The following is a 144,179-nucleotide window of genomic DNA, read 5'->3' on the forward strand; positions in this document are numbered from 1 at the left end:
GGACGCAGAGTCGACAGACGCCACTTACCGACGCGCAGGGGTACTGCTAAGAAAATATTTCTCTGGATTCAGTCTGACGCCCGACAGTAATTCTAAGGTAAGGAATCTATAACTAATGTATGTCTCTAACAGATACATTGTTACCGATGGTAAGTAACTTGCTCTGCTATACAAATGCCAGACAATACAAAAGTAAGTTCCCCGAGTGCTAGAACGGAAAATCTGATTATGAATCATGCCATACTATGTGGGCTGGGGTCTACCTCCCTACAGAGTTTGTATCCTGTAGTCAAGATACTCAAGCACACAACAACGAAGTGTGGAAATGTCACGAGTACACCATTTGTTGAATCTTGATATTCGTGATGGATGTTACATCATTAATCCATATCACAGCTCCAAACTAAGTTATACTGGCAGGTATGCATGTACTTTCTGCATGGAACAGAAAAGGTTCATACAATGCACTTGAAGGCAGTCAATAGTGACTTCATGTAAGATATGCTTGTAATATTTGGGCCCAGGGTTGGCAGTTACTCAGGGAAAGCTATAAACCAGGACGTCTGAAAAATGGACACCCAAGGGAATCCAGCTTGGTGTGCCTTACATAGACCAATGCACGTTTTCTTAACCAGGTTACACAAAAAGTGGTAAAGGTTGCGGGGAAAAAAAAGAAATCAAATTTGACACAGTTATGTGACAGAAAACCTCAGGAACATACAGTGCAAGGCAAATGTCTAACTAAACTGCATTTACATACTTCTAATGAAATCTGTACCCCCGACAAGCGTGGCTCAGCTATTGCCTGTGACGAGAACTGAACAAACCAGTTGCCATGGAAAGACCACATGGACTTAATTTGGTCAATTTTAATCTTTTCCTGTAATGGAAAACCTGCCCAGGCGCAAACATGGGAGATTGTTTTAATTGGAAGAAGTATTTTATATTCCATGCGAAGAGATTAAGGAGGAAAGTGAGCTGCAACAACTGAGCATATTTTGGTTACGGAGATGCTCGAGGGCTTTAACAGGCTGGTGATCACTGCCGTGTGGTCGCCTGTGGATGCACAGCGTAAGAGAAAGCAGAGCGACGCCTGGGAATCAGCGGCATCCATAATTAAGGAGACAATTGTTCTCCTTCTTGAGAGCTGGGAAACGGTTAAACGTGTCATGGCCCCGAAAGCACAGAGGGCAGCGAAGAAGATTCAGGAGAAAGAGGAAGAACTTGGACTCCTGAGTGAATCCGACACCCCTGCAGCGAATTTAAGGGCCAAGGCGCGACAGAGAGCTCAGGCCCGGAGGGAGGCCGCAAAGAAGCGTGAAGAGGAGCGCTTCATAGCATCTGAGAAAAGGAGAGAAGATCGGCGCAAGGAGTTACCTGGGGGTGGCACCGTGGACTTTGGTGCCGAGTCCTTCAGAGAGGCGATCCTGCGGCAGCCTTTGATCTTCGAGTCCTTTTCTCCGCGCGGAGAGCGGGCGCTGCCGGTTCTAACAACACTGATGGATCTGCCGCTGAAAACGATGGAGGCAGAAGCGGCGTCCTCGGATGTTGAAAGGAAGGAAGCCGTGGCATCAGCAGCAGTATTGGACTCATCGGAGTGCATGGCATCGTCTGCGGAGCCCACGATGATTGATGGGGCTACTGAGGTGGAAGGAGCATCGGCGGGATCGGAGGTAGCAGCCATCACAGCGCGCCCTGCTTCAGCCGAGGTTACAGAGCAAATGACCGGAGCTCCCTTTGTAGGCGGGGCCAGCGGTAACAGAGGCGATGTTGCGAAAGATGCTGTGGAAGACAGGATCAACGACGGGGTTAACTCGTCACTGGAGCTATTCAAGGTACAGCCTGATGTACAACCTGATGTAGATGTTGCAACACAAATAATATCGAATTTGCAAACAAGTGAGCAACCGCGAGAAGGTGCAGTCTGTTTGGAAAAGGAAAAGAAATCACAATGGGAAACGAGCGATTTTGAAGCAGAAGTGACTTAGCTTATGGTTGATCAGCGAGGTGGTCTAAAAGGGGACAGGTTGGCAGCATCAATAGAGCAAGTTGAGCATTTAAACATACAGGCGGACGGGAAAGAGGTGGAATGGCAATCATCCTCTAGGCAAACAGACAAGTAGGCCGACATAACCGAGTATGTAACCAAACATAGTGGCCAAAGGGAAATACTCATCCAGCAAAAAGCATCCATTGGCACTCCAGCAAATGCAGCAAATGCAGTAAACGCAGTAAGCACACCAATCATAATAAGTGCAACTGTAAATCCAAGCAGTGGTGCAATTCCCAAGGAAAATATTAAAGTGAATTCTCTTAAGCCGGTTAGATCTGTTAAAGCTGATGTCTTATTATTAGATTCTAGGAGATTGAATCAGGAAAGAAATGAAAATAGTATGGGACAATTATCTGTCACAGTGTCATCTAACGACGAGTGCGATGATGATAAGGAGGAAGAGGAAGAGGATCACGATGAAATGGGTTTGAGTTCTTCTTCTTCGAGTTAGATCACTCTTTATCAAGCGGTTCTGAAGAATCAGACATCTACTCCTCAGGATTAGAGATAGAGCAGAATACTGCTTTAAAAAGAAACCCGAAAATTCAAAAAACGTATAAACCCAGGGGGAGGTCTCGCACGAGAATCAACAGAGTAGAGAATACGCTACAAAGAGGAGTAGCTAAAAACCTGGCCTGGGATAAGACAATCACTTCGCAGAGTCATCAAGATGGGAATAGTGGTGCTTGATTGTATGAGGTAAAGGAACGGGAGCAGATTCAGATCCAACACCAAGGTTTTTCAGAATCACACACAGATAGATTTGATCTTGTACTTTCTACATTGAAACAGATACAAGGAGAAGCTCGGTTGGAGAGTAAAAGAGCCAAGCGCGCTAATAAAAAAATACAGAGATCTCTCCACAAAGTACATGAAATGTATACTGAAGTCACTAGTAGATTGACAGAGGTCGAGCAGAGGACTGGCAAAATGGAAGATGAGGTGGTAAAGCTGCAGGAAGCTAGACAGGGACAGGAGAAAACAGAATCTGATATACTTTGGAAACTTGAAGATTTTGAAAACAGACAGAGACGTAACAATATAAGATTGCTTGGGGTGGAGGAAGGGAAAGAGGGAGGAGATGTAAGAGCTTTTGTGGTGGAGTTGCTGAAAGGTGCCTTTCCAGAGATGGATAATTGGGACTGGGATAAGGAAGTGCAACGTGCGCATCTATTTCCCCTCACGCAGAAAAAGGGCAGTGTGGGCTCAAGAGCAAGAGCTATTCTTGTGTATGTGGGAAACTATTTGTTAAGAGAGGAAGTAATTATGAAGGCTAAACCAATGAAGAAACGAACATATAAGGACATAACTTTTTTTGCTCGTCCAGATTTTTGCCACACAACAGTGGAGAGAAGATGGCGCATGAGGCAACTTATAATACCATTTCAAAATGTAGGGTGTGAAGTATATTTGCTGTTTCCTTCTCGCCTTAAAGTAGGTTGTAATGGTCAGTTTAGAGTATTTTTCTCTGAAATAGTTGCACAAGAGTATTTGACCTTTCTTCGAGAAGAGAGAACGCATAGGGAACGGAATACGCAATCCGATCGGATTGAAGGCATAAGACAAACAGCCTGCATAACAGAGAAGTAAAAATTCTAGGGAAAAAGGAGGACGAGTTCTTTACACCAAGAATGAATATTTAAAGAGATGGATCATGGGGGAGTGGCTGAGGGAAAGTCCCCTGGGGGGGAATCGGCTGTCACACATAGGTCAGGATTGACCTATTTGCCAGTACGGGAGGGGGGGAGGAGGGGGAGCGGGGAGTGGGGGGGAAGTTAGGGGGGGCACAGGACACGGCACGACACAAGAGAGAGATGTATCTCAGAAGGGGCAACAGCAGAAATGAGAGAAAGGGTAATGAGGCGAAAATCTGAAGAAAGAAAGATAAGAAATAACGATTTTAGAGTGTTTATAAGATGTTGGACAACAACAATGGTTAGGGAATATGCATATTACAAGTTAAGTTATGATTGTTAGGTGTGTAACATGGAATGTATGTGGTTTGAATGATGCTCATAAAAGATCAAAAATATCAGTAGCCTTAAAACAAATGAACGTGGATTTTGTATGCATCCAAGAAACACATATCATGGTAACACAAGCATATTTTCTTAGTCATTTAGGATTTCATTTATTAATTGATTCTAGTCAAGGGGTAAAAAAAAGAGGGGTAGCTATTTTAGCTAGAAATAAAAATACCCTGACTAGGAAGAAAGCACATGATAAATGGGGAAGATGGGCCATGGTTGAGTGTTTGATAGATGGGGAGTGGACAACGCTCGTAACTGTTTATGGGTCAACGGAGGATGACCCCGAAATTTTTCAATCTCTAGATGTGGAGTTAGCTAATTGGGCACCGAAAATCATTCTGGCAGGTGATCTTAACATAAATGGGGCAGATGGATTAGGATTGGGCTCTTTTGGAAAATATAAAGGTCGGAAAAGGAGAGTTAACCAGGCACTACATAGCTTAGTCATAAACAATGCTCTCTCAGATGTATGGGGGAAAAAGAGATTGGATAATAAAGGTTTTACATATTACTCAGCCCCACACCGAACTTGTGCAAGACTGGATTATTTTTTTGTGTCAAGTACTACCATATCAAACTCAAATATTGAAAGGCTGCCACGGATCCTCAGCGATCATAACCCCTTAGTACTTACAATAGCAACAAAAACAAACGCTAGACTATATACAAACTGGACTTTTGAAAGAGGGCTGTTAAAAGTGGATAAATATATAGAACATATGAATACATGGATTAGCGATTTTTTCTTCAACAATAGGGATAGCGCGGAATTGGGGGTGGTCTGGGACGCCTTTAAAGCAGCGGTACGGGGAGAAACGAAGAGCTTTAATTCTTATAAACGGAAGCAGGAGCAGTTGAGGAATTTAGAGCTATCCGAAAAGGTACTCAAGGCAGAGGAGGATTTAGAAAAATGTGTATTGACTGGAAGTCAAATGGATAATGCCTTGATAGAACTCGTGAAAGCAAAAGGCGAAGCTGAGAGTGATATAGCTAGCAAAGCAGCGAAAATATACACGATGAAAAGGGAGAAGTGTTATGAACTGAGTGAGTCAGTAGGGAGGGTTCTGGCTATCCGGACAAGGCAGCAAGAAGCAGCGGGAATAGTGAGAGAAATTAGAGATACATCAGGCAGGGGGTACACAGACTCAAATGAAATAAGGGAAATATTTAGGATTTTTTATGAGAAGCTATACGATGACGGATTAGCGGGGGGAGACACCCGGAGAGTTAGAGAGAATATGCAGGAGTATCTTCAGGAAATCCCGGTAGATATATTGGAGGAGTACGACGCAAACGGCCTAGAAGGGGTCTTGCAGACAGAAGAAATTAAGGAGGCAGTATGGAAGCTTCCCTCAGGGAAAGCAGCGGGCCCTGACCAAATACCGATAGAATTTTACAAAGTGTTTTGGGATATTTTGGAAGAAGAGCTAATAAAGATCATACAGTTAGCACAGTTGGGTGAATCAGCACCCAAATCGTGGGGGAGTGCCGAGGTGGTAGTAATATTGAAAAAAGGGAAAAATCCGGAGGAACCAGGATCTTATAGACCCATCACTTTAATGAATGCAGACGTGAAAGTATTCTCTAAGGCACTAGCATCAAGACTTGCCAGAGTAATTCACAAAATAGTTAGTAGTGCTCAACATGGATTTATACCGGGAAGAGGGACTACTCACCACATACGCAAAGTAATAACTCTATTTGATGTTACAACAGTCACAGGAGACCCGATGGCACTAATGTTACTTGATGCAGAAAAAGCATTTGATCGGGTCTCCTGGGATTATCTTTGGTATGCATTAGAGAGAATAGGCGTTAAACAGGGATATCTCAAAGCAATACAGATTCTATATCTAAACCCGGTAGCAACTTTACGTGTGAATGCTGGGAACACGGGGCAATTTCGAATAAAAGGGGTACAAGACAGGGGTGCCCCTGCTCACCGCTTTTGTTTGCTATATACATGGACCCATTAATCCGCAGAATAGAGGCGTCTGAGATGATTACACCTCTAACAACACTCATCGGGCACTGTAAAATCTTAGCCTATGCAGACGATGTCGCTGTAATTACTCCTAATCCTACTGAATCTATAGAGTATGTGGAAATCGAGGCGATGAAATTCGGAAAGATATCGGGTTATAAATTAAATACCTCTAAAACACAGATAATTAAAAACTCTTATAGTACCTGTACAGATAACCGAGTGACGCAGGAAGGCACATACTTAGGGGTAATTATCATGGCAGACTTGGACTCTTTAGTAGAGAAGAATACTTTCCCTTTATTAAGAAAGTGGAGAAAGACCTGGACAGGTGGGACCGCTTGCACATGTCAATTGTGGGACGGACGAATATAATAAAAATGCTGGTTCTCCCAAAAATTTTATATTTATTCAGAGCCATACCTTTATTATTCCATGTCAAATTATTAAAAAAATTAGAGTACATAATCAACAGATTCATCTGGGCAAAGGGGAAAACGAGAAGAGCCCTTAGATTTATGACACTCCCGAGAGAGAGGGGAGGTTGTGGAGTACCAGAATTAAAGCTTTATTATTGGGCGGCAGCTCTTCAAAATATGATTGGTCTGCTAGGAGGGGCAGAGTCAGAAGGCTGGAGTGAATTTGGAACATTGGCAATTTATGGACTAGCCTTGGGATTGGAAGTAGAGAATGTGTTTTTGAAGTTTACAGAGGCCAGTTATTACAAAAGGACAAAGTTCAAGACGCTAATAGCAGCATGTACAATTTGGAAAAGCTTTAAAAAAAGAGCAGGCTTGGGGAAATATAATGTATATACTAGATTTATAAATAATCCAAATCTTCCACAAGAGATATTCTCGGGGTCCACATTCAATGAGTGGGAAAGCAAGGGAATTAGAAGTATAGGGGATGTAATGGGGGAACAAGGGGTTCTTCAATTTTCAGAATTGCAGGCTAAATTTAAGCTAGACACCAGGCAATTTTTTAAATATTTACAAATTAGGAGCTTCTTGTCGAGCAAAAAGGGGGGCCCATTGGGCTTTAGGCACGATCCGATTATGGAAGTGGTTCAATCAGGGGAAGATTGTACTATCAAGAGGTTTTACTCTGAATTGATAAAATCAAAACAAGATGATTATGAAAAATGGAAAGACAATCTTAATATTAGCGGGGAAAGCTTTGGTATCTCTTTAGAAAAGGGATATTCTTTGTTATGCTCGGCACCATTGCAGGCGCAACATTATAAAACGTTATACCACTTATATTATACCCCTGCAAGAATAGCACAATGGGGAGGTACGGTGGGTATTAAGTGCTATAGGTGTGGAAGTCTGGAAGCTGATTTAAAACATGTATTTGCAACGTGTCCTCACCTATATTCACTTAAAAAAGATATCGAAAGCTTCATGAACAACATCTTAGGAACAGAAATTGTGTTAACTCCCGGAACAATATTATTAGGAGTGAATGTGGAGGATGATGAACTAGGAAGTGGGAGGGAATTTTTATTTGTAGCACTGTCAGTTATGAGATTATGTATAGCGTCTGCATGGATCGACCCTATTCCCCCTACTTTTCATAACTGGTTGGCAAAATTAATAACAACATATAATTTGGAGAAAGAGATCTATGCACGGAAAGGGAAAAGGGGAAGGAAGCTGGGTAAGTTAATATGGGGCCCCATTACACGATGGAAAAAGGGAGAATAGAATAAAAATTAGCTGCGAGTAAAACTCGGATGATTTAGGATAAGATATAATGTATCAAATGCTACTATCATAATATTGTGAGAGACATAACAGATAGACAGCTGATTATGATTTAACTGTATATAAGTGAAGCTATGGAATATTATAGAATGGAAACTTCTTTTGATTAGATTTATCTTTATAGAACATGGTCTGCTGATTGTCACTGTTCCTTTTGTTTTTTCTCTCACTGTGATATATTTTGTTTATAACAATGTCGTACCATGTATGTAACTGCAAAAACTATTAATAAAAAGATTTTTTTTTTGGGGGGGGCGTGGCTAGCAGCCAACGATGGCGGCCGCAACTTAGGGAGGCTCCTGGGCAGAGGCGGCTTTCCGCGATAATCCGCAACACAATCCTGTTCTTTGCTGGCGGAAAGGGGCGGACCGGACCCGTTGTCCGTGCGGCGAGCAGCGCTGAAGTTTCTGGGAGCGGCGGCGGCCGGAACGGGCATGTTCTCACTGTCGTGAGGCGGAGGAGGAGTTGGGCCCGACTGCAGCCGTGACGCCGCGGAGTGACGGTGCGACTGAATCCGGCCGGAAGTGGCCTAGAGGCGGGGGTGAGTGGCAGGAAGCGTCGGTCTTCCGAGAGCATCACCCCGAAAAAGCCGCGAAACTCCCCTCGCCTCAACCCAAGCACCCGGGCAAACAACGAAACGACACGGCCAGGCAGCGCTCCCCGGTCCAGCACGCATCCACCAATAGCGCGACGGGAGCTGCGCAAGTGCATCCCCGTGCCGCCATTACCCGGCCACACTGACGGAATACGCCAGGCCCCAGCAGCGGCCAACAAAGCCACACAGCGGCCGGCGGCGCCACTCGGCGACCTCTGCGGTCGACGGGTAGTAGGCATTGTGGGCTTCCCACCTGGAGCACCGGGAGCCTTGCGCAAGGGGAGCCGCCAGAGGGGCAGACACCTGGGCAGCGCCTATTGCAGGGGGACACTGAAGAGGACAACCGCGACAGCCCCTCCCGGTGTGGGTCGCAACTTACAACGCACCGCCGGACTCCCCTTTGAGCCCCTTGCTGGGGGGCGACTCGGCGCCTGGCCTGCACGCTATCGCTAGGGGAGTGTTACACCACTGCATGCCTAAGGGGAGACGCCACCCCCTACTGTAGTGACCACGTACGCAGAGAGGCAGCCCTGCGCAACCCACAGACGACCGTTCTGACCATCTGGCAATCGAATTCACGGCGGCACCATGTCCCAAAGGGGCCCCAGACACAACACAACCCAGGCCAAGTTGGACAAATTTGCATATGAGCGACACTCGCCGTCCCAAGACCAACGCAAGGCCACCGGAAAGACGGCTGAAACCGAGGGGGCGAGGAAGGCCACGCTTGATGATGTCCTACCAGCACTGGCCCAAGTACAAACGACGGTGGGCGCCACGGCAACGGAAGTCACCTTGATAAGGGCGGATCTCCAAAAAATGAACGAGAGGGTCAAGCAGGTCGAGGTGGTCACTAAATCACTGGTCGAGGACGTGTCCGAATTGCAAACCGCAGTGGAACGTCTGCAAACCGATAAACTGCTTAGGGACAAACTGGATGACCAGGAAGGGCGCTCCCGACGCAATAATATCCGAATTTTGGGTGTGCCGGAATCAGAAGACACGGGGGCGTTGGACCTCTACGTGGAGGACTTGGTCAAAACGCGGCTCCAGCCCAAGGGACTCTCAAACTTCTTCTCCGTCGAAAGGGCGCACCGCGTTCCTGGAGGTAGACCCAAGTCGGGGGCCACGCCGCGACCGATACTGGCTAGAATGTTCAATTTCCGAGATCGGGACGCCATTCTACAGGCCGCTAGAGTGGCACCGGCCATCCAAGTCCAGAACTCGAGGATTGCTTTCTTCCCGGACTATACGGCGGAGGTGTCTAGGAGAAGAAGAACGTTCCTGGAAGTAAAAAAGACCTTGCGAGAAAAAGAACTGCCGTACTCAATGCTCTTCCCGGCTAAACTGCGGGTGGTAGCGGACAAGAAAGTGTGGATCTTCGACTCTCCTGGTGCAGCCCGGGACTGGCTGGAGGGTTGGCAAACCGTTGGGAGACAGCGCAAAACACACAGACCGGATCGAGACCGTGGAGAAGGCAGTAGAACTGGCTCACAAACATCAGGTCGAGTGGAGGGCGCGGGTCACTCACCCTCACACGGATTTGACGGGGGAGGCGGGGAGGAGTGATTCCGACCGCGGACTCTACACACTAAGCATTCGCCGACCGCCGAACTGCCTTATCATTTTCACCGCTGCACGTAGATGATGGCATGGCTGCCCCGAACGCCTTCTGGGAAGCCGCCTACCTGGAGACACACTCTCCCCCCCTACAAGCAAGTACTCTGGTTTTGGGATGGGTAAAGCACTCTGCTCAGTTGGGGTGGCGGGCAGTTCGAGGTCCGTTAAGCAGGGGTGCAGGGAGGGGGGTTTGTTTTAAACTGTTTATGTTAGGAATGTGCATGAAGGGTCGAGGACAATGTTTCAGTGCTTATGGGCATCAGGATACCTTGCTGGGTACGGACAGTGACATTATGCCCCCATGATGCCTCTGAACGCTTTGCTGTACGACGACGCGGCCGATGAACCGGTTGCATTATTGAGGCAATGCATCATGGACCTACTAACCCCCGATGGCTAACAGTCCCGTACCGACGGAGGGGGTGAATCACTCTGACACACAATGCCCACCTATGACCTTGCTGTCCTGGAATGTGAGAGGTTTGGGGGATAAGGTTAAACGGGGATTGGTACTAACTGCTATTAAGCGCCTGCGGCCTACGGTAGCCCTGTTACAAGAGACACACCTGGTGGGGGGAGCTACGAAGGCCTTGGATAGGCGAGGCTACAAAATGTGGGCCCACTCTGCTTTCACGTCAGGCTCCAGGGGGTCCGGTGTTCTAGTACAGAAGAACTCACGTTTCATGCCCCTATCTATAAAAACTGATGATCAGGGCTGCTTCGCGGCCGTGCAGGGACAGTGGGAGGGGAAACTCTTTAATTTGGTATCAGTGTATATTCCACCGGCTTTGCATTCGGTCCACCTCCCAAGACTGGGGGACTTCCTTTTGCCCCTCCCCGAAGGTGAAACCATTCTAGGGGGGGACTTTAACGCGGTCATAGACCCGCAACTAGATAGATACCCCTCCCCCGCCCAGACAGGGGGGGAAACATACTTTCGACGATTTATCACGGCCATGGGCATGACAGACATCTGGAGACACTTGCACCCGGGCATGCAACAGTACACATTTCACTCCACGGTGCATGGCAGCCTGTCTCGCATCGATTATTTCCTGTCGCTGGGGGGGGCCCTTTGTCAGGTGGATACCCTGGTGATTCACCCTCGTGGTATTTCGGACCACTCACCGCTCACATTGACGCTTTCACTACAGACGAGAGCACGTAAGCGCATTTACCCCATGCACGCATCATATTTTAAAATTCCACAGGTTCGCAAAGAACTCAAACTTGCCACGAAACACTACTTTCTTGAAAATACCCATTCAGTGCGTTCCCCAGCAATGCTCTGGGAGGCCTATAAAACGGTTCTGCGGGGCCAAGCCATTAACACCATAACCGGACATAAGAAACAACAATCACAGGAACTGGCCGATCTAGAGATTACGTTGAGGGAGCGGACCGCGGCACATGAGTCTCACCCTTCTCCCACTGCCCTGCACGCACTCACTCTCCAGCAACAGCTGTACAATGATCACCTACGGTTGGTAGTCAAGGGTCTCATAACCGATACGCAGAACAGGATTTATGAGGTGGGGGACAAAGCAGGGAAAATGCTAGCATGGCTCGATAGACGTGAGGGTGGCTCCAGGGGGGTCCAACGTCTAAAGGATGAGCAAGGAGTGCAACACACTGATCCGAGGCGTATAACTGAACTGCTTGCGACCCATTTTGAACAAGTATACACCCCGGCTCGCAATATTACACGAGAGTGCCAGGGCGCTCTTGGCACCAATCGAAGTTCGGACCCTCACGACGGAGGCGTCGAGCGAGCTGGAGGCTGACATCACTGCCAATGAAATTCAGCTGGCCATTAAGGCACTAAACCCGGGTAAGACATTGGGACCTAATGGGATACCCGTGGAATGGTATCAAGTGATGCCGGACACCCTCAGCACGCATCTGCTGGGGATGTTCAAGGACTGTTTGGAGAGGGGTTCCCTTCCCCCGGACCAGCGTGCGGCTACTATAATACCAATCCCCAAGCCGGGTAAACCCCCAGAGGATTGCTCCTCCTATCGACCCATTTCCTTATTAAACGCAGAAGTAAAGATCTTGGCCAAGCTTCTGGCACAGAGAATCCTACCCCATCTGTCTGCAATTATACACCCGGATCAGTCCGGGTTTATGCCGCACAGGAACACAGCGCTAAATTTGCGGCGACTGCATGGTATCCTGGCCGGAGCTGACACCATCACCACGCCGGCAGTAATCCTGGCACTTGATGCCAAAATGGCATTTGACCTGGTGGAGTGGGAGTACCTTTTCGAAACGATGTCGCGTATGGGGTTCGGGCCTCGGTTTTTAGCATGGGTCAAACTGCTGTACACAGCCCCTGTGGCCCATGTGGTGGCGAACGGCCACATTTCCCGCTGGGACGGGGCACGCGACAGGGATGCCCTCTGTCACCCCTGTTGTTTGCCATCTCATTGGAGCCCCTTGCGACTCTCCTACGAGCCACCCCCCTCCTCAAGGGTATACCGGAGACCGGGGGTTGGGAAGACCGTCTGTCCTTGTACGCAGATGACATGCTGCTGTATCTAACAGACCCCGAGGAGGGAATACCGGCCTTGTTACGTATTTGTGACACGTACGGCAGGATCTCCGGCTACACGCTAAATTGGTCCAAGTCTGAGATATATGTCCTACGAGGCCCGGCTCCGGATCTCGGAGATACTTGCCCGCTGCGACTGGCGGGATCCTCTTTTAAATATCTAGGCATACACGTTACTAAGGACCCGACTGAATTCATAGATAAGAATCTGAAGCCGCCCTTAGATAGACTCAAGCGGGATGTGGAGTTCTGGTCCGGCCTGCCGTTAACGCTCCTCGGCAGGGCAGCGCTTTACAAGATGATGGCGTTACCACGCTTCTTGTATGTCCTTGACAATCCCCCCTATCCTGTGCCACCCAGGTTCTTCCAGAAAGTAGCGGCTCTGGTATCCAACCTACTTTGGGGAAACCTCCCGGCGCGAGTCGCGCAGTCCAAGTTACACAGAGACTGGTATAGCGGAGGCATTGCGCTACCGAATTTAAAACTGTACTATTGGGCTGCACAGCTCAAGCCCATCAATCAGTGGATACACGCACCACATACCGAGCCAGCGTTTCGCTCGGATAGGGTGCAGTTGGGCGCTGATAGTCTATTGGGTCCACTGTATGATCATCGCAAGGTGCGCACTCTGGTCGGCCCCATTAAATTAACAGTGCAGATATGGCACGCAGCTACGGCAGCTCTGGGCTGGAAGGGGAGGGTCACGGGGATGACTCCGCTGTGGGACTCACGCACACTGGGCAACCTGAGGAACACCAAGGGGTTCGCACAATGGGACACGATAGGCATCTCTGCGGTGGGTGACCTGTGGGAGAGGAATGAAGTGGTCCCCTTCGCCCGACTGAAGGAACTCTATGAGCTCAATGACAGGGAACTCTACAGATACATTCAGGTCCGTCACGCGCTGCTGGCAGTCATTCCGGCAGGCACACCGCTCCCTGAGTCCTCACCTTTGGAAGATCGCCTCCTCACCGATTACATGTTAGAACGGGCGACATCCCTCACTTACCATAAGCTACTCAATAACAGCTCTGACCCCACGTCGCACCTGAAAGAGAAATGGGAGGGTGAGATTGGCGACATGGATGAACCTGAATGGCACGAAGCACTTGGGTCCCCTAGAGAGGTAGGCATCTCGGCACGCATGCGGCTAGTGCAATTTAAGATTTTACACAGGGTTTACTATACCAGGACGATGCTGCATCACATACACAGGACGCCTCATCCCTACTGTCTGCGGGGGTGTGGGGAGGAAGGCACGTTCTTCCATACTATATGGGACTGCTCCAAGATCCAGGAATACTGGAAACAAGTGCTCCGCACACTTTCGCAGACATTGGATCACTCCATACTGCCTGACCCGAGGAGGTGCTTGCTAAATATATGGGAGCCTACCGACTTAACCAGATACGAACGACTTTGGGTCACGGCGGGACTAATGGTAGCGAAACGAGACATAGCACAGCGCTGGGGGGCTGCAGAACTGCCAACCAAGTCCATGTGGTGCTTGAACATGGATCGAGTAATGTTGACCGAGCGAGCAGTGTACATCAACTGAGCCTGTCCCGGGAAATGGAATAAGATATGGCTGAAATGGAATGAATACAGGGGGGACATCTGCGAACCTTTGCGCGAAGATGATCAGGATGAGTCAGACGAGGAGGGAGAGGAGGGCTAAACCTAGGCGGGAGGAGGGGACGGGGTGGAGGCCCGGGCTGCTGCAGGGGATTTCCTCTTAGAGCTTAGGCAGGTGAGCCGAGGGGGCGGGGGCGGGTGAGGTGCGTGGAGGCATGCGCGCATGGTGTAGGGCTGTTAGGTTCCCATACTCCCAAGAGACACTAGAAACTTGAAATTCTTTGATTTGTGTTGGACCACACTGTCATTCCTAACTGTTGTTGTTATATGTTTGTTATTTTTCGAGCATCGATCGAAAACCAAAAAAGTGAAAAATCCATCAAAACCTCAATTTCTGCCTTGAATAATTGCTCAACCGGCGCTTTTATTTTTTCAGTATACTCCATCTCGAATTTATTGTAACTGTAATTTTGTTATCCTTTTTGCTGAAAATCACTGTATACAACGATCCTCTGATAGCGGCCAGCCCACAGGGTTGTAGGCATTCCGCTGTGTACTATGCAAAGTGCAATAAAGGTTTTGGGGGGAAAAAAAAAAAAAAAAAAAAGATTTTTTTTTTTTAAATGAAGAAGTATGGGAATGCTCTGTGGTAAAAACATTGGTGAATCCCTGGAGAAATTGGTTAAATCACAGATTTTCAACGTATGTTTGACATTTACAGAGCAGTCTTTGTAGGATAACGTAGTGGGGATCCACATAAGATAAACTACCCTGGACTCAACTGGTGGTCTAGTTTTCAGAAATGCATAGTGGTCGAAGGTTTCCCTTGTTGCCGGAAAAGCAAAAAACCCAAACATCCCAGCTACCCACATCATCAGAATTAATTAATTTCAAAGGAAAATCTGGATGTCTCCAAGTTGTGTTTTGAGTCCATTTCTTAACCGGGCAATATGCCCAGCCACACACGTTTTTTGTTTACTGGAACACATAATAGTGGTATACTTGTTATTACAAACTGAATTAATCTCCATTTTTGACTTTCAAGTGTAAGCTACTGTGAAAGAAATGTTTGCACAATGTCCACTAAATTCGAAAATATTATTGGTATATGGGTATCCCCAAATTCTGAGTTGTACATATAACCACTATTCCTACATTCATTAGATGTTACCATATGAATTGATTCACGATCAGTACACAATGACACATCATAACGTGGAGCTCAATTGATGTCTCAAGGTATCGCTTGTTTTCAGACACAAACAAGCACTAGATTTCCCTACAGCTAGAAGAATCTGACAGAAGTTAACAGTATATTAGATTTGTAAATCATCCAGGGGTGAATTACCAATAAAAACTGTCACCTACCTTTTTTTTTTGCTACCTAATTTTCTTAGTTTTTTTAAGCAATTAGTTAATTGTCATCTACACAAATGACCCCTAGCTGAATTAAGAATGTTATCTACTTATCAGATATGTAAAACGTTCTGCATTAACCCATGGGTATCCACACATGTTCCATCACAAAATGCAAATAGGTAGAAACAAAAAAAAACAGGAACACTGACTACCTGTTGGAGAACTGCATAAAGTGTAGTAAAAAAAAAATGTTACAACTCGGTATGTGCCTGAAAGATGAGAAAAGAGGTGATCTTAGCACATCAAGCCTTTTTGATGGCATTCTTGCAATAAGAAAAAACATTTTTGATACATTTTGGCTATTTCTCAGTTTTGTCCAGGGGAATCGCCAACCCCTAGTTCCATTGTAATCTCCTCATGTGTGGGGGAAAAAAGATCAAAATTTGGCCAGGATATCTTTGGTGGGATAATGTTAAAAAGATTGAAGTACAAACTGTTCCAAAAAAGTATTTAGCTTAAATCAAAGGCATTTCACTGAACATCAATCACAGCGTAACAAGGTAAACACACATCAAGATCAAAACTATTTTAGAAACAGAAAAAAACACCTCAACAAAACACTCGAACATTTAGACCACAAACCTAAAAAAGCCATGTTTTGGAATGTAAGGTGTCCAGCTTTTTTTAAGAATAAAAGCACACAATCATGCACATGAAGGATTATTTGTTAGGTGTTGCCGCAACAATGATGCATATGTAAGATTATTTGTTAGGTGTTGCCGCAACAATGATGAATATGTATGATTATTTGTTAGGTGTTGCCGCAACAAACGTACACCCCTGAAACGAACATTCTTTGATTTACATAAAAACACAAATGAAAGAATGAGACAACACTGAATGCATTTGGGTGGTCTTTTAATCCATCATTTCACTCGATTCCAGCCTCCATGGGTCTGTCTTGAATGTATTGTGTTGTTATTAATATACAACATTTTATTGAAAATTGGTCAGAATGCAGCCAACAAATGATCAGTCTTTGATTTACATAAAAAAACAAATTAAAGGATGAGACAACATTGAATGAATTTGGGTGGTATTTTAATCCTTTTCACTTGATTGCAGCCTCCGTGTGTCTGTCTGGAATGTATTGTGCTGTTATTCATGTATAACATTTTATGCAAATTACTCTTCACAAGCATGCCTGGCCTCGTAGCATTTAAACATTCAAAACTGCCTAGACGGGAAACTTAATATTTTCTCTCTTGCGGTCTCCAGCACGTTTTTTTGCATATTTTCTTTGAGGAAAAGTGGTTACACATGAGCAAACTTGAAGAACAACAACAGATCTCACCAGTAGGTACTACAATTTTATCAAATCATTTATTCTTTGAACTGCATTTATGCCGCTCAATGGAAATGTCAGAACTAAACCTGCACTGCACTGCAAAATGAAAAAAGCAAGTTTGCAGAATTTGCTATGAGGCAACAAATGAGAAAAGTAATGCATGGGAGAACCATGGCAGAGGCATATTTTCAAGAGAAATTAAACCGGACAGTACACCCATTAAACATCTGAATAAGTTGGAGTGGCAGTAACTTCACCCACGTGATCCTTGGCTGGGTAAAATGACTTCAGATCAGAGAGGAACAAAGTTAGAATGGGCACATGGAGGCGCAGACAACAAATGCATAATATTCATAATTTGCTACAATGGGGCAATTAACAGTACCTTATAACAGACAATTACATTTACTGGTCAGTTCCTTTTTCTAAACCAACTAATACAGGGCAACGTACGGCTATATGCATTTTCAACTAGGTGATCTGCAGCAATCAATCTGTTGTTTTAAGCCCTGCGAGAGCTCATCTGCTTTGTCTGGCGCTTTCAGTGACCCACCCACAAGCCTCTACAGCCAATGTCAGAAATTGTCCGCTTGAGCAGGATGGCCATCTACGTCAGGTGTTGTGGTAGGTGGACGTAACCCTTTACTCTTTTTCTAAGTGTATCTACCTCGAAGTTGTGTGGTGTCCCCAAATAGGTGAAGGCACAAGTTGTTGTGGTATATTCAAAGGCTAAATACTCAGTGTGGCTCTCTACGTGCAGATGCCACCCAACGATCAGTCTACCCTGTCAAGTTCTCACCTACCGCTCAGCAAGACCACCAACGCAAATACCCTCAATACTACAGACTACAAGTGGGGCAAGGTAAAAAAGGTACCCCATTTAGAAAAGAAAGGCATTATCTTTTCAATAAAATTGGATTCTTAGTGTCATTATTTAACATGGTTTTAAGGGATGCTCTTATACAAAAATGTGAAATCATACTACAGCATTTTGTGGTTCTGAACAGTAAAAGCAGAACGAGAAAAGTGGCAAATGTAACATTTATCTAATGGCAAGAAAAGAGGTTTTTGTAAAATGTAAACATCTGGTTATTTCAAACGATGTTGCTAAAAATGCATGCTACCTTCGGTTATTTATGAAACAAGGAACGTGTTTGTGTATAAAATACGATACAAATATTAGCAAAAGTTCTAGTGAGCTACTCGGTTAACATATACTAATAAATATATATATGAAATTGTTTTGGCCACGTGAAAGTAAGGGCACAGCAAACGTGCTTCCATCTTGAGAAGGGAAGGCATTTGTCAGTTGTTTCTTGCTGGAAGATAATTCTAAGCTCGTCCTGAAAATAAAATATAATCATTAGTTTGGCGAATTTAATGTTCATCTGGATCTGAAACTGGTAATACAAGCCAGTGAGCTAGAGTGCCTGCTGCAGAGCAGAAAAGTAGCAGTGATTTGTCCAACAATGACAACGCCCGCTACTCAGTGATTTGAAGCCTGATAACGACAGCCACAATTAATTTAACACAATAATATCTTGGAGTGAGTATACAGGCCCGGGACTTTTCCAATAGGTTACCACTGATTGTTATAATCATACACTTTTATACATTAGCAAGCATATTATATAGTTAATTTCTCCATCATATACATGCAAAGACTTTGAGCGGTCCCAGCGTTCAGCCGAAAAATAAATATCTTAATGGAGGGGGGGGGGGGGGTTAGAAAACACGTAACAGTCACATTTGTCCCAGAAAGAACAACCCAGAGAGTGTCTGTGCCTCATACAATGGGGGGGGGGGGGGGGGGGGGGGGGGGGGGGGAGAGGAGGAGGGAGAGGAGGCAGGGTGGGGGTGCAGACTGGTGCAAGACTCTGGCAGGATACTGGCGGCTTCTTTTAAAGAGGAGATAAGGCTGTCAAGAAACCAGGCAGGTGCAGAGCACAGTGTGTTTTCTGCCAGACCGTGTTTTCCACCAGTACGCTTGATGAGCATGATAGCCCAGTATTGTTCTTCTGTTTAATAAATTTTGGGATCGGAGAGTGGAGACTAGAGTCATAGGGACACTTTAATTGCACTACTCTTACAAAGTGCAGCAACTGCCCGCTCTATCTGGGCTACAAGAGGCTGATGATGCTGGCAGCATAGCTCTAATAACGCAAGCAGTCTCCTTTTACCAGTGATTCTTTGGGGTCACTGAATGGAGATGTCTCCAGTTTAAACTTCCTTACAGTTCAATTGTTGTCCTTTGCGCCCTTGAAGTATGTAGAGAGTTCCTGGACACGTATGCGAGGTGCCATCTAGTGTGAAGTCACTAGGTATAGCTGATTGAGGGAATGGTGAAGTGAGGTGGACAATAGAATAGCAGATGACTCTGGGTCAGGCTAACCAAGATCCATGCTTTAGCTGGGAGCCAGCGAGTTCTGCATTCCTTTTCCTAATGCCACAACTACAGCTGTGTATAGGTGCGTGAGATAACCACAGCCCCTCAAGTGCCTCCAGTTCTAATGTCCGAGAACAAGCAGCCCCTTTCTTCTTGCTGTGATCTGTAAACCTTTGAAATCTGAACACGCTGGGTTGCTGGACATCCTTGTAGGACCATCTCAAAACACCCCAGTAGTTGTTCCAGGAAGACCTGATCCCTGCAAGTGCCGACCACACACTCATGGTTCTTCAAAATTGGGAAGGTTTTAAGATTGAGAAGAGGTGTACAGCCTAAATAGCTAGATCTGGCCTTGAGTTCTCGGACCCATTCACCAGTAGAGAGTTCCACATTTCTCCCAACATTTAAAGAGGAGCTGCACAACAGTACAGCAATGAAGACTTGTACTCTAAGAATAGGACTTTACTAATTGCCGTCTTCCTTCCGCACTAGAAGTAAGCCTGGGCCACGCCTGAAAAACAGCTGTTGTAATTGACCTGTGCAAGGTGGATGATGGTACTGCCAGCCAAGTACAGTGCCTACCTAACTGAAGGGAACTGCAGGTGATACCTATTGCACTATGACTGCTCCAAGAACATGAATTTGACTCATCCAGTTGCTCAAGGGTCATCAACTACTGCACGACACCATTAGGTTCCAGGGAAAGAACACATGTGTCACCATCGTAAAAGTAATTTTACTTTGTCAATGATTCCCCATGCAACAGGGAGTTTGTGTGCACCTTCTAGTGGCCTCCAGAGATTTCGAAGAGGACCTTGGCTTTCGCTCCTGGTTTAGGGAATTCATTATTTTAGTTCTAGCCCAAGTGTTTCAGAATTTATAATCACTTGAACTCCTAGTTCCTACCACAGACTGGCACAAGCTACAGCTTTGGCCTTGCAAGTACCATGCCGAGTGGTGGATGCCACCACCCCTGTGGGACTGGACTAAACCTGGTGGGTGCAGAGCTACCAACCCCCCTAAACTGTGTTGCCATCTTTATAGATATCTAGGTGTAATGGCATGTGCACTGCATTTTCCTCTACAACTAGGCCAATGAAGACCGAACCAACAGCACTCTAGTAAACATACTGAGCAGTGTCACTGTACCCCCTGAAGAGAATGCATTATTTGCTAAGGGACAAAATATAGGAGTGCAAGGGCAGTTTAGGAAGTCCGACCCCAGAATCATGGCAGGTGCATCGAACCCCCACTAACGCTCCTCCATCAGTAACAGACTACATCACTGCAAGTCGAACAGTATCACAATTTTGTTATGAAGGGAACCAGTAAGTGAACTTTATGAGACTGATTTTGTGCGACTGTTGTATGATCCTCTAGTGATAATCACTAGTTTTGTGTCTGTATTGTAGTCACAAATTCTGCTTCACAAATATCTTCAGTAAAGACCTTCCCTGGCACTTTAACACAATAAGTGTTTGGGGTCATGTCTCTGGCTGAGATAGTAATACAAACTTCTGGTTTTCATGGTTGATCTTTATTTTTTGTGTATTATATGTTTCTTACGTGTAATAAAGCATTGTTTTAAAAAGTAAAGCACAGAATAGTGTGTTAAACTTGACTGGTGCTACTGTAAGTGTATGGTGAGTTGATACATCTACACCACCTCCTTAAGAAAGCTTTGGACTGCTCAAACGCATCAAGGGATAAAAGGGTGCATTTGGTCATTGAACTGGGGTTTAACAGTGAAGTGGCCCCCAAGGCAACAGTGTGAAACATCAATTGTCACAATTGAGGCCCAGTAACACTCAACTGCCTAGGAACACCAGGGAAATGTTCTCATTTAAAGAATCTAGATGTTTTCTTTTGGAGAGAGGGGTATTTTTGAAAAGGGGGAGGGCTGTAGTGTTGTGGACAAGAACATTTAACATTTACAACCGCTTGATCTGAGGGAGCGGGGCGGGAAATGCTGATAAAGAGTCTAATAGCGTGCAAGATTTCCCTTACCGGGATTATCATTTTGTGCACAGAGCATGTTCAGCAGAGCATGATCTGAGACGAGTTGTCAAACAGGGTATGTTGTATGAATGCGGGGTTCAAATTAAAATCGCCGACAAGATTAATTAGTGGTGAATGCAATGATTCCAGAACAGTGTCAAGTTAAGAAACACACTGGGTGGAAGAATGTAACGAGGTTTGCTTTGATGGTGAAGTGGTACCTGAAAGAAGATGGGTGTCACGTGCAATATCTGAAATAAATTATGCCTCATTGTCCATACTCCCCACCATGCTTGAAGGGCAGTCAGGTGCTACAACTGGCACTCTCGGTTTCAATGGCTACAAAGGACGACTTTCTTCAGAATTTTGATGCTCAACACTAGAGGCAGCATTGCACAGAGAAATCTAACACTCATTGCTCGCACAAACAGTTTATTCAACATAGTCCTTGTGGACTTTCAGTCTCTGCTGTCAAAAACAGAGAAGGGGCCAACTGTTGTTCTATAGTGGACACTGTACAAGTAGGTCCAATTTACTTCAGACACTGCCTGTGATAGTCAAATCAGCTCTTGTATATTTTGAAGAAGTGGTAATAATAGGTACAGACAACGGTGCTTCCAAGAAATGCCTAAAAACACAGATTGCTCCATCTGAGAACAGAGATGGTAAGGAACCCTGAAGATAGTTTTGGGAAGGAGGGTGGTAAGGGGGGACGGATTGCGTAACTACCATTAAACAGGTGAGCTGCAACAATAACATAATTACAACGGCTTTTCCCCATCTATCTGGTGTGATCTAAAACCCCATGTGCTGTTTGGAAGAACCCATCGCGAAATACAATGTACCTTTTGCTGTCATTTTCCGCATAGACAATGGTTTTATCTTAACTGCACACCTTTGATATGGAATCCTAATGATAGCCCACAAAACCAGTTGTAGAAAGATTTTAAATAAAGATTTGCAAAGTTATAGAGTAAACACCATTTAGTTGCTACAGGTACCGACTTTACTTTCTTGTGGACAATCTGTAGTAACCCATAAGTGGACAATTGCCCTCTACATAAGTCTGCTAACTTTGTCGCTGCTGGTTGCATCCAGATTAAAAAGCTACATCGTAATCAATTCAGCTGTGCTCTGACACAACTGCAGGCCATTTTTTTTTATTTTAAGATACTTTGGTGTTCGATTAAAGTGCATCCTTAATTAGAAAAAAATATTTAAACTTAAAAAAACACTAAGGCATTATATTGTTGTTTGTAACACCCATGCTTATTTAAATGAAATGGAATAGTGAAGCAAACAGCAGAAAAAAACTGTGCTCAAAGGGTGGCACAATCCATTGCTTTTGGTATAAAGTGTCATCATCGGCTCAATTATTTACCTGGTTATTTAAAAGGTAATCAAGGTCAAATAATCTTCGTCATGGTAAGAAGTTTAATACTGCTGGATACAAGTTATTCTATTTTCATACATGCTCCGCAATAATCAAGTAAACCACATGATGCCCTTATCTAGCAGTGTAGGGTTTGCACAAACACGGCAAAAATCTATCCTGGGACCAATATCGCACTTTCTCATAAATTACAATTTCTATAAAAATCAGTTTAAGTGTGAGCGTGCTAAAGGATCAGAAGAGTAATCTTGTCTGCCATTTTGTGCACATAACCATTGCCTCCAAACTTACATTATTCATAAACTGCATGCCACAAGTTGGGATTTATTGCTCACTCAGTACCTGATTTCAAAGTAAAGCGCAGGATCTTGGCTCTCGGAATGGATTGCTACCGGCTGGCATTCCTATGAGAAGTGCATCCTTGCAGGCGTTCTGCATACAGTACTGTTGAAGCTCAGCAGCCGCTTGTGACACCTGAGGTAAAGAAATATATAATATTCAATTAATCACCTAAAAACTTAAATAGGGCAGGTCCGTGAAATGATTGCATGATATCATTTTTAGATCGAAGCCTACCAAACAGCGCAGCTGTCTGGTTTGCTAAAGACATGTTGGGGACATTCACAAAGCTTCCCTGGGAATGCATTCTGCCCGTTGCGTACCCTTGTGGTTTGTAACTCACATTTTCTGGCTTTCTCTTTGTTGGCTTTATTTGTTTTAGGCTGCCCAGATTCAGTTCGCCCCTCCCAATAAGCAAAGCCTTTTCACCCTACTTCTCATTGTATTCTTCCACAAGTTATTCTCCCTGCAAACAGGCCTGTAAATCTTGTTCTCATTTTGTCGCACTTGTTGTGCATTGAAAGACAGAGGTCAAATGTCAAGCTCTGTTTTTCAAGGAAGCTTGGTGTTTACTTTTCTTTCTCGGACTTTAATGTGAGAAAATGTATGCAACAATCTTGTTGGATACTGGGGTTAAAGGAAAGGTTTTTGTTCTAGCACACAACATTTTAATGAACTGTGCCAGCATTTCAGAATATATCAGAATTAAAAAACACAAATGAAGCACATTTGTTGTTAATTCTGAAGTTTGTTGGCAACAAATATCTTAATATGATCAAAATAAATCAATACACTAGGTGATGCCATTTCCACAAATTATCGCTTGTGTGCTGTATAGTTTTATTAGTAAAACTGTACTCAAATGTAATGGTCATTTTAATTGAAAACGTAAGGTTTGTAATGGCATTGTGCTACCACACCATGCATACTCTATGCCACACCAATCCACTCCCTTGCATTCTATGGCATTCCACTTTACGTTCTTCCAATCTACTCTGTACCACTGCATACTATGCCACTGCCCTCTACCCAGCATCAGGCCACAACTCTACAACAACCTACTCTACACCACAGCCCTCTATGCCACTCTACTCCACTCTACTCCACTCTTCGCCACTCTACTCTGCACTGTACGCCACCGCAGCACTCCACATCACTATACTGTACTCTGCACCACTCTAATTCATGCCACTACATTCTACAAAGCGGTACTGTATGCAGCTTAATTCTATGTTGCTGCACTCTACACCACTATACTCTGCAACACTCTACACCACTGCACTCCTCTACTCTGCACCACTGTAGCCATCGCCACTGGTTCACTTGATGATAGTATCACCCAGCAAAACTGATACTATGTACTTAAATTAGAACATGTGTACAATAAAAGGATAAGCCCACACAAAAAACAGAGAACACCCAAAATCAAACAAAAAGTTATCCAAAGAGAAACTCTAGTCTTACACAATTGCACCGTACTACGGTCTTAATGGACGCAGAAATGTACGCACAAGATTTCAGAAGTTGGTCAAAAATAAGTTTTAATCAGAAAAAACAACTAAAAATACTTGTGTGCTGAAAATAGTAAGCCACTCTTTAATTTAACGTAGCACATTTCTATTGGTATAGGTGTGCCTTGGATGGATTGGCTCCTGCCTCGTGTCTATCGTTTGCCAATGCTCGTTAATAGAAGCCTATGCCACAAAAAAAATAACAAAACATACTACCCCCTAAACATGACAGGCACGTGTCTCATAAAAAAAAAATCTATATAAAAAAATTAACTATTATATATCATTTTTATAGATACTTCCAGGCCGGTGTACTTGCTTTGGATTGTTGTAGCTGGAGATATAGTTTGTAGTGACCAGGACAAACAAGAACGGAATACAAAGAAAAAAAGAACACCAAAGTAAAATACCTGACCACTAGCCTTAGCACATAAAGTGCATTTCCATTGTCTTTTTAGAAAGATGTGCATGTGTGATCAGAGAGATACAATGCAAACACAAGGAGATGAAGGGCAGAGCGCTGAAACTTTTCAGACACTCGCCCCCCGTCACAGATCTGGGTTGAATTCATCATCGTTCTTTAGCTCACATGCCACCACAGTTCAGACCCAGCTATATGCAAATCAGTCTTGACCCTGGACCTCATGGCAACAGTCCAGCCCAAACTGGCAAGCCAAGCCTTCCCAGGACAGGAAACAAGCATCATGGGACCAGTTTTGGGGTAACACCCCTCACCACCAGGCTAGCTTGAATCCAGTAGCAAAGTGAGCAAGGGACCCAAGTCTGGGCATACCCTGCCAACTTAGGGCAAACAAAGCAAAAACAAGGAGATGATGGACGGAGAGCTGAAACTTTTCAGACACTCATCCCCAGTGACATATGTTGAGTTGAATCCATCATCGTTCTTTAGCTCACTTAGCCACCCCAGTTCAGCCCCAGCTACATGCAAATCAGTCTGGACATTGTGCCTCATGGGAACAGTCCAGCCCGACCTGCCATGCGAAGTCTTGCCTGGATGAAATAAGCATCCCATCATTCTTTAGCTCACTTCACCACCCCAGTTCAGACCCAGCTATATGCAAATCAGTCTTGACCCTGTGCCTCAGGGGAACAGTCCAGCATGAACTGCCAAGCCAAGTCTTCAAATGAAAAAATGAACTATTATATATAATTTTTATAGATACTTCCAGGCAGGTGTACTTGCTCTGGATAGCTGTTGCCCGAGATGTAGTTTATACTCACCAGGACAAACAAGAGCGGAATAGAAAAAAAGAAACACCAAAGTAAAATACTGGACCACTAGCCTTAGCACTTAAAGTGCACTTCCATTGTCTTTTTAGAAAGATGTGTGATACGAGATACAAAGGCTAAAGTGAACTGCCCCATTGCCCCCCTGTTGAATACTGAAGTGGATGGAAGCAAAAGTAGGACGGACTGATATATATATATATATATATAAAACATAAGATTTGTTTACACATGAGGCAGCCAAAACCTAACCGGTTATGTAAGCCTGACCTAAAAGTAATGAATGTCTCTGCTACCAAGTGTACTTCCACAGACGGTACCTTAGTGATTGTGGACATGCAGATATATTTGTTATATGTAGAACGCCAACGTGTTGCACTGCTCTCAATATGCTAAACAACAGAGGGAATGCCAATTAATTAATACGGTCTCCAGGCACCTAGATCCAAACTGCTTCTGAAAAACAAATGCACAGAGGAGATCTAAAAATAGAAAGTGAAATAACAGGTGGTGTTATGGTTCCGAAGCACCATGCAGAGAACAGCATATTATTCCAGAAGGAACAGGCAATAATGATGGGGAGACACGGGTAGAAGAGGTATCAATTAAAGAGACGACATTGGCACTGCCGAGGGAGGGTGAAATGGAGAGGCTATGGGGAAAAGCTACCAACTACAAAGAAATTACAAAAATGCAGCAATTGTTCCAAAGACTGGTGTCTGACGACTGTCTCGCGTTAAGAACTCTATGCACAGATGAAAGCTAACGTTAGCTTATACACAAGGTTAGTGTGTCTTTCTGGAGACAGACAACGGCGGCCTCGAGGGAGTGAAAGCTACAGGAGACACTTGGTTAACACTGTGGTTTTTGTAAGGCAGTCTGTTCCATAAGCAACTACAATGCTGGCTGCGGATAGAAGAAACAATTTAGGTGGCGCCGCTTTCCGCCTTATATACACCCCAATCCTTTCACTTGTGTTGTTGAAAACGGCCTGAGTTTTTGGCTAGTACATGCTTCACAGCGCGGTGTTGGTCACATCATGAAATCACAGGGACGAGGCAAAAGGATGGTGTGTATGAAATGGGGGCTCGCATCGAGACAATACGGCCATAGAGATGGGACTAAACGATACGAATACATTCATACGTTCCTTTGATTTTGCTCGATGTTGTTATTCCCGAAGCATTTCGCAAGCATTTAAAACTGCGTGCATTTTTACCCTGAACGCTCACTTGTCTCGATGAAGCAGCATTTTCTGTAGTGATGTCTAGCTGTACGTGGCTTCACAGCCCCGGGCAGACAGCTGCTCTGACGCACGAACAGCCACATCCATGCTCTGCAGCTCATGTGGCACCCAATCACGAAACCCGGCACTGTGCAATATTTTGTTAAACTGTGCCGAGTTACCCAGGCTGCTTCAGTGAGGGCTTAAGATAAAATGCTGCGCCACATGCGATAGTAAAACGTGACCGCAGAGATGTACAAATGGATAATCACAAACTAGATCATGCAACGGCTGTCAATGATGAGCCATCCCATAGTCTAATCTTTGAGACCCACGCAGCCTCTGGATCCTTCTCCAGCGCTATAGCCACTGCAGAGAAAAGGTCTTTTTAAGAACAAATCTGCCCATACTTAATACGGCAGGGGCACTCATGGACATGGAGTGAAAGGATGCCGATCTGTAAAAGAGCTTCGCGAGAGGGTCGCAGTGCATGTACTGAAAGAAAATAAACAGTTCTATGATACTTTGGTCTCAAGGGGGTCGGGGGGGGGGGGAGCCTGTCTCCCCCGGGAGACTTCGGGAAATTGGGTCATGCCAAAAAGCAGAAAGCCAGGGATAGCTTATGAGTGTTGTGGGGGGCGGGTCCTAGCTACGAGTACAAATAGTTTCTGCTACATCGCAGGAGCAGCATTTTTGGGGTATCCATTTTGTGAGGGGGCTTCAGGGCAATTAGTTGCTAGGCCCACCCACCCAAGATAGTTGGCTTATGTGATAGTGACACTTAATTGCAGGCATGCCATGATAGAACAGGATGTAGCTATTGAGAGGCACTTTTATTTGGGGGGGTGTGAGTGAGGTGCGGACGTATCCACCCCTCAGGGGGCAGGATGGACTCAGAGTGGGGTTGAGAGGAATTTGTTGGAGAAATGGAGTTCGTTTGGAGATAACTGGTAGGGTGGGTGAGAAAGATTCGGTAATGCAAGTGAAGGTATGGTAAAGAAAGATGAAAAAGATGATGTTGCGGAGACTTGGCGTTAATTTGTTCTGGGGAATTGTTGCAAAGTTTGGGACTCATTAAGGGAGGGGAGGATGTAAGGAAACCTTATGTATTAGTGAAGATTTTATGGTTTATGTATTGTATTTGAGAATAATGAATTTGAGGACTACAGGCCGGTCCTAATAAAAGGGCATTTTATTCTACGGGCTTGTGTCTGGATCAGTGTTCCACAGAGTTGACTTCATGAAGGTTGCGTTTATGTCTTTCTCCTTTGCAGAAATATAAAAATTACACATGAGCGAATTCAAAAATATAGTTTAAGGCTCTACATACAGACTTGCAGGAACATTGAACTGGTTTGGAAGCTCATCATCAGACATCACAATACTTCCAGTCTGCTGTCCAAAACGAAAACGAGAGAAGCAGACACTGGTAGATTCTGAGAAACCACAATGAACAAGGTGGCCATTGGACGAGAGGCCGAACAGTCACATACCTTAAATCAAAAGTCGAGAAAAAAGTCTCAGCTAAAAGAAAGCTCTGTGTCGAAAAAAGCATTGGCAAAGCCATGGCATTGCCAATGCTTGTGTTCTCAATGCGCACAGCCATTTTTTACCAATAATGCATTTTGAAGGCAGTCACAAAAGAAGGGTGCCCGTGTGCACACGTATGGGTGCCAGCGTTGCATTTTTTTTTTAATACTTTAAGACTGCGTACCAATTCCATATGGATAATGTATTGAAAGAGCCTTGGCCATCTTGGAGAGTCTAAGACGGATTAAAAATTGAAAAAGGTACTCCAAAAAGTCTACTCTGGCATGCATGTACATACAGATGGCATCGGCACACATGAATGAATCTCGGAATGGATGTAACATACTTTATTATTATTATACCATTTCAGGAAGACTGACAGTCATTTTGGAACAGCGCACAAAATGCTGTGCAAATTAAAAAGTGACAGAGTGGCCTGATATAAGTGTGTACAGAGCTGCCAGGCAATCGCAAAACGAAAGAAAAACACATAATAATACACAAACATTGGCCTACAAGCCCTGGCACTGAAGCGCACTAATTAATGTTGGAACAACCTCACTGTGCTCAGCCAAAGTGGTGTCACTCAGTGAGGCGAACAAATTGATGAATTAGGCTGACCCACTTGGTAATGCTCTAAAAACTGTATTGCTATTGCGAGGAATCAAAATGCGAATTACAGTTTATTATCTAAATAGATGAAGACGAACAACCCAAATCCCTTATATGTATGCATTCTGTAAGTGTATTTAAATGAACAATTGTCTTGCAAGACAGGCCACACCTAAAAACCTTTTACATTTTTTCTACCAACTCCGAATTGGTGAAAGGTTCACAAACTTTAGTGATCAGGTCAGGAATGTTTCTCCAATGGATCTGCCTATCTTTTGACAGGAAGTGAGAACAATTATGTTTAGCATTAAAAGCTCACTACTTCACACTTGAGGAGTAATGAAATAGAATTAGAGTATTTTAGGCTTGTCGAAAATATTCCATTTTAGTATAGCGGAAAGGATGTTTTTCTGGTGGAGATAAGTCGACCATAGACTTGTCTCACAAGTTACTTACCTTCGGTAACGATATATCTGTAAGAAACAGAAGTTAGTATTAGATTCCTTACCTTAGAAATATCCCCAGGCGAGAGTCTGGATCCGGAAACATTTATGTAGCAGAACCCCTGAGCATCGCTAGGCGTCGTCTGCGGCTTCGCGTCCGTCGTCAGTGGCGCCGGGATGACGTCGCCGGAGTACTTAGACGCCGCCCTCGCGCGCTGACGTCAGTTCTTATACACAGCGTTTCCGCGCCAGAAACGCAGTGCCATGATAAAAACCAACACTGGTGCCATAAAACTAGGGCCCTGATAAGGGATGACCCTAACCCTAGATATCGGTTCACAGAACGGGGAGGATGGGTGGGGCGGTAAGGAATTTAATACTAACTACTGTATCTTACAGATATATCGTTACCGAAGTTAATTAACTTGTGCATCTGAAAGAAACAGGTTAGTATTAGATTCCTTCCCTTAGAATAGATACCCCAGCAACACCAACCCCAGTGGTGGGTCTGCGAACCAATAATCACACCAGAAAGTCCTGTAGAACGGAACGGCTGAAAAAGCCATCTCTCCGGACTTTGCTGTCCAGGCAGTAGTGTCTTGCAAACGTGTGCAGCGAGGCCCACGTAGCTGCCTGACAGATGTCCTGCAAGGGGACTCACCGACCCAGGGCAGTAGTAGCCGCCGAGGCCAGAGTGGAATGGGCCCGCAGACACACAGGAGGCTCCTTTTTAGCTACTGAATAACAAGCCTTGATGCACAAAACGACCCATCGAAAATTGGTACGTTTGTGCACCCCCGTCCCTTCTTAGGCCCCACGTAACCAACAATGAGTTGGTCACCCACCCGTAACTGGCGTGTGCGATCCAGATATATGAAAGCGCAAGTTTTAGGTCCAGGCGGTGGAGCCTCTCTTCCTCGTTCGAGGGATGCGAAGGCAGAAAGAAGGTGGGCAAGGTGATGGACTGCCCGATGTGGAAGGCTGTGACTACCTTGGGCAGGAAAGAGGGACGTGTCCGTAAGACAACTTTGTCCGGATGGACAGAAAGGAAAGGAGGTTAAGAAGAAAGAGCCTGGAGCTCACTCACTCTCCTGGCAGAGGTGATGGCAACCAGGAATGCAGTCTTAAGAGTGAGAAGACGAAGAGGACAGTTATGAAGTGGCTCGAAGGGAGCGCACATCAAATAAGTCAGAACAAGATTCAAGTCCCACTGAGGCATCACAAAAGGAACAGGGGGAAACATATGAGTGATGCCCTTCAAGAACCTATTTACAACTGGGAACTTGAAAAGAGAGGGCTGATCAGGGAGCCTTAAGAAGACAGAAATGGCAGAGAGGTAGCTCTTAAGAGTGCCCAGAGCAGAGCCCTGCTGGGCAAGAGAAAGAAGAAAGAGGAGAACCTCAGAAAGGGGAGAAGAGAGTGGATCCACAGCCTTTGCTGTGCACCATGCCACAAATTTGTTCCACCTGCAGGCGTATACCGATTTTGTGGAGGGACGCCTGGCTGCCAGAATCACTTTGCAGACTTCAGGAGGCAAGTCAAATGGCCTCAACTGCCGCCACTCAATCTCCACGCATGGAGGTGGAGACTGGACAGGTTCAGGTGGAGGACCGTCCCCTGCTGCTGCACCAGAAGGTTCTCCTGAAGAGGCAGACGAATCGGGGGATCGACTGACATGCTGAGTAGCTTGGGATACCAGTATCTTCGTACCCAGTCCGGAGCCACAAGGATGACTTGGGCCCGGTCGCACCTGATCTCCTTCAGCACTCTCCCCACCCAAAAGGAAAAAATTAAGTAAAAAGACCTACACCTCTCACCCCTCCCTGGAGAACCCTCCCTACTGTCATTGGACAAACCTAATTGACCTATTTGAGTTCTGCTGTCGTGAAGGTTATTTATATTATCTTTGGCTCTTACTTTATTACTTGTTTGTGTTCATTCGTTCTAAGAATATCTCCACTTCTTTTGGCTCCCTGATGATAAAGGTCTGATTATTCCACTTGATCTTCAAGAGGACTGGAAATTTCATTTGAACCGTTGCCCCTGCTACTCTCAAGTCTTGCATGTAGTTCCCTAGGGCCCACTGTCTATATATTCTGCCCTTCCGAGTCTTCTGGGATATTTAGTAGCCGTAAGTTATTCCGACTTGAATTATTTTCCAAGGTCTCTACTTTGTCCCGGAGCTCTTTTTCAATTGATTCTAATTTATTGATGTCATTTTGTCAAGTTCCCTAGTCTGTTCCCTAGGGCGCACTGTCTATAAATTCTGCCCTTCCGAGTCTTCTGGGATATTTAGTAGACGTAAGTTATTCCGACTTGAATTATTTTCCAAGGTCTCTACTTTGTCCCGGAGCTCTTTTTCAATTGATTCTAATTTATTGATGTCATTTTGTCAAGTTCCCTAGTCTGTTCCCTAGGGCGCACTGTCTATAAATTCTGCCCTTCCGAGTCTTCTGGGATATTTAGTAGACGTAAGTTATTCCGACTTGAATTATTTTCCAAGGTCTCTACTTTGTCCCGGAGCTCTTTTTCAATTGATTCTAATTTATTGATGTCATTTTGGCAAGTTCCCTGGTCTGTTCCAGCGTATTTTCTATAGCAGACACCCGGTCTACTAAGGCGTTGACCTTGGACTACAGAGCTTCACATGTTGCCTGTATCTTCTCTTGATTTTTTTGTGACTTTGCAAAGCTCAGCTTAATTTCTTTGAAAAGTGACCCCATCAAGTCTCCGATTTCGGCCTGTGTAGATATTTCCGAGACCGGATCCTTGTTCGGTGTAGATTAATGTAAATTATCTTCTCTCTCTGGCTCCTCCTCTACTTCTAAGCCATCTTCATCCACATGCTCTTTAGACATAAGCACTTGGAACCGATTGGGGGTTTTTCCATTGTTGTTATACTAGGCAGAGACATTAGCTTTTGTGTAACTGGGGACCCTCTATTGACACCCCCTGATTTAAGTGTTATGTTTTTAGATGTCCTTTTTTTATTGCATCTTTAAAAAAAAAAAAAAAAAAAAAAAGAGTGAAGAGAAGGTGTTACTTTTAAATTAGCTCATTTTTTTTGACTGCTCTTTTTTGACTGCTTTGGCAGCTCTGGTTGAAGCCACCGCTGCGGTACCACCCTTTGTTTTTTGGCCCCTTTGTTTTTTGTTGGTGTATTTTACTGTGTTATCTTTAGAAAATGTTGCTTGTTCTTTCTCTGTCAACGAAGAGTGAGCTGCATCGTTACATGAAGGGCGCAATTCCGAATTCCTGTTTCCCAATGCACAGCATATATCCAGAGTACAGCTTTTTGTAACTTCTTTCCTTTCAGAATCTCTTGGTTCTATTGTGCCCTTATTGGAGAGATCCTGCACTTGAGGTGTTAAAATAATTGAGCCTGATAAATCTCCCTGCGATCAATTTGTAACAGAATTAGAAGCAGGCAGACCCCTTCGCTTACCCCTTCCTCTCTACTGAATAGATACACACTGTCTGTTTACAGCTTCTTTTGCTTGTATTTTCTTTGCTTCCCCCATTTGTGTCTTTTTCATTACGAGGTTGTGCTAGATTAATGCTTGAACTCCCAAAATATACCCGCGGACTGCTTGGGGGGCCTCTAAAACGTACTTTAACTGAAGCTCGCCTCTGCTTTCGCAATCCAGCCGCAGCAGCCGCCCAAACATCTCCCACCCTTCCAAACGCTCTTGGATGGCTGGGACGCGGCCTCCGTCCAGGTCCAACCTCCGCTTCAGACCTTGCCTCCATACTGCTGATCTCCGGCTGCCGCGGGCCAAAGCGCTGATTCCCGGCGTTTTCATCTGGAATCGTGCTCGAAGACACCCTCCACAATCGAAGTAAGTGGGTCGTGACCTTCCCCCAGGGAATTCTTTTATTTCACAAAAACTACAAGAGCCGGTTACATTACGTCCTTGCACCTCACTCAGCGGAGCTCGCGACCTAAGCTCCTAGCCGGCCGCTTGGTTGTTCTACTGAATGGCTCATATGAAAAAGTCCTGCAGAACCAAAAGAGCAAAAATGCCCATCCTGGCAGGACAGACCATCAAGGAAGTAGTGTTTCCTGAACGTGTGCACGGATGTCCACGTAGCTGCCTGACAGATAAGTACAGGCACTCCACATGCCAAAGCAGTTGTAGGAGCTTTAACTCTAGTGGAATGAGCCCTCAGACTTTGTTTTGGAGGCTGCTTAAAGTCAGAGAACTATTCACTTAATCAACGATTTGCCCCGACACACAACAAGGGTCATTTACTGGATCCTGTTTTCAGTAATATCGACACCTTAACTACTGGAACGCCTCTCCCTTTCCCCTGGACAGATCACTACCTAATTCCTCTGAGTTGGGCAACAGGGAACTCCCTATCTATTCAAGAGCCAAAAAAACAATGGGGGAGGAAATGGTCGAAACTTTCTACCAGTCAATGGGAGTCTGCTCTTGCTGATCTTAAGCCTGTGATTGCTCCCAACCCCATCTTGGCCAGTAGCAACTTTGATAACTGGATCCAAAACTCTCTTGACCTAGTCCTTCCCAGGGAACGCCTGCAGTGTATAAAGAGGCAAAAAGTAGCCCCATGGTTTACACCCAAACTGAGGGACATGAAACAATCCTGTCGTAGGCTAGAAAGGGTTCGGAGACGGGACCATTCCCAATGCAGGAAAGCAGAATACAGAACAGCAATTAGACTTTATAAGACCGAAATCAAAGCCGCACAAGCTCTTTTTTATGAAACAAAAATCAATACAGCTGCCAATTCACCTAGGGAAATCTTTCAGATAGCCAAGTCACTGATTTCCCCTCCCCAAGAATTAGTCTCTTCAGAAGGAGCATTGGCACGCTGTAACAATTTAGCACATGTTTTCCACCAAAAGATTCAGACCATTTATGTCTCCTTTGCGCCTGACATTGCTGAACCAGACGCAGCTGGAACGGTGAGTCTTAACTCCCCGGCCACTTGCATGTTGGAACAATTGACCCCCCTGGATTCTGTCTCCCTGAATAAAATAATTCCTACGGTCACCTCGGGCTCTCCAAGGGATCCATCGCCTCCCCAATTTCTCATTTCAGTCATTGACCTGCTTCGTCCAGTAATCCTTGATGTTCTTAATACCTCGATTGCCTCAGGCATTGTTCCCACATCATGGAAATGTGCAATGGTCGGGCTCTTTTAAATAAGCCCAACTTATACCAAGGGAACTTATCCAACTACCGCCCTATTTGCCTTTTGCCCTGGATGAGCAAATTGGCTGAGAAGCACATCAACAACATATTGGTCGAGTATCTGGAATCTAATAATTTGCTGTCCACATCCCAGATGGGGTTTCGTCCCCAGCATGGGTCTGAGACAGCTTTGTGGCTGTGACAGAGGAGACAAGGACCGTGCTGGACCAGGTAGGGAAGGCGGCCATTATCTTGTTAGATCTCAGTGCTGCGTTCGACACGGTTAACCGCGCCATCTTATTACATCGTCTCAGTGGCTTGGGGTGTCAGGCGCAGCACTGACATGGCTGACCTCCTTCCTGGAGGAGCGCTTCTTCCAGGTTTTTGAGGGAGAGGTTGTCTCCGCTAAGCAGCCACTTAGGTGTGGGGTACCCCAGGGCTCTGCCCTGAGCCCCACGCTTTTTAATGCCTATTTGAGGCCCTTGGCGGAGGTGGTCCACCCTTTTGGTGTCCGAATCATTACCTATGCAGACGACACCCAGCTTGTGGTCTCTTTGAACCAAGCTGAGGGGTCGTCTAGCACTCTGGGTCCCTGTCTGGAGGCAGTCGCCAGATGGATGGAACTATCCTGCCTTAGACTAAATGGGGAAAAAAAACGAAATTATGCTATTGGGGAATCCACCACCCAATATTCTTGTCCCCTTGTGGCCTAAATGTCTGGGACATCCTCCCCTCCTAAGACACAGATAAAGAGCCTAGGAGTTTGGCTGGACAGTTCCCTCAATTTCAAGGTCCAAGTCACTTACACCTCATCCACCTGTTATGGTCTGATGAGAATGCTCCGGAAGATTCTCCCCCCGCTTCCCTTCCAGGCAAGGAGTTCAGGCTTTGATACTCTCTCGCCTGGACTATGGCAATGCTCTCTATTTGGGAGCCCCAAAGGCCACAATTAACAAGTTGCAGGTTATGCAGAATTGTACCGCCCGACTGCTCTAACAAATTCCACGTAGGCAATCCGCCAAACCTGCTCTCAAGAAACTGCACTGGCTTCCTATTGCAGCAAGGATACAGTTCAAAGCCATGTGTCTCACTCAGAAAGCAATTTGGAGGACAGGCCCAGTTATAATGCATCCTTTAGTCTCTCCTTATCTTCCCCACAGAGCTTTACGCTCTAGCTCATCATATCTGGCCACCTCGCATAAGATAAACAAGGCCCGTTGGGGAGGTCGTTCGTTCTCGTTTAATGCCACAAAAATCTGGAACTCCCTTCCTCTCGCCCTCAGAAAGAACAATAACCTGTTGGCATTTAGAAAGCTTTTAAAAACCCATTTGTTCGAAACATCTTACTAGCAAGCCAACCTGCTTTTTTCTGATTCAGACACCAGCGCTGCGAGGCCTCAGGGTAGTCTATGCGCTATATAAATATAATTTTCGTTTCATTTCTTCTTTGCCCCAGAGACTCCACAAAAAGCTGACATTCCACCTGATGTTTCTTGATGTGATCAATGTAAGAGCTGTGTGCCCTTCTAGGGGCCAGAATTTCTCTTCCTCTTTCGAAAGATGAGGCAGAGCCAAGAAGGTCAGAAGAGTGACGGCTTGTCTGATGTGAAAAGGCATGACCATATTTGGTAGAAATTACGCTAGTCCTTAAGACCAGTTTGTCCAGAACAATGATGGTATAAGGAGGCTGAACAAAGAGGGCTTGAAGCTCACTTACATGACATGACAATATCACAACAAGATAGTTTTTAAGGCGAGGGAGGGGTGCAATGGACAGCTGCGCACTGGTTCAAAAACACACGTAAAACGTTTAGGAAATGCATCACAAAGGGCGTTCTAAACAAGGACGCTAATCTGATAACCGCAAAAAAAGCTAGGAGGGCCAACAAATAATCTTTAACAGTGCCCACAGCAAATCCTTGCTTGGCTAAAGACATAACAAACCATACAGCTCACATTTTGGTCTGCATTGGGTCTAACAGGCAGGAACCACACAAGGCCAAACCCATATCTCACCACCCAACAGACACAGATTTCATGAAAGGGAGCCTGGCTCCCAGGATGACGTCAACGGCTTCAGTATGGAGATCAAAAGAGCTGAACTCTCGGCACTTACCCTCCACGCATGAAGGTGCAGGTTGCGTAAGCCTGGGAACAAGACCATGCCCTACTGCTGCAACAGAAGACCCTCTATAAGCGTCAGCCGATTATGTTATGTGCATTTGTAAAGCGTGCATTCACCCACGAGGGTACACTGGCGCTGAACAGGTGTGTGCGCCTAGCCCTGCCTAAGTTGGTTAATTGAAAAGCCAGGTATTTGAACTTGTTTCTTGTGCTGGGGATCTTGCCCGAGAGGGAGACAATGCATCACATATCATCGGAATAGGAAATGATATTGAGGTCATGTGCACGGAGAGCGTTGGCGAGGGTGAGGCTGAGCCATGAACCGTTAGGGATTCCGCAAATGAGTTGCAGGCTTCCAAGGGGTAAATTGTCACATGTCTGGGCATCACACTCTCCAAGCCTAACCAGGAGCCATTAGGCTAACTTGGGCCCAGTCGTTCCTAATCTTCAGGACTCAGGTCAAGAGAGGTAGTGACAAAAAGGCATCCAAAAGCCCTGAGCGCCACTCAAAGAAGAATACACCTCCAAGAGAGACTTCTTTGGAACTCCAACACACAAAACTGTAGACATTATGCATTCTCAGCAGTGGGGGAGTGATATGGGCAGGGCGCTCCCCATTGGTGAAGACGCCTTGCGCCATCTCCGGATGTACCTGCCCTTTGTGATCCACTAGATGTCAATGACCAGGTTTTTCTGCCCTGGCATTTAAAGACCACGCTACATGGTTCTCGATCAGGGAATTGCCCTGATGATTAAACCAGTACAGAGATGCAGGGTCTCTTGGCATATGATCCGGGACCCCACTTTGCCCAGATTTTTGCCGTACAATATAGCAGAGGTGCTGCACGTGCGAACCTACACCAATCACCCTTTGATTGTGGGCAGAAAGGCATTCAACACCAAGCAAATGGCCCAGAGCTCCAACAGATTTATGTAGAGGTGGGTTGCCCACCAGGAGCCTCTGAACTTCACCCCTCCCAGGTAGCCTCCACAACCCAGTATTAGAGCATCGGTCAACGACATCAAGTCTGGGTGGGGATGGGAGAACAGTTTGACGATAGTCCAATTTTGGTCAAGCAGCTACCACTGCAGATCTTTTGCACTCCCCTCCTAAACATGGATGGAATTGGACGGGTTCCCATGGTGCTGGGTCAACAGAGACTTCAGATCCCACTGCAGAGCCAGAATTTGCTATCAGTCATGGTCAGTGTGCAGGATGCAGAAGGCTACCGGACCAAGAAGCCTCAGGGCCATCCTCCCTGAATCCCAGAAAAAAGGCTTAAACATCAAGTTCATAACTCAAATGTCCCGGATTTGTTGGTCCAGAGGAAAATCACACTATATCCAAGACGACTGTTGAAAGGAAGCCTCTGCTGAGAGCCAGGTGAAAGTTTGGCAGGATGACCGAGAAACCCAATGTCAATAGGTTCGACATTGTTTGGAGGCTGCCCATGACTGACTGTGGCGAACCTGCTTTAAACAGCCAGTCATCAAGGTAGGAGAAGACTAGGACCTCTGACCTCCAAAGACAGGCAGCAACCACTGCCATCTCCTTTGTGAATACTTGAGCTTGCTGGTGAGTCTGAAAGGGAACACTGCAAACTGAAAGTGCTCGTGTAGCACGGTCTACCACAGGGAATGCCTGTGGGCATGCAGGACAAAGATTTGAAAACATGCATCCTGCTGGTCCAACACTGCCATCCAGTCGCCACGATAGAAAGATTCAGGGCCAGTGTGAGCATTTTGAATGTGTTCTTACGCAGGAAGGTGTCACGAGGACAAAGATCTTAAATAGGACTAAGGCCCCTATCCTTTTTTGGCACAAGGAAGTAGTTGGAATAACATCCAGTGTCAACTACTGGGGCAAGTATCCTCTCTTTAGCCCCTGTAGCCAAAAGAGCCGGCACCTCTTGGCACAAAACAGACAGATGGACATCCAAAATCTGCTGTGAAGTAGGAGGCAGTTGTAGTGGGTCAAAAAGGAATGACAGGACGAAGCCCTGTTGGAAAATTTGAAAAAAACACCTGTCAGATTTTATATTTAGCCACCTACGAAGGAAGTGGCAGATCCTGTCTGCTACTGGGTGGCTGCCTTGCACTAATGGTGCACTAAAGAGATGTTGAAGTAAACTACAGAGGAGGAGGGGATTGGGACATACGAGGATGGTGGTACCGGATGCTAGCAAAATGCTAGGTCCCTGGCATATCCGCAAAAGAGGTGAAACTGTTGGAAGCATTACCGGACTGGTGCAGAATGTGAGAAGCTGGCCTGGCATATGCTGTCCACTATTCTAGTGGGCACCCTGCACCAGTCCAAACGACCCTTATTGATGGTAGGTTTAAAGACAACCCATATACAAAGCTATCCTAGTGGTAGCTGTGGAGAGCAGCCTTCAGGCTAAGTCTTGAAGGAATGTAAAGCAGCTTGTTTTACCAGTCTATAATCTCATGAATGACCAAATGAAAGGAGAACCACACCCGGTATATATATATAAAATATATTTATTTATTCTAAACACACTCCTCTAGTCTCTTTATGAGGCTAGAGGCAAAAGTACATCAAATAAACTTATTTAGCACACAGTATATTAGCACAGTATACATTTTGCCCTAGGGACCTCACAAACCATATACTAAGAAAGTGGTATAAGAACCACGACTGACATAGATACAAGGCCTAGAGCCTGTACAACCGCTGGGGCCACCAGGAACCACCCAAGGTAGTGACACAGGGGACCCACGGAGGTCACGTGCAGTGCCTAAACACAGCCGCGAATCATCATTAACTTCTATGGGGAAATTACAAGTTAAGGACACTTAGAAGGGGACTTGGAGCAAACCCCTTTAGAACTAGGCAGTTCTAGAGTCAATACCCACGGGAGCACCGGAGTACTCGAGTTACCTCACCTAGGGAAGCCGGTGTATAGGTGTCTTTTGGTGTCTGGTTTCGTCGTCGTCGTTTCCAATGGTGAGCTGCTGAAAAGTGCTGCAGGCGACCAAGTCGAAAGTGTCCGGATGGACCCAAGCCTAGATCGGAGTCAAGAAGAACCTGAAAGCAGAGGGGACAGAGTCTGGGTCACTAGCCAGTGACCAGGAAGGCGAGGAGAAGATGCCAACCAATGTCAGGTGATTCCAGGTGAAGAAGGTGAAGCTTGACTCTTCAGCCACAAGGTCCAGGAGGCGTTGAGGAAGGCGAGGAGCTGGATTTGAGCTGTCCGACGGAGGATGTCGAGTGCTGCGGTGTCGGTTTCTGGACTGGACCCAACAAGCCTTGGCAACAGCAACCCACACTTTAGAAAGCAAAGATTGGCTTCGTGCAGACCAGCAAGGTCTGAGGGACTCACCCTTTTGAGGGGAGTCAGGGCACGCCTGGAGCAACCAGGAAAGCCCAAGAAACAGATGCGTTACCTTCGTGGGGACCCACCAGTCGACGGACCAGGAATCGCGAAGGAGCCTCGAACGGAAATGCTAGAAGCGGGCCCACGGAACACTTGTGGAGTGTAGGCCCACAATCTTCGGTGCAAATGGTGCTCGGGCTTGGACTACAAGTAGCCCAATACACAACTTCTGGAAGGTTCGGGAATTCGGTGCACTAGCAAATAAGTACGGTGTCCAGGGATTCCGCTTCCACGTCTCTCGTGATGGCAACGGGTCTCAGCTTTGCTGGGAACTCGTGTCGGCCTCAGAGATGTCTGGAAATCTGGGTCCTGTGACAAAAATCCTTCGGGATCCGGCAGGAGCCTCGGAAATGCAGACCGGCAAGATGCCTCTTTGGTGCCTGTTTGAACAGGGGAGTCACTCCTTGACCCCAAGGGAGATTCTTCCGTCTTCTAGTTGAAATATAATGTCGAAGTTCCAAGATATATGTTGTTGTGTTTCTATCTAGGACCCTAATTCAATATTCCCGATTTATGCCCTTGTATGGTTATAATAAATAATATCCTTAAAAAGGCAAAAGAATCGTATCCATATTTAGCAATAGCCCATGCAGTCCAAATACGGCAAGGCTACTCCCATAGACTCCTAGAAAGCACAACGTGTTCTTTAAACAAACCAAGCCTCCAGCAGCCCGGGAATTCCCCCTGCTTTTGTTTTGATTTGCACAAGAACTCCTGGAGTCCAGAAAGAACTGTTCGTTCTTAGAGACGTCTTATGTCCAACCTTACGTCAAACCCGGCACCTTTCAGGTATAAATATACCAACGTTGCCTTAAGCAAACACACGGTGGTTTGGAGCAGAGCGGCTATCTACTTGCCCGACGCCCAGCTGATGCGAGAGCCGAAGGAAGCAGACCCTCCCTTGATGCACAGAGAGACGCTGTCTTTTTCTCCAGCCGAGAAAATCCAGCTCCGGTGTTTCCAGTCACCCTTGCGGGTTGCTGGGAGATCGAGTCCTGAGGAGGAGATACAAGACCTTCTACATTCTATTACCAAGTACGGAGCTGACTAAACCCTTAAAGAGATTTCTTGATTCAGATTCTTGGCAAAAACCAACTTAACTTAAACTGCTACTTACTTACTCCTTCCCACGTATTAGGCTTAGGTCAGGTACACCGGGGTAGGCGTATCTTAGAAGCACCAGTTCAGTACGTTAGTCAATGTTTTTATGTATGTATATATTTTATCCATTTTAAAAGTATCATATGGCTAAGAAACCATATCAATGCTTTTACAGTATTATTTCATAATACTCCGTTTACTGTACGCACTTTACTTCATGATAAGTATTACAATTGTGGCAATTCATTTCTCTTGCATGAGAAAGAAGACTGCTCAATAAATAACACCTTTTATTGAAAACACCCGTCTCTCTATTTCTCTGCACTCTGGTGAAACTAAGTACGCACTATTGACTGAGTGAAATAACCGTCTATTGTTTTCACACGACTCTAGAGATACACTCTTTATTCTGAGGGATCAAAGTTGTCATGTTTATGCGGTTGTCAGAAGCTAATCCCTTCTTGTCTAAATCCGGAGAGTTAACTCTTTCCTGAACATTCGAGAAAGTTTCTAGTGACCTCTGAGCTAGCTGGCAAAACTAATTAAGTCTAATATAGCCAGTAGAGACCTAGTCGACCTCAGTCCTACATCTACACTGCTGTTTATATTATTCCAATGCGCAGAGCCTATTGGGAATATAGGAACTACACTACATGGCGCCCAACGTTTGGTAAGGCGATAATCTAACGCAAAACATTAGAGTAACTCAGTCGTGCTTTTTCACACCGACCCTTTTCCCGTAAATACTCCAAAAGACGTCTGGAGTGGGTAAAAGGTTAATATCCGCCGGAACTTAGTAGGAAGAGATTCCTATGTATTAGTTTTTGGTCTGGTCAACGTTGAAGGATACAGTGTTCCAAAATATTGTGCACCTAATCTTTGTTTCCTTGAAACTTGATCTGCAACAAAACTTTCAGTCAGCAAATGGCGGAAAGTGATGATGAAAGGGAGAAAGCTAGAATAGCAGCTCAACTCCTAGCGGATGACTCAAGTCTCCAAGATGAAGACCCGAATACTATAATCATTCCGGTAAATGTAAGAAGAACTATAACTAAAAAACTTATAGAAAATGGAGTATCATCACGAGGTGGTACAGTCATATTCGTGGTAGAGGCACATGAATATCGTCAGACAGAGGTATTCTATTCATGGATACATTTTCCAGCAGCACACGCTGTGACACACGAATTCCACTATTACAAAATAGAGGAACCTCCGGATGAATACGCTCCCTTCCAGGACGTTGAAATCCCACTAACTTACCAAGAGCACCTGCTCTGGTTTAATGGCGCCCTAAAACATCAAAATCACATCACCAGGCTAGGTCCACTAGGTAGACCAGGAGCCACGTGGCCGGTTCTAGCCAGCTACACACCACATCCCGACATTGATAAAATGTCAAGCGAAGAACTTTTAGTTAAACTAAAAGAATTAAAGGCAAAGGCATGTAGAAAATTAGTTCAATTGGACGATATAACATACCTCCAGAAATTGAAAGAAACAGATATAGCAGAACAACCTTTTGAACTTGCCAGAATCATAGAAAAATCCTATGAAGAACTAGGTAGAGATAGTTTGGGTGGGAAACCAGTTAAACTTCAACTACTTGAAAATCCTGAAAAAACATTTATTAAAAATAATCTAAACACTCCAAAAAAAGAGTTGGGATGGAAATAAACAATCCACTCCCAAAGAAAAACGATTCCAGCCCAGAGGAAGGTCTCCTCAATGGAGAGATAGATCTCCAGAACGAGGTGGCACGTCTCCCCAGAGGAAGCCCTCTGAGAAAAGATACAACCTTAGAGATAGGGATATATTGAGAAAACCTGACAGATATCAAGATATTGATACACGTCCCTCTCGATCTTTTCAGACTTCCTCACAGAAATCGGAAAGAAGAGGACGGTCAGAACACAAAAAAGAGCACATCAAGTCCAAAGACAAGGAACCTGCTCATCAAAGTAAAAAATTACAATTTCCAAGAAAGAAGGTAGCTAGTATTAAAATAAAACATGCCGAGGATTCTGAGGACACAACTGAAAAACGGAGAGTGGGCCCAGACAATGCTAGACAGCGCAGCAGAAGTAACCATAGCTCGCAAGATCTTGATGAATCTTCTGGAGACAGTGGACACGAATGAATACATTCAAGTGGAAACTGCAGATACCAGAGTTAACAAATCCCATAAATTATACGAAATAACATTGCGTATAGAGGGGGACAAGACTAGGAAAATAAAGGGTCTCTTTTGGGATAACCTTTCGAAAGGCTATGATATCCTGTTAGCTGAGAAAGACTGGCCACCAGAGTTTGAAGAAATGATTATGCCTGCCTTCTCAAATCATATTCCAATTCATAAAAAATACACATTTGCAAGAAAATGGGCAGTGGCCCAAGCTCCTCCATTAAATAAAAATCATGTAGGATGGGATGAGGATTCTCCTCACCATAAATCCAGTTAAAAAAAATCAACCCACTGCACAAAGGCAGTACCCAGTTAAGCAAGAAGCTAAAAACCAAGTCAGGGAGATATTAGATCAACTTGAATATCAAGGGGTGATTGAAACATGCACCTCACAAATGAACAATCCTTTGTTTCCTGTCTCCAAGCCAGACAATTCATATTGTCTAGTTTTGGACTACAGACACCTAAACTCCTGCTGCAAAACATTTGCAGTACAAAACTCACACAGTGCAGCACTAATGAATAACAAAAAATAAAACAAAATTAGAGATCTCAAATGGTTTCTTTTGTCAAAACATTGCACCTGAAAGCAGGTATTTGACCGCTTTCTCCTGCATGGGGTCGCAAAACAATTGTGTCGACTCCCACAGGGGTTCAAGAATAGCCCAGATTTGTCTCAGCGAGGGTAACAGAGTTACTACAAATATATGATGATGAGGCATTATCTTAAGTCGATGACATCTATCTCACAGGTGATGAACTGGAGACTTACTTGAAAAGAGTGAACACCATAATACTTGGGTTCGCAGCTGAGGGTTACAAATTCAACTTAAAAAAGTCACGAATTGCCCATCTTACTGTCCTGTTTTTAGGATATTTATTATCAAGTGAAGGCAAAAGCCTAGCAGACAACTTCTTAGATAAGTGTGCTGTACTCCAAGCTCCAAAAACGCTGAAGAATTTACAATCAATACTAGGCTTCCTGAATTTCGGAAGAACATACATTCTAAATTATGCAGAGAGGGTTAAATCTCTCTATGAATTAATAAAACCTGATTTTAAACCAATAAATTGGACTCAGAAAAACATAGAAATTTTAAGATCATTACAAGCAGACATGTTAACTAAAACAAAATTGCAAACACGCAAAAACATACACAACCTTGTAATCAGAGTCATCCCAGGAAGATGCGGATTCACGTACCTAACCTCTAATGAGGGAGAAACGGTACCAATAGCTTACAAATTACATTTGTACACACAAGCTGAAATGAAATTCAGTTCAACTGAAAAACTCCTAATAGCGGTTAAAGCTGCTGTAGCAAGAGAAAGATCCCAAGCCCAAGGCAGGAGGATATCTGTTTTAACAGCAGAATCAGCCCATGAGGCATTAACAAGCCCACGCAATTTAAATACAGTGGCATTAGATCCAAAATGGATACAATGGGAAAATTCTCTTGCTGCAGAAGACGTGAAATACTATTTTGACCCGAAAATGAAAAAACTAGAAGATCTACAATATGAAGACGAATATCCTCTCCCAATCGAAATTCTGCCTCTCGAACAGTACACATGTGTAATCTACATGGACAGATTTGCACAACACTACGATGTAGAGGAAAAATCCTACAACACAGCGTGCGCGATTGTTAAAGGTCGCTGGCGCTTAGGTAAATTCAGACCGATAATTACCAAAACTGAATCACTCAGAAACTGTTCAGCTCAGCGAGCTGAAATAAGATCTTTAAAGATGGCGCTTGAAAATGCCGATCGCGAATTCCCCACACTAATAGTGTGCGATTCGCATTACTGCGTCAAATCTTACAATAATGGCATGCAGACCTGGATTCAAAACGGTTACAAAGATGACACAGGTACCACAATAAAGAATAAAAAGCTCTGGGAACAAGTAGTTCTTTTGCAGAAAGAACTACGAAAGACTCACGTGATACATACACTGAGTCATCAACGTGATGGCGTTCACATTGCAGGGAAATCATTGGCTCATAGATCCACAGCGGAAGCGGTTCAACCGGCTTCCGTAGCCACATAAAGCGATCTCAAAAACACAGACAGAGAAACCATGCTAGCGGTAAAAGCCTCATTAAAAGGTGACTATACAGCATTACCTCTCGGCTATCCACTCAATAATATATACATAATTGATGCAAACTCCGTTCCTTTTGCTCAAATCCCTGGAGTGGGGGATAGAGTAATTCCAAACATGAACAGGAGAGTCTTATTAATAGCAGACGCACATATGGGAGAGGGTCTAAGGCACCAAGAGATAGTCAAATCTCTAAAAGAATTGCAATCAGAATACTGATGGCCGGGGATGAGCCTGCAACATTACAAATTTGCAAAGGATTGTCCAGACTGCAACCTAGATCGCAGTCGTGAACCGGACCAGACTAGTGCCAGGACACCTCTATTAGAAAGCATAAAGGCTATCTATACGCAAAAATCCAGCAGGAGAAACGGGATCCCATAAATATTAAGACTAGATTCACTAAAAATGCAGACACCAGCGCTCGGCTGACGCCAGAACTGTTATAAAAGGTTTGCGAGTCTTTATCGGCACATACGCAATTGGCATGCTACATTCTGACCAGGGTCCTGCGTTTAGCTCTCGAGCTTACAAAGAGGACATGGCCAGCATGGGCATTGCATTGCGGTACTCTTCTCCCTTCCATCCTGAGGTAAATGCGGTAGTGGAAAGAAAAAAACGGGACATAAAGCAATCTATAACGGCGAGGGTATTCGGTTCGGGTGATGGGTGGGTCAAACATTTAACAAGTGTCCAACGTAGTCTTAACAATCTGCCAAGAAATTCTCTAAAAGGTATCACTACTTACGAACTATTGTTCAGCACTAGAATGCACATCCAGGATCTAGATTGTCACACTTCAGTGGTAAAAGAAAAAGCATTTGATATCAAGGACCGTTTGGCTGTTTTACAGGACTTAAATGAAACAAGAAGAAGTCTGAGTAATATAAAGTTAAAGCCAACAGCCACTGAAGAGAAACCACCTGTCCCAGCAAGACCTGTCTGGATTCCAAAGATTGGGGATCTAGTCAGAGAGAAGATCGCGGTGAAGAAGGAATTTGGGCCTTCTTACAGAAAAGCAGTACCTGTCTTAGCTGTCAGCGGAACAAGATCAGTTGTACTACCGCCCCTTGCTGGTAAAAAGGAGAACAGAGTTGTATCCATCGACCTGGTAAAACCACAATCATGTGGCCAATAATAAGTAGTAGGCCCAGTGGACTCCCAAGAAATAGCATAAGACCAAATCTTGCTACAATCCAAGAGGTTCAAACTGAGAGACTAATCACATTTGATAAACCTGCAGTGAATAAAAAAGGACTATGCAACAAAGCCATGGAACTTGTGCCTCTTGAAACCCAAATTGCAACAGTTCATCAAGAAACACCTGTCTACAACGATGTAGCCTCAGACTATGCTAATGAAACAAAGAAAAATCCAAAGGCAAATGAAAATCCGGAAGCAATTCCAACAATTGACAGAACTGCTTCTGGCTACTTCATCAATTTCGATGACTTTTCTGAAGATCCAAGCGAGCATGAAGAAACGCCAGCAACAAAAACTTTCAAAGAAAAAATGACTGAACTTTTTCACCAACTAAAAGAAACTTATCTGATTTCGCCATGGATTGAATTTTGGATTTTGTTAGGTGTACTTCCTCCTGCTTTGGCTCATCATGGTTCTATGTTTGGGAAAATTCATTGATGGAACATATAGTACAATGGACACAGCAAGTCAGAACATCAACTTGGTCCTAAAACCTCACACATCCTCTCACATCGAGAAAAGAGAACTGTCACCAGTGAACATCACAGCCAATCCAATACCCGGTGGGGTAGCATGGGACAAAACGGATTATGAAATCTATGGCCCGATTGAGCTATTGAAATATCCACACCAATTTAAGGTGTCCTTAAGTGACTTTGTGACACCAAGTACTTTCTCTGATGATTGGGACTTTGAAAATATTAATAATATGATGTCAGATTTAGTAATGTCAGCAAAATTTACAGAACATGATTTGCAGGGTTCATCAAATTATGAAGAGTTATATTGTTATAATCATTTTGGCGATCACTATTTGCATAAATCTGCTCAACCTAGAAATGTTTTAACTTATAATCAATGGGAACATTGTCCAACACCGCCAAAAGGCAGTTCAAAAACATTTTATGAGAAATTCACATACTTCTCAGGGTTTAACAACAGTGATCCAGAAACGTTTTATTTTAAAATGTTAAATAAGACAGGAATGAAAATAATGTTGACAAATACTAAATTGATTTATTCTGAAAAGTTTTATGACAAAATGTCTACATTTGGTTTTGAATTTTGGAAAAACAACATTGAAACAAAAACCATCTGGGGTTCAAAAGACTGGCAGGTACAAGGTTTAGAAGCATTATTTAGAGCCTGCATGATCCCAGAACAAATAATATTCTTGAATGACACAATTCAACAGACATCCTGTCTTGGCCTAGCCAAGATAAAAGATTTAAACAAACCGTCTATTCCGAATCCCATGCCGGATAGTAATAGCACTACAGATGTGGAGATAGACGTATCCCATATTTTACACCAAAACAGAACAAATCCTGATTGGAAAAAATGGTTGATCTGGCCCACAGACACAAATAACTGTCAAGATAGATTCCTGAACAAAATACAGGGGTTTAAACAGACCAGGCCAGACCCTAGATACTCCCAGAGACAACATCCAGGGATAATTACAACATACAGTGTAGGGAAACTATGCCTCGAATGGCTACAGAAATCCACACTGGCTGAAATTAAGCAACACTTGACTATACTTAAAGACGGTGCGGACTTGCGTGATTTCAAACTGGGACCACGCAAACAGCGTCAAAATCGTTTCACATACGCAGTATATACGCTGCTTACAACGAATCTTGGAAAGTAACACAAATTGAAACAGCTGAAAAAATACGAGAAATTGATCGTATAAATTTGGAAAAATCACTTTCTGTAGTGGACAATGGGTTAACGACTCTGTCCTCCAGAATATATTCACTGAACAGCATTGTATCATCTGCTATTGATATAATAGAGCAGGACTTAATAATGTTACAACATGGTCAGTCCCAATTGCGTTCTATTGTACAGCTTGGCTGGACGTTGCAAAATCTGCGTTCAGGCTACGTGCCATGGCGTTTAATCAACGTAACGTCATTATTCTCTATCTTTAACCTAACTGATAAACAAATCAGTTTGGCACAAAAAGGAGCAGACTATACGATTCTGAGCATTGAAAAACTTGAGAGATTACCATTGACAATGTCAGAGAGACCTGTCATTGAATGGATAATACACGGAACAATTACAATTCCAATAACAACTTTCCAGTTTAAGTATTGCCAAAAATATATACCAGCAGGCATGTATGAAAGGTTGGGTAAAGGATACATCAAATCAACCTGGGATTTACCTTACACACACAAATGTTATAGTGAAGGGAAAAAAGAAGGATGTATTCCTTAGTGGTAACAATTGTAAAAAATCACTAAGTGGTACACTTCTGTGTCAAGGTATTAACTTGCATGGAGCCTGCCAAGGGTCTTCAAATAACCTTTAATGTCACCTGCATGGCACTCCTGCAAAACAGATAGAGCCATTTTTCAGACAGCTTTCCAACGGCAGTTATGTTCTAATAAGTGACCACAGCTGTTGTGGCATGGTGCCAGGAAAAGCCTATCTCGTAACCGTCACTTCCAGGGTCATTTGCTGTATGCAAGTATTGTATCCAAACAGCAATCCAGACATGGAGGCTGCGTTATGGCCTTCTTTGAATATCTCTTCTATTCAAATTGATACTTTAAGCAGAATGAAATCCATTCTTTTACAGACAACTGTGCCTTTAACCTCGTCCAAAGAGACGTATGATCTGCAAATTGCAAGGACAGCGGCACAAATACATTCCCTAATATCAACAAATTGCCCCGTACATTTCGTAGAAATGTTAAGCCAAATTTTAAACATGTCTGATACCAGTGGCATCGCACATGTATTTAAGACAATTTTTTCGGGACTGTTAACACCCTTTGAAACAGTTCTGGGCATTTTTCCGAATTTTGTCCATTCTGTATTCGGCGGCCTGCCTCTTCTTTTGGGACTCTTAGCAGGAATTTTATTTTTGATCCTTCTGCTCCGATATGGCAAGCCAAGCCACAGACAGAACTACAGCTACAATGGAAGAAACGATCTTGGCAATACGCTACCGAGACCGCATCACTAAAGTGCTCGGACTAGCCCGGCTAAGAGACCTAAGTGCAACCTCGTTTCTTTCATTCAGACCTATCTGGCAAGATTGCATCTTACCTGTGCTTCAATGTCTGCTATGCGTAGAAGAATGCGTGTTGGACGTCTGTCAGGACTTGCATGCCTCGCAAGAAGAGACTCTCAAAAAGAAGCCCGTGTTGGAAAACGTCATTACGGCGTTTGTTGATGTACTGCGGTACTCTGCCATATTGAAAAGGCAGTGTCCAGTCCCAAAGAACAATGCGGCATGTAGCAGTCTAGTTGACTTTGTAGTTGCAAGGGTGGCTGTTCATGCGCATGCGCGCGCCTGGCTCTGCGCACTTCAACCGGCTTTTTCATCTGACAGGAGCTTCCCAACGCTCGCGGTCGCTCCTCGAAGAAGATTTTCTGTAGAATTCCGTTTCTGCCCGCATCCATCTACTTATATAGGAAGTAGGAATGGAATGTTTTTGCCAAAGTTAAAAGAATTGTTTTTTAATTAATTTTTTCTCCTCAGAGAATTCGAGTTAGCAGCCTTCAGTCTCCGCGTTTTGGAGGGCGTTCGTTGGAACATTGGAGCTGAGAATCCAGGAGTGTCTTCAGTCAAGAGAAGACCTCAACCTTCTCAAGTAAGAGTATCTGTACAGTTTTCTTGAGTCTCAAGGCAATGACAAGAGGTAATATAATCTTCGGATAACTCAAGTTCTGAAGGAAGAGAGGATCCTCGAGCCTACTGAGATTAGTTCATCGTAGAGAAGTGTGAGGCTTGATTAAAACAAAGACTTTCAGTGCATCAGTGTTTAGTGAGTTCCATCCAGAGACTATAAAAGACTTTATCCAAAGCTCTAAGTTCACGAACTTCTTGCCATTGGATTTACCTTTTGCCTAAGATCGCTTAAGGAACTCAGAGACTTATATCGGTAGAACCAGCAGACCTTTGGAGGAGACTTCGTTGGTGCTCTTCGCATCCAGGCTCCATATAGGTGTCATCTTGTTCTTCCTGTGAATCAGATATTACATCACTTCAGACAGATATTTAGGGAGGAGTTAGCTTCTAGTTAGACACTGGTAAGACACCCCAAGGTTAAAAAGAAATGCTAAAAAATTAAGTGCATAATTTAGTTGTGTCAGGAGGTTAATAAGTATTTGCCTTGCAGCTAAGTTCCAGTCCAGTCCGGGTTGGAGCCAGTGTCCGAAGCCTGTCTCTCTTTGTTTGTCTTCCACTTCCCCTTTCCCCTTGAGGTTAATTCTATGGACAGCAAATTCTAGGTTGTCCCTGGTCTTGGCCAAGGGGGGAGTTGGGGTAAGAGCTTCTGTTCCTGAGGGGGCCGCTCCAGTGTATCCTTTGATTTTGACAGATTGAAGTGCCTACCTCTTTGAGGATTCAGGCCCCCTCCTGAGCAGAAAATGGTGGGGAGTCTAGACCTAAAGGCTTTAACTAATGTGTTGAGTAATATGCAGGATCAGCTTAGTAGCACCTTAGAAGAAAATAAGGCTTTGAGAGAAGAGGTTAGGAGGTCAAGGCAGGAGTCCACTCAAACCCGTCAAAGATTAGATGATCTAGAGTCTGCTGGGTCAATTTTTAAAAGTAACATTCCTGCATCTCAACCTTCGTCCTCTACGGGCATTTCCACCCAGGTGATCCATTCCATTTCCCCCATAATTCCTTTAGCTTCCCCTGAGAGGTATGGTGGGGACCCTATGAAAGCGCAAATTTTCTTGACAGTGTTCATTACACTTCCTGTGTCGCCCAATAATTTTTACAGACGACCAAACAAAAGTGGCTTTCATATTGTCGTACTTGACAGGAGATGCGGCTGCATGGTCCATGTCCTTGGTCACCAGGAATGATCCCATTCTAACCAATGGGATCATTCCCATTGGTTAGAATACGCCAACTTCAAGGTAGAGTTCGAGCGAATATTTGATCGTCGGTCAGCATCGCAGGCTACAGATAATGAGTTGCTGGATCTCAAGCAAGGAAATAGAGATTTGGTTGGATACTTGGCAAGTTGAGGCCTTTGCCAGTCCCGCCCCATCCTTGGCATACAGTGTCCATGGATCTGATTGTGGAATTACCCCCAAGTCATGGGTTTACCACAGTATTGGTGTATGTGGATGTTTTTTCGAAGATGGCACACTTTATCCCCTTGAAGAAAATTCCTGATGCTCCCCTTCTAGCTCAGCTTATTGTCCAACACATTGTGCGCCTTCATGGGATCCCCAAGGTGTTGGTTTCGGACAGAGGCACACAGTTTGTTTCACACTTTTGGAGGGCCTTCACTGCTAAAATAGTAATTGACACTCGTTTTTCCACTAGTTACCATCCAGAAACGGATGGCCAGACGGAAAGAGTGAACCAGGAGCTTGAGCAGTACCTACGTCTTTACCTATTGGATCAAAAGATGGAATGGTCTGATTTGGTGTGGGCGGCAGAGTTTGCTTATAATAATGCTGTTCACTCCTCCACTGGTTACTCTCCCTTTTATGTAAACTATGATAGACATCCCAGCTTAATTGTGGAAAAAGAGGAAAGTCCAGTCCCGGCAGTGGAAAAGATAGTTAACGAAATGCAGAAATCCCTTCTTCAAGTCAAAAGAAATCTAGTGAAAGCAAAGGAATCTTACAAAAGACACGCAGATAAAAAAAGAAGGGAAGATCCAGTCTTTCAGTCAGGAGATAAAGTGTGGCTATCCACAAAGAATTTGAAATTAAAGATTAATCGAAAATGTCAACCTCGATTCTTAGGCCCATTCAAGGTAGAGAAGATGCTGAATCCAGTTACAGTTAAACTTCACTTGCCTTCTTATCTAAAAGGCCACCCAACTTTCCATGTTTCCCTGTTAAAAAAGAGCCCACCTAAGCTGAGAGTTTGTTTAGCACCTAAACCAATTCAGGTAGATACACATGAAGAGTTTGAGGTACATAAGATCTTAGATTCTAGATTGAAGAAAGGCACACTGTACTATCTGATTGACTGGAAGAACTTTGGCCCTGAGGAGAGATTGTGGGAGCCTTATGAAAACATTCATGCTCCAAAACTCCTTCAAGAGTTTCACAAGGCCAATCCTTCCAAACCCAGACGGGGAGGAGCATTCTTGGTGGGAGGTACTGTCAGGACTTGCATGCCTCGCAAGAAGAGACTCTCAAAAAGAAGCCTGTGTTGGAAAACGTCATTACGGCGTTTGTTGATGTACTGCGGTACTCTGCCATATTGAAAAGGCAGTGTCCAGTCCCAAAGAACAATGGGGCATGTAGCAGTCTAGTTGATTTTGTAGTTGAGAGGGTGGCTGTTAATGCGCATGCGCGCGCCTCGCTCTGCGCACTTTAACCGGCTTTTTCATCTGACAGGAGCTTCCCAACGCTCGCTGTCGCTCCTCGAAGAAGATTTTCTGTAGAATTCCGTTTCTGCCCGCATCCATCTACTTATATGGGAAGTAGGAATGGAATGTTTTTGCCGAAGTTAAAAGAATTGTTTTTTAATTAATATTTTCTCCTCAGAGAATTCGAGTTAGCAGCCTTCAGTCTCCGCGTTTTGGAGGGCGTTCGTTGGAACATTGGAGCTGAGAATCCAGGAGTGTCTTCAGTCAAGAGAAGACCTCAACCTTCTCAAGTAAGAGTATCTGTACAGTTTTCTTGAGTCTCAAGGCAATGACAAGAGGTGATATAATCTTCGGATAACTCAAGTTCTGAAGGAAGAGAGGATCCTCGAGCCTACTGAGATTAGTTCATCGTAGAGAAGTGTGTGGCTTGATTAAAACAAAGACTTTCAGTGCATCAGTGTTTAGTGAGTTCCATCCAGAGACTATAAAAGACTTTATCCAAAGCTCTAAGTTCACGAACTTCTTGCCATTGGATTTACCTTTTGCCTACGATCGCTTAAGGAACTCAGAGACTTATATCGGTAGAACCAGCAGACCTTTGGAGGAGACTTTGTTGGTGCTCTTCGCATCCAGGCTCCATATAGGTGTCAGCTTGTTCTTCCTGTGAATCAGATATTACATCACTTCAGACAAACATATTTAGGGAGGAGCTAGCTTCTAGTTAGACACTGGTAAGACACCCCAAGGTTCAAAAGAAATGCTAAAAAATTAAGTGCATAATTTAGTTGTGTCAGGAGGTTAATAAGTATTTGTCTTGCAGCTAAGTTCCAGTCCAGTCCGGGTTGGAGCCAGTGTCCGAAGCCTGTCTCTCTTTGTTTGTCTTCCACTTCCCCTTCCCCTTTCCCCTCGAGGTTAATTCTATGGACAGCAAATTCTAGGTTGTCCCTGGTCTTGGCCAAGGGAGGAGTTGGGGTAAGAGCTTCTGTTCCGGAGTATCTTTTGATTTTGACAACGTCTGTCTTACACCACCATCAGCAGTACCAACGGATATAGATACCTTGCTAGGTCCGGTAACGACTCATGCATCGTGTTGTCCCCAGCGGTTACCTATTCTGATGACAGCATTCGTTAAGACTTCACCACTACGAGTAGGTGGCGGTGAAGTACGAGAGGAAAGCAGCACCAAACAGGTACAACCTTCTGTGAGCATTGCTGATCCTGACATCGACGATAGCAATCATGCTCACATATGCACAATTTCAGCATTTTCGAACCTGGTCGAACTTTCACCTGATGTTGTAGACCAATTTTTTGCAAGCCTGTCTGATATGATGTTCTCCCCAGAACAAAAAGAATAACTTTAAAAAACGACAAGCACACAGCGTTCCCTGAACTCTGAATTCGGCCTTCAGTTTTTGATAAACACAGCTACTGAAAAACAATTGGAACTATTTTTCCCCTGAAAGGGAAATTATTTTTTTCCACTTCCAAAATATTTACCTTTTTTGGCACATGGTACTCTGCTTAAAGTAGAACTATTCTTAGAGAACAGAGCTTCTATTTTTAGAGATAACTAGAGACAATATTTTACCTCAGCCTCTAGCACATGTACAGCATTTGTATAAATATGTGATGGAATGGTCTCGACCTTCTTTTCTGTATTTAGAGCCATTTCATGTGTAACTTTCGCAATTCATTCAGCTGAGATATATATGCATTTAACTGAATGATACCACTGCTTAAAAAACGTACAGTACCAATACTCATTTTCGTGTATATACCATACACCATTTCAAATGCAATTTATGTATTTTGGGGTGGGTTGGAAAAACACATGCATTGTTATATATTCACTATTGCTTAGTATTTTAGTAATGACTGACATAATACGTGGAGTGGGTGTTGTGTTTCTATCTAGGACCCTAATTCGATATTCCCGATTTATGCCCTTGTATGGTTATAATAAATAATATCCTTATAAAGGCATAAGAACCATATCCATATTTAGTAATAGCCCATGCAGTCCAAATACGGCAAGGCTACTCCCATAGACTCCTAGAAAGCACAACGTGTTCTTTAAACAAACCAAGCCTCCAGCAGCCCGGGAATTCCCCCTGCTTTTGTTTTGATTTGCACAAGAACTCCTGGAGTCCAGAAAGAACTGTTAGTTCTTAGTGACGTCTTATGTCCAACCTTACGTCAAACCCGGCACCTTTCAGGTATAAATATACCAACGTTGCCTTAAGCAAACACACGGTGGTTTGGAGCAGAGCGGCTATCTACTTGCCCGACGCCCAGCTGGTGCGAGAGCCGAAGGAAGCCGACCCTCCCTTGACGCACTGAGAGAGACTCTGTCTTTTTCTCCAGCCGAGAAAATCCAGCCCGGTGTTTCCAGTCACCCTTGCGGGTTGCTGGGAGATCGAGTCCTGAGAGAGAGAGATACAAGACCTCCTACATTCTATTACCAAGGTACGGAGCTGACTAAACCCTTAAAGAGATTTCTTGATTCAGATTCTTGGCAAAAACCAACTTAACTTAAACTGCTACTTACTTACTCCTTCCCACGTATTAGGCTTAGGTCAGGTACACCGGGGTAGGCGTATCTTAGAAGCACCAGTTGAGTACGTTAGTCAATGTTTTTATGTATGTATATATTTTATCCATTTTAAAGTATCATATGGCTAAGAAACCATATCAATGCTTTTACAGTATTATTTCATAATACTCCTTTTACTGTACGCACTTTACTTCATGATAAGTATTGCAATTGTGGCAATTCATTTCTCTTGCATGAGATACACTCTTTATTCTGAGGGAGCAAAGTTGTCATGTTTATGCGGTTGTCAGAAGCGAATCCCTTCTTGTCTAAATCCGGAGAGTTAACTCTTTCCTGAACATTCGAGAAAGTTTCTAGTGACCTCTGAGCTAGCTGGCAAAACTAATTAAGTCTAATATAGCCAGTAGAGACCTAGTCGACCTCAGTCCTACGTCTACACTGCTGTTTATATTATTCCAATGCGCAGAGCCTATTGGGAATATAGAAACCACACTACAATGTTGCAGTTTCATCCAGGGTAATCTAAAGTCCTAAGGACAGGGTTCCTATACATATACTAAGTTTAGGGGTTGGACTAACTCTAAGGCACCACCTATGGGAGAACCTGGGGAGGGGGTGGGTACACCACTTCCCCTTTGTCCAGTTTCCCGCCAGAGCAGGGGCTGAGTGCCCCAGCAACTGGTTTGAACTGGGATATGCACAGGGACACCAAGTGTGCCCCCAGCACTGTCTGAAAAGCATTCTCTGAATGCACCCACCCAGCCCCAATACACTAAAGCCTGTCTGGGAGGTGATTACACCTCCCAGAGGTGTTTGACAACAAAACAACATGTTTCCATGCAGCCATTCCAAAGTTAGCATTAACCGCGAGGTTATAATGCACTTAAGAGTATATGGACTGGCTGCATCACAGAACAGCTGCAGAGAAGTGATTCCGAAAGCTGCAGAGGGGTCCTGCTCATGCATGGGCACCCTCACAAAAAAAAACAAGCTCTCTGCCTTCAGGATTGAGAAGGCGTGCCATAGGAGGGTCTTATAGGTTTATATGTATCAGTGATATAAGGTAGATATAGGTAGCCTTTATCTTAGTACGGGGTGCATGCACCACCTTACCCAGGCTGCAGTAGCAGACCTGTGGTGCCATTTTGGAAAACTTCCCAGGGGTGACATAATACATGCTTCAGCCCCTGGTAGGCCTCTGGGGTACCTATGCCCTTAGTACCTAAGGTACCATATACTAGGGACTCACAAGGGTAACCCAGTAACCAATCTGGAGTGTACCTATGTACATGCAATTAATTTAGAGAGGAAGCAGCTAGGCTGGGGTCCTGGTTAGCAGGGCCACAGCCAGACTAAAGTCGAAAAACAGTGAAACACCAGCAAAAAGTGGGGGTAACCATAGTAAGCAGATCCTACTCTCCTACACAGAAGGCCTAAAAAGTGTGCAGTCAGCTCTCCTTAAAACGCTCCAGCGCAGAGTCTGTCTTTTCACAGAATAGGCAGGAACCCTCAAGGGGCAAGTCCAATAGGGACATCAGGACATCTCAGGAGAAGCCTAGGAATGTAATTGTGTGTGGTGCCGGAGCACCACCCTTATACAACAGTCCTTCCTAGACAAGCGGTTGTGTCTAGGCCTGAGCAGATGCTAAACTTGGCCGCATCCCTGTCACCCTGAATTATTTGGGTCATTGAAGTCCGTAAGGCTCTTGGAACGGCAACCATGTCCCAAAGTCCGTGGGAGTAACATCCAAGGAGGCAGCTGGTGCTGACCGACTCAAGGTAGGATAGCCGATGAGAGCATTCTTTCACCAAATGTTTTCATGTGTTTGAACCATCAGGTAGAGGTCAAATAGGCAGTAGGGTTGACTTTGCTGGTGGATGCCTGCACCCCCAAACTCTCAGGAGTTGGATGCTGGGGTAAGAAATCTGGGATGCCTGAAGAGGGTCCTGTGGTGACGAGAGACCTAGCGTATTTGTGAGGACCTTGTTGAAGTGCAAGAGAAGTTCAGTCGATGTCTGGCCAGAATAAAGGACCTCAATGACCACGTGTCATGACCTCCATAGGGAGGAGTTGATGGTCATGGGCCTCAGAAGCCACCCTAATAACAGTAGCAAGTGTGCTCGTCTTCCCTTCCGAGGGTTGCTCTTGCCCATGTGCTTCTCCCTGCCCTACTCCATGATGTGCTCGCCGCTGACCATGTTGCTCTCCTCCTACCGGAGTGCTTCTCTCCCCGTAGTGCCATTTTGCCTTCTTTCGTCTGTTTGCTGTTCTACCTCGCACTCCATGTTGCTCCACCCGGCCCACCGGCACCCTATGTGTTGCTTCCAGTCCCTTGCCTGTGTTTTCCCCCTTTCCGGATTGGCCCCTGTTGCTTCCCCCACCCCCTTTCCCAAAGAGGAAGCTGTAAAACATGGCTATAAGGAATTGCCAAAGCCAACAGTGAATTAGCTTAAGAGTAAGGCAGCAGAAGTAGTTGAGATATGATGGGCTGCTTCTAATTAAGGCCCCTCGTTTTAAATGCCCTCTTCTTGGGACTCGACACAGCATCTCTACAATTCACACAGGGAAAGGCGGTCTGATGCGCTCCTGGGAAAGGTGGCCTGATGCTTCTCCACCAGAAGGGAAATATCTATTGCCAGTCATAGCAGTCCGTAGACAGTAGAAAGCCTCCTTACAAACTATAAAATCGCTCCAGAGCCTCAGAGGTAGCAATCACTATATAAATGCCGATAATATTCAAGTGCCGGCCGGTCGGCATTCCTCCTTAACAGAGTCTTATCCTGTACAAAAACAATCGACACGTGAAGAGTTGGATCTTCGGAAGAGTGCTCAATTTAGTTTTTCTTTGCAGCTAATTCCTGAAGCTCCAAGGTCTTTGTTAATGTCGGCCAAGCCGCGAAATACTCGCAGGGTGACACAGAACATTTGGAATGTGTGCAATCTCAGCCAGTGCATGGCAAGTCATTCAAAATAATTAAGTTAGCAAATAACTTTATATTTTCATACATGAAGCATTGCAGCAGAGCCCGGCAATCAATATTTCACTGGTGCTGAAGACTTACTTCTGTCACACACACACACACGAAGAGCGAAGCAAAATTGGGCGGAACATTTAATAACAAAAAACGCATGAGTAGGGTGGGTTAAAGAGGGGGGGGGGGTAAAGGAGACGCTGGTGAGGGAGCGGGGGGGGGGGGAAGCAGCTCACGCGGTAAATAGAACACAGGAGTGAGGGAGGAGCGCTCTAGAGAGCGAGCAGCAGGCAGGGGCGACAGCAACACTTAGGAGTGGGGAGAGAAGCACACGAGGGAGAGACCACAGAACATGGGGGGGGGGGGGGGAGTACATGAGAGAAACACAGAGACATTCGGGGAAACGCGAGAGAGCTGGAAAACACATGCATTCTCACGGAGTGCTTAATCAAGAAGGAAAACGTTTATTTTTAAACGTGAGCAGTGGAAGGATGCAAGTCAGCTAAACTAAGAGGGTGGTATGGAGGCTATGCTCCAGGGAGGGAATAAACACAGGGCGGACAAAGCAAGCCATTTAATAAGAAGCAAGGAAACAAATGACAATACAGCGAACCGTTGCGATGGTCAGCAATGGGAGGGCTTTAAGTCCACCGTAATTTCTTGGAAAGAAATCAATAGGTATTTTTAAAACTGAAGTGGCATGAATGCACTCTCCATTCCTGAGCGCAATACTTATTATTATTATAGGCACAACAATCTGCAAAATTATAATTTAAGGTGTGCTTTACTAATGTAGATACTGCTCAAGAGGTAACATATACCAGCACTTCACTGCCACACAATAATCCAGGCCCTCTAGCTGAAAAGAGACAGAGCAGTGAGCTACATCTGTTCCTTAACAACACACTATTAATAAGCACTACAATTGGAATTTGTGCACAGATATTCAAGGCAGGTAATTAACTAGTGTATAAATTTCCGCGTATTCTGTAAATATGAAGAGGTTACTTGGTCTCCCAATACGGTCAGCCTTCCCTTTTTGCAAAATGCTTTTATGTTCGCTCCCAAAGGAGCACCTTTAAATTTTTCCTAAAACGCATAATTCTTATGTGAGGCTACAGTTAGTTAAACAAAACCGATAATTAAAAAGTACATGCCTACAAATTAGCTCACCAGTAGAAAAGAAGTGTGTGACAACTCGTGAACCGCAATATAACTGCCAGTGAGCTGTATATAGAATTTGCGGTATTTGCATAGGCAGAGATACACATTGACACACCCTATTTTCCCAAAATATAACGATGGGCACTGGTTTTATTTGACACCCTGCTCTCATAAGTGGCAAGATTCGGCAGTTGTCGAAACATGGAAGTGTTCCTTTATAACTGCTGGTACTCCCGGACTCTTTATGTGCCCTCTTAGTGTACAATGAGAATGTTTGTCTTGGCGAAGAAGCACATGTCAAAACAGGGCCTCAGCTAGGAATTGAGGGAGTGCCATGCACACACAATGAAAACCGTTGTTTTCCTTTCTGGTGCTCATCACATGAAAGTGAGTGATTCACAGTTTAGAAACCCAGAAATAGCATTGCATGATTTAAAAACAGCAGAGCTCTGTTGGACAGATCTGATCAAGCCACAAGCTTCGGGCAAACGCGTGAACATTTCTGCTTTGTCCCCGAGGCAAATTCTTAGGAAGGTCACACGTCATTAGTGCAGACTTAAGATGGTGCATCTGAATAGCGAGTGTATGCCCCCCCCCCCCCACCTCGGACTAAATAATGGATTTATTCTTAAGAGTTGTTGAGCACAACCAAGACAAACTAAAGTGTCAGAGCACGAAATACCAGAGTTCGAACACGATTACACAGGTTTGGAAGGACAGATTTCCTGCACCCCTTTAGATTGCAATATCTGTCTAAATGTGAACCTGAAGCATTACCAGGGTGTAGAATTTTCCCCAAATATATTTTCATGCTGGCCATAATCACTTTACACTGATTATAGAGCACACAGCTTTTTAGGTCTCGCTTGAGACAGTACATGCACTGATTTGCCCATAATCACATTATGTTGAGCCGAGGGTGGGATTTGAATCTGATTCCCCAGTTCCAAACGAGACAACGCTAGCCACTATGCCGCATCTCCTTGACGGAGTCCTATCTACCATACAAAACCACACAAACCCAGCATTAGAGGAAAAAGCAATTAGGCTTAGGGCGCACAAGATGAAGCATAAATAAGGGATGTAAACAATGCATTGCGGGACTTTAAAAATGAGCCGCAGACTCAGCACAAATAGGGATGGGGAAGCAAAAACGCCGAATAATCGCATTTTAGGAAAGAGTTTGGCTTTTTTTCAATTTAGCTCCCAACAATTTTCCACTCATGTAGAATCTAGGAGAGCGACTGAACAATAAACAAACGCCCAGCTAAAGAAAATACAAGCATTTGCAATGCAATAGGTCTCGCAATTGTTAAAGTTGAAGCTGTTGGCGTTGAAAATAATGTTTTTTACTTTTGTTTTTTTATTTGCAGTGGAGTTATTATATTTGCATAGTACTATTGACAATTTTATAAAAAAGCAAATAGTAAAAAACTAATTTTCAATGACAAAAGCTCCAACTTTAATAAATGTGAGACCTATTGCATTGGAAATGCAATCGGTCGCACATTTGTTGGAGTTATTGGCATTAAAATTGCCAATGTTTTTTACCTAGCGATACCAAAGTGGATGATGGACGGAGCGTTTGAGCAAATCAAACACTCACCCCCAGTCAACTGATCTGGGTTTAATCCATCACCATTCTTTAGCTCACTCCACCACCCCAGGTCAGACATGGCCATATGCAAATCAATCTGACCCTGTGCCTCATGGGAACAGTCCAGCCTGAACTGCCAAGCCATGTCTTCCCTGGACCGGAAACAAGCATCCTGGGACCGGTTTCTGATTCATAATCCTCATCAGCCAGGCTATCTTGAATCCAGTGGTAGAGTGAGCAAGGGACCCACGTCTGGGCATACCCTGCCAACTTAGGGCGAACAAAGTGATACTAGAGTGGATGATGGACGGAACATTTGAGCGAATCAAACACCATGTCTTCCCTGGACCGCAAACAAGAGCTTAGGTGAGGTGTCTCTCTGGTAGATAGAGGGAGCAGGCAGCTGCAGAGTCTGAGCACTTCCTGGGACAGCAGCAACTACAGAGCAATGCTTCTGCCTCCTAGACAGGAATGCCGACCCGCTGCCCCCGCCAGTAGCGGCTGCAAAGAGGCAGAGCGCTGACAGGCAAGACTGGTTGAGTACGACTCGGCGAGTGTGCCGGTAAACTTCGCTCCGCCGGTGGGTGACTGAATGATGGGAATCTTATATCGCGCATCTTAGCCCAAGGGCATCAAGGCGCCTAAGCAGGTCCAATAATATGTGGTGACCAAAGAGGTATTCTACAAATACGCTTCAGAAAAAAGCCAAGTTTTCAATGCTTTGCGAAACAGAGCAATCGAAGGTTGCCCCAGGAGTTCGGGAAGAAGAGAATTCCATAGCCTGGGTACAACCGAGGAAAATGCTCCGCCTCCCCATTTGGCTCTCACAAACTTGGGAACCTCAAGAAGATTTTTATTAGATGAGCGAAGGGGTCGACAGGGAGAGGAGGGGTGAATAAGTGAATTAAGACCCACAACACCCGTGCCATGAAGGGCCCCATAGGCAAGACAAAGAATTTTAAAAAAGATCCTGGACTGAATGGGAAGCCAATGTAGGCTTCTGCGGGCTGTCGTGGCCGAGGCGAGTCTAGGAAGATTTAAAACCATCTATGCCGCCTCATTCTGGACCATCTGGAGCCGATGGATGAGGCTCTTATTAATGCCCACATAAAGGGCATTACAGTAGTCCAGCCTTGAGGAGACTAATGCCACAGTGGCCAGCTTGCGGGCATCAGGGGAAAGATAGTGAGCAATCTTTCTGAGAACCCTGATGATACCACAGCAGGTGGAGACAGTCCTACTGACCTGACGTTCAAAGGAGAGAGCAGTATCCACCAAAACCCCTACGTTTTTAGCAAACTGACAGGGAAGAGGGCAGTCCCCGAGAGAGGCAGGCCACCAATCTTTTGACCAGATATCCTGGCTGCCCCCGAAAATCAGCACCTCCGTTTTCTCCCCGTTAAGTTTCAGGAAGTTCTGTACCATCCACTGAGACACGGCCTCCATACAGTTCCTGAAGTTCAAAGCAGAATCCTTCAAGGGCTGCGTAAGGGAGACCATTATTTGAGTGTCATCGACGTATGACAGTACTTCCAACCCGAAAGATCTAACTACCCTGGCAAGTGGGGCCACATAGATATTAAATAATGTAGGGCTCAATGAAAGGCCTGGGGGGACCCCACAATGCACAGGTTTAGGGGCAGAAAGAAAGTGGCCCAGCTTCGCTCTCTGCTACCTTTCCTTTAGAAAGGAAGCCAGGAGGCTCAGTGCAAGATCTCCGACCCCTATGTCCCTGAGGCGGGTGACCAGAATAGATGGAGACAAAGTGTCAAACGCCGCCGTCAGGTCCAGCAGGACCAGGAGGGTGGTGTAGCCCTTATCAACCTGGCAGCGGATATTATTAACAACTGCCGTAAGGGCGGTCTCAGTACTATGAGATCTCCTAAAGCCATGCTGGGAGAGGTCCAGAAGAGCAGAGTCCCCTAGGAAGGAGCTAAGGTGCCGATTTAGATGAGATTCCAGCATCTTTGCAGGGGCAGGGAGAAGTGAAATGGGGCAGAAGTTTTTCAAAACCCCTGGATCTAAGGTAGACTTTTTAAGAAAGGGTTTAACAACTGCCATTTTCCATAAAGAAGGGAAGGGTGGCGGAGCTTTCAAGAACTCTGCGCTCAAAGCGGAGCACGGAGTGGCAAAACTCTGCAGACTCCGTAGACGGAGCGGAGTTCACCACCCACACCTACAAATATTAGTGATATTATCAATGATGTCATAGAATATGTCAGGAGTGATGCAATATGTGGGGCAATTAGCAGAGCATGGCAAGGGCCCAAGTTATAGTTACCTTAGGGCAAGAGTTATAGTTACTTGAGATAACTATAACTGGTGAATTTCAGTGATATTTTGAATTCTAAATATTATGTTGTTATTGAATATTTCACCTAACTATAACGTTACTTTTATCTTGGTTTTTTGTGTGTGAATTTCTAGGCTTTTTTAAAAGTAAAATTTAATTACCATACGTAAATCCGAACCCCAGCCGTGCATGGCCTGGCCCCTAACGGCAGACAACCCCACACTGAGCAAGGCCTTCAGTAGTACATGGTGGGGGGCTGGCCACACCCAACCCCATGCTGCACATGTCCTTCAGCCGGGCTCCGCTGGAAATTGGCCACAGGGCCTTGGGGACACCATCCTCCAGGACTTTTTTCCCATTTTTAATGGGGAGAAAGTGACCATGTGGCACCCCTCCCCGAGCCTTAATAGGCCCTGGGGACCCCATCACCCTGTACAGTTTATTTTTATTTAAAGCAGAAGGGGCACATGGGCCATTAGATAGGATACCCTCCTAACTCAAAACTTGGCTTGCCGAACGTGTGGCAGACCCAAAGAAACACAGACTCATAGACCATGCACTTGACGGAATCTAACTGAATCTAGACGTTTCCTTATGATGCCTTTAATCGGGTTTGGGGTTCACACCCTGCAGAAATGCAGTCATCAAGTGAATGAACCCAGCTAACCTCTTACTAAATGTACGGGTTGTCAATTTTTTTTAGGTTAGCACCAAAATTAACCGTGGGGCATGCAGTAGCTAAAACCTGACCTATCACTTGATCTATTCACCAGGCCCCATCGCTCCACAAGTTGAAACTATCACAGGTGAGGCTCCACACTCTTATCCACTATGCCAGATTACCATTTAAAAAACAAAACGACCCCAGACTCCCTTCGAGTGATAGCATCACACCCGCACAACCATTCAGATCAATGGGGTCAACCTGTATCCCTCGGAACCTGGGTTAATAGTTATAAAGCTACAAGTGGTTCCGTTGGGTAAGTACCACAGGGTACTGGTTCAGAACCTGATTATTTCTTTCACAATCAATAGTGAATTTGTACTAGACTTTTATAAATGTACCACACCTCAGTAAGTTTTTATCAAAAATATATATTTATTAAATTATTTGTTCTGTTTTTTCTAGTTTTAGCCAATTGTGTAAACAATTTTATCCAAAAAGATAATACCAATGGGGGCTGTCTGACAAAGAAAACACGATAACAAATACATAGACAATTCAAAGGGTTACTGTTGTGACATACAGTGCAAATGGGTGACCTTTCAAATTCAAACAATAAACAAGGCAATAACAAATTCTCTGCAACCTCGTACCGATACTTAATTATGATGTTTACTAAAAAGCTAAATTGGACTCTACATAAAATATTAGTGGAGATGCGTGCTGCCACAACGATAGGAGGACTAATAGGATTCAAGAATAGCTTTGGAGGCCCCTCATGGATTGCCCTTTTAAGTGCTTATAATGCTATGGTGCCTGCTCAATGTCTATATGGAGCCGAGTTACTGAACCCAAGTATGGAGTCAATGGGGGGAATAAAATTGGAAGAGAATCTGCAGGTTTGGAATTATTTAACCTATAAATCAACCCTGCGATTTTGGGCAAACTCTGGTCCTGGGAGGTTTTAAATGTATCAGCCTTCTGTGTTAATGAAATTGTTCTGTGTGAACTCAAACGGGCAGGTCAGAATTAGTCTAGGGTTAATATCTACAGCCCTAAAAAAATAAAACCCACGAGAAATGTAAGCTGACTGAGGCCTTTCGAAAAATGAATTAAAAGAAGCATGTAGAAGAAAGTCTATGCTCCGGGATGTGGAGGAATCAGTCAACTATATGTTGGAATCCTGGGAAAATGAGAGGGTGATCTCCGTACATATCTACACTCCTGGACGCTCTACTTTGGCTACTACTATTGGGTTGCACTGAATTTATGGTACCAAAGGCCTGAAAAATGTTATACATTTTTGGATGTTGTGAATAAGTGCTGTGGGCTAAGGTTTCAAAATGTTAATGTTCAATATAATACACCTGAATGAAGCACTTGCACTTTTTGTAACCATGGAATTTTTAGATGCAACATGTGCCTTAGCAAAATGTTTAAAAAGAAGTTTAGGATAAGATAGCGTTAACTGTAGTTCAAAACCAGATGGGACAGTTAACTGTAGTTCAAAACCAGATGGGACAATGATTACATGTGACGCTGAGGGCAAATATCGTTGTATAGTGTTTCAGGGCCTCGTAAGAACAAAATTACTATGATTTTCTTTGAGGCACAATTATGTGTGTGGAACTGTATGGATTGGAGTGGGGGGTCAATTTAAACTACTATTATTGTTTTACTGCTTTAACCCCTTCCACGCTGATGACGAGCTGGGCTCGTCATGAGGTAGCCTCCTGCTACGCTGATGACGAGCCCAGCTCGTCACGTAAAATGCGCTTTCGCAAAACTCCGCATACGAGCAGAACTCCGCCCGCACGCATGCGGTTAAAGACAAGTGTCTAGACATTCATTAAAAAAAAAAACTTCGACCTGTTCGTGTGTTTGGTCATTCATAACATTAATTCAAGCATAGTTAGCCCAAAAAAAGACTGCTTCACATTGTACAATAAGTACCATTCTCAGCTTCCACTTGAACTTTAAAATCCCAGTGAAGGCCAAAGATGGCAATGGTTTCTTTTTTTAAGAAACTGCACTCCAAAGGGCATTTTTGGGACAAATAAGTCACCGAGGCTAGTTTGCTGGGCACAACCAGCCAACGAGAAAGAGTGGTGGACGGAGTTAACTGCCTGGGATTCAAAACGAATGATAGTGGGATCTATCAGGTGAGTGTATGTACGTAGGAGACCTGTGCAGTGCGAGTTGTACTTGTCTGTATCCCCTGAAACAATGAGTAACCGAGAAATATCACAAGAGGGCTGAATTAGCCAGTCAGGGATGCTAAACCAACCAAGCACTGCATTGTAAGAGGCCAGGGCAGAAGGCAGGATTAAGGCTAACTGGAACACAAGAGTGTGGAAAGGCCCACTGAGGGAATGGTAGAGAAAAGTACTGATATGGCAAAATCTGTTCAATTAATATTTAGCAAGGGGCTGCAGCAACATAAATGGCACACCCCCAACTCCACCTGCTTGATCGAGTATGCCTCTGCCTGAAAGATTGGTGATATGGGGATGATTCGTGTATTTTTAACCACTACATCTACCTTTTATGTATCAAAGTATTCTATAGGACTGCTGTACAGTAAGTAGAGACTGCTTTACAAGTCGCTATTTACAAGGAAACAAAACAAATTGATCTCTATTAAATCAGCATAGCATAAAAATCTACAATGGAGGAAAACATGTCAATAAGAAACCAGGAGTGCACAATGTGCATGGTTTTGTGGAAGAGCAAGCATTATTAATGGGAAAGGTGCTTCATAAATACATCCAGGGTTGGGTCAGTTCTGAAGGTGAGAATTAATGAGCTCAAGTAGTAACTACGGCACCTGTGAAACACTACTTCTGGCTTCGAGGTGTTCTGAAACCAGTGACTTTAAGTTGTAGGGTAATCTGATCCTTGTGGTTACTTTCCTTAGGCCCTGGTGCACAAAGCAGTCATGGTTAACTAGACCAACATCACAGCTCACTTAACTGCTCTGGACTATTAGAGCATTAATTCACAAATCGGGTTATCTCCAGAATCGTTTCTCAAAAAGATTAATTTTTTTGCTGGACACAAAAAGTGATTCTATTCATTATCTTCAAATAACTGTAACCGTTTGATCGGATCGGAGATTTTGTATGAACGTCTCTGTATAGAGCGTTCAAGAAATTGACCCATACGTAAGATGGGTCGTGTATTAGAGGTGGCATCCGTTGTAGAGCCAAATTGTTTTGGAAGCAAATACATACAGGATTGCTTGCCTTTTCAATGCTGAGCCCCGAGGATGGTCTTGCGGATCTAAATGGCCACCGAAGACCGAAACTTCACATCATCCTCTTTAACATTAATAGTTACACTTTATGTTATGTTCAGTTCCATCTGGATTTTTGGAGTGTTTTCAAAATGAATTTGAAGGGACACTTGATTTTTCTAAACCGATTTTGTTAAGAGGATTGATTACGCTTCCATAGACCGGCTGGACTGTTGCCATGAGGCACAGGGTCAAGACTGATTTGCATATAGCTGGGTCTGAACTATGGTGGCGAAGTGAGCTAAAGAACGATGATGGATTCAACTCAGATCTGTGACTGTGGATGAGTGTCTGAAAAGTTTCAGCGCTCCGTCTATCATCTCCTTGTGTTTGCCATCTTACAGAGGCAGCATTAGGATATTGCTGCATATGGCCTTAATGGGTACAAGGACCAAATTAGGTTTGGCTACATGAAATCTGTGACAGAAGGGCCTTCATGTAGGAGCAATGTGTGGGCCTCGTCAAGTGACTTCCCCATCACTGCTTTAAAGAACATGCTCAAATATATGTCTCCTCTTCCCTTACCAAATCACTCAAAGCTATGTAATTTTCTGTTTTGTCAAATCAGATATTGGATGATAAACCAGGGTCTAATGCTTAAGCAGCTAAGGCAGAAAACACATTCTCTCCCTCCACCACCATTCTCAAACCTGCCACCCCAACTTTACTAAATGTACTGGTTTAAAAGCGATCTCGCACTCCCCTTTGATAGCAAGATGAGGAGCTGGACCACCATCACTTGATCTACAACCTCCTCGTATTACCACCACCCAAAATATGCCATAAAAGCGCAATCCATTCACCAACGCCATGCAATAATGACCTGTGTACAGCACATGAAAACCTAAATGAGCGACTCTTATTACAAAATGATGTAAAACTATGTTCAAATTGGAAATGTGCATAGTTTTAAATTGGGCCATATTTAGAAAAAACAAAGAATATGCACAGGCAAAGTTTGCATTGATAATATGATGTACTTCCTGACTGCGCCACAGGTTAAAAGGAAACAGTTTCAAGATTATTTGCATTGAAACAGGCAAACAACTTCTGCTGAGCCGACACCTTCCTGGTAAAGTTATTTCACTGCTTTCCCCATAGGGTCAATTCAAGAGAGACTACACAGCTGTTTTGGGACATCAAGAGTTCCTTTAAAAATCCAGCTCAAGGGCTTGCATGAGAACTGAGCTCCAACAATATCCAAACCATCACGCAATACCCTAAATGTACCTCTTTCTTGATCACAAGTTGTGCCACATTTATACTTCCAAGACAGTAATTTGTGTTGTGCATAGAGGGCTATTCAAGAGTACCTGGGACCACAACGCATGGAAGTCTTTTTATAGAACTTTAAAGGTATTGACTGGGGTGGGGTTTCCAGCAGCTTTATTGTGCTCATTGCACAAGCCCAAAAAAAAAAAAAATAGAACTTGGAGGGGGGACAACCAAGTTAGGCAGTAAGCAAGTGACATCATGGAACGTGACATCACAGCACTTCACATCACACGTAGCATCGCAGGAAATGGCCTCACAAGAAGTGACATAAGATATTATGAACTCATGTTTAGCAGGTCTATCATGAGTACATTTGAGTGCATTTATGAGCTTTAACAAATGAGATTTTGCATCAGAGTTGCGCCAAAAAATGCGGCACATTCTGGACCCAAAAGATATACCTCACAGAGTACATTTTAAAATTCTGGCAAAAAGAAGAAACATGGCAGTAGATCTGTTCTACTTAATTGGTTGCAAAGTCTGCATTTTAAAATGTCTTAAGGGTTTAAGGCACCTGCTGCAGAGATATTCGAGTGTCCAGTAAAACTCAGGGAACAATAATAATGGTAAATTAAGTCTGGAGACGAATGCTTCTGCTGGAGAGATCTGTGTTTTGTCTAGTCCTAGATTTGAAATTCAGTAGTATGGAAGATTAATGTGTCTCCTGCAAAGAACATCATGTAACGTGCAAATGACAGGTTTTTATTTTATGTAGACAGGTAAGTGGGTTATTGCATATAAAAGATATAATTTTGTTACTTGCAGATCATAAATTGGAATCCTTCTAATATAGCACAGTGAGCTATGAAGGGAACGACTGCTACATCTTATAATCAGCCTTGTCTTATGTAACACATCGTATAAGTTGGTTTACACACTTACCTGATATATTGTCAATGTATAATGTGTATGTTACTTAAAGCGCTCTGATACCCTGCATTGGGATGAGTAGACAATAAAAGAAATAAAATACTGGTATTTAAATGGTTATTTAAGTAAATACTGGGAAAGCTCAACATTTCTGACATTCTTACTAACCCTGGGCGTAGTTCGCGTAGTAGCGCTACACGTAGCTACGTGAAGTGCACTTTGCACTACGCGAGCTACGTGTAGCACTCCGCGAACTGCGTAGTACGGTGGGGAAATGCTGTTCGCAATGATTTCACAGTGCCCGATGCTTGCCCGCACTGTGCAATCATTGCAAATGGCATCTTGCACAGAGCAAGCTGTTTTCTGCCACGCGAGTAGATTTTTACTCGAGCAGCAACTTTCTCAACGCGGACTGGTAGTTTCTCATCGCGAACGGTCGCGAGCATACGCGACCACTCGCAATGAGAAACCTGACCTCCCCGCGTTGAGAATATCGCCGGGAGGTTTATTTTCCACGCTCGCAATAGGCAACTTGATGTTGATTATCGCGAATGAGGAAAAAGTCTCGCCGGGATGTCATTTTGCTCGCTCACGGTCGCCAACTTGATGTTGAGGACCACGAGTGAGCAAAATATGCCAACTACTCTATGCGTTTTTGCACTGTGCTGCGTGCAATTCGTGTAGCGCATAGTTGGGTAAACTACGCGAGAGTAGCGTAGTTTTCCGCCCAGGCCTAATTCTTACAGTCCATGTGTATCTCTTGTATACAGTGACAAACTTAAAGGCATGTGTCTCTTAAGTATCTGTGAAGTGATAAAAAGCTATGTGCCTTTGTTTCTTCTCTGTTGCATTTGCATCCAAGTGTGAGACTAGACACGGCAGCCAGGATCATAGTGGAACAAAAGGAAGCCAGACGTCCCCTTAACTTCGGCCCAACTGGAGGTGCATGTATGTTGCTGCTAGGAATGGAAAGCAGACAACAGTGCAGGCGCTGCTTAACATATCATGGTGTCTGCAAATTAGACTGTGATAAGTTCAGCATACTTTAATGGGGCCCAACTTCTTGTAAGGGTGAACGGCGTATACCCTGTAAATATAGAGGGTTTACGCCATCTACCAGCGTGTACCCCGGACCTGTGCCTTGATTGTGCTTCAGCCTCTGACATCTGTACTGCGAGAGGTTCCTACCAAAACTTGCCTGCAAATCTTCTATCGACGTTTTCCACTCACACAATGTTTACCTATTTCAGATCCAACTCAAACTTGGCCCTAAATATACAACAGAGGAGCAGTTGTCCCACGAAATCTGCCTCCTGATTCGCGATACCGACTATTGTTCTGCTAAAAATATCCAAAATCCTGATAGATGGGCTCAAAAATAAGTACAAAATAAACGTGTTTAGTGCATAACTTGAACACCGACATATTAGCTCCTGTCTATAAAGCAGGCAAAAAACTGCTCAACCTAAAGCACCATTAACCATCTTCAGTGGAAGAACTGAAATATCTCAAAAATCTTTTCTATATGGAGCGTGTTAATTTTTTTTTTTTGAATGTGTTGCCCAATAACTTCGATCCTGTAAGATGACGATAAAAGTGCATATTTGTTTAAAATGTATATAGTATTCAAGCAAGAATCCCTACACTACTATTTCCTCTACCGTGAATGCTGCAAACAGCAACAACAGCTACTCTTAAAAGTAAAGTGTACAAAAACATACAAGCACACTAGGCGCCCAACACTGCGAGCACAGTCGATAAAACATATCATGCTCAAACATGGCAGCATCTGGGAACAATCGGATAAGTGACATTGCGGCAGAAATAAACGTGGCAACATGCCTTGCCTGGAACGATGGAAGTGAGGGAAAATTGAAAAATAATTCAATATTCAAATTCTATATGCTTAAAATTGATCTTGGTCAATCAACAGGCAGTCCAGCGTGAACGCCTGGCACAGGAATAAAGGCAGCATCAAAGATGAGGAGTATTAAAACTTATTTTAGGTTTATCCACGATGTAAAGCGTAACGCCACTCCCCGTCCTCAAAAATGTTGGCAGTCTGGATTCAGTACCGGCCACATCAGAAATAACGTACGCGCATCCTCCAATGGATGCCCGTTAAAGAATGTAAACGCTGGCACAGCCACTGTGCATAGACAGCCCTCTGTCACAGCTGGCAGCGCAGAAACAACCCGTTTGCCAAGCAGAAAAGACGACAGTATATTTAGAACACTGCTTCGGCCGAAAAAAAATAATCAAAAACACATTCTGTCCCTGCACCGGCGAAGCAGCCGACACACATCCCACCGATGCACTACACTACAGCGGTAGATGAGAAGCGCTAGATTACTATGCTGTACCAAGGGGCGCCCGGTAACAGCACGGCAAAACCCAGACCCCGCTCACCTTGATCCGCTCCACGCCCGCCTCCATCTTGAGCTGCTCCACCAGCCTCTGCATGGTACCAATGCTAGAGTTGGACATGTTGCCGCCGGGACTAGCACAGCGAGAATGGAGGCGAAAGAGAAGACTGGCGCGATGCCGGGTGGGTGAGGGCGGTAACAATCGGCGGCGCTAGGACCACAAGGAATGCCTGACGCGGTAGAAAACAGGAGAGGGCAACGTAAGATGGACCTCGTTCCCAGCCAATCACGTCCTTCCCTCACGACTAGGCCTGAAAGGGTGGGAGGACATGTAGAGATAGAAAGCGGACACCATACCAGCGCACTTACTAAAAACAAACAAGGGCACTAAATGTGAAAGTCACAGCAGAGCAGACCTAGAAAGGGTGCCAGTGCTTACTTACAGGGCGAAGGGTGCTCTGTGCTGTACCCAAGTGGCAAGACAAAGGCCAACAACATAGGTGCTCGGTATACGTGGCGCAAATGTCAACGGCTTGTGCACTGCATTTCATAAAGCGTGAACGATCATCACAGGTCTAACATTCACAACGGACTTTCCTGTCAGAAGGAGGCAGATTCGATGTTATTGGATTGAATTATTGTAGTGAGTCTAAGAGTCTACACAGAGGATGTGGAGACCTTCCAAAGGTATAACACACACTGTAGCATACATGCCAACATTTCAGAAGAGCAAAGAGGGAGATTTTTTTTAAAAATCGGGAGAATGGGGCCTTGAATCGGGTTACTATGGGTACTTTGAAAGTGTGCTGCTGCAGGATTGGACATTTGAAACACAAATGCACGTTTTGTTTTTAACCTTTCATAAGCATGGGGCGCAATGGCAGGCAGAGAGAGGTTGATGCAAGTGGTGTGCACTGGCCTGGCAGGTTGCTGACAGTGCATGCTCCCTCCCCACCCCCCTGTGTGACAGCCGGGGCTGAAACAGCTCCCTGTGCACACACACAGCCCCCCCCTCCCCCCAGTACTTCACAGATCTTTAAAAGACCATTCCCTTGTTAATGACGCTTTGTTGGTTTTCACCCCTTCTAGAGCCCCTGCATGGCCATTCTGACTGTTGCTGGAAGAATTGGCACTTTACACAATACCAAGTCCTGTCAGCTGAAACAGCGAGGAATCGGGTTTTTGCTTGCAGAAATCGGGAGGTGGGAGACTAGCCCTGAAACCGGTAGTCTCACCCCTGAATCCGGAGGGTTGGCATGTCTGACTGTAGTTCTTGGGACCTCGTCCGTTTTTAGGTTTCGCCTGCACAGTTGTGAAATCTATTGTACTTAAAATATCATAAAAGGAGCTTATTAGGTTTCGCTTGCGCTGTGCTTGTGAAATCCATTTCATTTAAAATATCTTAAAAGGGGCTTACATCCCGCCTTCACATCTTATTCACTTCTTATTTGTGTGTGGGCTTGTCACTTTAGTTTTCCTTAGTTTCTATTGGTTGAGCATTGCATTTGGATTTACCAATTTGTTAGGTCGAGCCTTGGCAGTGCATGCATGCACTGCTCTGCCAGGCATGTTGTATTCAGGTTTAGACTTGAAGCTCCGCCCACTCTTCTCCCATCTTTTTCATTGGCACGTGTTATTGTCCTGCTCCTTCTCAATTTCTATAACAATATTGAAATAGGACAACTGGGAACCATATTAGAGAAGCTAGGTGGAGATATCGCTTACTCGGACTCAAAGCATAATATTGAAATTGTACCTATTTGGGGCGGGGACTTTAACAGAAACCTGTGTCCAGTGGCGGGATCTGGGAAGTGCGGCTTAATTCTGGATAATGACGACCCATCATTCCATTTTCAACACACCACTAAGGGCGAGCTGTTTAACGAAGTTATGTTTAAATATGATTTAGGATTTTCAAATCGTCTGTGCTCGCCCGCAGTGGAGTTTGGTCATACGTTCATAGGGAGAGGGGCTAAAATAACTATCAACTTCATCATTATTCCAAATCAGTATGCCAGCCACATGAAAACTTATGACATTCACACTGATGAAGCAAGGTGCAGAACAATATTTTGTTCAAACTTGCGAAGTTAATCTCCCATAATCATAACTGCATTAATATGTTTGTGGTGAAAATATTAATCAATATAGTATAAGAGTTTTTGCATTACTACACGTGGGATAACTAATGTGCTTTCATGTCGCAAACGCAAAAGAAAAATAATAAACTAACCTTGTTTATTGTCTTTGTCAGTATTAAATGCGGCTGTTTAATTAATGGCATGTGCTTACTTTGTGTGCTTATGTTATGTCTTTTCTGTGTCAAAACGCATAAAAGAGTTTTTGCAGTTCCTAAAGGAATGGTAGATATAAAGCTGCTTATTCGTGCTTCAGCTAGGTAACATAATTAACGGGATTAATTAGCAAAGGGGGTGGGTAACATAATGGGTTTTTATTCTTTAATTAATTGATGTCTTGTGTTTGTTTAACAATAGTTTCCAAAGTGAGGCCTAAAGATCGCTTAGAAAATGGCTGACAGAGCTGCAGTTCCGAAAGCTTGTCCAGAGTGGAGCCTTGCACATGCGCAGCAGTGGAGATTTTTACCACGTTAACAGCAATATTTGAAAAGGTTCTTTGGTTTTGCTGAACATGCTCTCTCTTGGAGAAAAGGGCTCAAGGACAGGAACTTGTTATGACTGCCAAGGCTAGGAAGTTGAAGTTTAAAGCTCGGAGAAAATGTTTCTTTTCTGAGGAAGTCGGAAGACGTCCTTTTGTGAGACAATAGGGCTTATGAAAAAGCCTGAGCTAGATCAAGTGACTGACGTGATTTGGCATTTTATCGTGGACTGACATTGTACAGCCAATGAGAAGCCTGGATTTTCATGAAAAGATGTAATTTGTAGTGAGTTTAGCTAGAAAAAAAGGTATAAAACCTGACGCTTGGAGCGGAGAAAAAACTCTCTTCTTTCAGACTCCTGATTGACGTGAGATGCTGTCGGACTTTTGGCGCACGTAAGGACAGCAGACTTTAAATGATTTTTCCTTTCTAGGTGCAGAAAGAATCAGACAGGGAAATAGATTTAGGGAATGGAAACTGTTATTCTGCTTTAATTCATGTTTTCTGAACTTGCTTTAAAACGTCAGTTTATTAATTCATTTCCTCATTAAAATGCTGCTTTCATGATTGCTTATTTAATAAAGATTTCTAAACGTAAATGCTTTTTCTTTATGATAATAAAATTAATAAATAGATTTGAAATGACAAGCTGGTCTTGTTTATTCATGATCTAGTTACCATCAGTTGATTCAATCGCCATAGTGGCTTGATTAAAAATGATTTATGTTTGAATCATGGTTAAAATAATTTAAACTGCAGATGTATATAATATGTAGATAAAATGTGAATGGATTTTATTAATCAGGCCACCTGATTCAGTTGCTCAAAAATTGTCTCATTGGTGTTATGGGCCGTTATTAGTGAGTCATGATTAATGGTGAGTATTGTGGAGATAGGTAGCGTTATTGAGACTGTTTTTCAATAGGAGCGCTGGATCAATAACTTGGTAGCAGAGTTCGGTTACTATGGTAACTGACATGTTACATGGTAAATACATAGGATCGATGTCTAACACATGTCAAGATTGTTAAGTTTGTTCGGTTGTTATATGTAGTCGAAAGGTTTTTTCCAGCAGTGTGAAAATTCCTAGTTATGCTGGCAAGAGAAGTGTGACAGGTGAAGTTACACAGTGCATTTGTTCTGTTTCAAATAGTGGTGTCGTCGTATATCACTAGTGTTGTGAATGTACAACACAAGTTTAGGGATTTTAGGTGTGTAAGGTAAAATGCATAGTGAGGATTGACTAAGAAATCGTATCTTTCGAGTATGGGGACTTGGAGCCTGTTTTAAAACTCACTGTGAAAAGAGTAGTAGAATTTATCTAAGCTTGAGTGAAGGGTAAGGAAGCGTTGTCTATCTTACTGGCGAGTGAGGAATTCTATTGGTGGGTTAGAGTCCTACTAAAGATTTCATGTATGTGTGGTTAGGGATTTTTCCGTATGGATGTGCGTAGATGAATTTTTTAATATTTGATCGAGTTAAACTCTGAATTGTCTCTAAGGAGGTGTAAAACATCACTGTATGTGCATTCAGAAGGAAACGAGTTCGTTATTACCTGCTAGAAGGGTAGAGTAGCCTTACTTTATCGACGAAACTAAATATTCTGTGAAAATAGCGTCGTCCATTTTTACGCAAAAAAATACCTGAATGATTGGGAAAGCTATCATTTTATTTAGTGAAACAGGCAAATGGTTTGTTATTTGTGAAGTTATTAACAGAATTCAGTTGAAGGGTTTGTAAATATGGCGCTTTAAAATTGTAAAGGAGGTGTCAGTTTAAGGAGCGGAGTGAGAGACAGAGAAGCCACAGCAGCTGCATACGTCACGAGAGTCGCGCTGTGATTGGCTAACATACGTCACAGTGTTCGCGCACTGATTGGTTCACGTGACTAAGGCAAGCTTACAGCTGATTGGCTTATCCTGAAAAATAGCAATTCTATTGGTTGAGCAAGAATACTGACGTAGCTTATCCTGATTGGCTTGTTGGTGAGTTTCACGCACGGATTGGTTGGTGTTGCAAAATAACACGGAAGTAATTACAATCTTTTCCGAAGTAAGGGAAATCGTTTTAAAACATGGATTATTATTTAATGAAAGAGAAAAAGAAGCTTTCATGGTTTCAGAAATTGAAAAATAAACTTAAACCTGACAAGAAAATTGCAACGCGAGGTGGAAAATTAATTCATAAGTACAAAACACCTGCAGTGTATATGATGGGTGAATATGGTTATCATACTTGTCTTTGGATTGAGAATTGGATGGAATATACTAAAAATGATGGTGTGTTAGCATGGCCGGAAGATGGATCTTTTAACATGGCAGTTTTGAAAAACGTAAGAGAAAAAATGATGAAACTTGTACCAAAGCCTAGACCTACTCAATTTGAAGCTCTAGTTGAATGGGAGGATGAAATGTTTGAGTTACAACGAGAAAGTAGAGGAGTATCAAGGAGAGGAGGATTAGATCTAAATAGAGAAACACATCAGGATAGAATGCGTCGATGGAGAAGTGCAGACATGTGTGATGGTTTGTACCCAGTGAGACTAATTGATGAGGTAACTGGACAAAAGTGTACCAAAAAGACAAATAGAAATAATGAAGAAAATGATTTAGAAGATCCGGTATTAGAAGAAATCTATACTAGAAAACCGCCACCTTATCAACCAGTTTGTACTTGGACATCTCCTAGTGCTCCTCCCAGAGAAATTATTGAGGAGGTTTCTCCTAAAACAAATCATGATCATGGAAAAACACCTGAAAGAGTAGAAACAAGATGTAGTTCAAATTTATCTGGTGAAAATAGAAATTATGCTGAAACACCAGTCCATAGAAATGAAACTCCAGTTCATAATAATGTAACCCCAGTTCAGAGAAATGTAACCCCAAATGGTAAAAGAACAGAAAGATATGAGGAATTACCAAGTACTTCAGAAAATATTCGTTCTACGAATGAATTAATACAGCAGTTAACTAAAAGTATGGAAGCAGTAACAGTACCTGTAACAATCGGACCTGTTCTTCCAGTATTTGATCAGAAAGAAATTAGACATTCAGCTTTAACTGTTCCACTAAATTCAGAAATACAGAGAGTGACTGAAACATTTTATTCAGATTTGTCTGAGATTCATCGAGAAAAATTAATGATGCCTGACTTAACTTTTAATCAGAGTTTGACAAGTAAAACTCCATCTGGTGCAGAATCGGACTCTGGAAGTCCAGAAAAGAGTCCGAATAAAATAGATTTAACACAAACTCCTGAATGTAAACTACTTGATGTTCCAAAATTGAAAGCAGATATTGAGGAATTAATAATTGGAACGATTGGAACTGACAGTTTGAAGCTGTATCAGGATGATGAATTATTGTTTATTTGCAAAAGCATAACATGGAAAACGAAAATCAAATATGATCAATTAGAGGAGATGGCTGCTGAATTAGAAGTGGATTTGAATAAGCAAAAGAATATGCAGAAACATTACAGGGTGGATTTTTCTGAAAAGACATTGAAAACATGAATACCTCAGGAAGAATAATTCATATAAAAGACTTAATTGTGGTCTTGAGAAAATGGGGTGATTAAGCCAAATGGAGAGTGAAATGGACAAAGAAAAGAGAGGAAGACAGAACAAGCTCAGCTTTTCCTGTCAGAGAAGAGAAAGAAAAAGAGGAAGTGGTAAATTAACTTCCAATGAGAGAAATACCAGGAGGAGGGTACGTGCATGTTCCATGGACAAGACAGGACATTTTAATGTTCACAAATGATTTTCCTCGTTTAAGAGAAAAGCCTGTAGAATGGTATCGACAGGTAGACAGATTTGTGAAAGTTTCAAAAGTTTTGTGGGTTGATCTTGATGGTTTCTTTGACATAGTTGTCCCATCAGATCTTTGGGCGGAGTGCAAAATCTCTGTAGATTGGCCCAAGGAAGAATTTGCTCGAAATAGAATAACAGGTGCTCCTTCAAAAGAGGTAATGAGAATGTATGATAAGGTGATTGTATTTCTGAAAAATAAGATTCCCCCAAAAGAGATAGATTGGGTTAAAATAGACAGAACTACCCAAGAGCCAAAATAATCAGTACATTCATTTTATGAAAGATTACTGCTGGTTTTCAAACAATACAGTGGTTATGAAAATTTAAGTGAAAATGATATGAGCCATTTTATTTACAGATTTGTATATGGCTTGAGACCTGAAATTGGTGAAATGATAAGAACTGGAATAGTTGGTTGGCAATCAAATTCAGTAGATGAGATCCTGAGAAAAGCAAAATACTGCAGTGATGAAATAGATGCTAAACAAAAGAAGTTAAAAGAAAAAGCTAAGTGTTCACAGGTAAAAGTGGCTGAACAGCAATTAGCAACTTTGGGAAATAAAAATGCTGACCAGAATCAAGGAAAATATGAAGGTAATTATAATAAACCAAAAATGATGGGTAATATATGTCAGGATCTAATACATGTTGCGCCTACCTGAACTACAACTCCCATGGTCAGTGAGTCTAGAACTACTGTGATCATGATCCTTTGCGAAGCCGGATGAGACCCATGTTCAGGTGCTCGTGATTTTGTTTTGTTTGTTGGAGCCTTTCCGTCTGGCTGTATGCTTTCCAGGACGTTTCCTTAAGCCATCGCCCGTGAGAACTCAGATGTTCTAACTTTGCTGCTGATAAGGGTGAAGCCGGGTAAAGTACTTGCGCGTTCGCGCATGTTTGATCTACTCTGACTTTGTTTTGAGCAATCTGCTCGCGTCTATTTTTGAACCTCGCGGCTGCGAGGTGGTCGGCTTACTAGAGTTAAGCTGTCATTTACTTCTGTGCTCTGTACTGCGACGCGACCTCTGGCTGGGGGTTGCAGATAACGTCAAGTAACGTGCAAGTGACGGATTGCAGGGGGGGTTGCCTTCGCAATGCCGGCACGAATTGATATCGTGTGTCATGAAATGGAACTCCCCTTATTGGATTACAAGTACTAAAGCGGATGTTGGTAGTGGATTTAACTACAGCATACCGTGTTTAGGTTTTCTTTGGGAACTAGAGACTTTATCTGGATCCGGGTTTTATTTCCTTCGCAGAGTTGGAATCTGCAATTTACTTTAAGTTCTATTGACAAAGTTACGAAGGTCTCACTGGGACTTTTGAGAATATTCCTTTTAGGAGTTAGCTTATGCTTGTGGGGTATGTATCTAAGTGACAGCAAGTATTTAGGATGCCATTTGTTCATTTGCTTTATACATATTGTGCTTCTTGTGTTGTGTGCAGGAGCAGGAGGAATAGAAGACGTTATTGCTGAATGAAGGGGCTGTCATTGTACATATCAGGTGAACCAGGTTACCATGCGCTTAGCGAGAATGTATTGAGAGTAGACTTTATATCGTTACTAATCCTTGTGTATTTCTGTTGCAGCTTCTTGTCCACTGCTGGCCCTCCCTTCTATTCTTTACTTTTGGGTTTTTTCCCCTTTTGGGGTTTTTCCCTCACCGTATCACCTGAACACCCTGTGATATTTATATTCAGGGTGTTTGGGAGGTCCGGAGGTGGAGCATTTCTTCTGCACACGGATTCTGCGGAGTGCGGACGTGACAATATAGAAGAGTTAAACAGAAACTCCGATGTTTTAATTGTGGCGAAATTGGACACTGGAAGCGCGATTGTAAGAATCCGTCCAGAATTTTTAAAAATACATCATTAAATCCACAGATGCAGAATGAGATAAATCTGCAGCAACAGCTACAGCGACAGGTAGTGAATCAGCAAAGTCAGATACCACAACCGCCACTTCCAAACTGTGTAAATGTGCAGAGATACAGTGCAGAAACAGGATTCACCGGAGGTGAACAGGTAAACAGATCGCCGAAAGTGAACGTGTCAAATGTGTCACAACAATATTGGTTGAAAGAAGATGGTGGGAGTGAGTCTGATGATTATTTCTGACGGTGCCCGAGAGAGGAGGAAGCGTGTGTGCTTGGAGCCACTCTTGAGGTAGATCAATCTGGTCCATTTGTAAATGGTAAAGTAAATGATGTAGAAATTACTTTCCTAGTGAACACAGGTGCTACCCGTTCTACTGTTAGATCAGTGGAAATAGAAAACCTGCCTCTCTCCGGGGACAAGATCCAAGTAGTACGTGTAGCTAATCAGCAAATTAACCCCTTCGACGCTCATGACGAGCCCAGCTCGTCATGGAGTTTCCATTGGTTTCAATGGAAAGTCAATGGGAAGAGGTGGATGTACCTTAGCATCCAAGTGGTTAAAACAGATTTGACTGAACCAGTTGAAGTTGAAATAGGTAAATTTAAAGACATGCATAGATTCATAGTTTGTGATAGCAGTCCTGTAAATCTTTTAGGTAGGGATATTCTCTGTAAGATGAACTGTAAAATATATTGCTCACCGGATGGTATTGAGCTACAAACACCAGAAGAAGATGGCCTTTACAAATTAACAATGTCAATGGTTGAGGCAGAAGAAAGCAAATTATTTCCTGTGTTTGATAAAAATATTTTACCTGAAGAAATAAAAGACACAGTGAATGTTAAAATTTGGGATTTCACTGGAGATGAAATGGGTTTGATGAAAAATGTAGACCCAGTAAAAATATCAGTAAAACAAGGAGCAGATTATCCAAACATTCCTCAGTATAAAATGAAAGCAGAAGTGATTGAAGGAATTATTCCTGTAATAGAAAAATTCATAAAACAAGATGTTCTAAAAGAAATTGAGAGCAGCCTATGTAATTCACAGATTATGGGAATTAAAAAGCCAAACGGTACTTTCAGGATTGTTCAAGACCTGAGAAAAGTTAACAAAATTGTTGTTCCATGTTGCCCAGTTGTGCCAAACCCAGCGGTAATTTTATATCAGATTCCGCATGATGCAGAATGGTACACAGTTATAGATTTATGTAATGCATTTTTTACTGTTCCATTGCATCCAGAAAGCCAACACATTTTTGCATTCAGGTTCAAAGAGCGTATATTAGCATGGTGTCGTATCCCTCAAGGGTATGCTGAAAGTACATCTATTTTTAATCAGTTGCTAAAGAAATCCTTGGAAAATCTAGATTTGCCTGGAAAATCTACGTTAGTGCAATATATTGATGATCTCCTTGTGGCTGCAAAAACAAGAGATAATTGTGTAACGGATACCATTACTCTTTTAAATCATCTGACAGATGAGGGACATAAAGTATCTCCTGCAAAATTACAGTTTTGCAAACAAGAAGTAAATTATCTTGGTCACAGAATTGCAAAAGGAGTCAGACAGGTGACAACAGAGAGAATAAAAATGATTCAAGCAATGCAACCTCCAAAAACACAGAGACAGGTTAGAATGTTTCTGGGAATGGTTGGTTATTGTCGCCAATGGATTAGTGGATTTTCTGTAATTGCAAAACCACTGCAGAGATTGACAAAAGCAGACATAAAAGACCCAATCAGCCTAACAGAAACTGAGTTAGAAGCTTTTGAACCGTTAAAAAGAAGTTTGTGTGAAGCTCCAGCATTGGGAATGCCTGACTACGAGAAGGAGTTTGAGCTGTATTGCCGTGAAAGAGAAGGATGTGCATTATCAGTTCTGATTCAAAGACATGGAAGACTGAGAAAGCCAATAGCATATTTCTCAGCTGTTCTTGACCCAGTTGCAAAAGCATTACCAGGTTGCTTAAAAGCAGTAGCCGCAACCAGTGTAAGTCTGGAACAAAGTGAAGGAATAATAATGGGAAATCCTGTAAAAGTATATGTACCACACTCAGTTGATATTCTCCTCACAAGAAGCAGAACACAACATTTGACAAACAGTAGGCTAACAAAATATGAAAAGGTTATCCTTGGCTCAGATAATGTTTCGATTGCGAGATGTGTGAATTTAAATCCTTCTACATTGTTACCTGATGGTACTGAAACAGAAATCAGAGATGAAGCTGCTGTTGATCATGAATGCCTGGATGTATTAGAATATTGCACAAGACCCAGACAGGACATAAAAGATGTCCCATTAGCTGAATCTGATTATGTTTTGTTTGTTGATGGTTCATGCTTGAGAACAGAAGAAGGTGTTCTGAATGCAGCATATTCAGTTTGCACAGTTGCAGACGTAATTGAAGCCTCTTGTCTCAAAGGAATTCGTTCAGCTCAAGTAGCAGAATTGATTGCTTTGATTTTTGCATGTGAATTGGGAAAAGAGCTAAAAGTAACCATAGTGACTGATAGTCAGTATGGATATGGCGTAGTCCATGACTATGGCCAACTCTGGTCACAAAGAGGTTATTTAACTTATGTGGGATCACCAATTAGAAATGCACAGTTGATTAAGAGATTAATCGAAGGAATTCAGTTGCCAGAGAAAATTTCAGTTGTAAAATGTACAGCACATAAAAAAGGAGAGGATTACATAACAAAAGGAAATTCATATGCTGACACAATAGCAAAATTCTGTGCTAAAGAAAATATGGCAATTAATCGGGGAAAAGCAAATGAACATGTTTTGAACTCACTTATGCTAACATCTGTAGTTGAAACTTGGCAGGGAGTAAAACAGTTGCAAGATGAGGCAGATGATGACGAGAAAAACATATGGTTAAAAGCAGGTTGTAGACAGAGAGAAGAAGATGAGATTTGGGTTTACAAAGATGACAGACCAGTAATGCCAGACAGCATGATTTCTGACATGGCACACATGTATCATGGTCCAGGACATATTGGCAGAGATTCAATGATCAGATTATTTAGGCAAACATGGTACAATCCAAAATTCAGAATAATTGCAGAATCCGTTTGTCAGAGGTGCCTAATCTGCCAACAGATTAACCCAAACAGAAAAACTGTTGTAAGCATGGGAACCATAGGACGGGAGGGTGGTCCATTTACCAGATTACAGCTTGATTTCATTTGCATGCCACCTCACAAAAAACTCAGATATGTTTTGGTGATAGTCTGTTTGTTTTCAAGATGGGTGGAAGCATTTCCAATACGCCGCAATGATTCAATTACTGTGGCAAAATTGCTTTTGAGAGAAATCATACCAAGGTATGGTTTTCCTGTAACTGTCGAGACAGATCGTGGAAAACATTTTGAAAACAGATTGCTACAATTGGTTTGTGAAGCTCTAGACATAAAACAAAAGTTACACTGTGCTTACAGACCAGAAGCATCAGGTGTGGTTGAGCAAATGAATGGTAGAATAAAAAATAGAATAGCAAAAATGTGTTTAGCTACAGGAATGAAGTGGACTGATGCGCTTCCACTCTTTTTGATGTCTTTGAGAAGCATTCCAGATAGAAAAACAGGTTTGAGCCCTCATGAGATCTTAATGGGTAGGGTCACGAGGCAAGCATTTGTTCCAGTTGATAAACTGTTGAGCATTAATGATAGCATCATAATGGATTACTGTAAAAATCTATCTGATGTGGTGACTTCTGTGTTCCATCAGGTGGGAACTGAAGTAATTATAAAAGAGAAAGAACAAGCACATGATCTGTTACCTGGAGATTGGGTGAGGACAAAGGTTCACCGAAGAAGAAACTGCCTAGTACCAAGGTGGCAGAAGGCAAGACAGGTGATACTAGTCACAACAAATGCAGTAAAGGTTAAGGGATTGAAAAGATGGATTCATGCTAGTCATACCTTACGTGTACCACCACCTGAGAATCCTGACGAAGGTGATACAACTGCTGATTCAGATTCGGAAGAAGATCCTGAAAGAAATTCAGATCCTGAAGATCGACAAGAAAGTCGACATCTGGAAGATTCAATTGCGAATGAGGCATTGAATGAAGAAATTGTGATACAAGATTCTGAAGACAATGAAAATTATGAAGATCTACTAGATCAAGAAGCAGAAAAAGAAGCTGAAGAAGTGGTGATTCAAGATCAAGATCAGGAGAGTATTGAAAAGCAGATTGGAAGCTCTGGAAGCAGGAACGAAAATTCTAAAACTGGGAAGTTGGAAATAATCGAAGAAGAAGAAGAAGAAGAAATTCCGAGTACCAGCTATAGGGATGATGTTCCTAACAGAGTGAAACTGCAGAGTAAAGAAGTTCCTGAATCTAGAAAAGAATCTGATACAGTAAAACTAATTATCAATGAATCAGCTGAAAACACAGAAAGTGAGACTGATGAAAGTGAAGATGAATCGAAGGTGAAGAGATCAAGGAAAAGAGCTTGGAGAGTGGAATACAATTCAGCGGAACCCAAAAAGAAATTATCAAGGAAGGGAGATAATTGGCCAAATGAAAACAAAGGCCTAAAGTTTAAATTAGCAAAGGAGCAAGTTAATGAGATCACAAGTCGAAAAGAAGAAGAGTCAAAGATAGTTCAAGCAGGCAAGAGTGTAGAAGTGATAAACAGTAAAGCAAAAAGAGTAATAAAAAATAAGTAATCTTTATCTAAACCAAAACAAGACCAAACGACAAAAATCCACAGTACAGTTATCCAAATATCCTTAAAAATAGGTTATTCACTCAAATAAAGCTTGTAGCAACAAATAACTCCACTTGGATTTATAACGACGTCGTGACCAGTGAAAATATCAAGGTACGGCACCGACCGCAAGGTGCGCGGCGTCGGGCCCACAAAGAACAGTACCTTTGAAACGATGAAAACAAAGGCAGTTTACTGCGTCAGGGAGGTGATGCTTCGTTGGCGCGGCGCGGCGTCGGTTTCTTACGACCCCAGGGGAGGTGAAGCCTCTGTTCCTCACTGCTGGAAACAACAACCAAAATGCCAATACTGATATTAATTTTCCTTTTTATTTTCCATTTCGGCGCATTTTAACAACTTGATACAACCTAGAGACCTCTGTTTAAATATCTTTTTTTATTTCATATTTCGGAAGGCTTTTATAATTTTGAGTCTTTTTTTTAAACACTGTACAATTTTTCAAATAAAATAATATAAAACACCACATCCAAATTTTACATGAGACAATTTATATAAGACAATTTTTCCAGAATTACGTTTGGACACACACAAATGATAACTGACAACATGTAACAATTAATGACAAAAAAATTGCACACATTCAAAGACATGGAAATGACAAAACACACCTGCCCTGATAGGTTCTACACCCTTGCTTGAACTTTTTCAACCTTATATCTTGGGCATGTCCCAAACAGTGCTATGAATTTATGACTCCCTGTCTGTTTCAAGACTTGAACATATTCAATTCTTACTACTCATGCTATATTCAGAAATAACAAGGGATACTTTCTTTATATAACAAATGCACTTGTTAGGATTAACCAAGGTCGGCGCGTTTCAAACCCAATATTTAGTCTTTAGGGTTCTCCTCAGGACCAAAAAACGTATTTTTTTTGGATCAACGGATCTCTTCTGTTTGAGTTCAATCAGAACCTTTCTCCACTATTGTCCTTGAAGAAAGTTTTATTGTCATAGAGTGGTGTTTCCTGGGAGTAACTTCAACATTATTGATGTTTGTCCAAATAGACGCCGCCAGTTGACTGTCGTTCTTCAAATTCTCTTTTTTGGCTCATATCTGCTGCAAAATCCAGCGCTCCCTTTTCGGTTCGTCAACTGAATGCTCGCAACGCAACGCAGTCTCGTTTTTGGCATGTCAAGCTGGCATGGCGGCATCTAACTTCCACTTCTTTGTCCATACGTCCTCCTCTGTTCCTTACTGCAGCACAGGGGAGGTTAGACAACTGTTACTTACTGCGTCGGGGAGGTGACATCACGATGGCGCCAAAGCCTCTGTTCCTTACGTTGGCGCGATGTCAATGAAGTCAAGTGATCACCCACGTCGAGGATCGGCTCCGCGATGATGAAATCAGCTTCAGAGTCGATGCGGCATGGCAGCAAGCGTCAGCCCTACGTCGCAAATCGGAGCATCGCTCACCGCTTCGGTGCAGGTTACTTCGTCGCTCGGCGGTGTCGGCGTTGCAATTTCCTTCTTTAGCAGCTGAAATAGCAGTTCCAGATGCAGAGAGACAGAAGGGGTGAAGTCTTTGTGTTCCTGAGACTTCAGAACAGGAGGAAAGCTCAATTTCAAGCCCTTGGAGATCTTTTCTTCAAGCAGGTGACAAAGTAAAACAGCAAAGTCCTACTCTCCTTTCCTTGGCAGCAAGCAGCCATTGCAGGCCCAACCCAGACAGCAAACAGCACAGGGGCAGTATTCCTCCTCAGCTCTCCGGCTCTTCTCCTTGGTAAAGTTTTCCTCGTGATTTTCCACATGTGATCTAAAAGTCTGGGGTCTGGGCCCCACTTTTTATACACACAAATCCTTAGTTCTCTCAAGGCAGAGAGTCTCTGTACCCAGCCAAAACCAGTTCTGTCCTCACTGGTGCAGCTTCCTGGCAGGAGGTGGAGACAGCATTGTTGAAGGCAGACCAGGCCTAGGCAGGTGAAAGAAAATCTCCCCCCCCCTACACTAAAGGCAACCCAGGTCCATTCAGCCCAGCCCTGACTCATCAGACTTCTGGAGCCACCGCCCTTCTCCAGCCCCTGTCATCCAATAGCCAGACATGCAATACACAAACATAGCAGAGGCCCACTGAATTGTTAGGCAAGAAAATACCTACCTTCTAAAAGTGGTATTTTCAAACACAGAATGTAAAAATCACCCTCACTAAAAGATGCAGTTTAACATTCTGAGTTCAGGCATACTAAAGTTTATTTTCCTATCTTATTCCCAGGGTCAGTTATGTTTATAAGATGTTATAAACAAACTCCCCATTCTGGCCTATGTTAACTGATAGCCTTACAATAGTGAAAAATGAAATTGGCAGTATTTCACTATCAGGACATGCCACACACATCTGGGCACAACTTCTTCAGTACCAGACCAAAGCAAATGCCTTACGCTCAAACGCACTCCACCTTCGTTCCTGTGGGAGTATCCTCCTACTAATGAAGGCTACAGGTTGGTCTAAGCCCTCTTCATTCAGCTGGGAGAGCACAGCCCTCACACCATGCTCTGAAGCATCTGTCTTCACAATGAATTCCCTTGAGAAGTTGAGCGCCTGAAGCACGGGTGCCGTGCACATGGCAGATTTCAGGGCATCACAAGCTTTCTGGCAGGCATCAGCCCAGTTCACTTTCTTGGGCTGCTTACTGGAAGTCAGCTCTCTCAAGCGGGCAATAATGCTGCCATACCCCTTGACAAACCTCCTGTAATACCCTGTGAGTCCTAAAAAGGCAGTCACCTTTGTCTGGGTCTTGGGGGTTCCCAAGACAGAATGGTATCAATCGTGGGCTGTGGAGGCACCACCTGGCCGCCCCCACCTGGTGTCCCAAGTATACCACAGAACCCTGCCCGATCTGGCACTTACTCGCCTTGATCGTGAGGCCTGCCCTCCGCAGTGCCTTCAACACTTCCCAGAGGTGGTGCAGGTGTTCCTCCCAAGTGGCACTGAACACTGCAATGTCATCCAGGTAGGTGGCACTGAAATCTTCCAGCCCAGCCAACATCTGGTTGACTAAACTCTGAAAGGTGGCAGGGACATTCTTCATCTTAAAGGGCATCACCCGGAATTGGTAGTGCCCATCTGGTGTGGAGAATGCTGACCTCTCTCTTGCCCCATCAGTCAAGGTGATCTGCCAGTAACCAGATGTTAAGTCAAACGTATTGAGGTACCGGGCAGCCCCCAACCGATCGATGAGCTCATCAGCTCTGGGGATGGGGTGCACGTCAGTCCTGGTGACTGAATTGAGCCCTCGTTAGTCCACACAGAACCGGAATTCTGGTGTGGCACCGGGTGCGGCCGTCTTTGGGACCAAGACCACTGGGCTGGCACAAGGGCTGTTTGATGACTTAATCACCCCTAGTGGTAACATCTAGGCGACCTCCTCCTTAATGCAAGCTATGACTCTGTGTCAGGAATCCAAATGATAGACTAAAGAAATGCCAATTAGTGGGAGCTACCACTGGTTAAAACAGAGGAAATTGTGTAAAAGACCCAAGTTCCCATCGGAATCACAATAACCAGTCCTGGACTGAACTGGTCAGGAAGCATACCCTAAAGATGGCTGACAGCACTGTGGTTAGCATTTCAGCCTATCTACGGTAGCGCGAGCTCCCAAGCACAGCTGAGGCTCGCGCTCACCCTCAGCTGTGCGCCCTTCACCAAGACCGTTACAGTGGTAACAGTGCTTGCCTGAACGTCCGTGTTAGAGTCAGCGTAGTTAGGTGTTAGAGCATATTTCCGATGGAAGCTTATTATTCTTTTAATCGTCGGGTTTCCAGAATACACAGCGAAGGAAAAGGCTTCTTCCCATTTGAATCGGCATAGCAGAGACTCCAGTCAAATTCCTGCCATTCCTACGTCATCTCGGTCTCCAGTCAGTCACGCAAGTCCCCTTAAGAGAAAAACTAGTAGATATTCTCTGTTTCATGCGCCTGGTGTTAATTTCCCGGTAACCTAATTATCTGTTGAACACTTACCTGAAAGAACAGTTTAAAGAAAACAACGAACTAGAATATTAAATTCCCGCTTAAGACTTACCAAAGTAAACAGCTCCTGTTGAGTTCCCGTATGTTTTGACCCTCCTGCAAAAGAAAAGAAAAGGTTAATAGTTTAGATCAGTAAAACAAAAAAATTGAGTAAAAAGCAAATAAGTTAAATACTAAAGCATTTGTTTATATTTCTACAGAATTAGCAACACTATTCATACCATAGTGAAGCAAATCTAAAGAACAACAGTACTAAGAAGAGGAGCAATAGTCTGGACTCCTAGGGGACGTTGTTTAAAAGGTTTAGCTAAATACAGTTCAATGTCAAGTTCTACTTAGACTGTAGTACTGTGCTTATTTTGTGTTACAGTGTCTAGTACAGAAAACTGCACAAGAAACAACTAGAAGTAGCGGTTTATTGAAGACACCAGATATAGAAGTCTCTTCTCTGTCCCATACCCCATTCCCCCCTGGGAAATTCTTCATACTATCCTAAGCTATTAGTGGGAGTGTGGAGGGAAGCTCAGAGAGGCGTTGGGAACAGTCACCATTCTGTTCTTGTAAAGTACCTGGGAAACTTCAAGTAAGTTTTCTGACACCCTGTCAGTCACTCTGTAAATCTTATGTTTTACTGGAGGACTGTCCCCAGTGTCCACATCATGGACGCACCACTGGGTGACACCGGGGGTCAGGGAGAACAGTCAAAACTGTCTGAACAGTTGGCGACAGTCACTCTGCTGCTCAGGGGTCAGGGCGGTAGAGAGGTTCACATTATCCACTGACCCATCTTGCTCCTTTGCAGACAGGAGGTCAGGAAGAGGCTCAATCTCCTCTTCCACCCCAGCATTTTTGCTAGGAGCATGCCCACTTCAGACCTCTCCAAGTGGGGCTTCGGGCGGTTCACATGTAGGACCCGCAAAGGGTTCCTAGGAGACTACAAGCCCACCAGGTAGGTGATGTTGCTCTTGCGCTCCACCACCTCAAATGGTCTGGTCCATTTATCCTGGAGCACACAATGCTCTACGGGGGCCATGACCCACACTTTTTGTCCAGGCTGAAACTCGATCAGAGTGGCATTCTGATCATACTAACGTTTCATCTCCTCCTGGCTGGCTTCCAGATTCGCCTGAGCGAATAGTCTGAAGTGCTTAGTCTGGTTTCTGAAGGTCAGCATGTAGCTATATACATCCTGCGGAGGTTTACTGGGAGCTTTCTCCCAGCCTTCTTTCACCAGACTCAGAGGTCCTCTCACAGGATGGCTGTATAGCAGTTCAAAGGGACTGTACCCTAAGGACTTATGTGGCACCTCTCTGTAAGCAAACAGAAAGCATGGCAAGAGGACGTCCCACTTACGCCTCATGGGTTCACCAAGTATCATAATCATGCCCTTCAGGGTCCGGTTGAATCTCTCAACCAGCCCATTACCTTGGGGGTGGTAAGGAGTGGTGAACTTATAGGTTACAGCACACTCCTGCCACAGGGACTTCATATTCATAGATATAAAGTTGGTATCACGGTCGGACACCACCTCTCTGGGGAACCTCACATGGGAGAAAATCCCCATCAACGCACGACTCACCACGGGGGCCGTCACAGTCCGTAGAGGAATGGCTTCCGGGTACTGGGTGGCATGGTCCACCAAGACCAGGATGAACCTGTTGCCCATGGCTGTCTTGGGATCCAGAGGCCCCACAATGTCAATGCCCACCCTCTCAAAGGGGTGCTGACCAGAGGGAAAGGTTGGAGAGGAGCCATGTGCTTTCTCTCACTCTTACCACTTGCCTGGCAAGTCCTACAATGAGTATCTGAACTCTTGCACATTTGGGGCCAGTAAAAATGGATGAGAAGCCTCTCAAAGATCTTGTTTTGCCCTAAATGTCCTGCTAAAGGAACATCATGAACCAGTCCCAGTAGGAAGGCTCTGAAGCTCTGGGGTACCACCAGCACATGGGCTGATCCAGGCTCAGCAACCTTAGGCTCGGTATACAGGAGACCATTCTCCCAATAAATCCAATGTGATCCAGACTGATCACCTGCTGCCTGGTTTGCAGCCTGTTGCCACAAACCGACAAGAGAAGGGTACTTCTTCTGCTCCTAGCTGAACCCTTCCCTGGAGGGGCCTCCTTTCTGCTGCCAATGGGTCAGCTCAGGTAGGTCCCTTAGTTCAGCTACTTGTTCCCCTGTAGGCTCCAGGGCATCCCCCCAAGGTTTGCCTCCTCCTGGACAGTGGGAACTTCAGGGGCTGGTTTCCCGCCCCCTCTGCCTCTTCTCTTTCCGGCAGGCACCTTGGCCACTCTTTCAGTCTACAGGTCATCTTGAATGCCCTTACCAGCGGCCCTCGACCAAGTGGTCATGCATGGCCACTCAGACAGACCCAAAATCTCCAAATGAGACCTCCGCTCCACCTTCGCCAAAGAGGAGCTCTCCAAATCATTGCCTAGCAGGCAGTCAACAGGCAAGGCTGGCCTCACAGCTACTCTCAAGGTACCTGAGACCCCCACCCCACTCAAAAGGAACATGTGCCACTTTGCAGAGGCACTCTGAGTTGTCAGCGGCAACTACTGGATAGAATGTGTTGGTGACCACCTGCTCTTCAGACACAAGCCGACACCTGACAGCTGTCACGCTGACTCCGGTGTCTCTCAGAGCCTCCACACTATGGCCATTGATTGTTACCCACTGCCTGTACTTCTTAGTGTTATCAGGCATGTGAGCGTAGGGACCATCTCACTGTCTCTTAAAGAGACTAGAGACATCTGTGTGGGACCCCACCCACATTGGGCACCCAACTTCTCCCCAAGGCTACACTAGCCATTTCCCAGGGCGGTGCACCAGTGGGTGCAGTGGCCACCGTGTTGGGACACTTGGGGCTTCCTTGGAAGTGATCCACCTGACCACAACTAAAACATGTCTAGGGACCCCTCTGAACAGACTTACCTGTCGGGACCCATGGTCTCTTCTCAGTGGGAGGCTGGGAACCCTTACCTTGGTTCCCTTGGGGATTACTTTGGGGCCCTTTTTCGAACTCCTTCGGTTTACCCATGTCTCCCCACTCTTTTGCTGGGGACCCTGCCCACCTTTGGGGGGGTCTCCCACATAACCCTTGTGGACCCTAATACTGACCCAGCGGTGCGCCTCCACTGCAAGCTTTCTGGGGTCAGTCAGATTGCTATCGATCAGGTGCTGGCGTAGCTCTGGAAAACAGCCTTAAAATCATTTACCTTGCTACCCTTCACCCAACCATCCAATGCTCTGCAAAAATAAGATACATACTCCACCCAGGTACTTGACTCCAGCTTCTTGCAAGTCCTAAATTTCTGCCTATAAAGCTCTGGGGTCAACCCATACCTGGCTATCTAGACTTCCTTCATGGGGGCATAGGACATTTGATCCTCAGTGGGCAAAGCTAGCAAGGTTTCCCTCCCTTCATGTATGAAGCGGCCCCACAACCCCGCTCCCCAATCTCTCTCAATGACCCGGTGGGGCTTCATCGCTATCTCGTAGGCCTTAAACCACTGACCAATGTCCTCATGCTTGCTGAAATCCTTAATAACATCCTTGGGAATGTAAACCTTCCCGTCTACAGGCACTGATGGTGTGCTGCCATTTATAAATTGCTTCATTTATAATTACCCTTATTCAAAAGGGTAATTATAAATTAAGCCATTTATAAAAATCTTTTGTGATACCCTAGATGGTTTGGATTTACATTTTCTTTGATTAACTCGCTTGAAAATGAATAATTTGTCAAATGTTCCCCAAAAAGTTAAAGAAATAGTATGCACCCAACAGAACCAATTGCAAATTCCTTCTTTAGCAGCTGAAACAGTAGTTACAGAGGCAGAGAGACAGAAGGGGTGACGTCTATGTGTTCCTGAGACTTCAGAACAGGAGGCAAGCACAATTTCAAGCCCTTGGAGATCTTTTCTTCAAGCAGGTGACAAAGCAAAACAGCATAGTCCTTTTCTCCATTCCTTGGCAGCAAGCAGCCACTGTAGGCCAACCCTAGATAGCAAACAGCGCACAGGGGCAGTATTCCTCCTCAGCTTCTCCAGCTGTTCTGCTTGGCAAAGGTTTGCTCTTGATTTCCCAGAAGTGATGTAAAAGTCTAGGCCCCACTTTTTATACACACAAATCGTTTGGTCTCTGAAGGAAGTGAGTGTCTGTACCCAGCCAAATCCAGTTCTGTCCTCACAGGTGTAGCTTCCTGGCAGGAGGTGGAGACAGCATGGTTGAAGGCAGACCAGGCCCAGGCAGGTGAAAGGAAATCTCCCCCCTACTCTAAATGCAACCCAGGTCCATTCAGCCAAGCTCTGTCTCATCAGACTTCTGGAGCCACAGCCCTTCTCCAGCCCCTGTCATTCAAAAGCCAGACATGCAATACATAAAACTAGCAGAGGCGCACTGGATGGTTAGGAAAGAAAATACCTACTTTCTAAAAGTGGTATTTTCAAACACAGAATGTACAAATCACCCCCACTAAAAGATGCATTTTAACATTCTGAGTTCAGGCATACTAAACATTATTTTCCTATCTTGTTCCCAGAGTCAGTTATGTTTATAAGATGTTATAAACAAACTCCCCATTCTTGCCTATGGGAACAGATAGCCTTGTATTAGTGAAAAACGAAATTGGCATGGCATGCCACACACATCAGGGCATGTCCTACCTTTCACATACAATGCACCCTGCTAACAGGGTACCATGGGCCTACCTTAGGGGTGACTGATATGTAGAAAAGGGAAGGTTTAGGGATTGGCAAGTGTGTGCACTTGCAAAGTCGACATGGGAGTCCCAGACTGCACGCAGGCTCTGCAATGGCAGGCCTGAGTCACATTTTACAAGCTGCTTCTGTGGGTCGAACAACCAGTGCTGCAAGCCCACCAGCAGCATTTGATTTATAGGCCCAGGGCACACATAGTACACTGTACTAGGGTCTGCCAAGTAAATCAAATAAGCCAATCATGGAATCACTAATCCATTAAAATACTTTGCAAAGGGAGCACTTGCACTTAGGAACTGAACAGCAGTGGCAAAGTGCCCAAAGCATCTAGACCAGCAAAACACAAGAGCAACAGCAAAAGAATGGAAGGGAGACCCACGCCAATGGTGCCAAGTCTAACAGATGGATTATATATAAACTGAGTCTATGCTAACATAAACTGTGTTTACACTGTCACCCATCCTGAATAAATGTCATAAATACACCATGTGACAACTACGTCTGTTGTTTCTGATTCTAAGTAAAGAATTGTGTGTTTTACTCTAATAAACAGTGTTCTCAGAGACCTTTCCTGCACTGTTCCTAACCAAGGACATCCCAATAGTCTCAGGCTATCCTTCTTCAATGTATCAACTGGTAAACAGACATATATCGATGCAAAAATATCGACAGGACATAATATCGAGGTAAAAATATAGACTAGACAAAATATCGACCAGACATAATATAGACTACAAAAATATAGAGTACTATCGATATTAATAGCCAAAATATCGAATCAAAAATATAGACTAGACATATTATCGACTAGATAGAATATAGACAACAAAAATATCGAAAATAAGGTACGTTTTTAATAATTTGTAATAATTGTGTAATATAAATCTGTAGCGGGTTGTGGGTTTATAGGGGAATAGGGTGGGAAGTAATTTAATTATAATTAATTAAATCTGTAATATAATTGTAATTGTTAATTAATTATTAATGGTTAATTAATTAAAATATAATTGGTAAATAATAATAATTGATAAATTGATCAATAATTAAATTTTTGTAAAATACTTTCTGTAGCGGGTTGTGGGTTTATAGGGGAATAGGGTGGGAAGTAATTTAAATATAATTAATTAATTATGTAAAATAATTATAATTGTTAATTAAATATTAATTGGTACATAATTAAAATTTAATTGGTAATTAATTATAATTGAATAATTGATAAATCATTATTTTCAACGAAATTATTTTTTGTAGCGGGTTGTCGGTTTATAGGGGAATAGGGTGGGAAGTAATTGAATTATAATTAACTAATAATGTAAATTAAGAATAATTGTTAATTAATTATTAATTGGTAAATAAATAAAATATAATTGGTAATTAATTATAAATATTTAATTGATAAATAATTAATATTTAGTAAATTATTTTCTGTAGTGGGTTGTGAGTTTATAGGGGGATAGGGTGGGAAGTAATTTAATAATAATTAATTAATTATGTTAATTAATTAAAATTGTTAATTAATTAATAATTGTCCATTAAATAAAATTTAATTGGTAAATAAAAGTAATTGGTATTGGAAAATAAATTTAATTGGTAATAATATTTCTATTAATTATATTAATTTATGAATTTTTTACTTTTGCTACTGTTGCACTCACTGGAGTGGGAATAGTAATTTTTACCCCTATGCTATCCATCGTTTTCCCTACTGTTGCACCCACTGGAGTGGGAATAGTAATCTTTACCCCTACGCTATCCAGCGCTTTCCCTACTGTTGCACCCACTGGAGTGGGAATAGCAAATGTAATCCCTACGCTATCCAGCGCTTTCCCTACTGTTGCACCCACTGGAGTGGGAATAGTAATTTTAACCCCTACGCTATCCAGCGCTTTCCCTACTGTTGCACCCACTGGAGTGGGGATAGTAATTTTAACCCCTACGCTATCCAGCGCTTTCCCTACTGTTGCACCCACTGAAGTGGGAATAGCAATCTTTACCCCTACGCTATCCAGCGCTTTCCCTACTGTTGAACCCACTGGAGTGGGAATAGTAATTTCACCCCTACGCTATCCAGCGCTTTCCCTACTGTTGCACCCACTGGAGTGGGAATAGTAATTTTAACCCCTACGCTATCCAACGCTTTCCCTACTGTTGCACCCACTGGAGTGGGAATAGTAATTTTAACCCCTACGCTATCCAACGCTTTCCCTACTGTTGCACCCACTGGAGTGGGAATAGTAATTTTAACCCCTACGCTATCCAGCGCTTTTCCTACTGTTGCACCCACTGGAGTGATGATAGTAATTTTAACCCCTACTCTATCCAGCGCTTTCCCTCCTGTTGCACCCACTGGAGTGGGAATAGTAATCTTTACCCCTAAGCTATCCAGCGCTTTCCCTACTGTTGCACCCACTGGAGTGGGAATAGTAATTTCTACCCCTACGCTATCCAACGCTTTCCCTACTGTTGCTCCCACTGGAGTGGGAATAGTAATTTTAACCCTTACGCTATCCAGCGCTTTCCCTACTGTTGCACCCACTGGAGTGGGAATAGTAATTTTTACCCCTACGCTATCCAGCGCTTTCTCTACTGTTGCACCCACTGGAGTGGGGATAGTAATTTTAACCCCTACGCTATCCAGCGTTTTCCCTACTGTTGCACCCACTGGAGTGGGAATAGTAATCTTTACCCCTACGCTATCCAGCGCTTTCCCTACTGTTGCACCCACTGGAGTGGGAATAGTAATTTTAACCCCAACGCTATCCAACGCTTTCCCTACTGTTGCACCCACTGGAGTGGGAATAGTAATTTTAACCCCTACGCTATCCAGTGCTTTCCCTACTGTTGCACCCACTGGAGTGGGAATAGTAATTTTAACCCCTACGCTATCCAGCACTTTCCCTACTGTTGCACCCACTGGAGTGGGAATAGTAATTTTAACCCCTACGCTATCCAACGCTTTCCCTACTGTTGCACCCACTGGAGTGGGAATAGTAATTTTAATCCCTACGCTGTCCAACGCTTTCCCTACTGTTGCACCCACTGGAGTGGGAATAGTAATTTTTACCCCTACGCTATCCAGCGCTTTCCCTACTGTTGCACCCACTGGAGTGGGAATAGTAATTTTTACCCCTACGCTATCCAACGCTTTCCCTACTGTTGCTCCCACTGGAGTGGGAATAGTAATTGTTACCCCTACGCTATCCAACGCTTTCCCTACTGTTGCACTCTTTGGAATTGGAATAGTAATTTTTACCCCTACGCTATCCAACGCTTTCCCTACTGTTGCACCCACTGGAGTGGGAATAGTACATTTTACCCCTACGCTATCCAACGCTTTTGCTACTGTTGAACTCACTAGAGTTGTTACAATAAATTTTAACCATTTTGCTATGCTACGGTAAAAATATTATATATGTTTATTTAATAATATGTTTATATATATATATATATATATGTATTATTTATGTTATATATTTTTTTTATTTACAATAATTATTTATTAATATTACATTTATTTAATAATTTTAACTAAGTTTATATTAAATATATTTATTATTATATTAGTTTTAAGTTAATTTAAAGACATTTTAAAAAAACGATATTTTGACAGTCTATATTTTTGTAACTCGATATTTTAGAGTCGATATTTTAGTACTTACCTGTTTGAAGATAGGCAGTCGATATTTTGTCCCTCGATGTTTTATCCTCGATATTAATGTATCTCGATATTTTTGTGGTCGATATAATGTCAGTGATCCGTATCAACTAGCATGCTTGAATAAACTGTAAGAACCACCAAAATCCAATTTAATGCCGCTATGAGACAATCCCTGATTCTGTAGTAAAATTAGTAAAATCTTTCCTCTTGCTTGTTTCTCATTGGTGCAGATCCTGAGAACCATGTACTTGTGTTGAATGCATAAAAGTCGTTGTCTAAAGTCCTATAAGAGGACATGTATTTCCCAGTACGCCAGAACCCCCTATTCTCCACCTTTAAAAGTCAAATCTATGCCAGATTTCATGCAGAACTTTGATGAGTTCTTTGTACTTATGGATTGTATGCTTTACTGCTAAAAGTTGATGGCATAGATCCTGTTCTCTACCCATTAATTTCTGTTATACAATTTCAAACTGCTATCCAGTGTCTGTCATTCATGACAAATATCTCAGTATTGATTATTGAACTTGATCACAAATGTATTATTGCCAGGTATATTCGGGGAGTACCCCAATCAGTATTAGGTCTACACCACCCCAGGTCTAACCATTGCAGTGCTTTGGTATGACCATGTAAGACAAATTTGCGCAACAGTACCCCTGTTGGCCAGTAACATTCCACGTGATGTAACATATTTTGGAGTTCCTTAAGGCTATGCCTACTCTGATTTAACCCACCTTTGTAATATATATCTGCCAGCTCTAAGAAATAAAAGGAAAGTAAATGAGGACCATTTTTTTCCACACCATCCATATATAATATGTCACAAGGACAACCCTATACGCCCACAGGGACCAAGGCAAGTATTATATATATATACAATGTGCTGTGGGTCTCATTTAGCAAGTCGGAATTTCCATATATTGTTTGGGTAGTCTCTCACTTAGTGTATGTGTTCAAAAAACCAGAGAAAAATTCTTGCTTGAATTGTGTTTAAATAAACCAAACTACTTTCAAGGTTTCCGTTGCTGGTGTATATTCTCCAAAATATATGCAATAGTCAGAATGACAATACGTACAACGTGCAGACGTCACAGTGCATAAGTGATCGCATAATTGCATAAAACATATACATAAGACACTGTACAGCCCTGGTTCAATACATGATTTTGAAAGGGTCTGATTGCAAATTATTACACATTCATAATATATTCACATTTGATTTGAGAACCAAAGGGGGAATATGTTGCTGTTTTGATCTTAAGTGATTAAATGGGTCTCTTCAGGACTAAAGGTCTGAGTTAGATCTTGGCAGACCGGTTACTCTGTCACAACGGAGACGGATTGCCCGTCCACCAAAATATAAATCCCATTGTATCCTATGGGATTTATATTTCAGCGGACTGGATATCTGTCACCGTTGTGACAGAATACCCCATTCGTCAAGATCAAAATTTGGCCCCAAGTCTTTTGGCTCAGAACTTGTAAAACATTGGAGAAAGAAACCCTGGACAATTTGTCAGTCACTCCACACCCCAACCCTGGGGTGCAGGGTTGGGGTGCAGAGTGACTGACAGAGTTGTTCTGAAAGACTCACCTGCTGAGAGCATTGATGGACGCACCATCTTCTTCATGGAGACATCAATAACCATAAGCGTCTGGTCTGAATCTAGACAACCTATGAGCAAATGAATCCAAGTTTACACAACAACATCATGAAACTCACAGTTGTCACAATCAACCTATTACTGTGTCTAATCACCCTTCTTTCATAAGTTCTAGTGACTGACAAACTGTCCTTGGTTTCTGTCTCCAATCTTATACAGGTTCTGAGACAGATGACTTAGTAGGCTTTTTCTCTGAAAGCTCTAATTATTTTGCTATCGCCTCTCCTTTCACACAACACAGAGCCCCCACTCCCTCTCTGAGGCTAAATCTCCCTTTGAGGCTTTGATGGCTTGGTTTCAAGTGATCTGGCTATAGATCTACCATCAGTTAAGCCTTCACTGGCCCCTGTAACATTCCCCGGCTGCACTAACAAGGAAGCCCTAGAGGATCTCAGGCTGAATCTATTTTTCCTTCCTGAGTGGGGTACTGTTCCTCCTTCTCCTCCTCATGTAATGCTCTGTGCAACCTTAACCAATCCACTCACTTGTAATGAAGCTGTAAGAGGTGTCAACTTCTGCCCCCTACTTGCAGGGACCAAGGCCTCCGACTTCTGTGAGGGTAAAGTAATGCGGCGAGGTGCAAGTTCCTCCTGCCTGCTCACCTCCTCACTGCTCCCCTCCTGCTCCTTGCTTGGGCACTTTTTGCTGGCAACTGTGCCTGTTCCATCTCTGCTCAAACAGCCTAAAGTGCACAAAGTACACAAACAGCCCAGCCTCCCCTCCCCTCAATAGCAACACCTCTGGTACCGGATGGCATGCACCTCCAAATCAAGACAGGATCCAGAGAGAACGACCAGGGATTCTATGGCTGAGAATTGAATGGACATATCATCTTGCCCGGATCAGCCCTTTCAGGGGTACTGAATATACTGACGATAGCCTGAAGCAGAATAAATGATGCTTCTAATTTAAAATATGTGTGCAGAGAGTAGCACTCTAGTTTATTCTGTGCATCGGCTACAGCAGATCGGCAGCACAATTAAAGATCTGAAAGGCGAGCACTTTACCAGACCCCCTAAGCAAACAAATGTGTCTGGATGAGGTACCATGTCTTAAATATTGAGGACAAATTATTTTCTATGACTTTACAGAGACAATTCTGTTGACTGGGAGAACTAACAAGTTCAAGATATGGTATTCCGAATGCCTAAGCCACCACCCCAGTTTTCATTTTACCTCATCAATCACCTGAAAACAAATATAAAGGTAGTTGTAACTGGACAGTCTCTTGAATACTACAACCTTCGGGGCATATTTACGAGTTCTGGCTCATCTCTGCCTATCAGCAGGGATGCGCCAGAACAAATGCGTCACGCAAAACTACCCTTGCGTCACGGCAGATGCGCCGCATTTATAATGCGGCGCGCCGTGGCGCAAGGCTAGACAGATGCGTGACGCATCTCGTGACGTAAGGGCGGCCCATCGCTGGAGTCGCGTCGCAAGCGTGACGCAACTCCAGCAATGCTCAGGGCCACCCAATACTTAACATGTTGCGTCAGTCCTTACGCCTGCTTCAAGCAGGCGTAAGGAATTGACGTAGCAGCGTTGCGGAAGTGCCTGCGTGAAATCTTGTAGATTTCACACAGGCACTTTTGCGAGGCGCACAGGCGCCGGAACGCCCACCCTGCGTGGGAACGCCCCCATTGTGGCGCTGGGCTTTATAACGTGACGCATCTCCCTAGATGCGTCACATTGTAAATGCCTCGCAGGGATGCGCCACGTTTACGCCACTGTTGCATCACGCAAGGAGGCATAAACGTGGCGCAAGGGCCTTGTAAATCTGCCCCTTGGTCTTTAGCATGTTTGCCACCATTTTGTTTGCTATATCATATTTACTGAATGCACGCAAAGGTCTCTGTAATGCTACCCTGGGATTGTGTGGTATCAGAGTGTTGTCCATATACTGGAGCCGAGCCCTACTGTAGAAGAAGAATATTTTCTTTAGATACTTACCAAAGGGCTACATTGTGACTGGGGGTGAGTGTCTGAAAAGTTTCAGCACTCCGTCCATCATCTCCTTGTGTTTGCTTTGTTCGCCCTAAATTGGCGGGGTATGGTGAAACGTGGGTCGCTTGCTCACTTTGCCACTGAATTCAAGCTAGCCTGGCTGATGAGGGGTGTTACCCCGAAACCGGTCCCAGGACGCTCGTTTCCAGTCCAGGAAAGACCTGGCTTGGTAGTTCGGGCTGGACTGTTCCCATAAGGAACAGGTTCAAGACTGATTTGCACATGTCTGGGTTTGAACTGGGGGGGGCGAAGTGAAATAAAGAACGATGATGGATTCACACCAGATCTGTGGCTGGGGTCCCTTGCTCACTTTGCCACTGGATTCAAGCTAGCCTGGCTGATTAGGAGTGTTACCCCGAAACTGTCCCAGGATGCTTGTTTCCGGTCCAGGGAAGGCCTGGCTTGGCAGTTCACGCTGGACTGTTCCCATAAGCAACAGGGTCAAGACTGATTTGCATATGGCTGGGTCTGAACTGGGGAGGTGAAGTGAGCTAAAGTATGATGATGGATCAACCCCGATCTGTGACTGGGGGTGAGTGTCTGAAAGTATTCAGCTCTCCGTCCATCATCTCCTTGTGTTTACGATGTAACAGGCACAGCTGTTTCAGACCTTTATCTATGAAGATAGTGTTTCAAATGTAGAAGTTGTTCCCCAACTTTACACCCCACTTTAACTATATAATCTCTGAATGTCATGTAGAAGGGTATGTAAGATACCCCAAACATGCAATGCTTTCCTTTGTAGGCCCTGTCAAAACCATATAAGTTTGCATTGTAATTGATAATACAAATAAAAAGAGGAGCCTACGAGATTTGAACTGAGTGGTAACTCGGGACAGACAGAATCAAAATGTTATCAGCGATGTTCCATTGTGAATAAAACCTCATCTGATTGTGGGAAAGAAGCTGGCCTGATGGATCCATGCTATATGCTTATCAAGGAGAAATTGATAAAATGTGTTAGCTTCATTATGGACAATAATTACCTGGAAGGCTAGCATTGGCCTCCTTGAATAGCGAGTTCCAAAACTATCCATTCCACAATCAGAAACTATAGCTGAATGGTGACTGGAAAATGAGAAATTAGTAACTTGTGACTGGAAAAGGAGAAATTAGTAATTAGACAATAAAAATGTCAGAGACATAATATTCTAATATGTTTGGATGTAAGTCACAGTGTCGCACACTTAACGCTCCCCAGTTGTTGTTGAGTATGCTGTTGATGTATTATACATTATATACTGCAAATTGCACTTTAAACCTGTCTAATACATGGAATAACAGAGGGGGGGGGGGATTTATGTCTGTTTGACTTATTTATTGATTATTGTACATTGCTCATTGTATATCTTGCACAATTGGCACAATTTGCACCATAATACATTGGTTTAATATTTGCATGTTTTGCACAATATGATTGGTTTGTGCACCAGTTGTCAATACACCCAGCTTCTTTCCTATTAGGGAGAATATATCAGATCATTATTAAGGACTCTTTAACCTGCCTACTGTTATTAGGAAAATAACTCTTTGGATGTTATTTAGAGTCATTGTTTAGATGCGCAAATTTTTACATCCAGCGTAAGCTGAACTTTGGTCATTATTATAGGCTGCTAAATGCATATTTTGCACAAATTGGCATAATTTGCACTATAGTACCTTGGTCTTATTTGCGTGATTTGCACAATAGGAATAGTTAGTACACTAGTTGGCAATACAGACTGCTTCTTTCCCATTAGGAAGAAAAGACCAGGTCATTATCAAGAAATGTTTTGGCCTGTCTACTGTTATTAGGAAAAGATATCATTGGCTATTATTCAGAGTTATTGTTTACATGCGTAACTTTGTACATTTAGCACAAGTCGCACTTTAGTTAGTATCGGTTGTGGTAGGTGGCCTAAGCAAATTAGTTCTTTCTGCTTTTAAAGACCTATGATGAATAGGAATAAATTGACAATTTTGTCCTTTAATGTTAATGGGTTAAATAATAGACGTAAAGCCTCTGCAGTAGAAAGTTGGCTTAAAGGCCATCATCCTGACGTGGTCTTTATGCAAGAGACACACTTTCGAACTTTATCTGATGCTAGTAAAATGTTTTAAAACTGGGCGGGCATTTATTGTGCATCTGTATCAGGTACAGCCCAGAGGGGTGTGGGCATATTTTTAGGCAAACATGTTCATTTCCATGTTGAAGCATCACACACAGATCCGGGAGGTAGATGGACGTTTCTCCATGGGAAAATAAACCAGGCAAATATTATACTTGGTACAATTTATGCACATGTGATAGATGACCCGCTCCCTATTTTACAATTAAAACAAGCACTATCAGGTATACCTGGACGAATTATATGGGGAGGCGATTTTAATTTTTTGCAGGACCCTGCTGTTGATTCAACAAAAACAGATCGAAGGCAAAATAAACCACAAGTTGCCATCGCTCTATCTAGCTGTAAGACAGATTTAGATAATATAGATAACTGGCGCTTTAATAACCCTGCCAAACACGGGTACTCCTGCCATTCAGCAAAATATGATTCAGCATCAAGGCTAGATTCTGATTTCACATAATCTTTCAGTCAGTAAATATGAACACATTTTTAATACTTTTTCAGACCATGCCTTGATTAAGATAGAAATTATTGTAGGAAAGATAGATGAAGGAGTATCCAGAAGGTGGTATTTTAATAAACTTAATCTAGCAGAAGAACAATGGTGCACAGAGATTGAGAAGGAGATTAGCTCCTTTTTTATATAAACAAGGATTCTGCCCCAATTAATGTAATATGGGATGCATTTAAAGCCACATTAAGAGGTATAATAACCTCAAAGGATATCCCACAACAGAGGAGAGAATGGCGATAGAAAATGAGCTTGCCTCTGCGAATCTAGAGTACTTTAGGAATAGGAGCCCAAAAACTAAGCAAGAAGTACTCAAAGCCAAAATGAGAATGAGAGAGTTCTATCATAAATTAGGTGATATGACAAGTAGGATCTACCTCCAGACAGGCTATGAAGATAGCGAATATACAGGAAGGCTTTTAGCCTGGCAAGCAAAAGAGAAGCGGGTCGAAATAGAATCGTGAATATTCGGAATGAAGCAACTAATAGGCACCTAAAGACTACGACGCAGATAGGGGAAATCTTTCTTAAACATTACAAGGATATCTATCAAGCACATTACCAGGTTCCCTTTGAAGCAGTTAATGATTTTTTTCACTGAAGTTGACAATCCCAGTTTTGGATAAGAAATTCAGTGAAATGTTACTAGCTGATCTCACAAAAGACAAACTAGATTTAGTTATCAGCTCCCTGCCTAATTGTAAGGCTAGTGGGGAGGACGGTTTTCCCACAGAATTACAACACTTAGCCCCGAATTTTTAACACTTGAAAATTATTTATTATACGGAGGTGATCCGCATTGTAAATGGCAATGTCTTTTAACCATGTGTTATGGAGTGTATGCATGTGGTGTGTAGTGGAATTATGTGGGTTGTATTGGAATTGTAGCAATGGTGGCATGCTGGGCTTTAGATGACTATGTTTAAATGTAAAGTGTGCAATACTGCGATTGCTACAATACTTAATTGTGGATGCGTTAACAATTGATGTGTGTACTGATGGCTGGTGGTGTGTGTGCCTGTGGAAACTATGCACTGATGCAGTCACTCTCACTCTGCAGTCACTCTCACTCTGCAGTCACTCTCACTCTGCAGTCACTCTGCAGTCACTGTCACTCTGCAGTCACTCTCACTCTGCAGTCACTCTCACTGATGCAGTCACTCTCACTCTGCAGTCACTCTCACTCTGCAGTCACTCTCACTCTGCTGTCACTCACTCTGCTGTCACTCACTCTGCTGCAGCAGTGTGTAGCGTGCAGCAGTGTGTGGCGTGCAGCAGTGTGTGGCATGCAGCGTGCAGCAGTGTTAGGCATGCAGCAGTGTGAGGCGTGCAGCAGTGTGTGGTGTGCATCAGTGTGTGGCGTGTGGCGTGCAGCAGTGTTAGGCGTGCATCAGTGTGAGGCGTGCAGCAGTGTGAGGCGTGCAGCATTGTGAGTAGTGCAGCAGTGTGAGTAATGCAGCAGTGTGCAGCATGCAGCAGTGTGAGGCGTGCAGCAGTGTGAGGCATGCAGCAGTGTGCAGCATGCAGCAGTGTGCGGCATGCAGCAGTGTGCGGTGTGCAGCAGGGTGAGGCGTGCAGCAGTGTGTGGCGTGCAGCAGTGTGTGGCGTGCAGCAGTGTGCAGCATGCAGCCTGGTGCTGTGTGCAGCAGTGTGAGCCATGCAGCAGTGTAAGCCATGCAGCAGTGTGAGGAGTGCAGCAATGTGAGGTGTGCAGCAGTGTGCGGCATGCAGCAGTGTGAGGCGTGCAGCAGTGTGCGGCATGCAGCAGTGTGAGGTGTGCAGCAGTGTGAGGCGTGCAGCAGTGTGAGGTGTGCAGCAGTGTGCAGCAGTGCAGCAGTGTGCAGCGTGCAGCAGTGCAGCTGTGTGCAGCATGCAGCAGTGTAAGCGTGCAGCAGTGTGAGGCGGGCAGCAGTGTGAGGCGTGCAGCAGTGTGAAGCGTGCAGCAGTGTGAGGCGTGCAGCAGTGAGGCATGCAGCAGTGTGCAGCTTGCAGCAGTGTGAGTAATGCAGCAGTGTGTGGCGTGCAGCAGTGTGAGGCCTGCAGCAGTGTGAGGCGTGCAGCAGTGTGTGGCGTGCAGCAGTGTTAGGCGTACAGCAGTGTGTGGCATGCGGCGTGCAGCAGTGTGTGGCGTGCAGCAGTGTGTGGCGTGCATCGTGCAGCAGTGTGTGTTGTGCAGCAGTGTAATGCATGCAGCAGTTTGAGGCGTGCAGCAGTGTGTGGCATGCAGCAGTGTTTGGCGTGCAGCAGCGAGTGGTGTGCAGCAGCGTGAGGCGTGCAGCAGCGTGAGGCGTGCAGCAGCGTGAGGCGTGCAGCAGTGTTAGGCGTGCAGCAGTGTGTTGTGTGCAGCAGTGTGAGGCGTGCAGCAGTGTGAGGTGTGCAGCAGTGTGCCGTGCAGCAGTGTGCAGCATGCAGCAGTGTGCCGCGTAATAGTGTGCTGCGTGCAGCAGTGTGAGGTGTGCAGCAGTGTGAGGCGTGCAGCAGTGTGCGGCGTGCAGCAGGGTGCGGCGTGCAGCAGTGTATGGTGTGCAGCAGTGTGTGACATGCAGCAGTGTGAGGCGTGCATCAGTGTGCAGCAGTGCAGCAATGTGCAGCGTGCAGCAGTGTGAGGCGTGCAGCAGTGTGAGGCTTGCAGCAGTGTGAGGCATGCATCAGCGTGAGGCGTGCAGCAGCATGAGGCGTGCAGCAGTGTGAGGCGTGCAGCAGTGTGAGGCGTGCAGCAGTTTGAGGCGTGCAGCAGTGTGAGTAATGCAGCAGTGTGAGTAATGCAGCAGCGTGAGTAATGCAGCAGTGTGCGGCGTGCAGCAGTGTGCGGCGTGCAGCAGTGTGTGGCGTGCAGCAGTGTGCGGCGTGCAGCAGTGTGTGGCGTGCAACAGTGTGTGGCGTGCAGCAGTGTGAGGAGTGCAGCAGTGTGCCATGCAGCAGTGTGCAGCATGCAGCAGTGTGCGGCGTGCAGCAGTGTGAGGCGTGCAGCAGTGTGAGGCGTGCAGCAGTTTGAGGTGTGCAGCAGTGTGTGGCGTGCAGCAGTGTGAGCCATGCAGTAGTGTGTGGCGTGCAGTAGTATGAGGCGTGAAGCATTGTGAGGCGTGCAGCAGTGTGAGGCGTGCAGCAGTGTGTGGAGTGCAGCAGTGTGTGCCGTGCAGCAGTGTGTGGCGTGCAGCAGTGTGAGGCGGCAGAAGTGTGTGGCATGCAGCAGTGTGAGCAGGCGGCCACGCCCCACGCCTGGCACCGGCCAGATTAAACAACAAAAGCTAATATTACAATCACTATCTGGCGTTTCCCTGCTGGAGACCCACAATATACCAATCAACACACACCAGGCCTGTCTCTCAAGGACACCGCTCTCCCAACACACAGCGCTGTAACGTCTTCCCACACCTGTACCTCGGACACGCTGGTAGGGCTGGGGCACCACCTTCCTTTTAATGCGCTTTCATCCGATTGTTTTTTATATCTAAAATTATTAAAGAAAGCCCCCAAGCGGCCCCTGTTCACATGGTTTCAATGAAGGATTCATTCGAACATCCTGTTTTAAGGGTTATTCGACTGTTCGCTAAGGACGCTTCAGAGAATTCAACATTTTATAAACTAAGAAAGTGTGACAGGCTCAAGCACATAGTTGCACGGCGTCTGCTGGAGAATCCGCTTCCGGACCCTGCCTTTGCATAAAGAGTTCCACTAGACTGGAAAAATCACCATTTGTACGTGGAATGTCTCACTACAAAGTATGCGCAGTAGCGCCTTATCGTGGTTCACACCCTCACTCCTGCATATTAAAAGCTGTACACCCAGTTTGCGTGAGTTTCCCCAAACTCTGGAATAATTCCCCCATCAAATCACAAATTCTCCGTGTTACCGGGTCTTCAGCCGGACTCTTAAAAAAAAAACAAGCAGCGTGATCGCTTTTGTAAAAAAATTAAAATAACGGCGAGTGGCACTGCCAGCATATGTTTTGAATTATCGCGGCTGTCAAGCCGCGATAATTCAAAACATATGGCCTCTGGTGTGCGTAACAGATACCAATAGGCCATAGGCGGAGCTACGCGACAGCCTATGGCCTATTGCGTGTTCTGTTTAAAAACAGCACGCACGCAAAGGCCAATGAAAATGGACCTTGGAAATCCACACGCACGAGCTATGTGGAATTTCAAGGTCCAATTTAAAAACACCGGGAATAGGACTCTCGATGGGCGACACTGAATGCGCAGTGTACGCAGAGTCCGAGCCCTAAAAAGGATAAAGACAGTGAGAATGTGAACTCCTACAGACCTATAAGTCTTTTAAATACTGACTATAACATTTTTACTAAACTTCTCACCAAAATAAATTGGCGGGCTTGCTTATAGGACTGGATCAGAGCGGATTTATAGTGGGGAAACAGATACATACTTATACAAATTTTTTATTAGAAGCACTGGACTTTTTTTACACAAACAAGATTAAGGCCCAGGTATGTTTTTTTAGATGCCGAAAAAGCATTCGACCTGGTCTCTTGGAGTTGTCTGTTTTCAATTTTAGAAAAATGTGCCTTCCCAAAGGATTTTATATTTTTACTAAAGCAGCTCTACAAGAATTCTCAGGTACAAATTTCAATCAATTCGGTAAATATAGGGACATGTCAAGTAAATAGAGGCATCAGACAGGGCTGTCTCCTATCCCCGATTTTATTTGCACTATTTATAGAACCATTAGCAGTTGCAATTAGGGAAAAAAGGGCTCACATGGTCCCTGTTCAAGGGATGACAAATATAAAGCTTTATGCCGACGACAATGTTTTTTGGACTCGAAAACAGACACCCAAGTGGAAATCATGAAGTTATTCTCAGACTTTCAAGAGATAGGAGGTTATAAAATTAATAAAACCAAAACAGAAATCATACTATGTAACTGTTGCGTTAATTCCCTATTACCAGAATTTAGACCGGCATATTATACTCACCCAAAGAGATACCTGGGGATCTATGTGACAGAGAGAGTGGAAGACTTATTCCACTTCAACTATACACCGCTTTTGAAAAAGGTGAAATCCCAGCTAGCACGATGGAACCAGCTTCCACTCTCAATAATAGGACAAGTTGCGCTAATTCGAATGTCTATTCTTCCACTATTTAATTTCCTTTTTAGCGCAGCTCCATGCGTATTACAGACCTCCTATTTTAAAGAGATAGACAGTATGTTCTCTTCCTTTTTATGGTCAAATAAGATACCAAGACTTGCACTCAGCACTTTAAGTTATCCTGTTGCAGAGGGAGGACTGTCTCTTCCAAACATTAGAAATTACTATTATGCAATATTTGCACATTATAGTTTTAGATTTTTCTGTTAGATCTTCAAGAGGCAGATAATTATTTTATGAAAAAGATGTTAAGGGAATACAATATCATGGACACTACAAGAATTACTAAGTACCCCAAGAAAGTGCGCTATAAGACCATTCAATGGATATTTAAGCGAAAATCTCAACTTCTAGCAGACTACTGCATTGTAAGAGTTAACACCTTGACTAAGCTTTCCAATAAATATAGGAGGAAAAGATGCATGTTAGAGACCAGCATTTTAAGGCTGTGGGAAGAAAATGGGTATGTTCAAATCCAGGACTTTTTCAAAGGTAATTGCTGGAAATCGTGGTTAGAGATCGAAATGGGGCTCCAACAGTCTAATACAATCTTAAAATGGTCATTCGTTAGACTAAAACCTATGTTGGAGAAATTAGATAAGAAAAACCTAACCTACAAAACTAGCATAAGTGAAGCTCTGAATTCTCCAATACAAAGGAAGATCAGCACCTGGGTTAAGATCTTTGAGGAGAACAAATCTCTTTCACTATATGAAAAAGCCAGAGATAGATGGAAGAAAAGTGAGGATATGCAGGTCTCTAAATCAACCTGGAACAGAATAATAAGTTTAATGCAGTAATATTTAGAGGTGCGAATTTTAAACGCATGCAATATTACTCAAAATGGTTGATTTATACCCAGTTTCCTCCATAAGATATACACACAAATTGAAAATAAATGCTTCCACTGCGCAAAAGAGGGAGGAGGCACCTGGAAGCATATCATATGGGAGTGTCCTAAAATTCTCAGTTTATGGGAGGAAACTGAGATATATCTCAGATCCATGTTGGATCCCTTTATCTTAATTGATGAATCTATTGCAGTTCTGGGTTGCTCACCTACTATCTCTACACACGAAGAATACCTTTTTTATTGCAGCATTAATAGCAAGATCTTTAATTTTACAGCTTTGGAGAATGGAAAAGGTAGCTACCTCCATGCATGGAGAGCAAAATTACGTAAAATCCAAGAATTTGATAAAAAATAATCAATAAGATCAGGTGCAATAAGAAAGTACGAGAAATATTGGAGTTTATTTGAGATATAGGATAGGGATCTGGATCTACCGATAATCCAATAATATCAAGGGGAAGATAAAGAGGAATTATGTGGAAACCGGATTGTTTACAAAAGCAAGGTTTTTTTTTTGCTTACCTGTTAACATGCACTTTGCAATTTTCTCTATCACAATTCTTAACCAACTGATATAATCCTAACGAAATTAGGTCATATCTGTCAGGCAGAGAAATTGTTGATGTATTCCGTTTTACTTATTGGTTGCATAATAGCTGCGCTCCATTAACATATTTCAACCTATGCTACATCTGGTATAGAGCGATAGAGCTTTTGTGATATTTAGCACTTTTTATGCTATTTTAAGATTATCTTTTCAGTGCCTCACATAAATGCATCGATTCTACTGTTGAATATTTTGGAACATATCTCTTTATTTGATAATATTTAGCATTTTGCACTTTAACTTTAGATGATCTATTGTTGACTATTCTGGAACATATATTTATATTTGAGAATAATTAGCACTTTGCACTTTAACTCAAGATGATTTATTGTTTTTGTAATACTCTAGAACATGTATTTACACACAACTGTATAGTATGTGTATCATTCCTATGAACTCTCAATAAAAAAAATAAAAAATGTCAGAGACATTAGGGTCAGGAGCACCTGAGAGTGAAGTTCCGAATTGAGATGTACAGCTGTTCAACTAGTTAAATATAATATGAAGCTGCAGCCCTAATCTCTAGTGGTCTTTTTATCCTGGTACGAACATTTACAAACTTTATGCAATTATTCCATTATTCCTTTAGTCTAAAGACTTAAATCAACTGTCGATGCATAAAGGTTCTTTTGACCTCCCAATCTGTTTTTTTCTAACTATTCCTCAGCTTGCAAACTGTTGTGACAATAAACCCAAAGAACAGTTGAAGAACAGATAAGATCACCACGCTCCAAAACTAGAAAACAAGAGTCACTCTGTGTTTGGTCAGTTATTGGATTCAGAAAAACAATCGAGGAAGTGTAGAGGCAGTGGTGATAGAATCACCCTCCTAAATTGTATACATAACCAATGAGATTCTATCAATACCCGTAGAGGGACGGGAAGACCCCTATGATGAAGCATGACACTAAGGGATTCTTAGTGTGAGGGGTATTTTTAAAAACACATAGTGCTCCCTCTTTGCCATTTGCAAAGAGAGCCATTCTCACCACCTTTAGATATAGTACCATCACCAATAATTGTAAAATTGAAAAACTAATAAATTACTCACCCCTTTCACATTAATAGAATTTCATCAGTTATTGGATTCTGCAGCAGCTTTGTGCCTGAAATATCACACCATTATCTCAACTTCAGACAAGTGACTACTATAGGAGCCTGACGTAACGGGCTCTACCAGCCACTAAAAGCCCTCAGCAGCATTGGGCGAGGGTCTTTAACAACGGAGCTGGCCTTTAATGGCTGGTAGAGCCTGCTACAGAGGGTTCTAAGACTATTAGAACATTGCACCCCTAGAGGGCAGAGTGTTCTAATTTGTAAAACAAAGGCCTCACGGAGCCCGAGGGGGTTGAAACACCCTCGGGCTCTGTGAGGTTTTAGTTCACAGCAACAGCTGTGAAAAACATTGGAATTTTGATGCCCCAGGCTTCTACCAGCCGTTAGGAACCCAGAACACTCCATTGTCTTCAATGTGTAGCAGGGTTTCTGTTCTCCCACAGAACTGTGCACAGAGGATTGGAACCTCAGCGAATTAGGGTGACCCAAAACTCACCTTAGTACCCAACAAACCCCTTACCGAGCTAGCTACAGTGTCTCATTGGTCATAACCAACTCCCAATGTTTAGACAAACCAGAACATGAACTCACCAACCTCAGGTTACGTGGAACACATGAGCACTCTTTCGTTATACAATCATTACAAACCAGAACATGGAGTAAAGAAGAACACATGAGCATTTGAAATGTTTATTTACTAATGCCGTCTTCTCAGGCGCAGTATCTTAGATAATACAAGTAAACATATTATCAACAACAAAGCTACAAGCATAGTTACTAGTCCATAGAAAGCGAACGGTGACAGCATGTTACCATGCTGTAAATTAATAAGGGTTAACAACACTTATTTCTCACCCTCCCTAACTCGCATATTATATTAATAGCTAAGAAGGTCTCTTTGGGTTGAATTAGGGCGGGCCCATACCTCAGTGTCCTAGAATGAAGGGATCACATCAGCATACACCAGCTCTCTCTGCATGCGAACAGCATCAAGTGTCTTTTTGTGCCTCAAGCAAAGCAATATAAAAACCCGCCTCAAGCCCAAAGTTGGCAGAAGCTGCACTTATGTTATGTCTATGAAGGCGCGAAGATCAGACCTCATAACAATTCTGTATCGTGTTGTTCCTGAAGCTTCAGCACTCTCTGTACAGACATAGTTTATTAAGCAAAGCTGATATCAGAGTAATAACATATTATTCTCATGTAAACCACAACGAACTACTAGGTTGAAAGCTAAATCAACAATTAAGTGTCGTGTGCAGAAGCAGCAAAAGGAAAAATGGCGTTTAAACATTTAATGAGCCTATGCTAACTTAACACATTATAAAGATATACAGTAGCTATATGACAAATGGACCGCTCAACATTCCAATGCTCTAATTCCCATTAACATACTTCATATGTCAAAAACGTAATACATTTCCTAGCTCAGTAATGTTTTACACGCTTTCAGTTACTGGATGAAAAGTGGTCACCTGAGGAAGGTGATCCAGTCTGTGCTTTTGGCAAAATCTTAATTCAGGCACTGATTAAAGAAGTTGGTTGCCGGAAAGAGTGTAATCTTTAACTGTCCATTTGGAAAATTAAATATGTGTACATTGAATGTGAGTGTCAGGAGGAAAACACACATAAAAAATGCAGAGATTGGGTGTAGAACGTCCTCTTTTTAAGTGATCAATAGAATTATCAAACATTTGTTGTGGAATAGCACCATCTCAAAAGCACCTAAAACAAAGCAATGATTCATAGAGACGTTTACATTCATTACTTTAGCTAACTATAAATTAAAATTGCCTGTAAAATTAAGGTGGTAATAACTGTTATTACTATACAGCACTTTTAAGATATCTAACAGTTCTGTTACTTCCTATTCATATAGCGGGGTTTAAGGGCTTGCGTCTTGTCAATAACAATTTGACTCTTCACAATAGTACCAACTACCTCGATCAATTGTGGTATTAGAACATGCCTATGGGGTGGAAGTTGGTTTCAGTAGATTCCCCCTTTTCTCCAATGTCTCCTGTTGCCACAGATTCACAAGGTGAACAGGTGCAGTGTCAAAGGCTGAACATGGGAGACCCTAAAGATCCAATGTGACCTTAAATCTGGAGAAATTTACAGGGTGTTCAAAGATACTTCAGGCACAAACAGAATACATCAAGGAGTGATAGGACAGAGAGAGCACTCAGAGATATTAGAAACCCCATACTAAATAAAGTGCCAACACAAGGGAGAGAGAAGGAGATATGCAGTTATGGGCTGTGAGAACATCAAGACCACAGGAGCCCAAAGGAAGGCATGAGGACATCAGTCTTCATGAGTGAACCTTACTGAGACACACACCACTGCTTATGGTTCTACTATAGACATCACTGAGTCTTTTGGAAAATAAATAATTGAATTAACTCCAAAAGCAATCCAAAATATCACAGACAAGCAGGAGCATCCTTCACCAGTGAGGTGGAAAGTTTCTAGCCTGAGGATTCATAGCATTCAGCCAATCCTAGAAATTAAAAAGAGAAGCACTCGTCAATCTAGATTAGGGGAGCTCAGACCCTCTGTTATAGAACTATTTCTGTTGCTGAACTTGACTGGTTAATTTCTGGGAAAACAATTAAGAATGTGATATGATCGAGTCTTTGAATATTTTCCTACTCATGAGTATTTAAGATGCCTAAACTACAACTCCCCTATCAAAGCCCAGAGGTAAGAGGCATGAAAGAGGAAGAAAAATAACTAGAAGTGGAAAGGAAGAGAAGAAAACTGAAGCTAACTTGTAGTACTCGTAGATCTTACAATCGGTGAGGTCATTACTTTATGTCATGCTGCAATGTTGTATGTGAGGGATTCTACCCGAGTCAGTTGCTCTGTGGCTGGCGAGGGGAGAATCAGGTGCATGAGCCCTGTACCCCTACAGTGTGTACGCCAATTTTAGACATTGTAAGTGCAGTAATGCCCTTAACCGCGGCGCAAATTCTGTCGCGGTGCGGCGGTTTTAATGAGTGGGCAGGGCCGCATCGGCCAACGGACGTGCGCAGCACTACGGAGGTGGCGCCTGCGACTGCCTTCGGCCGACGGGAGCACTTAAGGGGCAGCCCTTAAGGGGTTAAGAGTATATGGTGCTGGGAGTTTGTCATAACGAACTCCACAGTACCGTAATGGCTTTACTAAAAACTGAGAAGTTTGGATTCAAGCTTCTCTGCACATTAAACCCACAATGATGCCACTGTGGAATCTAATGAAAAATGCCCACAGTGGGCATCTTAGAGATGTACCCCGAAAAATGAACTAACACTAGTATCCAGGTTGAGTGGCTGATCCCCAGCTGCCACCACCAGACATGCCTCTGGGCTACTGGGTCGAGAGCCTGCTGCTCTTGGGGGTCTGAAACAATGCACATCCTGGGACGAGGTGCCAAGCCTCCTCCCCCAGTATGAGCAGGGTCCACGAAGGGGAAGCTTCAAAGGCTTGCAGCCTTTGTGAGCTTCCTCAGGCCTTTTGCTGCTTCCAGCAACTCGTCCCCACCGGTTCTGACCCCTACTTTGGGCGGGAGAACCGGCGGGAAAACCAAGTGAGGACGGGAGATGTGCCCACCTTTCACAATCCCACCCCTCAGGTGGGGGGGCGTGGTGAAGCACAACTCTCAGTCCCGGCCATCTTGCAGATGGGGGAACCCAGCCAATCATATGCCCCCCTCCGACTAGAGAGTGGAATATTAGGGGGTGTCCCCACCCCAAGAAAGGGACCCATTGGTCCCAACCTATACTTACCTGTAATGCCCCTTAATCTAGTATTTAGTGTCTCCTCCAAACCTTGCCTTCTCAGATAAGCAACGAGAAGAAGAAAAGAAGGATAAGGACCAAACAGCTATGCTGAAGCTAAGAAGAGGAGGACGCCCACTAATTTGGCCCCAGTCCTCCCGGCCTGTCCCCACCTCGAACCTGCAGAAGCGAAACTCCGGTGTGTCCTACAGCCAGCAACCTCAAGAACCCTGAAGACCTGCCCTGCCTTCCAAAGAAAAGACTTTGTCTCCTGTGAACACCGGATTTGTTTACTCACAGACTCTGGCTCCGGCCTAATCTGCGAATCTGCACCACTCTGCACCCGTTGCCCATGGCCCGAGTTCGAGTAGCCCAACACCACGAGGAGGTTCCCCCGTTGATTCTGACCCAAGATCTGCTGATCTTTGACCTGCCTCGAATCTCCCAGAAAAGCCTACAGCCTCTTTCTGGAGACACCCCCGACCTCCACTGGAGCTGGTAAGAGACACCCAACGCCCAAAGACACCCCTGCATCCAAAGCCCACAGGCATCCCAACTTACTTTTCCAACCAGTGGTCACCTCCAGAAGATCTTCGTCCCGCGCCTGCAGTCTTTGTTGAAGCCAGAGAATCCCCATTGCAATCAACCAAGTACCCAACGCCCAACCAGCACCCTGCACCCAGCCACCCCTGCGGGAGCACTTTTTGTGCTAAACAGGATCCCCCTTTGTCCTGAGCCTAACACTAGGAGCTTTGCTCCCACAACCTAGTGGCCTGCTCGTAAGCAGCCACCAACCGAAGACCACCTATCCCCCATTGGATAACATTAGACCTCAGCACTCTGCACCTGGCTGCCCTAGTGCCGCTGAGGGTGTAACAAGAGTGCATCCTTGACCCTGGGGGACCCCTGGTTCTTACCCCAGAAACTCAACCCCAAAGACCGAGTACTTCCCTGGTAACCAATTTCTCTCCATAGGAACCTATTGACTTTTTTTCTCTGAAAAATGTACTTAAGTGTGGAGTTGATTTGTATGGAAGCCTGCAAAAGTACAACTGTGCAAAACTGTTTTTACTTACCTTTTCTCTAGGAAATGTCTTAGTGTGATATCTAGGCATATCACACTGAGTAGAAAAGGTAATCTAAAAAGTAATCTGTACAGTATTTCAAACAACTGCATTTTGAACTTGCATTCACTTGTAAACACTGCACAATATTATGCAAAGCATTTATTTCACTGACCTGTGCCAGGCTTGGCGTGGTTCTAGAAATAAAATAACTTAATACTATTTTTGATACAAACAAAATTGGTCTGAGTTCAGTCTTTAAGTGTGTGACATCATTTACTGATTGAGTGTGCACAACAAATGCTTAACAGTATCTTCTGATACAGCCTTACTGCTCACCACACTACCACAAATAGAGAGTAAGGTGCTGTCTACTTTTATCTCTGCCTACCTTTGGGGTTCCACTGGACTCAGTCTGTGCACACTATACCTCATTTTGGTATAGCATATACAGAGCCAGCTTCCTACACTCTCTCACTCCTGGTCATCATGGTCACTGCCTTCACTCATGAAATTATCACCCACACATCATTGATGTTGGGTGTGTTAGTCCAATTTGGTAGAAGGACTTAGAGCATAACACAGAAGTCTAGAGCTAAAAACAATGTTGATAATGACGTGGAGAGAGTTGGTCACCCATATGATATTATTTATCAAAACAAATTTGCCTTCTGCTGTATGCTTTTCTTTCACCCATCCTTTTCTTTCTTTCTCAGCTTGATACCTTCCCCACAGAACCTGAAGATGAAAACGTTCGACGGAGAACTGCTTGGTCAGCTGATTGTGATTTGATGTGGCATGTTACTATGCCTTCTTGGCCCTGAAAATAAAGCAGCTGTTTTTCTCATCTCAGTGTCACAGGTTATCTAAAATATAACACAACAGTGGCAACGGGGATGGAATACGAAGACTGCTACATCAGTATCTTGTGCAGGTTTTTGATGTGAGAGACTGCTTCATGCACATTGGCCAAAGTTCTTCACGCTCTCTCTTCAACAGTTTTGCGTTTGCAGTCTATTTGGAGTGTAAGACCTTGTGCCTCTCCTTTGTGTACTGCAAAACAGTGTGGGATGCTTCTGATGCTTATCTGTGGGTAATGTGCACTGCCCCAGCACTCCTCTTTCCCAGCTGCTGCCTTTTTTGGACTTACCTTGTGGGTGGATGTACCAGTCTAGGCAAGACTATTGTTCCTGCATGCTTTATCCGCTTGGCTACGTGTCTGAAGAAGAAAATATTCCTGGCCTTTGCAGACACGCATTTCAGAGAGGCGGCAGGATCTCTTCAGATGGTTTTCCTGCGGAGGCTGAGGAACACTTCACAGACAGGGCATTTCAAGTTACTATATCACTCCTACCCCATCTTGTGCTGCCCATTAAACTCAATTGTAGTTTTGCTTTTCTCTGCTGCTTGGAATATTTTATGTGGCGCTAATGACTTCCAGGTGCCTCATTATTAGAAGGTGGTTCTGACCATCTGAGCCGCCCGTTTTTTTTGCATTTGAACACCTATTTGTTGAGCTTTTACTGTGGGAGAGCCTCATAAGTTGGAACTTACCCACAGTGTCCCCCTGGCGTGAGGAGGCCACTGCGCTGCAGCCGGAGTAAGGGGCACTGGTCTGGTTACATGCAGACACGTGCATACATGCGTGTGCACAAGTGTAAGGGCTGCACAGGGGAGATTCCTAGTGTGCGCAGCCCAGGAGCAGCTACAAATTGAATGGTGTGGCAGGACTTATGCAAAACTGGGTGGTGACATGGAATAAGCTTTCTACAATGGGAAGAAACATTTGAGGGAAAGTCAGTGTGCTTTACTGTTTTTCACTCCATTACTCTCCTAAGAGGATGGGGAGCACATGGGCTAGTTTCGCTTTCCTAGGCCCACAAATTCCAGACACTCACTAAAGTCCACTGTAACTTATGTGAGAAGAAGTATTCTGCAGAGTCCAAAGTTGTATTTGTACTGCTTTTGGGTCATCCAGAAATGTCATATTTCTCTGAGTCAGCTCTTAACAAGGGCCTGGCTGGGGCTGACCTTGCCAGGCTGAATTAACTACCTTCCTCCCCAAGCTGTAGCATCAGAGGCCCAGCCCTGCACGACAAGCATTCCAAGGGCGAAGATCTCCACTCCAAGAAGAGATGATGGGTGGAGCTACAGGTTTATCCATCAGCAGCTGACACCTGGTGCCAGGCACCAATCTGCTCTGGAGGGCAGAGAGTGAGGGTGGAATGTCTCTCAGAGACCATGAGGCCCCTGGATGCACCATTTTGAACAAACCCAGAGGCCTGGGCAGGAAGGAGGGAGTAGGGGCAGAGAAGTGATGTGTCATTGTTTGATTCCCTATTCTTTAATAAGAGTTTGCCCAGGAAGAGGAGCTCTCTCTGGGGTGTGGTCTGCTGAGGAAGACTGTTGCTGGAGCCTGGCACCATGGGCAGCTGAAAGGAAGAACCTCCAGACTGGCCCCGGACCCTGACTTGTGCCACAAGGGGAGACCAGGACCAGTGAGCAGAAGCCTGGGCCTCAGCGCAAGGAGAAGAGAGGCCCAGGAGGAGAGTCAGGTGAAAAGCTGGTGCAGGGAGCCAGTGAAGACCGCTCCCTGCTGAAGTCACCTTCCTGGAGATCGAGAGGGTGAAGGAAAGTGCTCCCAGTGGCTATGGAGCACCGCCAGGAGCAAGAAGAGGCCAACATTGAGAAGATCAGTCCCGTGGGGTCTGAAATACGGCACCCAGGAGGTAGGTGACCTTTGACATCTGACAAGACTGACAACGAAGCACGTGGGGCTCTGCCGCCAGTCTCCAAAATGCCTCCGGGGTGGGTCAGGTACCGGGGGCTGCCCCCAAAAGAAGTTAAGTTGGGGAGCGCCGTCGCGCTCCCCGTGAAAGGACCTGACTGAGGTGACAGGAGCTCACTCTGGCCCCCAAAGACACTGGAGAGAGGGGAATGCCGTTGCCCCCCTCGCAGGAGAAACGCAGCAGGGAAGCGCCGTCGTGCTCCCCGCGAAGACTTTCAGGGGTCCAGGACCCCAACTCTGGACCCGACACCCAGAAGAAAACCAGGGGAGTGCTGTTGTTACGCTCCCCGTGAAGGTGTCCCTGGGAGGTACCAGGAGCCTACCCTGGCCCCCGGCGGAAGAAGCAGAAGCCCATGGGGCCTGGGCCCCCAAAGACCAGCAGCCGAAGCTGGGTGAGAGCCGTGGTGCCCCCCATGAAGACCTGTAAGGGGGCGGAGCCCGGGATCCAAACTCCGGGCCCCAGTGTGTCCCACACAGGTCGGGGAATGCCGCCGCACTCCCCCGGGATGGAGAAAGGTGGGGGAGTGCCGCCGCACTCCCCCTAGGTCCGGCTAGACCCTCGAGAGTCTGCACGTCTGCCCGCAGGGGCGGGCAGACCAGAACTGAGGTGCCGGCTCCCACGGCAGCACGCAAGGGTGCTGGCCGGGTGGGGAGTCGGCGGGGGCAGCCGGATGTGGGCTCTCTGAGCTGCCCTCCAACGTATGCCTGACACGGGGTGCCCGGGTGGGACCGGGCTCCCGAAAAGAGGAGACGAGCAGCCAGGGTTGGGCTCCCCGAGCCGTGGAAACACTCACCGGCAACACGGGGTCTGGGTGAAACCGGACCCCCAACGATGTCGTGAAGCAGTCTGAGGCCACCAGAGGTGCTATAATTTTCAAGGAGCTAAGGAGAAGCGCCCCATAATGCCTTACAGGCCCTGACCGGCCTGCAGGGGAAAACCGCTTTTTCTTGGCTTGTGTTGGCCCCAGGAGGACGGGGTCACTGCAAGTTGGATGCCAAGGTGCAGGGGAGCTGCAGGAGTCACGTAGTTTTCCCCCAGCACGACAAATGGAACATTCCTCCCTAAGCCTCTAGTGACTTACAAAGAATGACCCCCTCAAGGGCTCAGCCAGGCACCAACAGCATCCTGTGGCTGGAACTTTTGTTCTTTAGCTGTAGGTGCCTAAGGGACTGCGCCAAGCTGTGAAGTGCTGAGTTGGGGATGTCTGGAGAAGGGCATCCCCTGGATGTGAAGAGGTGTAATTGCACTAACAGTGTTTATTACACAGTGCTGCCTGTTTAGCAATACAAAAGGATGACATTGGGCTTGTGTCAGCAGCATCCATTTTTCAATGGGTCAAGTTCCACCTATTCAGAGACTTGGATGACAAAGTAAAATGTTTCCAAGATGACATTAGTGTTCATAAAAGATGATAAAGAACATGATGTGATTCTACGTAAAATCTGTTTTCGGTAGCCAAGCAAGGAACTTGTGCTTTCTCTTGAGGAATGTATGTTTTTCTAAAGCCAAGCACCCACACCACTCTGATTCAACACAAGGAATGGTCGTAAAGGAGTCTTTAGCCTAAATTATCAAGGGTGCTTCCACCAAACAATGGGGTTATCGTTCTTCGCAGGATTTTGTCAATAATATGCTACACTTTTCTGTAAAGGATGTGGCTGTCTCAGTAAACTCACCTATGGCACTTTATCAATTTGTAATTTGGGGCCGAATGTTATAGTTATGATTTGAACCTACATAGAACAGAGTTAATTAAGCTTTAATGGTTAAAGTGTTAGACTCTAATCTGAAGGTCAAGTGTTCAGCTTCTGGTATCTATACGTTCATGTATCTGTTCCAAAGTTTTGTCTATTGGAAACAGTTGCTATAAATAGGGAGGTCATTGTCATTGTATCCATGGACAAATAATTTTAATATTCCCACTCTGTCTGATAATATCTCTACTCTCTATCACTCTCTCTCTCTCTCTCTCTCTCTCTCTATTTCCAACCCTTTCTCCTCAACTCCCTCCGCCCTACTATCTATTTTCTGAAGGTTGTGACTGGCCAAGTACACTCACCTACTGCACAATATGCGATTGTATTTTCTTAGCTGAATTTCATATTATCACATGGAAAATAATTTGATTCTTGTCTCATTGTCTGAAAGTTTTTGCAATTGAGTATGCCATGGCCCAACGATCAAAAGACACTTCTTGCTCTCTCTCTCTGCTGTCTCACCTCTCTCTACCTTTACCTCAAATTGTTCCACCCTCCTTCCACTCCTCTCCCTCCACCATACTATTTTGTACATGATGTGGCTTTTAGAGTAAACTCAAACATGGCTTTAGATGCACCAGTTATGTTCTGATACAACATATTAAATAGTCAATTGTGGCCTAGTAGTCATGATCGTAGACTCTCACTCTGACAGTCAAGGGCTCCGATCCTGGAGTGTGTATGCCTATGACTTGTTGTTTTTGGGCAGCACGCCAAAGTTATGTTTTAATCCTAGATAGTAAAGATTCATTTGTGGCCTCGTGGTGATGCTCATAGGCTCTCACTCTGAAGGCTAAGGGTTCTTCTTCTGATATCTACATGGTCATGTGTTGTCTGTTCAAAGAGTTTCTATTTACTTTGAATACAGTTAAAGAGTAAGTTGAAACTTTTAACTCTTTCTCTCCCTTTTCACCTCTCTCTTCCTCTACCCCTAAGCCCTCCTCCCTCACCTTCCTCCTCCATACTATTCTGTTAATGATGTGGCTTGCTGTGTACTCTCACCTAACACACTTGTATTTTTGAGCCATACGTCATGGTTATGTGTTTATCCAAAATAGAAAGGATTTTTTGATAGCCCAGTGGTTAAGGCCTTAGACTCTCACATTGAAGGTGAAAGGTTCGAGCCCTCGTTTCTACAAGGCCATGCTTGTTCTATGGCAAATATGTTCGGTTTACTATGAATAAAGTTAAAAGTGAATGTAATTTTTATTAATGGGCACAATATGTTATTCTTGCCACTCTGTCTTGCTCAAAGATGAAATAAAAATGTCTCCCTTTGCTTCCTTCTCCTCTCTTACCTTCCTGTACCCCCTACCTCCAATCCTTCCTCTCTCACCTCCCTCCCCTCCCTCACCCATTCTATTCTGTAAATGATGTGGCGGGCTGAGAACACTCATATGAAGCACTATATGCACTTCTAGTATTTGGGCTGCACGTTATAGTCATGTTTAGATCCAAGATAGTAAAGAGTCATTTGTGGCCCAGTGGTTAGGGACTTCGACTCTGTCTACATTGTCAGTTCTGGTCTATTACAAATAGTGTCAACTTATTAGTATAAAGATAAAGAATTTTTTTTTATCTATGGGCAAATAATTTTAGTCTTGCCACACTTTCTTAAAATATGTCTTATTAAGTATACAATGGCCCAAAGAGTAAGTTGAAACTTCTCCCTCTGTCTCTTCTCTTTCACATCTTTCTACCTCTCCCTCTAAGCGCTCCTCACTGACTGTCCTCCTCTATTCTATTCTGCCTCATGGTTTAGGTTTAGACTCTCACTCTTAAAGTTAGGGGATTAATTCCTTAGGTCTATATGTTTATGTACCTGGTCCTTTGTAAAGACTTTTCATCTACTGTGACTAAAGGTGAACGCATTATTATCCATAGGCAAATAATGTTATTCTTGTCTCTCTAGCTGAAAATACCTCTTTTTAAGTATACGATGGTGTGAGAAAGTGGATTATTAGTTGGGGTGATGTTGAGACTATTTCCAGTAATAACATCACTATTCTGTATCAGGTACCGTTATGTTATTTTCATTTAAACCTTATCTCAATCCTGGGTAGTTTGGCACTGAGTATTCAGGTTTAACTCCAAGAAAACAAGTGTAATGCTTTTATCAATTCCAAAACCCTTAAAAAGTCAAAAACACAACACAATAAAAATCCCACTCCAGTCTATAAAAGTAGTAAAGGTTTTAATAAATATAGACATCAAAGTGACAAATACTGGATATGGGAAAGCAGAGATATGAATTTTAGAAGTTTTACAGTTTTCTATTGACAAAAAGCACAGAGTGCCAGCCACAACTATCTAGTTGTGCTGGACTGGGTCAAAGTCAAAAGTTAAGCCGACCGTGGTGGAGAGCAGGTCAGCGACAGGAACCACGTTTGTCCCAGTAAAAACTTTACCTCCAGTCTTAGGGGTCGAATATGACTTTTGCAGTGTTGTGCTGGCTCTATGCCGGCTCAATACTGCCAAAGCTGTGCAGGGAACGCTCACCAGATTACAAGTACAACACGTGTCTGGCGTTTCTTTTTGGTCCTTTCATTTGCCATCCCCATGATGATGCCCTGAAAACGGGCACCGCAACGGGACCGGAAAAGTTCCAGCACGGCATGGACTGTGAAGTCCATACCATGCTGGAACTTCGGGTACATACAAACAGGGGGGCACATGTTGTGCCCCTTGAATGCATCCCCATGGGGGACCTTTAGGGACAGAAACAACTGTGGGTCTTAGATAAAACTGTGTGTGTGGAAACTGGCTAACTGTCTGCCACAAGACATACCTAGGAGGCAGAATATTGGACAGAGAACCACTGTGAAAAATGTCCATCAGTTACACGATTCGTACCGCCCAGTACATCATTTGGTCTACTTCACAGTAGGTAGCCCATTATCTATCTCCAAATATGGATGAAGGAGACAGATGACTGGTGGAGGTTGTTAAATTGTAACTGAAAGCAGTGCATGAAATAATTAGGTGTAAAAATAGTGAGAAAAGTGTTCAAAATTAGTGTTCATAAATAAAATTGGATAGGACACGCAATATAGATTTATTCTGGAGCCGTGCCCTTCCAATTGTAAAATCAATGTAGTGCAAACAAGTCAGATGTTTCAAACAAATACCTTCTGACTGGGTTATCTGGTCGACATGTTTCTGCGGACTTACACGGTCAATGACTGTACCCGCCGCTTCCTCAGGACCCATAAACTAGATTGCTACTGCTTAAATGTGACAAATTATAATTCGTGAAAATTAGAATTAATGATTAGGACATAAGTGACCACTAATGCTAGAAGTCACTAGTTCACTTACAGTTTTTCTCCTTTGATATGAAAGTCCATTAAAAGATTCGCCAGGATATCCACACATAGAAAAATGCAATAACACAATCATTAGTAAAGGTTACAATATAGACATTGTTGTCATATAGGTAATAGCATAAAGGGTGTAATAACCCAAGTACGCCCTCCAATGTTCAAACGTAATAAAGGACTCACCTCAATATGTGAGGGGAAAGGCCTCGCCTCGCCTGGCAAACAGCTCAGGGACGTGAAGCACCGCTCTGTGTTATAAAAATATATTTAAGAGTTGATGATGAAAACGCAAGACCATTCCACGATGTATCACTCGCTCGCAATCAGATATATTTTTTATCTTATATGTCAAGTTTAAAGACAGCTAAGTTACTGTTGTTACTAAATTAGCGTTGCCCATTATAATCATCGCGTAAGTTGGATAATCATAAAGTGGTCCCACTAGGTTGCAAAGAATGTAGAACCCACTTTGTCCAACAGGGAATCATTAGACCCTGATTATGTGTTAAGCGCAGTAGCTGTACGTACTCCAAAGAGGCGCTTGTTACTAAGGGTTAAAGCTCAGTGTGTCTCGTGAGCACCCTTACCAGTTCGTCGGTACTTCCAACAGCCTGCCGTGCTGTTTGGGGAGGTGCCGCGGGCCAGGCAAGATGCTTCCTTATTGTTTTACGCGCGGCTCCAATTGGTCCGCTATACTTGCCATAAACTACCCTAACTCATGGGTAGTGTAGTTTTGTCAGTGCGCACTCTAAGCTGTAACGGTGGCTGACGTAGGAATCATGCGCGCGGTCCCAATTGGTCCGCTGTACTAGTCCTAGACTACCATGACTCATGGGAAGTGTAGTTTTTCCCAATGCGCACTTCTCTGAGTTCTGAAGTGCGACGATGGCTTAAGTAGGAATCATGGGTAATGTAGTATGTATGGAGGAGTGTGTTATTGTTTCACGATCTCCCCCAGTGTGGTTCTGAAAATCTGGACCCTGTTGTTATCCCGATATCGAGGTCCAATACCCGTGTCACAAAATATCAATGTACCATGACGAATTTGGTATCGACGAACCGATAATGATTAGGACATCATTCCTATGCATTTACATCATGATCGAGACATGCTAACACCCCCGAATCGTAGTTTCCGTCCCGATCCCTTAGACTCCATTTTGTGAACGACATCCATCTTGTGTCTTGCCCTCATGATAAGTCAATTAAAGGTCAAGCTTGATCTAAAAGGACACGCCCACCTTCCCTGACTTCCCCCTGACCTGTCCCAACTGACTCCATTGCCTTTAGCCAAACCTGTTTGGGCAGCCCCTCGCCCAGTGGCCAAGTACGATAGCATCAATACATAACATTCCTCAAACCATTCACTACATACAGACCATGCTTTCTACAAACATGCACCTGTCCATACTCCTTGTTTATGGCCAGTTTTATGACTGGGTGGTACCTTCCTTTATTGATGTTTCATCGATATCTGATGGGAGTTCCGGGCCTGGCTAGGTAATCTATCACGAATTGGACATCTAAAATACGGGCTTGCCTACATGACTTCGCTCTTTCGTATTATTGTAGAAATATGTGTATAGCCATATCATAAACTCAAGAATTCTTGCTTGCAGCTATTATTTTTGTATATAAGGAGAAGGCTGGTTCTGTAAAAACGAACAGTCTCCTGAGAACACATGACCCATGTTTGTCGTGCTTCTAGGACACGTGTTACTTGGTAGCTATCAATAAAACTTGATCTCTGACTGCGACTAGAAGACTCCGTGTTTCTGTGGTCCGAAACAAGGGGAACTCAGAGGTCTTCGGGTGTTATTCCCTGGCACCACCGGGTTCCTAAAAACCCGGCACCTCACCAGCTGATCGCTTTAATCATGTAGGTGAATATTGTGCGCTCGTTATACACAAGAAAGAGTTCATCAATGGTAAATTAACCAGACTCTAGTACACCAGTTTTAAGATCGCGATGTAAGTGAGTACCTTAGATAACTAGTTTATCGACCTCCCAACTGTGATCGCAGTTACAGTAAGGTATTCATCTGTTGGCGTGTCCATATTCTCAGGGGCACCTAGCTAGCTGATCACTTGGTTCGAAGTGCGTTAATCATGTGATTGCACTGTGGTTGCTAGGGGTAGGCTGTATCTAGGATACTGGAATGTTAGCGCATTCCGGGGAAATACACTGCTAGATACTAGTGCCTACCGTCCACATTGTGGTGTTGTGGATTTCCTGAGATCTGTTGGAGATAGCGAACATGAGCTCATATTATCTTGTGATAGAGAATGTAATTTATCAAGGGATATGTAGTTAGCCAACACAGTGGTGCGAGGTAACCTCATATGTAATGACTGATAGAGTGGTTGCAGTAATTAAGACGTTAAGATCGACGTTAATCCGCAGCCGACTCTGGTATTAGTAGGTGACCAAAGATCCTACCGCTGATTCTATATATTACCAGTTATTTACATAGTGTAAAGCTACGTAAGGTCCAGGGATTGACGCCTGTTGGCAGTATCTACAGTGTCATCCAGGGGATGTCTTCGTTCAATCCGACCTTATCACAATTAAGTCTGTACACCCATTTCTGTTCTATCCTAAATAGGTGTTTTGATACATCCGTAATATGTGCTGGTATGTTAGGCTGTTCCAGGACTGTCCATTCAAAGTCTGTAGGTTTATGACCCACTTGGATGTAGTGATTCGTTAGTCGAGTGGCTTGCTTTTTACACCTTATCGTGCTCTTATGCTCTGAAATCCTCGTTTTGAGCTTTCTGGTTGTCATCCCGACATATCTGAGTGTGCACGGACATGTGATGAGGTAGATCAAATTGCTACTATTGCAATTTGTGAATCGTATTTGTTCCCATTGACGACTCGTCCCGATGTCTATAGACGTTGTGTGTTTTGCTGGGGACATGCGGCACAATTTCCACAAGGGTGGTGTCCTTTCACCGGTGGTCTGTTCCATAATGTGCCTACTTGGTGTGGCTCTCTGGCTTCTGGTCTTGTGTGGATCAATTGATCTCTCAGGCTAGTCGCTCTTTTAAATGCAAACAGTGGCTGTTCCAGTGTGTCTTTGCCAGTGTTCAAGATCTTCCAATGCTTGCGTACTATGCGTTGGATTGCGTTGGACCTAGTACTAAAAGTGTTGACACATGTAAGTCTGTCATTTTTCTCTTTAGGTACTGGGGGGTCCAATAGGGCTTCCCGGTTATTATTAACAGCCCTTTTCTTCGAGACTCTGATCAATTTTTTTGGGTAGCTCCTCTCGCCAAGTTGTCGGACAAGATCTCCTGAGTGTCTTGCAAAGTCTTCTTTTGATGAACAGTTTCGGTGCACTCGCAGGAACTGTCCATATGGCAAGTTGTCCCGCAAGGACTTCGGGTGGCAGCTGCTATATTCCAACAGGGAATTACGGGCCATAGGCTTTCTGTATAGCTCTGATTTAAGACCCTGTGATATCACTGTTATCAGTAGGTCTAGGAAGGCCAACGAATGATTGTTGCTTTCCAATGTAAAGCGTAAGAATTTATTACGGTTATTCAGCCACTTATGGAAGGCCCGAAGGGAGATGTCATCACCACGCCAAATCACAAGGATATCGTCTATGTACCTTTTCCATACTCGTATAGATGTCATATACGGATTATCATTGGTAAGGACACAATCTTGTTCGAATTTGTGCATATATAGGTTGGCCAGGCTAGAAGCAAAAACGCTGCCCATGCTCGTCCCAGATGTTTGTAAGTAGCACTGGCCCTCAAATTCGAAAAAGTTTTCTTTCATGGCTATTGTAGCCAAATTCATAATCAACGAGACGGGAGTTATAGAATCAAGGTCTCGATCGCCCAACAGAGTTTCTATTGTGTCCAAGGTTTCATTTTGGGGGATAGAGGTATACAATGACTCAACGTCAAAGGATACCAGAAGGTCCGTTGTAGCATCAAACTCTATATCAGGTAAGAGTCTCAGCAGGTCTTTTGTATCCTGTAGATAGGTTGGCATTAATTTAACCATGGGTCTCAGGAAGAAATCAACAAACGTTGATAGAGGTTCCAATAGCGATCCAATACCCGAAATGATCGGACGGCCAGGTGGAGGTCTCTGTGCCTTATGGATCTTTGGCAAGATGTAGAAATATGGTCTGACAGGATGTAAAGTGATCAGATAGGCTGCTTCTTTACTCGTTATCCAACCTTCTGCCAATGCCTCTTCCACAATGTGTTCGATCATTGTGGATAGCCTAGGAGTTGGATCTTCTGTCAATAGTTTATATGAGCGGATGTCTCCTAGCTGGCGTAGACACTCTTCTCTGTACGTGGTAGTATCCATCAATACTGTAGCCCCGCCTTTATCCGCCGGTTTGATCGTTATGGATTGATCTTTCTTAAGTTCTTTTAAGGCATTCTGTTCGGATCTTGGAATATTCACAAAGGGTTTGTGTGTTTGTTTGAAAAGCACCTGTACATCATGCTGTACAGCTTCTTCAAAAGTAAGAACCTTAGCAGGTACTGTGTTTGTTAAGGGACTGAAAGTGGATGGTTTCTTTAGTCCAGTATTTACAGGGTTGTTGTCAATTGAGTCTTTTTTGTCAAAGAAAAAGCGGAGTCTCACCTTTCTAAAGAATTTTGACAACTCAATTTGTGTCTGAAATGGATCACCCACATTGGTCCCCACAAAGCCAAGACCTTTATTGAGTACCTTCTCTTCCAACGGTGTCAATATTCGTGAACTTAAATTCACTATGAGGCTGGTCCCACACTCGGTCCCGCTTGTTCCTGAGGAATCTGTTTGCCATTCCGAAGTCCCATTCCTTGTTGGGGTACATTCCATTGCACTTGTCCCTGTGTCCGTCGCCTGCCGCGTGACCTCCCCCTGCCAAACCCTAAAAAAGGCACATTCTGGCCTGGTGGCAAAGATCCTGGTCCAAATGGTCCCATATTTGGGGGGAACTGTGGTAGAGCTTGCATCCAAGGGTTGGGTGGCCACCAAGGATTATACTGCCCCTGGTTGTAATTTTGTGCACCTCTGTATCTTCCCCGACCTCTACCTCTCTTGTTGGTTGTTGAATTATTGGAGGAGTCTGAATCTGTAGAATTATCTCCAGAGGATGAGGTCCCGTAAGTCGATACTCCTGATCTTCCATTGGGGTTAAATGCGGCTCGGACATAGTTAGTACTTGTGTACGGGTAGATCTTCTCTTTAGAGAATTTCGCTAGATCTTTTTTACACTTCTCCAATTTTGCAAATAGGATATTGTCTTTAAAGTCCTTATTTGATTTGTTGTTCTCGTCTTGTTGTTTCGTGAAGAGTTTTCCCGTTATGGTTGCCTTAATTTGTCCTTCCAATTGTTGGATCTCTATCATTATTTCATCTGCAGCTTTCTTTGCAGTCTTAATGATTAGGACCAACCAGTCTCTTGTACATTTCCAGGCGATAAGATACCAGTCTCTTATAAAATCTGGATCGTCTAGAAAGAGTCTCGGTGAATTCACAACAATTAATCCTGACGGTGCACCATTCCCTCTAAGGTACTCGGCCATGGTGATTCCGTGGATGCATGTACGTGAGTGACTTTTCTTCAGGGTTAGGATCTTTGGCCAACCATCCTGACTAGTGTCTTGAGGTTTTGATAGATTCTCTAGCATACTGGGGTTATCATCCAGTATAGACTGAATCTCCGCCTCATCGTAGGCCAAACCTAGATTAGATGCCATTGTTGTTCAGAGCTAGAGGATTTGGTCTTTAGTTATAAAATAAGCTATCTTTGAATTATTGTAACAGCTATATATCTTTCATGATTGCGAGTCACGAACACCGGTACAAGGCCACGCGTAACAGATCAATCAACTCTCAATCAAAGTCTGATTATGGACTCAGATCATTATATTCAGTTAAAAATTGAACCCGCAGCCTCAGCTGCTCTGGAACTATGCAAATAAACAAATTTGGGAGGGTTCAAGGGGCAGTTTAACGACCAAGCACAGAAGTTATCCCCCTAGATACTATGCAAAAACAACAGAAACAACTGTGGGTCTTAGATAAAACTGTGTGTGTGGAAACTGGCTAACTGTCTGCCACAAGACATACCTAGGAGGCAGAATATTGGACAGAGAACCACTGTGAAAAATGTCCATCAGTTACACGATTCGTACCGCCCAGTACACCATTTGGTCTACTTCACAGTAGGTAGCCCATTATCTATCTCCAAATATGGATGAAGGAGACAGATGACTGGTGGAGGTTGTTAAATTGTAACTGAAAGCAGTGCATGAAATAATTAGGTGTCAAAATAGTGAGAAAAGTGTTCAAAATTAGTGTTCATAAATAAAATTGGATAGGACACGCAATATACATTTATTCTGGAGCCGTGCCCTTCCAATTGTAAAATCAATGTAGTGCAAACAAGTCAGATGTTTCAAACAAATACCTTCTGACTGGGTTATCTGGTCGACATGTTTCTGCGGACTTACACGGTCAATGACTGTACCCGCCGCTTCCTCAGGACCCATAAACTAGATTGCTACTGCTTAAATGTGACAAATTATAATTCGTGAAAATTAGAATTAATGATTAGGACATAAGTGACCACTAATGCTAGAAGTCACTAGTTCACTTACAGTTTTTCTCCTTTGATATGAAAGTCCATTAAAAGATTCGCCAGGATATCCACACATAGAAAAATGCAATAACACAATCATTAGTAAAGGTTACAATATAGACATTGTTGTCATATAGGTAATAGCATAAAGGGTGTAATAAACCAAGTACGCCCTCCAATGTTCAAACGTAACAAAGGACTCACCTCAATATGTGAGGGGAAAGGCCTCGCCTCGCCTGGCAAACAGCTCAGGGACGTGAAGCACCGCTCTGTGTTATAAAAATATATTTAAGAGTTGATATTGAAAACGCATGACCATTCCACGATGTATCACTCGCTCGCAATCAGATATATTTTTTATCTTATATGTCAAGTTTAAAGACAGCTAAGTTACTGTTGTTACTAAATTAGCGTTGCCCATTATAATCATCGCGTAAGTTGGATAATCATAAAGTGGTCCCACTAGGTTGCAAAGAATGTAGAACCCACTTTGTCCAACAGGGAATCATTAGACCCTGATTATGTGTTAAGCGCAGTAGCTGTACGTACTCCAAAGAGGCGCTTGTTACTAAGGGTTAAAGCTCAGTGTGTCTCGTGAGCACCCTTACCTGTCCGTCGGTACTTCCAACAGCCTGCCGTGCTGTTTGGGGAGGTGCCGCGGGCCAGGCAAGATGCTTCCTTATTGTTTTACGCGCGCCTCCAATTGGTCCGCTATACTTGCCATAAACTACCCTAACTCATGGGTAGTGTAGTTTTGTCAGTGCGCACTCTAAGCTGTAACGGTGGCTGACGTAGGAATCATGCGCGCGGTCCCAATTGGTCCGCTGTACTAGTCCTAGACTACCATGACTCATGGGAAGTGTAGTTTTTCCCAATGCGCACTTCTCTGAGTTCTGAAGTGCGACGATGGCTTAAGTAGGAATCATGGGTAATGTAGTATGTATGGAGGAGTGTGTTATTGTTTCACGATCTCCCCCAGCTGATCGCTTTAATCATGTAGGTGAATATTGTGCGCTCGTTATACACAAGAAAGAGTTCATCAATGGTAAATTAACCAGACTCTAGTACACCAGTTTTAAGATCGCGATGTAAGTGAGTACCTTAGATAACTAGTTTATCGACCTCCCAACTGTGATCGCAGTTACAGTAAGGTATTCATCTGTTGGCGTGTCCATATTCTCAGGGGCACCTAGCTAGCTGATCACTTGGTTCGAAGTGCGTTAATCATGTGATTGCACTGTGGTTGCTAGGGGTAGGCTGTATCTAGGATACTGGAATGTTAGCGCATTCCGGGGAAATACACTGCTAGATACTAGTGCCTACCGTCCACATTGTGGTGTTGTGGATTTCCTGAGATCTGTTGGAGATAGCGAACATGAGCTCATATTATCTTGTGATAGAGAATGTAATTTATCAAGGGATATGTAGTTAGCCAATACAGTGGTGCGAGGTAACCTCATATGTAATGACTGATAGAGTGGTTGCAGTAATTAAGACGTTAAGATCGACGTTAATCCGCAGCCGACTCTGGTATTAGTAGGTGACCAAAGATCCTACCGCTGATTCTATATATTACCAGTTATTTACATAGTGTAAAGCTACGTAAGGTCCAGGGATTGACGCCTGTTGGCAGTATCTACAGTGTCATCCAGGGGATGTCTTCGTTCAATCCGACCTTATCACAATTAAGTCTGTACACCCATTTCTGTTCTATCCTAAATAGGTGTTTTGATACATCCGTAATATGTGCTGGTATGTTAGGCTGTTCCAGGACTGTCCATTCAAAGTCTGTAGGTTTATGACCCACTTGGATGTAGTGATTCGTTAGTCGAGTGGCTTGCTTTTTACACCTTATCGTGCTCTTATGCTCTGAAATCCTCGTTTTGATCTTTCTGGTTGTCATCCCGACATATCTGAGTGTGCACGGACATGTGATGAGGTAGATCAAATTGCTACTATTGCAATTTGTGAATCGTATTTGTTCCCATTGATGACTCGTCCCGATGTCTATAGACGTTGTGTGTTTTGTCTGGGGACATGCGGCACAATTTCCACAAGGGTGGTGTCCTTTCACCGGTGGTCTGTTCCATAATATGCCTACTTGGTGTGGCTCTCTGGCTGCTAGTCTTGTGTGGATCAATTGATCTCTCAGGCTAGTCGCTCTTTTAAATGCAAACAGTGGCTCTTCCAGTGTGTCTTTGCCAGTGTTCAAGTTCTTCCAATGCTTGCGTACTATGCATTGGATTGCGTTGGACCTAGTACTAAAAGTGTTGACACATGTAAGCCTGTCATTTTTCTCTTTAGGTACTGGGGGGTCCAATAGGGCTTCCCGGTTATTATTAACAGCCCTTTTCTTCGAGACTCTGATCAATTTTTTTGGGTAGCTCCTCTCGCCAAGTTGTCGGACAAGATCTCCTGAGTGTCTTGCAAAGTCTTCTTTTGATGAACAGTTTCGGTGCACTCGCAGGAACTGTCCATATGGCAAGTTGTCCCGCAAGCACTTCGGGTGGCAGCTGCTATATTCCAACAGGGAATTACGGGCCATCGGCTTTCTGTATATCTCTGATTTAAGACCCTGTGATGTCACTGTTATCAGTAGGTCTAGGAAGGCCAACGAATGATTGTTGCTTTCCAATGTAAAGCGTAAGAATTTATGACGGTTATTCAGCCACTTATGGAAGGCCCGAAGGGAGATGTCATCACCACGCCAAATCACAAGGATATCGTCTATGTACCTTTTCCATACTCGTATAGATGTCATATACGGATTATCATTGGTAAGGACATAATCTTGTTCGAATTTGTGCATATATAGGTTGGCCAGGCTAGGAGCAAAAACGCTGCCCATGCTCGTCCCAGATGTTTGTAAGTAGCACTGGCCCTCAAATTCGAAAAAGTTTTCTTTCATGGCTATTGTAGCCAAATTCATAATCAACGAGACGGGAGTTATAGAATCAAGGTCTCGATCGCCCAACAGAGTTTCTATTGTGTCCAAGGTTTCATTTTGGGGGATAGAGGTATACAATGACTCAACGTCAAAGGATACCAGAAGGTCCGTTGTAGCATCAAACTCTATATCAGGTAAGAGTCTCAGCAGGTCTTTTGTATCCTGTAGATAGGTTGGCATTAATTTAACCATGGGTCTCAGGAAGAAATCAACAAACGTTGATAGAGGTTCCAATAGCGATCCAATACCCGAAATGATCGGACGGCCAGGTGGAGGTCTCTGTGCCTTATGGATCTTTGGCAAGATGTAGAAATATGGTCTGACAGGATGTAAAGTGATCAGATAGGCTGCTTCTTTACTCGTTATCCAACCTTCTGCCAATGCCTCTTCCACAATGTGTTCGATCATTGTGGATAGCCTAGGAGTTGGATCTTCTGTCAATAGTTTATATGAGCGGATGTCTCCTAGCTGGCGTAGACACTCTTCTCTGTACGTGGTAGTATCCATCAATACTGTAGCCCCGCCTTTATCCGCCGGTTTGATCGTTATGGATTGATCTTTCTTAAGTTCTTTTAAGGCATTCTGTTCGGATCTTGGAATATTCACAAAGGGTTTGTGTGTTTGTTTGAATAGCACCTGTACATAATGCTGTACAGCTTCTTCAAAAGTAAGAACCTTAGCAGGTACTGTGTTTGTTAAGGGACTGAAAGTGGATGGTTTCTTTAGTCCAGTATTTACAGGGTTGTTGTCAATTGAGTCTTTTTTGTCAAAGAAAAAGCGGAGTCTCACCTTTCTAAAGAATTTTGACAACTCAATTTGTGTCTGAAATGGATCACCCACATTGGTCCCCACAAAGCCAAGACCTTTATTGAGTACCTTCTCTTCCAACGGTGTCAATATTCGTGAACTTAAATTCACTATGAGGCTGGTCCCACACTCGGTCCCGCTTGTTCCTGAGGAATCTGTTTGCCACTCCGAAGTCCCATTCCTTGTTGGGGTACATTCCATTGCACTTGTCCCTGTGTCTGTCGCCTGCCGCGTGACCTCCCCCTGCCAAACCCTAAAAAAGGCACATTCTGGCCTGGTGGGAAAGATCCTGGTCCAAATGGTCCCATATTTGGGGGGAACTGTGGTAGAGCTTGCATCCAAGGGTTGGGTGGCCACCAAGGATTATACTGCCCCTGGTTGTAATTTTGTGCACCTCTGTATCTTCCCCGACCTCTACCTCTCTTGTTGGTTGTTGAATTATTGGAGGAGTCGGAATCTGTAGAGTTATCTCCAGAGGATGAGGTCCCGTAAGTCGATCCTCTTGATCTTCCATTGCGGTTAAATGCGGCTGGGACATAGTTAGTACTTGTGTACGGGTAGATCTTCTCTTTAGAGAATTTCGCTAGATCTTTTTTACACTTCTCCAATTTTGCAAATAGGATATTGTCTTTAAAGTCCTTATTTGATTTGTTGTTCTCGTCTTGTTGTTTCGTGAAGAGTTTTCCCGTTATGGTTGCCTTAATTTGTCCTTCCAATTGTTGGATCTCTATCATTATTTCATCTGCAGCTTTCTTTGCAGTCTTAATGATTAGGACCAACCAGTCTCTTGTACATTTCCAGGCGATAAGATACCAGTCTCTTATAAAATCTGGATCGTCTAGAAAGAGTCTCGGTGAATTCACAACAATTAATCCTGACGGTGCACCATTCCCTCTAAGGTACTCGGCCATGGTGATTCCGTGGATGCATGTACGTGAGTGACTTTTCTTCAGGGTTAGGATCTTTGGCCAACCATCCTGACTAGTGTCTTGAGGTTTTGATAGATTCTCTAGCATACTGGGGTTATCATCCAGTATAGACTGAATCTCCGCCTCATCGTAGGCCAAACCTAGATTAGATGCCATTGTTGTTCAGAGCTAGAGGATTTGGTCTTTAGTTATAAAATAAGCTATCTTTGAATTATTGTAACAGCTATATATCTTTCATGATTGCGAGTCACGAACACCGGTACAAGGCCACGCGTAACAGATCAATCAACTCTCAATCAAAGTCTGATTATGGACTCAGATCATTATATTCAGTTAAAAATTGAACCCGCAGCCTCAGCTGCTCTGGAACTATGCAAATAAACAAATTTGGGAGGGTTCAAGGGGCAGTTTAACGACCAAGCACAGAAGTTATCCCCCTAGATACTATGCAAAAACAACAGAAACAACTGTGGGTCTTAGATAAAACTGTGTGTGTGGAAACTGGCTAACTGTCTGTCACAAGACATACCTAGGAGGCAGAATATTGGACAGAGAACCACTGGGAAAAATGTCCATCAGTTACACGATTCGTACCGCCCAGTACATCATTTGGTCTACTTCACAGTAGGTAGCCCATTATCTATCTCCAAATATGGATGAAGGAGACAGATGACTGGTGGAGGTTGTTAAATTGTAACTGAAAGCAGTGCATGAAATAATTAGGTGTAAAAATAGTGAGAAAAGTGTTCAAAATTAGTGTTCATAAATAAAATTGGATAGGATACGCAATATAGATTTATTCTGGAGCCGTGCCCTTCCAATTGTAAAATCAATGTAGTGCAAACAAGTCAGATGTTTCAAACAAATACCTTCTGACTGGGTTATCTGGTCGACATGTTTCTGCGGACTTACACGGTCAATGACTGTACCCGCCGCTTCCTCAGGACCCATAAACTAGATTGCTACTGCTTAAATGTGACAAATTATAATTCGTGAAAATTAGAATTAATGATTAGGACATAAGTGACCACTAATGCTAGAAGTCACTAGTTCACTTACAGTTTTTCTCCTTTGATATGAAAGTCCATTAAAAGATTCGCCAGGATATCCACACATAGAAAAATGCAATAACACAATCATTAGTAAAGGTTACAATATAGACATTGTTGTCATATAGGTAATAGCATAAAGGGTGTAATAAACCAAGTACGCCCTCCAATGTACAAACGTAACAAAGGACTCACCTCAATATGTGAGGGGAAAGGCCTCGCCTCGCCTGGCAAACAGCTCAGGGACGTGAAGCACCGCTCTGTGTTATAAAAATATATTTAAGAGTTGATGATGAAAACGCATGACCATTCCACGATGTTATGTTATGTTATGTTATAACGTTTTTGTATAGCGCACGGCTACTCGAAAAGAGTGTCCCGGCGCTTTCCACCAGCAGCTCACGATAAAAATAACACAACACAGCAAATACAAGAAAAGATCTAAACAGAAAACGGTGAGAACAGCCTAAAGATTAAAAAGCCAGGTCTTCAGGCTCTTCCTGAACTGGAACAAATTGGCAGTGCTGCGAAGCGTGAGAGGGAGCGAATTCCACAGCTGGGGAGCTTTGCAGCTGAAAGAGCGCCCTCCCGCGCGAGCCTTCCTCACCCGCGGGACCACCGCTTTATAAAGGGATTCTGAACGCAATGAGCGGACTGGTCGATAGAAGGCGAGTCTCCGCCGCAGGTATCCAGCCCCTGATCCGTCAGGGCTTTGTGCATCAGGGTCAGGGATTTGAACTGGATCCGCTTCCGGATGGGCAGCCAGTGTAACGCCTGTAGCAGCCCAGAGGCTCGGGGTCGTCTACGCAGGCCAAAAATAGCCCGGGCGGCCGAATTCTGTACCACCTGTAGGCGCTGGACTAGGTAATCAGGGAGGCCAAGAAAAAGGGCATTGGCGTAGTCTAGCCTTGAGCCAACGAGAGCCTGCACAGTAATCCGCCTGTGCTCCTCAGACAACAGGGGCAGGAATTTGCGGAGCATTTTCAAAATTCCATAGCAGGTGCCAGCCAGACCCAGAATGTGAGTTCTCAGCGACAGCTGGTTGTCTAGCTTGACACCCAGATTTTTTGCTACCAAGGAAGACTGTGCAGGAGGGCTCATGTCAGACGGCCACCAATGCTGCCACTCCGGATCGGCTACGCAACCAAAGAATAGAACCTCGGACTTGCTTGAGTTGGCCCTTAGACTGTTCCGTTGGAACCAGTCAAAGACCAGAGCAAGACAGTCCCGAATTCTCCCTCCGTCAAACTCCTGGTCTTTCCCGCAAGTGAAGAGGAGTTGCGTGTCGTCGGTGTAGGAGACGATCTAGGCCCCATATGCTTCCACCAAGGCCGCCAAAGGGGACATAAAGATGTTAAACAACGTGGGGCTCAACACAGAACCCTGTGGAACCCCAACTCCCAGTGGTGGCATCTCGGCAGAGCTCTGGGAAACCCAGACCGTCTGGCGGCGGTCTTCAAGGAAAGATGTAAACCACCTGAGCGCCGTCCCCCTAAGGCCGATGTCATAAAGCCTCGCTAGGCGCGCCCTATTGGGGACGGTGTCGAAGGCCGCCGATAGATCTAACATGACCAACATGGCCCTCCCGCCGACATCCAGAGTCTCCCTGATGACCTCAGTAACTTCTAGCAAGGCCGTTTCCGTACTAAAATTACGACGGAAACCGGATTGAGATGGGTGGAGCAGATTGTTAGCTTCCAGAAAGCTCGACAGGGCACCGTGGACGTGTTTTTCCGTGATCTTCGCGAGGGCCGGAAGAAGTGAAATTGGCCTATAATTGGCCAGAACCTCGGCGTCGAGACCCGGTTTCTTTAGGTGTATCTTTAGATGTATCACTCGCTCGCAATCAGATATATTTTTTATCTTATATGTCAAGTTTAAAGACAGCTAAGTTACTGTTGTTACTAAATTAGCGTTGCCCATTATAATCATCGCGTAAGTTGGATAATCATAAAGTGGTCCCACTAGGTTGCAAAGAATGTAGAACCCACTTTGTCCAACAGGGAATCATTAGACCCTGATTATGTGTTAAGCGCAGTAGCTGTACGTACTCCAAAGAGGCGCTTGTTACTAAGGGTTAAAGCTCAGTGTGTCTCGTGAGCACCCTTACCTGTCCGTCGGTTCTTCCAACAGCCTGCCGTGCTGTTTGGGGAGGTGCCGCGGGCCAGGCAAGATGCTTCCTTAGTGTTTTACGCGCGCCTCCAATTGGTCCTCTATACTTGCCATAAACTACCCTAACTCATGGGTAGTGTAGTTTTGTCAGTGCGCACTCTAAGCTGTAACGGTGGCTGACGTAGGAATCATGCGCGCGGTCCCAATTGGTCCGCTGTACTAGTCCTAGACTACCATGACTCATGGGAAGTGTAGTTTTTCCCAATGCGCACTTCTCTGAGTTCTGAAGTGCGACGATGGCTTAAGTAGGAATCATGGGTAATGTAGTATGTATGGAGGAGTGTGTTATTGTTTCACGATCTCCCCCAGCTGATCGCTTTAATCATGTAGGTGAATATTGTGCGCGCGTTATACACAAGAAAGAGTTCATCAATGGTAAATTAACCAGACTCTAGTACACCAGTTTTAAGATCGCGATGTAAGTGAGTACCTTAGATAACTAGTTTATCGACCTCCCAACTGTGATCGCAGTTACAGTAAGGTATTCATCTGTTGGCGTGTCCATATTCTCAGGGGCACCTAGCTAGCTGATCACTTGGTTCGAAGTGCGTTAATCATGTGATTGCACTGTGGTTGCTAGGGGTAGGCTGTATCTAGGATACTGGAATGTTAGCGCATTCCGGGGAAATACACTGCTAGATACTAGTGCCTACCGTCCACATTGTGGTGTTGTGGATTTCCTGAGATCTGTTGGAGATAGCGAACATGAGCTCATATTATCTTGTGATAGAGAATGTAATTTATCAAGGGATATGTAGTTAGCCAATACAGTGGTGCGAGGTAACCTCATATGTAATGACTGATAGAGTGGTTGCAGTAATTAAGACGTTAAGATCGACGTTAATCCGCAGCCGACTCTGGTATTAGTAGGTGACCAAAGATCCTACCGCTGATTCTATATATTACCAGTTATTTACATAGTGTAAAGCTACGTAAGGTCCAGGGATTGACGCCTGTTGGCAGTATCTACAGTGTCATCCAGGGGATGTCTTCGTTCAATCCAACCTTATCACAATTAAGTCTGTACACCCATTTCTGTTCTATCCTAAATAGGTGTTTTGATACATCCGTAATATGTGCTGGTATGTTAGGCTGTTCCAGGACTGTCCATTCAAAGTCTGTAGGTTTATGACCCACTTGGATGTAGTGATTCGTTAGTCGAGTGGCTTGCTTTTTACACCTTATCGTGCTCTTATGCTCTGAAATCCTCGTTTTGATCTTTCTGGTTGTCATCCCGACATATCTGAGTGTGCACGGACATGTGATGAGGTAGATCAAATTGCTACTATTGCAATTTGTGAATCGTATTTGTTCCCATTGACGACTCGTCCCGATGTCTATAGACGTTGTGTGTTTTGTCTGGGGACATGCGGCACAATTTCCACAAGGGTGGTGTCCTTTCACCGGTGGTCTGTTCCATAATGTGCCTACTTGGTGTGGCTCTCTGGCTGCTGGTCTTGTGTGGATCAATTGATCTCTCAGGCTAGTCGCTCTTTTAAATGCAAACAGTGGCTGTTCCAGTTTGTCTTTGCCAGTGTTCAAGATCTTCCAATGCTTGCGTACTATGCGTTGGATTGCGTTGGACCTAGTACTAAAAGTGTTGACACATGTAAGTCTGTCATTTTTCTCTTTAGGTACTGGGGGGTCCAATAGGGCTTCCCGGTTATTATTAACAGCCCTTTTCTTCGAGACTCTGATCAATTTTTTTGGGTAGCTCCTCTCGCCAAGTTGTCGGACAAGATCTCCTGAGTGTCTTGCAAAGTCTTCTTTTGATGAACAGTTTCGGTGCACTCGCAGGAACTGTCCATATGGCAAGTTGTCCCGCAAGCACTTCGGGTGGCAGCTGCTATATTCCAACAGGGAATTACGGGCCATAGGCTTTCTGTATAGCTCTGATTTAAGACCCTGTGATGTCACTGTTATCAGTAGGTCTAGGAAGGCCAACGAATGATTGTTGCTTTCCAATGTAAAGCGTAAGAATTTATTACGGTTATTCAGCCACTTATGGAAGGCCCGAAGGGAGATGTCATCACCACGCCAAATCACAAGGATATCGTCTATGTACCTTTTCCATACTCGTATAGATGTCATATACGGATTATCATTGGTAAGGACACAATCTTGTTCGAATTTGTGCATATATAGGTTGGCCAGGCTAGGAGCAAAAACGCTGCCCATGCTCGTCCCAGATGTTTGTAAGTAGCACTGGCCCTCAAATTCGAAAAAGTTTTCTTTCATGGCTATTGTAGCCAAATTCATAATCAACGAGACGGGAGTTATAGAATCAAGGTCTCGATCGCCCAACAGAGTTTCTATTGTGTCCAAGGTTTCATTTTGGGGGATAGAGGTATACAATGACTCAACGTCAAAGGATACCAGAAGGTCCGTTGTAGCATCAAACTCTATATCAGGTAAGAGTCTCAGCAGGTCTTTTGTATCCTGTAGATAGGTTGGCATTAATTTAACCATGGGTCTCAGGAAGAAATCAACAAACGTTGATAGAGGTTCCAATAGCGATCCAATACCCGAAATGATCGGACGGCCAGGTGGAGGTCTCTGTGCCTTATGGATCTTTGGCAAGATGTAGAAATATGGTCTGACAGGATGTAAAGTGATCAGATAGGCTGCTTCTTTACTCGTTATCCAACCTTCTGCCAATGCCTCTTCGACAATGTGTTCGATCATTGTGGATAGCCTAGGAGTTGGATCTTCTGTCAATAGTTTATATGAGCGGATGTCTCCTAGCTGGCGTAGACACTCTTCTTTGTACGTGGTAGTATCCATCAATACTGTAGCCCCGCCTTTATCCGCCGGTTTGATCGTTATGGATTGATCTTTCTTAAGTTCTTTTAAGGCATTCTGTTCGGATCTTGGAATATTTACAAAGGGTTTGTGTGTTTGTTTGAATAGCACCTGTACATCATGCTGTACAGCTTCTTCAAAAGTAAGAACCTTAGCAGGTACTGTGTTTGTTAAGGGACTGAAAGTGGATGGTTTCTTTAGTCCAGTATTTACAGGGTTGTTGTCAATTGAGTCTTTTTTGTCAAAGAAAAAGCGGAGTCTCACCTTTCTAAAGAATTTTGACAACTCAATTTGTGTCTGAAATGGATCACCCACATTGGTCCCCACAAAGCCAAGACCTTTATTGAGTACCTTCTCTTCCAACGGTGTCAATATTCGTGAACTTAAATTCACTATGAGGCTGGTCCCACACTCGGTCCCGCTTGTTCCTGAGGAATCTGTTTGCCAGTCCGAAGTCCCATTCCTTGTTGGGGTACATTCCATTGCACTTGTCCCTGTGTCTGTCGCCTGCCGCGTGACCTCCCCCTGCCAAACCCTAAAAAAGGCACATTCTGGCCTGGTGGGAAAGATCCTGGTCCAAATGGTCCCATATTTGGGGGGGAACTGTGGTAGAGCTTGCATCCAAGGGTTGGGTGGCCACCAAGGATTATACTGCCCCTGGTTGTAATTTTGTGCACCTCTGTATCTTCCCCGACCTCTACCTCTCTTGTTGGTTGTTGAATTATTGGAGGAGTCGGAATCTGTAGAGTTATCTCCAGAGGATGAGGTCCCGTAAGTCGATCCTCATGATCTTCCATTGCGGTTAAATGCGGCTGGGACATAGTTAGTACTTGTGTACGGGTAGATCTTCTCTTTAGAGAATTTCGCTAGATCTTTTTTACACTTCTCCAATTTTGCAAATAGGATATTGTCTTTAAAGTCCTTATTTGATTTGTTGTTCTCGTCTTGTTGTTTCGTGAAGAGTTTTCCCGTTATGGTTGCCTTAATTTGTCCTTCCAATTGTTGGATCTCTATCATTATTTCATCTGCAGCTTTCTTTGCAGTCTTAATGATTAGGACCAACCAGTCTCTTGTACATTTCCAGGCGATAAGATACCAGTCTCTTATAAAATCTGGATCGTCTAGAAAGAGTCTGGGTGAATTCACAACAATTAATCCTGACGGTGCACCATTCCCTCTAAGGTACTCGGCCATGGTGATTCCGTGGATGCATGTACGTGAGTGACTTTTCTTCAGGGTTAGGATCTTTGGCCAACCATCCTGACTAGTGTCTTGAGGTTTTGATAGATTCTCTAGCATACTGGGGTTATCATCCAGTATAGACTGAATCTCCGCCTCATCGTAGGCCAAACCTAGATTAGATGCCATTGTTGTTCAGAGCTAGAGGATTTGGTCTTTAGTTATAAAATAAGCTATCTTTGAATTATTGTAACAGCTATATATCTTTCATGATTGCGAGTCACGAACACCGCTACAAGGCAACGCGTAACAGATCAATCAACTCTCAATCAAAGTCTGATTATGGACTCAGATCATTATATTCAGTTAAAAATTGAACCCGCAGCCTCAGCTGCTCTGGAACTATGCAAATAAACAAATTTGGGAGGGTTCAAGGGGCAGTTTAACGACCAAGCACAGAAGTTATCCCCCTAGATACTATGCAAAAACAAAAGAAACAACTGTGGGTCTTAGATAAAACTGTGTGTGTGGAAACTGGCTAACTGTCTGCCACAAGACATACCTAGGAGGCAGAATATTGGACAGAGAACCACTGTGAAAAATGTCCATCAGTTACACGATTCGTACCGCCCAGTACATCATTTGGTCTACTTCACAGTAGGTAGCCCATTATCTATCTCCAAATATGGATGAAGGAGACAGATGACTGGTGGAGGTTGTTAAATTGTAACTGAAAGCAGTGCATGAAATAATTAGGTGTAAAAATAGTGAGAAAAGTGTTCAAAATTAGTGTTCATAAATAAAATTGGATAGGACACGCAATATAGATTTATTCTGGAGCCGTGCCCTTCCAATTGTAAAATCAATGTAGTGCAAACAAGTCAGATGTTTCAAACAAATACCTTCTGACTGGGTTATCTGGTCGACATGTTTCTGCGGACTTACACGGTCAATGACTGTACCCGCCGCTTCCTCAGGACCCATAAACTAGATTGCTACTGCTTAAATGTGACAAATTATAATTCGTGAAAATTAGAATTAATGATTAGGACATAAGTGACCACTAATGCTAGAAGTCACTAGTTCACTTACAGTTTTTCTCCTTTGATATGAAAGTCCATTAAAAGATTCGCCAGGATATCCACACATAGAAAAATGCAATAACACAATCATTAGTAAAGGTTACAATATAGACATTGTTGTCATATAGGTAATAGCATAAAGGGTGTAATAACCCAAGTACACCCTCCAATGTTCAAACGTAACAAAGGACTCACCTCAATATGTGAGGGGAAAGGCCTCGCCTCGCCTGGCAAACAGCTCAGGGACGTGAAGCACCGCTCTGTGTTATAAAAATATATTTAAGAGTTGATGATGAAAACGCATGACCATTCCACGATGTATCACTCGCTCGCAATCAGATATATTTTTTATCTTATATGTCAAGTTTAAAGAC

At 43.9% G+C, this 144,179-nt stretch overlaps 1 protein-coding gene across 1 annotated transcript; it reads right to left on the bottom strand.

Annotated features, from left to right (window-relative positions):
- Positions 1 to 18,092: 18,092 nt before the first annotated feature.
- On the bottom strand, positions 18,093 to 72,442 carry GNG10 (G protein subunit gamma 10). Its single transcript, XM_078676651.1, has 3 exons — positions 72,258 to 72,442; positions 23,007 to 23,138; positions 18,093 to 18,230 (listed from the first exon to the last, which is right to left on the bottom strand). The coding sequence occupies exons 1-2, from the start codon at positions 72,333 to 72,335 to the stop codon at positions 23,013 to 23,015; spliced, it is 204 nt and encodes a 67-aa protein (XP_078532777.1). The 5' UTR covers positions 72,336 to 72,442; the 3' UTR covers positions 18,093 to 18,230; positions 23,007 to 23,012.
- Positions 72,443 to 144,179: the final 71,737 nt, after the last annotated feature.

The sequence above is a fragment of the Lissotriton helveticus genome, chromosome 2_1, assembly GCF_964261635.1.
Source record: "Lissotriton helveticus chromosome 2_1, aLisHel1.1, whole genome shotgun sequence".
Taxonomy (NCBI): Eukaryota; Metazoa; Chordata; class Amphibia; order Caudata; family Salamandridae; genus Lissotriton; species Lissotriton helveticus.

Bases quoted from the DNA above. Each gene is read 5' to 3' on its own strand.
- GNG10 (XM_078676651.1), bottom strand. From the start codon at position 72,335: ATGTCCAACTCTAGCATTGGTACCATGCAGAGGCTGGTGGAGCAGCTC. The intron at 23,139-72,257 runs GTGAGCGGGGTC...TCTTTACCTCAG, and splicing joins CGGGCGTGGAGCGGATCAAG to GTGTCACAAGCGGCTGCTGA.